Source organism: Betta splendens, chromosome 21, assembly GCF_900634795.4.
Source record: "Betta splendens chromosome 21, fBetSpl5.4, whole genome shotgun sequence".
Taxonomy (NCBI): domain Eukaryota; kingdom Metazoa; phylum Chordata; class Actinopteri; order Anabantiformes; family Osphronemidae; genus Betta; species Betta splendens.
Window position 1 is genome coordinate 12,141,322 of NC_040899.1, and position 144,179 is coordinate 12,285,500.

Here is a 144,179-nt window from a genome sequence, read left to right on the forward strand (position 1 = left end):
CCTTTTAGCGCTTTGATCTGGTGGTAATTCTATAACATTTTTAACGCTATGCGATAATTGCATTCACACCATATAATGGCGACATTCATCCCGGTTAATGTTGACATTAATGAACGTAGCAGTCAATTAAGCAACCAATATACGATGAAGAGGAGAAGGCTGCGGCGCCCACTAATCTGAGCTAAATGCTAAGGTCAGCTAGCTGACGTGCGACCATCTGGAAACCTGCTAACCTTAGACTGAGGCAACTCTTGCATTACGTGGGACAACTTTAAGATAGTGGTGCATTCAAGTAACAAGTTGGACAGTGGCAATCAAGGCATATTGTTTGGGAATCTTGAATGAATACCAACAAAGTAGTTGGTGCATAGCCCATAATCTTTAAAATACATGGAATATATATATATATATATATATATATATATATATATATATATACTACATATATTAACTCTTATATTTCTTGTAAATGCATTATATTTACCTATATGGCAGAAATTGCTCATAATAACGGATACATTCAAAAAGCCTTAACAATGACTTTACATTCTGACTTTTGCCTTATTCTGATCCCTCACTGTAGCATCGCATCAATCACAAGCACTCAAAGTCATTTCAACTTCCTTGAGTGTCATCTCCGCATTGTGTAGGTGCAGGTAATCTCCCAATGGCCTTCTGGTATTTGAATTAAGTAGGGGCTAATGAAAGTTACTTTTCTCCTGCGAAACCACGGCCCATTACTTAGTCTAACTTTCACAATCAGTGACACAGCTTCTTCTCTTAAAAGCTGCCACAATTAGAGGCCACTTGGAAAAAAAAAAGGCTCCAGCTGCATTAAGTTGTGAACAATAAGTTGTCTAAGTCTGTATACAGTCCAAATGAGTCATAGATTCTATGCAGGTGTTTCTTTGTCGCAAAAGAAATATTATACAGCTCTTTTATTATCTTCATGCAGAGCTCTGCTCGTTACAAAAAGACAAACAGGGGACAGATGGTTTACTGCACCAATATTTAGCAATAACGGCTCCCTGAACTATTATATATATATATATCTATCCCAATATCATGCAATAAAAGAGCAGAGCTAGAATGAGGCTATTTGTCAATGACATTCCCCAGTTAACATGATTAGATGCTGTGTCTGTGAAAGAGGCAGTGAATGTGCATATCACTGCAACGGTACAGACACGGAGCCCACACTCGTATATACAGTAGAGTGAATTGGGTGAAAACATTTATTTTTGGCCCCATTGTTTAACAGACTTCACAGACTCGCAGAGCTGCCGGGCAGCGGCGCAGAGACGCTCCCGTGAGTGAGAGGAGGCCGAAGCCGGGGCTCCGGGCACCCGATCGCTGCCCTTCGAACAGAAGACGTGGGTGAGGAGCCGGGGAGGTGACGGAGCGGGGCGAGGAATCGGTGGGAGGAGCGGCTGGTTTGAGAATTAAAGCATGTGAGAAAATGAATAAGAATAATAAAAAGAGTGTGGGAGTGAAAAAAAATTCTACGTCTACTTTTCCTGACTGAGAGACGAGAGATATTTGTTTAGTTGTTTGAATTAGGATGTGTCAGTTACGGTTGTTACCTCTGACACATATGCAAATGTAAAGCAACAGCCCATCTTTAAGTGACGTCTTATTTTTCCTGGGATAATAAATCCGCATCTTGATCTAAAGTAAATAAGCACTTTTAAACCTTTTCGCCTTTGTTTGTCAGATGCGCATTAAGAAAATATAAACCTGCGCCACCGCTTCCCTTTGAAGGTTTGCTTTAATGTCTTTGGAGAGGAGCGTCTGCTGTGACAACCTTTTCTCATCTCCAAAAAAGCCCACAAATAACTGGAGCTCAGACTCAGGAGCTCTTCAGAACGCGGAGCCGAGGTGACGTTCGGCGCCTCTTCTCCCCTTTTAACTCAACATGGCTTTACTTAGCGAACGCGTCTTCCGGCCACTTATTCGCCTCCGAGGCTGCGCGGAGCTGCGAGTCGAGCCGCAATCGTCGCTTATTATGTGGCGTTGAGCTCCGGCACCGATGACCTGTCTTCGCCGCAGACGCCGCTGTTATCGGCTTGTGATTTCAGTTCAAAGCTAAAAAAAAAAAAGGCCCAAAATTCCCAAACCCCCAGTGAAGACACTGAGACGTGTTTCTGGGGAAAGATCCGCAGGGAGCAAATCCTCTGACGACACGGGGGATCTGCTGTGCAAACACGCCATATGCATGAACACGGCTAATTATGGCCCGGTTTAACATGCGGCGCGTTCCTCCCAACATGCTGTGACTTCGCTGAATGCTCCACCACAGAAACAGGGCGAGGATGCTCTTGAATTTACATTCTATTCTAATATACTGTACGAGTGACAACTCTATTACGTTTCACATCCATTTGCCCTTGCAGCATTGAAACGCTCGGGAACATTAAGTTTTGATGTTGGAAACAGAAAAAAAGCTGGTGCAGGTTTGCGTGAACAGATTTATTTCTGGGTGGATGTCTGGATTTCTAATAAGACAACGTTCACCTGCGCTCATTCAGACACTGATTATTAAAAACCATTAGTGTTTGTCTGCGTGTGTGGCCCCGTGACGGACAGGGGGCGGGGCCTGGGTGGACCCCGCCCCCTCCCGTTGACAGCCGGCGGAGCCTCCGTCCTCCCTCACCAGGACAGAGCTGAGAGGACGAATGAGCGACTGACCATTAACGGTGCCGGCGATTTCTCAGCGGCTCATTCGCCTGCTCGCACTCATTCGTCCTCATAAAGGCCTGTTGAAGTGATGCATGTTCTGCCACGCGCCGCCGCGGCTTCGCAGGGGGCGCCGTACAACTTCATTTAAGCACTCCTTCCCTCTCCCCTCCTTTTCCACCGTGGCTTCACAAACTCTTTTAAATCCACTTAACGCAGAAATCCTCCTCAGAGGCGCCTCGTTGCAGCGCGTCCTCCCCTCCACGCAGTTAGCGACGATGATTTCATGCTCCCGTCCATGTGATAGAGGGCAGGATCTGGAAGCTATTATTTGTCCAGGAGAATCATTATGCCCGGCTGCGCCGCTGCTGCTTCACATTGTTACACGCACACGCCTCTTTTTCCCTCCTTGAGTCTATTGAATTCGCTGACCCCCGACACCCCAACAGTTTTCAATTACATTAGCCCCCCGCCCCTCCCCACTTGGAATACAAATGCCGGACTGTGAGCGAGCCTTATCTGCAGGGTCTTTGTCAAGTAGCCGGTTTACGCGGCTGCTTCCATCCGGCCGCGCGGGTCACTCTCAGGCGGCTTAAGGAAGGTCTTCAAGCCCGGCTGAGCCCAGTCGGGCCCCGCAGCCTCCGGCTCGCGTCTCGTGCTCCCATCACCCCTATTAACTCCGGATCATCGGCCATATTCAGCAGATCTTCCTCACACGTAATATAATTAGCGCAGCTCCCGTACGGACCTTCTGTCGTAATCGACGTCCAGGTTTTGTTTTTCGTGTCGTTCCACCCGCTGTCTTTGCGGTGTCGGCGACAATAACGTCTAATGACACGGGAACGGATTCGTTCACCTGAAGACAACACTTGACCTTTGGCGGAAAACATGCTGTTCCTGCCAGAGCGCTAATGGCAGCGCGCAGCTGCAGTCAGTCAGATTTGGTACGAGGCCACTCCGATATTCAGGAGCCGGAGCTGCTCTCGTTATTTAACGTTATGAGTGGATGTCAACTGCACGATGTGCGCCGGGCCACTTAGCGGCTGAAGAGGTGGGAGCTCACCAGGAAACTTCTTTTGAAGCACCAACTCTCGTTTTAATGACGCTGGTGCGTCTCCGATCTCCAAAATCACAGACTGGAGAAGAATGGGACAAGTGAAATCGGTATGTTGAAGACTAGGACAGGGTGACAAAGAAAGATACTGTATTAGGATTTCAAGATGCAGATCTCAACAATAAACTGCTCTACTTAGTTAAGCACACATTCTTTTGTTCAGTTCCAGCAACTATAATTCTACGCTACGTCTTCATGTAAACAGACCAACACCCACACTTTTTTTTCACTTAGACTCACATTTACTTTCTTTCCTCTAAGTAAAAGATATACCGTATATAAGGAGACATTTATTATATATTAAGTCTCCATCAGTGCATTAAAGGGCAGTTTTGTGATGGTCGTGTCTGGTCTTCCCGCATTCCTTCTCATCCTCCATCACACCTTCAGACAAACTTTGATTCTAAGAACTCCAGAATATCGCATTTAAGATAATAAACTGCAGGAGAGTGTTTCATGCGCCATTTACTGGCAGTTTCTCCGATCTATCAACTCTCGTCCCATTTTCACACTTTCTGTCTCATGCACTTAAAATGATTACGGCTCCTCAAAGATGTAAATGTAAGTTCGGTTTACCAGACCACGGGCGTTTTAATTAGCCATCCGCAGTGACAAGTCAGAAACACGGCGCAGATAGGATTAAACAGTCTCTTTGAACGTCAGAGAAAGTCTTGGCCGCCAGCCTAAATGGTAAACAGAGCTGACAGACACAACCTCGTTACAAGATGCGCTTATGTTGTTTGAATGGTTCATATGCGACAAAACAATCTGGCTCCTTTAGAGGAGGATGAGATCAGCGACCGTCTTGTCTATGATGTGCGAGGGACGAGAGAGCGGCGACATTGAAGGGGTCCCTCCTGTATCACAGATGAGAGCGTCCAGCCAGCGTCACATCAACATTTGTCCTCTGCTGTTGTTATTTACACCTGTGCACATTTATTGCTGGTGCAGACTTTTTGAGATGTGGATGAGCCGCTGTGAGGATCAGCTGCCATCGATCGCATCCCACCCTCATTCCCAGACACCTGGGGTGCAAGGATCGCTTTAACGGGCCTGTCAGGAGCCCAGCGGGCTGCCAAGAGAGCTACGAGTCAATTTACACAAAAGAAAAAAGTCTTATTTACACAAAGGGGCAGAGAAGTGCAATTTACAGAAATGCTGAATAAATACTGGGCTCATAAAAAATGTAAAAAAGTAAATGTAAAAGGAGGGGAACAAAACAAAAACAATCACTGAAAACATCTATCAATTTAAATTAATGCACCCCCCACTCCCCCAGCCCCCATCTCGTCAGAGATCTTGCTCCGTCTCTGACTTTAGCATATACACTGGCTCCGCCCACTCTCCAAATGTTTGCCTCACCTGGATGGATGCTCAGGTGACTCAGATCAGTCAAACTCTCAATACCGGAGACAACCTCGGTATATATAATGTGACAAAATCAATCCGATGTGCCCACTTCAGTCAGCTAACTGGTGTCAGAAACAAACCAAAGGGACTTCTTCCCTTGTGTGTGGCTGTAGCCGCGACCATCACGGGGGCCTTCGCCTCCTGCGGCAGGTGCCCGTTTCAAGGGGGCCACCTGTTGACGGCCGCACAAGGAGGCTCCCATGGCAGTTCATTATTCCATTACACTCCGACCCGCGGCGGCGGCGAGCGCTGACGGACGTGTTGCCCCGTCCCTCATTTGCGGAGCCACTAGATTCAGTTTCTCTGCTCTTTTGCATCTAATTAGGACAAGCTGCGCGCCGCCAAACAATAGGATAATGACTGGCACTTTCCGCCGCCTTGTCCCGATGCTGAGTGCCTCCTGGCCGGGCGCCAGTGCTGTGCAATGGGAACCGGTCCCCGTACGAGCGAGCGCCAGAGCGTGATGGAGCCGGTGGGTGTGTGGATGGATTGACGTTGGGACTGGTTGCTGTTAAATATTTTATGTCTTTCTTTCATAAGGATTTTATGAGCTATGAAGATTTGGGCGTCTGTGTGTTGGTGGGATGTAAATTTAAAAAAAGTTATGCTTTTCTGCTGTGTGGTTTACGTCTAAATGTGAGACACTAGAAGTTTATTTTAAGATTATATCTATTTTTTTACTTCTATCATAAGTCTTTTTATATACGCTTTAGTGGTGTAGCGTTGATCTGCTTGGCATAACATTTCCCAGCAATTAAATTCTTGAATGTTGTTTTTACCAAAGAAAAAAAAAAGAAAAATGATTGACGCCTGCAAATTAGCAACACAGTGAAAAATTTCCCTCCATTGATCTAATGCCACATAATTAACTACAGTCATTTTGGCTGATCAAAGGTAATTTGGGCATTTAAGAGCGTCAATTAATCAACTTTCCACATGTTTAGGTTTGTATTGTGACTGACGTGGGTTCAGTGGTGTTACAGCTCACCCTTATGAAAGGAGGAGATTTCCATATAGAGAACATGCCATGAGTACAGTACAGAAGTGTCAGCCCACACAGCTTCAATAAATGATATAGAGATGTGAGGCTTAGATCTGGAAAACACGGAGCCCTGGAAGCTTTCACTGTAAATCAAATTGAAAGAATGCTGGAATACCAGTTCAAAATCAAACTGTTTATTCCTGCTGAATGTGACCCTCACAGCCACATCCATGACTGTGAGGTGCAGCGGCTGTTGGCACGCCGCTGGTTGCCTACTGGACTTGCTTAAGGGCTCTTGGAGATGTTCCTCTTCTCAGGTGGCTGCTTTGTTTTGCTCAGCCAGAACTGAAGACGTCGTCAGGTGAGAAGGGGAAACGTCTTCAAGCAAGTCCATTTGCCGAATCTCCCCTGAATCTCCATGTACTGTAGCTATTAAGGGCACTGGGGCATGGCTTTCGTCCTCTGGCTTGTATTTCTAAGATCATTTCATGATCATCAGGACCCTCAAACAGCTTCCAGATCATTCGTTAAAGAGAATATGTGTGACATACAACTGGAAATACTGAATTTATTGTTGAACATTGTGATGGATCGAGTCGCACACATGCATACATGCAAAGACTGGATGTCATATTAATCAGGCCTATATTGAGATTTCATGCGATTTTGCTCCAACAGTTATAACGTATTACCCTTTCATCAAAGAAAGTTTGCAACAAGCTGTAGGTTATTTTATTAAAATATGAATCCATCAGCCCCATATCATCTTTTATGCTGCCAACAGCTCTGCAGTATGCAGCCGCAAAGTCATTTCCCATTCTATAGGCCATGCATTTGAATTTATTAATTAGGCATGCATAATCTGCGTGTTTGCCGTCTTTGCATTCTGCAGGAGCGCTCGGTGCCTGTGCAGCAGGTGGCCAATTCACCGGGGACCAGAAACATATCTATCTCTGCTCAGACTTTTACTTTGTCAGCCTCGTCCACAAAGGCAGCGGACTATATAACACAAATACCAGAATGGAGCTAAGTGGACGTTGTTTTTTAATATTTATGATGATGTGATGCAAGCCAGGTCAAACAATGGCTAGTTAATCCTGTTAGGCTGCACATTAACACTGCTGCATGGCTGATTTCATAAAATGTTTGACAATTAACATTAATTACTCAAGTTGGCTGTTCAACGGGGCAGTTGCAGACCGAACTCCTGATGTCGGTGTTATTGTGTTTGCATTATTTATCGCATTGCACGTTTATGATAATGGTGCAAAAGTCGTTGTTTTGATTGCACGCATTAACGAAAATGTTAAGGACTGTCACACGTATTTTGTCCGGATTTTGTCCGAACAAAATGATTGAGAGATCCTGATCAAAGTGGGTCAAACTACTGTAAGTCGAGGAGCAACCTTAGAATGAACTGATTGAACTTGTCCATTTTCCAGCTGATTCTTAAAAGGACTGGTCCTTGATAAAGACCGGGTTCTAACTACCCATGTTTTTGACCGTTAATGTGTGACCGACTGGCAGAGAATACGTGTCTAGTGCTGGTTCCTACTGTACAGGCTGCCGTGCTAAGTGCTTTGGTGTGTTTCTTTAATAGACTGGAAAACCTGTCAGCGCTGGAGAGGGAGGGAGGAAAAAAGGCAGAACGGCGAGGAGGACGGTGGAGAGGAGAGGAGAGGAGAGGGGCACAGTAGTAGGTCAGGAGAGAGGAGGCGTTTATTACCGGAGCCATCTGAGCCTCCTGAGGTCCTCAAGTGTCAAAAACCCCCAGTAAATTAACACGCGTGCGACAAGGTGAACACGAGTAACAGCACCTGGAACAATTCTGAGGCCATTTTCTGTTCTTCCTCCTCACAGGTGACGACAGGTCGGAGACTGTGCACTTGTAGACGCCTGGATGCAGCGCTGCTGCTCGGCGTGACTGTATTCAAATGGCATGCGGGTCAACTGTGTAATTGGTGGCCAACCTTTAGCACAGACAGGATCCAGAACCTCCTCTCTACTCTGCCTGCTGCTCCCATTAGCAACAACATCGTGTGCTGGGTGACGTTGGAACGCGTCCTGGAGCAAAAACCCGGGAGTATTTACACACCGTCGTGCTTGATTCGGGCACGGCGTGAACTCACCGATTAGCAAAACGCTTGACACCGCTCTGCAAACAGCTCCGAGAAGCAGGGAACGGCGTTGATAAGTGGTGATTGTAGAGAAAGCAGAGGTTCCTCTCAAACCTCTCCAAAAGTGTGTTTTAAAAGAAGAGCTGAAGTCTGTGGGACTGATCCGATCGGCGGATGCTGCGCTACCGGCGCGTTGCTAGGCTACACCTTCAGTTAGCGCTAATAGAACGCCTCGGAGCTGATTGCGTTGCCCAGCTGGACATAATTGCCCTGTATAGTTTTATGCCACATTCTGTATATATACTCCCTGCACTGACTCACGCCGTGAAGGCAGGAAAGCGCGGCTCGCCGTCCGTCAACCACGTTGCGTGAGGCGCCGCGCGTTCTCTCACACGCGCTGAATAATGTTGTTACATCTCTTTCAGGCTCTTGTCTTAAAATTGCAGCCAGAGGTGGATGAGGCATAGCAGAAAATCGTTAGGCTTCTTTGTGCCGCTGTCTCGGAGGATGGGCTGATTTTATCACTGTCCTCGGCGAGCTGGGGGAAATTCAGGCGGTCATGCTGCAGCCACAGATGGTATGTGAATCTAGATTAGCGTGTCCATTGATTCTGCTTCGACTTCACTCTGACTGGCAGATGGCGTCGGCCCTTAATCTGATGAAGAACCGCGGCGTCAAGGTTAGATTTTCTGTCCAATAAGCGATATTCATAGATGCGGGTTATCAGTCACTGCTGACCGCTGTCAAACCTGCTGCCATATTAGCATCATTAGTTGCGCTCATGTTAACTTCCCTCTAAGTCACACGTTCATCTGAGCGATTTCGTTCCAGGAGCGTTGTTTTGAAGGATGTTCAGCAAACGTGTGATCACACTCACGCTATTTAACTTTACCCATTAAAGCTCACAATCACATTGTAAATGAGGTTTTGAAAGAAAACAAGGTTTTCAGTCTAGATCCGTCCTGGTTGGTGAATAGTTAACTTTTCACCATATTAATCTCTGAATCTTTTATATGTTTTTTTACTTTGGAGAAGACTAAAAGACGAGACATTCAAGCTGCACGTATTCACTGGCACTTACACTGAGGAAGTAATGTACGTGGGAGATAAAGGCAAATAATAATGAAAGCCTTTTAAAAAAGCAGAAGCTGCTGACCTCAAATCGCATTTACTGCAGACGTATGAAGCAGAATGATCACCTGCTGATCCTGAAATGGATTTAAAAGACGCCGTACGTTTAGATTTTCCATAGATGTGAAGTAAGTCCCGGCCTTCTGAGTCACTAGAACGGCAGATTGTGCTGTTTAAGGCCTAATGGGCACAACATGCCGCGCAGGATGTTTGAAATAGCAGCATGTTTTACAACCTCCTACCTTTAAGATGAAAACCTGCCGAGTCCCGTCGTTACTACACAGGTAAAATGTTGTTTGAATGACAGAACGTGTCATGTTTCACGATGCAAACCAAAGAACCAAAGCGTGAAACCCTTTTCAATTCCAGCCTGTTGTTCACCCGCTCATTTTTCACCCGCCGTGTTTCTCCTCCGCGTCAGTAAAAGTCTCAAACCTGAAACTTGCCTCCTAAACCGAACGGGAGAGGTGAGCAGCAAGCGGCCGCTGACTGATTGGACTTGTCAGGCCTCAAAACGTTTGATTGGATTTGGCCACGCCGAGGTCTCTGCTTTCGCAGAGTGAGCCGGCCCAGGGTTCTCCGCGGAGACAGAAAGCTCAATAAAGTCCGACTTCCAACCTTCTCTTTCTCCTTCCCCATCTTATCCGCGGAGCACAATCAGATAAGTGCCTCGCCCTGGCAAAGAAGATGGAGCGCTCGTACCGCGGGTCCATATGTCACGCCGGATCTCCCCACCCAGGAGCAGATGGAGCAACAATTAAACTTCCAGTGTGGGAGGTTAAATATTCCTCAAATTATTATCGCTGTGTGATAAAGTCGCGAGGGCTTTCTATCAAAGTGCCGTGTTTAATTATGACACAGTAAGAATGGAGGATCACTTGTGGCTATTCATGCTGCTGGCTAATTCTTTATTGGTGTACATTTATTCACTGGGTCTGTATCTGTTAAATCAGCAGATTTCTGACTATAACCTACTTTGGAGCCAAGAGAAAGATTTAATATTTCATAAATCTTTTCTAAAATATTAAAACCGCACATCAAAGGTGAAATTTCTTGACTATGCAACGGGGCTCCGGTTGAGTTTAGCATGTGTGCAGTCGATAGGAAATACTTCCTGATAAGCCGGTGCTGCGTGGAGCAGCAAACATTTATTCATATCAATTTGTGATATCACCGGGGCGCGCATGGGAAAAACATTTCACACGGAGCCAACAGCTGGCGGGCAACGCGAGGCCAAGCGCGGCTCAAAGGGCCCTGAGTGGTTGATTCCTCGGTCGCAACTGCGGAATTATTAAAGACGTCGGAGGGAGCGGCGTCAACAAGAGGACGAGAGTGTCGGCGAAGAGCAGCGAGGGGTCACAAGTTGAACATCAGCTGGAACAGGTGGATGCACTTGACAGCTGAGCTGGAGTCGAGTCGCGCACAGTTTGCTGTAGTCTCTATTTGCTATAGGTTCTCTGTAGATGCAGGTCAGGGATGCTGTTCGTCCGGTCCAGTTTGTGGCATTAACGTCTCGAGCATCCGGATACGGGTCCTGATGCTGCGCGCTTGCACTGAGCAGCCTCCTTAGTGGTTTGCTGAGACGCAGTCAATGAGTCTGCAGATTCCTCATTACACATAAACCACAAACCAGAAAGGGTCAGGAAGGGTTAAGGAGGGATCGCGTCCCTGCTGCCACCACACACCAGCCATTCCCATTCCAGTGTGTGATATAGTGTTTGGTTTTGAAGACCCAAACTGCTAATCCAGGCTTACAACCAGGCTTATTAACCGTAATGGCTCACAGCAGTTCCCATAGAAAAGTCTGTTTAATGAATGACTGTCACTCTGTCTCAGTTTAATTGCACGTTCATGCAGCTCCGTCGTTTCCATAACATCACACCCAAGATTGTTTGCTGAATGCGGCAAAGCTGATCTCACGTCAGTGCTTTGTCTTTGAGCTGTGCTCCTCTCAAGGGCTCTTTAATGTCAGCGCGCTGCAGTTTGCGGTAACTAAGAGCATCGAGTATAATCTTCTCATTTTGCTGATGAGAAACACTGATTGAACTAAAATGCTATTTGCAATGCCAGGAAATAGAAGAGGAGTCTAAATTATAAAATGCTGTGGATTGATTCAGTGAGTTGTGTCTGTATCCAAGACATAGCGTAGCATTCCTTTAGTCTATTCATGTGTTTGTTCTGGTCTGTGTGTTTGTTCTGGCCCAACGGTCCTGGACTTGCTAGCTTCTAGCAGTACAATCGGTTTTCAGGATGTGGACAGATATGCAGGGCCACATCTCTGGATTCTGTTTGTAGCCTGGGTTCCACTGATCTCTTGTTGTTGACTGCTGCGAGGGCCGAGCTGAAGGCACGAGGGCAGTTTGCAATCAGCTCTCTAAATTATTTAACATCGTTTTGCTGCAAATCAAGGAATCAGTGTCCACCTAAAATCACAGCAAACACTGATTTTGTAAAATTAGCACTTCTGCTTTTTTATTTCTGATTCTTATTTTATTTCTTGTAAATATTTACTGCCGCTAATCAGTTTTTGTTTGCAAATAAAGTGTGATGACATTCAAGAATGAGCTATTATTACCTGCATTGTAATTCATGAGGCATAGCCGTAGCTGCATTTGCTGTTTTTATATTCTGTTACAGTAACTACCTACAATGTCTGTATTTCCGTTTCGTACCAGGAGCACTGAGAGCAACGTTTCCTTCATGATCCGTCTCACAACGGCAGCGTCTCACCGCTGTTTGGGGCGCATTGTTGTCGTGAGCGATGCATTATTCAGTACAGTAGTTTTTGGTTAGCGACTCTTGATCCAAGAGACTCCATTCCCCGTTTCAGATTCGTTTATTCAAATGTGACAGCGGAGAAGGAGCTGTCTTAACGCTCCGCTACCCAAGGTCTGACTGGATGATTAGATTCAAAGAGACAAAGATGGGCCCGGGCTCGTAATGTAGCCTGTTGTCAGACACATGAGTCACACGTTAGCGAGGTTCCCCAGAGCACGTTCACCTGTTTCCTTCTAACAAGGCCTCATTCATTAGCAATGACAGGAGGATGTTGTTTTCCTCAGATTAATTGTTTATTTCTTCAGTGCACCAGACGGTAAAAATAGCCACAATGACAAAGACATTGTTTTCTATCAGATGCATGTTTTCAGAGAACTTTGTATGTATTTTTTATTGGTCATGTTTTCACATTGGTTTGTAACGTTCATGTTTTCCAATTTCAAAAAATGTATTGTTATACACAAACATAATTGAACAAGACAAACTAATTATTTGCAGTTATCTTAAAGCTGTTTGTTAGCTTTATTGTATTTTTTTGGTAAAATAATAGTATTTTTTAATGAAGCTCTGGCTGTTCGTATTTATATTTTTCATTTAAGCAGTTTTTGAATCTTTGCACCCTTTAACCTCATTGTGGTAAGTTAGAAAACAATGTAGTGTATTTACTGTAGAAACAAAGCACTACAACACCCACAGTAGCATTGAGTTATCTCTAAATCCACCTTGTGCATCTACAAAGTAATAGTCTTTGGACTTTATCTAAATGGACGCACACGCAATTATTTTGTTCAGATGACCTAGCGCCGTGACAACACTGATAAGATTAACAAAGTTTCATTTCTGCGTCTGTCTGCCCTCTGAGCAAGTTGTGCTGATTCGAAAGTGCTGCTCATTAAATGCCCAACCCTTTGGTGAAGCGCACCGGCTGCACAGGACGCTGCACTCCATCCTCAGCCACAGTAAAACTGCCAGCGGAGAGCGGAGAGTTATTTCCAGCTCTAATGGGATCAGGACGCTTTTATCTGGAGTTTTTATCAGATGAGTGACTAATGCATTGTACTTCATTGAGGCATAGAGAGTTGTTTCAGTCACCCCGGGTCGCAGAGGTCAAATGAAGGTGAGATCCAATCGGGCCAACGGCGCCGTCCCGGGCCGGTGCGTCCAAATGTAATCCCACCTCCGGCGCTGCTGCTGAAGTTTCAGATAAGACGTGGGGCATTGTTGGGGGACTTGGGGAAACCTCGGCTTCACACGCATCCCGTTGCACATTTTTCATGTTAATTGCATTGTCAGGAATTGCCGTTGCTTTGCATCTCAAGCGCAAAGTTTCAAGGTGACTTTTCGCACAAGTTGATCAAGAAGCGATCATTGTCTGATAGATATTTGCCTTCTACTGTTTTTTTTCTTACCAATAACTAGCTAGCAGAAAAAAACCCAAATCTTTCCCGTTCTTTACCGTGAACCTTGCGCATCCATTAGCTGAGGTCAGAGGCACTAATCTGATTTATATGTTGCACACGAAATCACATTAGCCATATGGTGAAGCTCAGCAGTATTTCTGACGAGCTCATGCGTTTTGTGAGAGCCTTGTGGCATCCAAGGCTCAGGTCCGGTGAAGCCCCCCCCCCCCCCCCCCCCCCCCCGAACGAGCGGCCCCTGTGCGAAGGCGCGTCTGATTGCTGGATCCAGTTCCGGTCCCCTCGCCTGAAACGCTCATTGAATTACCACCATGTGGGCCCAGCAGCTGTTCCCTCGCGACGCAGCGGGCTGCTGTCGTTAATTGAAGCGTAATGGGCTCAACAGCAGGGAAGGTCAGACTCTGCCGATGCAGAGCCCCTGTCACAATCTATGCACAACACGCCCAGAAACTTCCCCGACGCCTTTTCAGGGTTGAAGCGAGATCAGACCGACGAGATAAATAATTGTCAGCTCGTGTTGCCTTTTTGCAAATCGGTTTTATTCCTAAGCTGCTCCGCCGCCTGTACAAACCTGCCTGCAGCCTGACAGTAAGAAACCTGAATGTGTGATTAGAGATGACACTGCTGAGTTTGTGATGGTGGTACAGTGGATAACAGGATGAGGCTTGAAACCAAAGCAGACACATTTTAATGATAGTATGATATAATGGAATAAGACTATTATCAATAAATTGACTGGAATTGAAAAATTTAAAAAAGCCGCTTTAGCTACTGCACTACGACAACACTGCACACACGTGTGCGGCTGCACAGACACTGACTGGTCTTCTGTGTTTGTGGTGTATGTAATTAGCAAGCTGTGTATTTATTTAGCTGCATCAAAAGCTTCTGTTGTCTGTCTGTTCATGCATCAGCGTGTGCATCGTTTCTTCTATTTCCCAGGGTTGAGCTGTGTCTCAGATTACTATTAAATAAAGTGTGTATTAACTGGTATTCATGCTCTCTAAAGTCCAACAGAAGTAAATGAAGCAGTATGAACTCAGGCCAGGCTACATATGAAGAGCTGATTATCTCATGCCGACTATCGGCTCATTTTGTTACCAGTCAGCTGCTACTGGTTAACTGGAATCCACTGGGCCGAGTGTTGGGCCGAGTGTTGGACCGGCCGCGCTTGCTCAGCGTCCTGTTGGATGTGGGCTCAGCCACACACCACCATTCATCCGTGCGCTCGCGCCTCAAAGCAGCGCATTATCCTGCGAGCTCCACTTAGGTCCCAGGAATCAAAAAGATTTCACGGATCACTGGCACAAGATCAGAGAGTCATTTCGCGAGTCGGGAGAATCACGGTGGATCTGCGGTTATTGGAGGCATTGTTTGGCTGGTCCTGATTCTGGTTCCGTCACCCCGGTATTAGGAAAGACCGAGCCTTTGAAATCGCGCTTGTACTGTAAAGCGGGGACTGTGAAAGATTCATCCTGCGGCGCGGCCCCCTGCTCAGAGAGGAAGTGGAATGTAAATTCTGTATGTTTGTATAGATTCAGGCCCCGTCTCAAGCTGGGCTGTTGCTGCTTGGGCTTGTTGTTGTTTCTCCGTCCGAGGCACGAAGAGTGTTTTCAGTCCTACTTTAACTTTCAGCCTTATTCCTAAGAGATCTCCATAAACCAAGTGGACTGTCTGGTGCATGTGAATCATAACCTAACTACAGTACTAACATTAGGCATCATGTGATGTTAACACAAAGAAGTAAAGCTCTGCTTCAACAGGTGTGGGGGAGCTTTCTACTGACCCTGCATTTGGTTCCTGCTGTTAAAATACCCAGGATCGCTTCACGATAATGCACATTTCAAAATTGCATTTTTGCAAAACTGTCCTCTTCATCTTTTGGTTCTGATAAAACACTCCTGTATCTGCAGCTGCGTCTAATGTGCAGACAAATCTGATCCAAATGAGGCACAGATCCTCTGGCTGTGATGCAATCCTACAGCACAGTGGCTCAATCTGGCTTCTAGAGAGAACTCTGTAGGTAGATGCTGCAGGTTCCATCTCTATCATTTCATGGGAATGATTCAAGATGCTTTATTTATTCAAAATCCAATTAGTGCCGTGAACCTGTAGACATTTTATGACTTTCTTCCTGCGCGCCCTAAAAACCCTGCTTGTTGTGATGAGCCACTTCTGCTTGTTTCCTCTCAAAATGCTCACGCCTGGTTTTCGGCGCTTTTTCTATTTCTGTCTCCCGTGCTCCGACTTGGCGGCTCGCTAGATTAACTGGTTAACAAAGAAAACCTCTCTTTGTGCGTCTCTTTCGCTTTGTTCGAGTCTGTGCTGCGAATACAATGCGGGCTATATTTGGAACGCCAAAGTAGAGAGTGGCCTCAGAACCGGCAAAGCCCTTGGATTGGAATCTACGGTGGCCTCTAAGGACCATGAGAGGAACACAAACAAAGAGCGTCCTCCACAAAGCCAGAGATGCATGAAAACAATAGTTCAGGTTTACATTTCATCCTAAAGGAAGAGGCACATATTCCTTCAAAGTCCTTCACACCATGCACTATTTTTATGTTCAGGGCTGGTGAAAAATATAAAAATGCAGGAACCTAAGGCCGGTCAATACTACAGCTGGAAAACTGCCAGTTCAGCAGCTGTATCGTCCCACTGCAATCTGACTTGTGAGCGCAGGGGTCAGGGCACTAAACAAGCGTGTTTGTATTGATTTTGATAATGAACTTTGATATAAACTACAGTGCATGATGCGAGATTCATCAAAGCCGGTGAGACTTTGACCTTCATCTTCAAGGGTTGCTTTTCTTCAACTGTTTTAAACAGTAATATACTAAGCTAACATATCAACGGTTTTCCTTTTCATTATCTTGCTTCGTGTTGTACTGCATCATTCTCCGAGGCAGGAGCAGGGAAATCCTCCTAAGTGATGTGCGGGCATCAGATGAGGAAGCTGATGTGATGCTGATGTTAATCAGCTGCAACAAAGCATGCGAACCGGAGGAAAGTGGTGGTCACGCTTCTTCATTGCACATCTCTGCACTTGAGTGAATCAACCCAGTCTCCTAGAAATGATATTATTCCGCAACCAAAATACTACTGTTATTACATTTTTGGAGCAAATGCAATCTTATAACCAATATGATGTGATGGAGCGTGATTTTTAAACTAAATGGGGCTTTTGATTATAATTAAGAGAAGCAACTCTTTAAAGTAAAGGCCTAACACGATGTTGGAACAATGCAGGTCTGCTGTTGCGTCCAGACCCACTTGGCTTGAATCCAAGATGTTTGATCTGATTTGTAGGACTTCAGCACTGATCTTTCTAATGGGTTTATCCACACGCGCCTTCAAGTGTAGGGCAGCCAACAAATTCACAAGCGGTCTGCTTTGTTACATCCTTTAACAAATAGGAACATCTAGAGTGAAGTAGCAAACGGTGTCGCTCCGGTTTGTAGTTGCAATTAGAGGAAGCTGCTGTTTACAGAACAAAAAGAAAAAATTAAGAAAAATTAAAGGGGCATCGGAGAACAGACTGAAGAGACAACATCTGAAATTAAGCACACAACAAACTCCTTAAAAATGACAAAACATGTCACAGGGTTGAAAGAAGAAGTCATGATAACAATCACAGTCTGCTCGAGGACAATTCATATTCAACATATGTGCGAGTGACACCCTCCCCTGTCATCATTATCACTCACACACTAATTTTTTCGCAGATGATTATGTATTCTCCGAAAGCCTGCGAGCGACGAAGACAATTTCTTTTTAAAACGCTCACAGGCTCAACAAAGAAGCTTAATTGCAGCTGCCAAAACATTGTCTGTGTACTCGACACTGGAGTAGGTGCTTCATCCTTTTCACGCTACACCTTTTTGCGTAAACACCCGTGGAGCGAGTGACAAATTGCATTCGATCATCTCCATTTCCTGCTCCGGAGGCTCGTTCGGCGGCAGCGCGTTTGACTGACGTGGGTTATCGCGCCGTGAGCTAACGGCGCCCGCGATGCACGCCGGTGGGAGCCAGTGATGGCGAATAATGCATTTATTGTTGCTGGAATGAAGTCATCCAGCCCGTCTGGTGACTTTGCACACAGACTGCACAAGTGGTTGGAAAGAGAGAAACCAGTTAGAGGAAGTGCAGCAGCTGTGTGGAGACCAGTGCGTGTCCAGTATCTACACTCACGAAGTGAAGTGGATCAATATAAGGTTAGGGTTTAATCTCTACAACAGCCATCAATCAATACAGAAAGTCGCCCACTTCAGTGCCTTTGCTCCACCTGGAACCATAATTCCCAGTAACAACCGCCAGGCCGGCTCCTCGCTCTCTTCTCCGTCGTCCTAATAATCCAGGCGGCCACAAACGCAGCGTCTACTCCCTCTGTGGCCTTTCTCCATTGTCCCTGAGTCTTATCTCTCACACACGATCGGAGCCCGTCTGAAACACAAAGCTCCCCTTCACCCCCCAATATGAACTTTGAGCTCTGACTCACTGATGTTCGACTCTATCAGTTCTATGTGTGTGTGTGTGTGTGTGTGTGTGTGTGTGTGTGTGTGTGTGTGTGTGTGTGTGTGTGTGTTATTATTTATATTATTAAATTATTCCTCTCATAAAACAAATGTTGTGAATGTGAGCGTCTGATAAAGCATCTTTTCAATTAGGTGAAAAATCTGTGAGTTCGAGTGGCGTGTGCTTCCATCACACACACACACACACACACACACACACACACACACACACACACACACACACACACACACACACACACACACACACACACACACACACACACTGACTTTCACACTGGTTTGTCTCATGGCAGTTGGTTCATTGTGGTGAATATGTAGATGGCTCCGTATGAGGCAGGAGCATCGCTGTGCGTGTCGGGTTATTAGTGCTGCTGGCTGTGTTGATGGAATTGGAAAAGGTCAGTGAACAAAGTGAACATAATGTTCTGACATTTAGAAGTGAGAACGAGGGGAAGATGATGATAATAATAATGTTTTCGATGACTGCTGTCCCCCGTGCACAGACCTAAGGCTAGAATCTGTGAAATGATAGAGTATTAAGTCTGGATTCTTATGTATTGGCTTTGTTGATATCATTTCTCAGTGAACTGGTTTTGCGTCTGTTACGACCTTGTCGTTGAGTTCTAATCAATTCTTGGGCTTCTTGAATCCTATAATTGTGAATTATGTGCTTTAGACAGAAAATGTTGCTCTGCTTTACCTGCGTTGACTCCGAGCAGCTCTTGGGCCGGGGTCCGCGTGCTGTGCTGGAGAATCACATTGTGGGGGAAATGAAATCGCTGCTATTTGTTAAGAGCAGTGTCATGCTGCCACGCGCCATGTCCACCTCCCTGTTTCGCACGTCTTTGAAGCTCCTCTCTTTCCGACGCGCCGGAACGTCCTTTGAACAACTGCCGATTCCCACTTTTAAACGGGATCGTCACTTATCTCCGAAAGCAGCTTTTTAATTTCACCCCTGGTTCCCCTCTTGTCCACATTTTTTCCCTCTGTATAATTGACTTTTCGCAGGTTGCAGCCATCTCTGGTCAGCTGCTGCAGGCTGTGCAGGTGCCAAGCCCGCACACACACACACACACACACACACACACACACACACACACACACACACACACACACACACGCACGCACGCACGCACGCACACACACACACACACACACACACACACACACACACACACACACACACACACACACACACACACACCCAGCGACTCTTAGTACATTAACAGTTCCTCTCCTGAGGGACACTTGTGACCACAGGGTCCAGCTGTCTTTGCAACTACTGACCCATGTTATCAGCCTGCCTCAGCAACCGGGCCCTCCTCAGAATTAATCCCGACGCCGTCACGCCGACCCCCCTTGCTCACACTGATGACTCCCTCTCCGGGCGACAATCCCCTGTGGATCCTGAGCAGCCAGGACTCAGACACGCTCACCTGCATACCCGGGTCCCACAAGACGCTCCTATCAATCGAAAAAGGGGGAGACGGCGCGAGGATTACAGCCAGGGCTGCATTAATTATAAGCCTTTTTAATGAAGCGGAGGTGGAGGCGGGAAGGCCAGGTGGAACAGCCACACCAAACAAATCCGATTATCTGGGAGCGGATTGTTTCTCTTTCAGACTCGCCATCCCTCTTATTCTGTCTTTGTGGAATAATTTCCCAGCTCCGCTTCAGGAAGCAGAGACATTTGTTTTCAGAGTCCACATCCTTTTCTTTGCTCTGTTTTGCAGGAGCCGTTTCAGTTTCTCTTCATTTTGATTAAGGATGAACAGCCCGAAACTGAACAAAGTATTATTTTGCATGGAGGAGATTAGAAATGTCCTTTCACCTCAAGCAACTTCAGCCATTTACTCTTTTTCATCCATGGAGACTTCAAATCTTATTGAACATGTCAACACCAATACAAAAAGAAGTCTCCAGATTGTGCAGCTTTTGTTCTGCGCTAATTTGACATTCTGTGAGATCCCTCTTCAAGTCTTTGATGAAGTATTTATGTCATGAAAAAAAAAAATCGTCGAGAATTATGTGTCTAACAGCACAATTCTGTGTAGCGTTTTTTAAGGTACCACATCAATTAGCTCCATTTTTCTCCAAAGGCTAATGATTCACTTTGAAGAGGAAATGTGCATGAGTAAATGATGCATAAGTCTGAAATTAAATACCTTTAATATGCCTAAAGGAGCGCTTGATTCATGGAGGCGTTCTGCATCAAACATTAGGGTTTGTTAACGTGGAGGTGCATCCATTTATCTCGTGGAAAGCGCGGCCGTCTCTGACCGACGCTGGAGCGTTTTGATAAACATACAGGGTGAGACTGGGCCGCGATCGATCACGCTGAGCGGGGATTATTATTCTGGATCAGAGCTCTGAGGTTGAGCAGCATAGTGGGGAGGCTGGTATATTAACACAGCTGTGGGCTGGTTTGATTTTCCCTTTCAGATGTTAATCACATATCAGAAAGTACTATAATTGCGATTACTCGGGGCTTTTGTAGATTGTGAGTCAAATTAAAAACGCACTGACATGTTACTGAAGTAAAGACTCCTCACTGCAATAGCATTTGAAGGAACTGATGTGATTAAGCCATTCTCTGCAGCTCGTCCACACTTAAACATCCCGGTGCCATATTTTTGCCTTTGTCGGAATTTATCCTGTCTGATCACATTTGCTTTGTAATTAATCACTGTGATTCAGTCATTTTCTAAAGAAGCGAGCGCTTCCAGGCTGGCTAATTCAATGATTTAATTTCAACTCCAACCCAGAGTTATTTCCCATAAGCATCCAGGCACTGGGAGAGAGAGGGAGAAAAAAATGCCACAATGTAAGGATTAAAGAGATCTAAAGCCAATTTCACAATTTCGAAGGGAATAAGATACTCGGGAGTCGATGGACGCTATCGTCTCAGCGATCTGTGAGCGCCGAGGCCGGGTGGGCGAGGCTTACTTAAAATTCTCCCCTGCCGCTATCACTGCCGTGACCCTGTCAGCTTGCTTAACTAGCCACCCCGCTGCACCCACGGCGCCCGCGCGGAGGCAGCCAAAAGAGCCATAGTATGTTTGGTGCCACAGCGATAAACATGCAGCTGATTGAGTTCACAACCCTGGCTTCGGGAGCAGCTGCTTCGGCTGCCAGGCGCCCGGAGGTGCTGCCGGGGGAGAGATACCTCGCTCTTTCAGCCACAGCCACACGCGACGACTTAGGAGCGGGTTTTTTGCTGCGTCCATTGTAAAATGTATCGCCTGTGCGTCAGATCTGGCTTTTGCGCATTGTTATCTGATCTTACGTCTCTTATCTTAATTTGAGGTGCTTGTTGGAAGTGTTTGGACCGGCTGTTTGCGCAGTGACATTGATTGATTTCCCGTTTCCTGTTTAAACCGTCCTTCATGTCTCCCAGCGATCCCGGGTCTCTATTTTGAACCATAATCACAGCCCTCCCTGGTAAAACCCAAGGCTGGAAGCAGGAACAGGAAACGTGTGTCAGCAGGTTTGTTCACCTGAGCTGTGGCTCCCTCGTTGTTCGCGCAGCCACAGGTGGACGTTTGACCAATCAAACGCCGGAGCTCCGTCTCATGTTCATCCTTTGATTAAACACAAAGGGCCTCAATATACAGCAAAAACAAAGGAGTGGCCTTGCCAATACCTACGAGAGCGATATGCAGATGAAAAACCCTGAAATCCAATGGATGCTGTGAAGCTCGATAGCTCAGGTCACACCAGGGGGAGTTGATGCCTTCATATGGTGCCATTTGTAGGTGAGCTGTGTGTGTTTTACATTGGACCGATGGTCAGCTTTACCAGCCAATGCCTTTTAAAATGCAAATATTAATTTTTCAAGTCTTTTTGAGTCTAACTGATGCAATAAGAACAGCAGTATAGCAAAGTGTCACACTCTTTGACTGCAGCAGAAGTGTTAAGGTGAAATCGAATAAAGATTAAATTGTTTGTCGCTATGTGTAACAGGCGTCTGTAATAGATTAGGTTTCAAACACCTTTGGTCCCTTCTCTTCCTGTTTGTAGGCTTTTATTTAGTTACTCGCCGGCCGTACGAGGAGGAGAAGTGCAGTTACAGAGACAAGCTCATTTGAGACACAATGGAATGGCAAAGCAAAGCACTTAAAGGACTCGGGAAATAAGGTCTGGGTCACTGGGATCCGTTTTTTTTTTTTTTTTTTTTTTTTTTTTCGGGAGCGTGGCCAGAAAGACCAACGAGGTGAAGCTTAAAGCTGGGGCAAATGAGCAGACGAAGGCAGGGGGTGATGATAGAATCTCAATTTCCCCTGGTGGGTCTGTGCGAACGGGCTTGGAGGGAGGGTTGACAGGTGAAGGAGATGACTGAATGTCACGGGAAGCACACATCCCGCTTCTCTACACTCTTGTCTTGATATCGCTGTCAGAACATGACACAGGCAACAAGGAATCAACCCGCTCTTCTCTGTGTAACTTACAAATAACAACATGCTCAGATAAGATGTGACAGTCAGCGGGTTGAAGACCATAATTATGCTTTGACGGACAAACAGACACATGTGCATCGTCCCTGTTACCCATTGCTTTATGGAGTTTCTCTCCTTCACGCCAACCAAAGCAATGCAAAGCGTCTGTCAGCGATGCAGCGTACGAAAGAATTAATCAGAGTGTCAGAACTGACTCCGCCGCCGCATCAGATGTTCATATCTCTCCCCTCCTCTCTCTCCCGTTTTTGTCTCCTTCCAGGATCATCGGTAGGTGGGCGCCCGACAGAACCAGCGCCGGAGCCTCGCGTCGGCGCTGCTGCTGGAGGCGAGACGCGTTCCCGGCCGCCTGCGCAGGATTAAGTCGCCGCGCGATGCTCCGGGCAGAAGGCCTGGCGCCGCCCGCTCTCCGCCCCCGTCGGGCGTAACGCCGTCGGAGGCCCCTCGCTCGCCCCTCTCTCGCCCCGCGCCCGTCTGCGGTGCCGACCGCGAAGAACATCTGCCGCTGAGCCCAAAGCGATGACTGGCGGTCGTCTCGCACAGGTACAATACAGCGCGCGTTCAAATGCCGCGTCTGTGCATTTTTTTGCAAAGCTGCTTTTTCCCACATTTAATTTGAGAGCTGCACCTGCTGTTGTGGAGGGAGCGTCATGGCTGAAGCCTCGTGATGTGGTGGAACCTATATTTTGATGGAATGAGAGCAAAGCAGTTGATGGGCATAAAATGAGCTTTGGGTCAGAGCAAGGTCATGATACGAACGTTGACCTTCTTTTTGTTAAAGCTGAGCCTTGTTGTTCCTTTGTACCACATATATGGATCCATTTAAAAAATTCAGATAAAGGAAACACAAACAGACAGAAATACTCTCAGATCTACGTCTGATGATTCTAAAGGACGCAGCTCTTCCCACAAACCTGTAATCAGCGAGCTGCAGCGTTTTGCCAAGGAAAACATCTGCAACGCCCGGCGTGCTTCAACTCCGTATTCATGCTGCCAAAGCCAATCGCTGCAGCTGCGTCAACCTGAACCCACTCAATGCGCCGCACAAAGAAGCGCACGGGGACACGGGCGGGAATTTAAGCTGCGACTGCGAGCAGCGTCTGAGGCGGACGGCTTCATTATTCTGGGCCAAACCACAGAAGAGGGTCGCGTCTTCGGTAAATGGTGTGGGATCAAATGCCTTTGTTTCCACTCCAGACAGAACGGGGGGCCTGGCTCGTACCTTAAAGGGGGGGGGGGTGATTGTTCACAGTCTTGGCAGAGCAAATTAGCTCTCGGCTTTCATTTGGGAAAGATCGAATCAAACATTAATTATTGTGACCACCTGTGAAAGGGGAAGGTGGTGGAGAGCTGCTCGTCTGTTGCCGCGGCGATGGCTTCGTTGCCGTCTGCATCCAGCGAGCGAGCAAGGGAGCGAGCGAGCGAGCGAGTCCCGAGGACCACAGGAGACAGAGGAGCAGATTGCATTCCATCAGATCCCCGAGTATCTAATAGGATGCACAGCAGCATCTGAGCAGCGCTGCTATTTGCCAGCTTCTCTGTGGCCGGTGAGAGGCTGGCATCATTCCTGTGACCCAGATATTTAGCAGCTTAAGAGCTCTTTTTTTTTTTCCCCTCTTTTAAAGATTTTCAAGATAGCCCGTCCTCCTCCCCCGCTGGCACAAACTCTGGAGGAGCCGAGCCCGCTACCTGCTCACGCCGCTCGCCTCGATGGAGACGCAGCCAATCACGTGGCTGTTTGTGAACACATCTAAGACCAGGCTTATCTGTGGCTGTGTACTTTGAAAGGCAGTCCCGACGGCGCCGCATGGTCACGCTTGGCTCCGCCGCTCGCTTCTGTTTAGGGCCGCGCTTCCCGAGCAGTTGTGACAAGTTGGGCCGGCGCCGCTCGGCCCATGAATAGTCAAATTAGCCCGGCTGGAGGGAGGGATGTAATGTAGGTGCAGTCAGGTGTGGCTTCCAGAGAGCTTGGCATGTAACAAACCAGAGGTGTCTAATTGGCACGTGACTGCGAAGCTGCCAGACTTGGCTCGTTGAACCAAAAAGGAATGCGGTTCGAGTCCAACACAGAGTTTCTTTCACTCGGTTTCATTTGCAGAACATATGTCCAGATACCGTCCCACATGTCAGAGCCATGTTGCAAATTCTATGTCGTAAGGTTTGGGTGCAGAAAACACCAGAGTCACATCAAGCCTGGATGAAAATTGGAAGGTCCATCAAAACCTGGGCATCTGGCAGCCGCCTCCGGGCATTAAGCCATCTCCACCCTCACAATTCTTCCTCATTAAACCCGTTTTGCCCCTCGCCACCACGCGGCTAAAGCGGCAAAGTCAAAATCCAATTTCCCCCCTGAATGAAATCAAGCAAAAATAATTTAGCGCTCGGCGCTTTCACAGACACGCCGTGTGTATATAATCTTAAATCTCGGGTGCCCGCTTAGTGCTTAATCTACCATCAAATATTCTCTGTGATACTTGTGACCATGAAGGAGATGCTGATTTGAAAATAGTTTTGCCGGAGCTTCTGCTCAGAACCCACCCCGTCCTCGAGCCACGTGGAATAAACAAGGCGTTTTTCACTCTGCATCGTCCACGTAATCGAGTTTAATCCCGGGCCGAACTGCGTTTTTTTTTTTTTTAAAAGGCAACTTTGGCCGCGCGAGGAAAAAGTGCTGTTCTTTTGTGTCGAGTTCCATTACGGCCCAGTGACAACCTGTAGGCAGCGCTCTGTGGGTTGATAAGCCAATAATAACAAACCTCGGCGCACCGAGTGCCGCAGCGATGCAAAATTTGGTTTAGGAAAACGAATCAAACGCTAGACGTCGGCCTCTCAAAGCATCAGGTGTTGCCGATTCAATTCCATATTCATTAATTTTGCTGTTGGAGCAACACAATTAGAGACCTAGTGAATCCAGCACTAATCCCTAACACTCCTAGGACATGAATCACAGTAGCAGGAGATAGGAATAAATGAGCTGCAATAAAAAGGTACTAATACCCGGTATTACTCCAAGCTTAAGTCTCGCCTTTCCTTCAGTACATGTTTCCACTTCTACCTTGGGAACCCGAGATGCTCAGGCCTATCTGACTAATTATTTTTGCTCTATGTGGGAGAAAAAGGCATGTTATCTTTGTCGGCCACTGGATTAAAAAAAAAAAAAAGGAAGAATGAAACACTCATAGCCGACACTATTTATGAGTGAGAAAGTGTGATGATGAAGGTGAACGAATGTCATGTGTTTCTTTCACACAGACTCCGGGGGGAAAGAAGCGAGACTTTCTTCACTTTCCACATTTTTTAAAGGAGGGAACATTATGTGTGTGTGATTCCTCCCGCTCACATCTCGGGCCACTTCCACAAGTGAGCGCCTGATGAATTTCATCGTTCTCCCCACAGGAGTAAGAGAGGCAGCGATGGACTGGACTATGACTCCGAAAGATGTCTTTGGGGTCATTGCCTGGACGTGGCGAGCCGGGCGCTACCTCGGCCTCCTCCTCTTCCTCCTCTCGTCCGTCCTCTTCGCTCCAGCGCAGCCAGACGTGCTGTTTCCTAGGGACCAGCATTTCTCCTGGAAAACAGGTAAAAGGCTTTGTTTTTAATTGGTCGTCGTATGCTGCACTCTGGACTTTTGTCCCCGGCTCCACACAGTATAAGCAGAGTTTCCCTGAACATGCTGCAAATGCGTTTTACAGATTGATTTCATATACAGTTCCAACCCGTTCGTGAGGGAAGCCGCGTTGAGAGCTTACGTTCCCTCATACAGTAAAAGGAACTTGAGGTAATCTCACGATCCATCCTTCAAACGCTCCGCAAATTCAATTCCGAGTGCGTTTTCCGCACGCGGCTCGAGGAGGCCAACGGGGCCTCCCCACACAAAAAGCCCCACTCGCTGTGTGATTAGCACTTTCATTTCTCACTCTGTGGTTGGGTAATGACGCTGCCCAAGTGATAAAGAGATTGATTAATTTCACTTGAAAGAGCGCGTGTTCAAATAGGATGTAACCGGGGCGCCAAGTCTGAGGATTTGACATCCGCGCGGCGCTAAGATGGCTTATGAGTTGTTGCTGAACTGGAAGTGAAAATCACTTTGAAAACAAGAAAAGGAAAATTTAAACTTAACACCACGCATGCCACTTTCGAGTATATCCTCCTCGCGTCAGGAAACTGAGTGACGATCAGCATTGCAAACCTATGGGGTTAAATCTAACAACACTTGAACAGTCAGGGCCGCTGATATAATATAGTTCGGTTTAAGTAAGCAAACGAGCCAGTATTAAACTCATAGTTGCAAATATTGATTTAACTTCCCCCATCTCTGCCGCTGACATGATATATTTGAATTCTTCATTTGGCTGACAGGCTCCTTTTTAATTTCAGACGTGTCAGTGCAGCCAAGATGTGCTCTAAATTATGCACAGCCGCCCCATTGTGTGTTTAGTGTGTCTATATAGGGCAGCGGCATTGTGGGTAAATCTTTTGTGGGCGCCGCAGCTAATCTCAGCGTCTGCGGCTCCAACGGCGAGTTTGAGCCAGTTGAGCTTGACCTTCATCGGCGTCTCAAAGAACGGAGCGGAGTCGAGGAGCGAAACGCGGCAGCTAAAAAGGCCATTATTTCACTTTTTAAAGATGGCCGCTCAGAGACGATGCCTTTGAAACGCACTTGACACGCGGACGCCGCCAACTGGAGCTGGTGATGGGAGCGCGATGGGATTCGTGAGTGGCCGTGAGGTAGCGACGGCTCCTTGTGAGGCAAAGCGCTATTGCGGCTATCAGATATTTCAGGCTACATGCTGTACTGTACGTTGGCCGTCTCCCATGGACTCCCATCAGCGTTCCTGACTGCCGCAGTGTGATTTGATTCCATTAACGTTGCTTTATTACGGCAGATTGCGTGTAACAAGTTTATGTGCTGCCTAAACGGGTTTTGGAGCATAATAGCGGGCGGGGGAAGGTTTGCATACGGTAGCATTTGCCTTTTAAATGTTGTTCTGGAAATTCAAGGGATCGTATACGGCCCTGTTGGCTTCGGGAGGCTGATATCTGCTAGAACAGAGCGTTCAAATTGGATTTAGTTTGACTTCCAGAAGCATCTGCATTCAAACACATCAGCGGGAGGCTGCTGCTCAGACAGTGTCAGCTTCAGCCCGCTGAAGTCAGACACTTCCTCGCAGGTTTTCCGTTTGTCGTCTTTCAAATTTGCACACACTTTTTTTCTGTTGAGTACGTTTAAAATAGTGGGATTTACCTGATCTGACAGTATTTATGGGTTTGCATTTTAACAAAAAGGTAAACACAGGCAGGGTTGTACCGTTCACTAAAGCATGTGTTTCACTTCCTTTTTACTAAATATAGATGTGTTTGTGTCGTCGTTCCTATTGTGGGAACGTTCAGCTGTTAGAATCAGCTGACAGGCGATGATTTGCAGAAGATTCTGAAATCAATGAAGGTTTTCTTTAATGAAAGACATCTCAGCTGCTGCCGGATTACTGGGAGAGCTTACGGGCCTAACGCCCCAGGACCCCGGTTCTGCCCAAGGTCTTATGACCGTAATGAAAAGTGAACGGGCGGCGCAGCGATACAGTGAGGCAACATTTACATTTCATTTCAAGGTCTGCGTGTGTTTATTTGCAATGTCACCAAGCTGTTGCACCATCAAAGCTAAAATCAAACATCTCTGATGCAGCGAGCTTCTGTTGTTTCTGAGGAATAAGCTCGGAGAAGGCCGCGTGCGATCGCTGCGCCTGGGAGGATTTCACGTTTAATCAAACGGCACTGAATAATTTACAGAGGCCTTTTTTTTTGCTTTGTGATGACAAAGAGAAAATATCACATTAGGCAAATGTATTTTCTGCTGGTTGAGATCCAGTCACGATAGACACAGATGCAATTAGACGCTACTTGATTATCTTCATGGCGGCTGTCAGCTGTGAGTTTAACCTCAGTCCTGTACGTCATGACTGACAGCGTTCAGCTTGTTTGTCATCAAAATCCAACAGGTGCCTTCGTGCTGCGATTATGAGCTCGTCTGACGCTGAACAGGCCATCAATTATGCATTTCGGTGTGGTACTGCCCGCGGACATACACCGGCCCCGGTGACAGTGACACGCCGGGTTCTGACCGGGCTCCGTCGTCAGCGTGGCTCAACAGACAACAGTCGCCGACCCACAGCCACAGCAAAAGCTCCCAGTTCCACGGAAGCGGCACACGACGACCCGAGGCCCGCGAATGGGGAAGGCAAAATAAAGCGCATTGCAGCCGTCCCACATAATAACACCCCTCCGCACCGCGAGAAGCCGGGGGAGGTGAGAGAATTCTCCTCCAAGTGAATGGAAAGAGAAGGTGCTGCTCCGAATTAGCAGGGAAGCTCGCACCATTGTTGACTAAAATACCAAACTCCGCTCACTCGACCCCCCCTGTGCTCAGATGACTCTGTGATTATTGGTAAAGCAGAAATCCTCCGCGATTTCCTGCCTCAGTGACTTCAGACCAATTGCACTAAGACCTGTGACCAGGGGGTAATTTGAGCACGTCAGTCTGTCACAGCTGACAGCTCTCACCCCCTCCTCCGGTGAATACACAAATCCGCTCGCCTCGTGATGCTATCAGCTCCGCCGCACGCCGGGGGGAACTTGACACCTATGCTTGTATCCAGATCATCGATTTGAGACACCACGAATCCTGTAATGCTCCTTCGCTGCGTTGCTGGAGTTAAGCGTCGTCCGTTCCACACGCTTGTTTGTGGGGAGGGAAGCCAGAGGCCGGCTGTCGTGCCCGTCGGGGATGTGTCTAATTACTGGGCCTCTTCTGCTCGTACACAGTCTGAGAGCTTTATCGCCTCAGGAAGCACAAGTACAGGAAGCAGGTAGTCTGATCCCACTCAAATCTTTTTTCCACTATTGAGCATTATTGTGTACAGTATGTTTCAGCACACACTCATTCAGTGTGTAATGATTCTCCAAACCCACTTTTGCTTCATACCTCATACCTATTTTTAGACCCTTTACTCTCAAATCAACAAAACAGCCCATTAACAAAACCCAGCACGGACACTTCTGTCTTCTCATGGTCTGGAGTCCACAGTTTTATTCTCAGCCCCGTCTGCTGCTCCGTCTGCGCCCGCACCGTCCTGCTCCATGGAGGTGCGCCATCAAGGCCACGTGTCCCGCACATCCTTTCCTCCCCCGGTTTGATCTCGCGTCCAGCGAGAGGCGGGGGGTTTTTCGCACTTCAGACGGATCCATCGGTTCCTCCATTTTGCCACGCCTGCTCATCCTCGAGGGCTGCAGGGATGCTGGCCTTCACCGACCCAACAGTCGTTGTGTGATGTACCCGCCGCTGACAGATGCACCAGCTGTGCCTGCCAGTGGTTCTTTTTACTAACGTGTTCCTTTCAGCTGCAAAACAAGTTAAACACACACTAAATAAGCAGGTGATCACGCCTAAACCTCCTTGATGACATAGAAGAACATGTATATTTGCTCACTGACCAAGGAATTCAGTGTTATCACACCCTGCTGACTGGTTTAACCAACGTCATCCCACAAGTCAGGAACTGTTCCACCGTTTCTATTAAAGGAAACATAATTCATTAAATGAACTGAGAAACTAATTATCCTGTAACACCACCCACACAAAGGCTCCAGTAACCAGACCTGCAGTTAAAAACAAGCCCAGACTTTAAAACGACACAACGGAGCTGACCACTGTTTTGAGGGACGTTCCAGCAGAATTATATTGTGTGACTGAATCATACAATTAATGGAATTTTACTTAAAAAAAACAAGGTTATAAAACAGTTTGTTACAGCAGTTTAATGTTAGTAATGAATTACTCCTCTGAAGCCACGAGAACTACACAATGTTAAGAAAGAGCAAAATCTCAAAAACTGCTCCAACTGATGGGACGTCCCACCTGGCGTCAGTCAACCTTAAGATATTACAGTAAACTGAATCTACTTGTCCCTTTATATGTGATTTGCTCATTTATTCTCACTTATTCATGATCTGAAGGATGTTTGGCAATACGTTATATTAAGTGTAAGTTTAGACCCAGTCAGTTTAATTCATTGAAGTCCAGTGAGGTTCAATGAAACTTAAATACAACTTTTGCTCTCTTACTGTATGATCTTCCACGGCGTAACCAAACTAAAGCCTCCTCCTTCATGTGGCCGTGGCGGCAGACTTCAAACGCTCCGTGTGAGGGTCGTGCTCTGGTTCTGTTGCATTAACAGTCCGCTGTGTTTCAACAATGACTTTGAACGCGCGCTTTTATCTGCCGCTGCTGCACTTGTAGCGCTCGACTCAACGCACGCGTGTGAACTCATATTAATGATTATGTAATGACTTAATGGGTGATAGTGCAGCTGACAGTCTCACAAGTTCCCCTCTCTGTTAATGAAGTGCCACAGGTTCGCTCAAAGACCAAGTAACACATCACACACATTTAGACTGGTAACGAATCTCGCCTTCAGCTAAGATCTGAAATAAAAACTCTTGTGCAAATACACTAAGCTCTGTACATCATTGCTAGAAATCACCTCTGGCCTGTTTAGAGAAATAGCTTGAGGCTTCCTGCTAATACCAAAGCTGTTGGTGTAGTTGTATAACATGTATCCGTACGTCACATATGGTTTTTCCAGAACGGCTGCAGGCGTTGTTATGAAGAGACACGGTTGCATGTTCCCATCTTTATTTTTTTATATATTTGCTCATAATCAGAGCAGCGAATGTTTCCAGGTGATTCGCCCCGCTGGCTCCCGTGCTGTCAGCCCGCTGACAGCAGCTGTGTTGTCCCTGTCACTGTGGGATTTCTCCTCCTGCATATGGGGGAGCTTTGAACGTAAATAAGCCCTGATTCATGCAGGACAGTGAAGTGCACGCAGGCGACAGCAGACACTTACAGTAGCTGCAATTAAATAGAAAATGGTTTCATTACGAGAAAGTTTGGGAAAATGGAGAAGATTCAAAGAAGTGATGAAAGAACAAAGATAATCTAAAAATAAATAAAAAAAAATCTGCCCTAAAACTGTTTTTCATGATGCATTTGATGTGCTGGGACTTTTGAGGACGTCTCTACTCCAGCTCCACTTTCCTCTCACACTGTAACTTCTTGTGGCTCCCGCTTGATGTTTTCTCCTGGTCTTTTGTAAACACTCTAAAGCCTTCAAGATGTTTTCCTTGTTTTGTTCCTATAGTATCAATTATGCAGGTTGACATTAAAATTCAGCAAATTCCTGCAAATGGGCACAAATGTTGCCTCATTAAAATTTGAAATAAAGAAACGTGGTTTGTTTCGTGCCTCGGCGCGGCTCTCCTCCTGGCGGGCGGGAATCTGTTGTATCGAGTCAAACTGATGTTGATCAAGGTGAGTGAAATTCAACGTCAGCTATTGATCTGAGGCTGGAGCGCGTTGCATCTTAACAACGCGCACAGCTGTATTCGCACCGCATTTTAACACAGCGCCTTGGGCGCAGCGCTGACATAAAACGCTATCAATGAAGTGAATGACAGGCGCTCGGCTTTGTCTCCCTTAAATTTGATCAGAACTGAACACATCGCATTTGTGACGGTTTACAGCGGATCTCGGCTGTGAAAGGAGCCTCCGCCAAATCTGAAGTGTCTCTTCAGCAGCCCTTCACATTGATTATGCAATTGAGATCTCATCCTGAACTCGTGTCTCTCCTCCTGAACGGCAGCAAACTGATTTAGATTGTCATAAAAGCTTATGGCGAGTCTCACGAGAGCCACGAGGCGGGCGATTCCAGACAGTGGGATCCTTAATCCTGTGAGAATATCCTAACAGAATAGTTAGCTTTCAGAGAGGCGCTCCTTTCAGAGGAACCCTTCAAGCATGCGCGGAGCTTTCACATAACCCCTCTACAAAACTCTCCACTTTTGGACAAATCTCCTACACTTGGATTTTTCTATTAGAGGAGGAAAAGCCATGATCAGCTGGTAAGTTGGGACAGAAGTGATTAAAGTCCTGGAGTTGCTGCTAAATATCCAGCCTGCGGCGGTTGATGTCAAACTGTATCCCAACACTGACACTGCAGCTTCAATTCTATTGTAATAAACCCTATGAATGAGGATAAGCCTTCTTCATAAACCACTGTCAAATTGATGTAAAATAGTATCATAGAGGTTCAACAAATAACAACATGGGATGTGGAACAAAATGTCCACTGCAAGTGGAAACATGAGCAGAGACTCAAGAATCGTACCTGGCCGATAAATGAACAGTATCTAAAATTGAATCCCAACTGAAGTTACTGTATGTTATGAATTTAACAATACAGAGGCTCATGAGCAAAACGATGGCACAGTAGTAAAATGTGATTAGTCAACAGCTCGAGCTTCTTTACTGCAAATGGAATAAACCTGCTGACGGCTGGTTCTCCTCCACTGCTGCTCACGTGCAAAGATTTCAGCCGCCGCCTTTGACGCCGCGCTAGAAGTCGGCCGCCGCCGCCGCTGAGGTTCGAGGCGGACGGCCGTGTGCGCGTCACGCACGTCTGTGTGAAGGTCGGCCACATAACGGGACCGTAAAAGCAATTTGCCGGCGCATTGAATGAACGGACAAAGCATCTGACATCTTTGGGCGCCGCGCTGGAAAATAAATGGAGCCCGGGCGTCCCGTCGCATTATGACTCTATCATCTGCTTCCCATATTTTTGTCCGGCGTCCTAATAAGCTCTGAAAACGCTCTTTAGCGACGGAGCCTCATTGTGGACCCCCCCCCCCATTCGCTGCTTTAACAACACACGACACGCCTGTTGTAAGTACAAACGTTTTAACGAGATGAAGTCCTCTGTGAGCCTGAAGGTCTCAGGTCACAAAGAGAAATCTAAAAGCCGCAAAGAGTCGGGAAAAGTGACTTTTGTGTTAATATCCTCCGTGGCGCCATTTTGTCAGCGTAAGCGCTCGGAGCTGGAGGCACTGGAAACAGGTGACGAGGTTCCACTTCACTTCCGTGACTTCATCATTTGTCTAATAGTGGCCGCTTCACTTCACTGAGGAGATCTCAGCAGAGGAGGAGAAGAGTTGGAGAAAAGGGAAACTGTAATGCTGTTGTCTGTGTTTGAGCAGTAGCCTACAGTGACCACGAGGTGAAACCAAAGGGGGATTTTTTTTTTCCCACCTGAGAAACGGTCCCGTGTGAGTCATTTCCTGACGGCGGCGCCTCTGTCTATCACCAGCGTTTGTTCCATTCCACCCTTTGATCAGCTGCTCGTCGGGAGGAGACGACGAGGAGACACGCCGCCTGTGTTCACGCCAAAGAATCAAAAACGTACATTTGGAATCGTGACGCCACACCAGCTGACACTGCTGCTGAAGCACAGCGAATGACTGCATGCTACACATTTTCATGCTCATGCTTTAAGTCACTTCATTGTTTAAGCTCATAACCTGCCGAGTCCTAAAATTCAAGAAATATGCCTCATAAAAGAAGAAAGAAACGTGTCAAAGTTACTAATAATGGACTAAAACTGAATTATTACCACCTGCTGGCAGACCCTCAAGTCCTTCCTTGATTGGCCAATGCAGGCTCGGCATCACATTGTTTAATTATTATCTCAACATTTAAAATGTCAGCTTTTGTCTCTCCCCATTTCTTGTTCACTGATTTCGAACAATTAAACAGGCAGCGGTAAAGCTCGCGCCGACAGCAGCTGTGATACAGTGTTTTTAACAAGGAACACAAGCTCAGCTTAATGCGGCCTCCCCCTGCATTCCTGCTTTGACATTAGACACTTGACATTTATTTCCAATTAGCATATGCATGATTATTAAAAGACAAAACAGCAGAGGATTCGTATTTACCTCAAAGAGCTGTGGAGTTTGCTTGACAACCAGTATGTAGCGTAGCAGTGATTAATTCTGAGTTTTACAGTGCGTCATTAGTGTTTGACAGGTTTGACGCCTACGTGATCTGAAGCTTCAGGATTCGATGCACGTTCGTGTCCGTAGGTTTGCGGCATCTCTGCAACACGTGTGTTTGTTTTTGTTGGGTCATTTTCACTCGTGATACGTAGTTCTTTGTTGTTGAGACTAGAGGAAGAGCTGCATCGACCTGTTGGTCTCGATGGACACAACAAACCAGTTTAATTAATTCTGCTAATGCTTGGTTTTCATGCCGTTTCGGAGTCGAGCCGTTGCATGCGGTTTTGGGAGGGACTTCTGTGTTTAGGAGGTGAAAGGGTCCATTTCCCATCACAAATGTCTTTCAGTTAATATGTGGGGGAAAAAAGTGCTTTAGGAAAAGGTATTAAAATATGTACTAAAGAATTATTCAAACACTTGCAGTGACCATCAGTGTCATCTGAACGCTGCCTGTGCTTAGTGGCCAGCTCACATACATCCTCTTCCATGATGCCATGACCCTAGTACAAATACGATCACGTCTTGTTGCAGTAACTTCGATAGAAGAATTGATAAGAAATATTTATGCTAAAGTCGGAGTAATTCTAAAAAAGCCAGATATTCCAATTATTCAGAAGTCTCACACTGTCTTCAGGGGAGCCGGTGTAAATTATTTTATAATTATTCATCTCAGCAAAGTGACTTTACCTCAGGACTATATGGCTCCAGCCTTCAAATCCCAGCTCCTGTTTAAAAAAAAAAAGTCTGAAGTTGTAATGTCGAACTTGTGTGGAACTCAAGTGGGAGTGCAGTTCACAGAGATTTAAATGAGGCGCTCACAAAGTTGCATTTCAATAAGCTGTAACTAGGGGAGAGAACACTGGCGTAATAATAAACAGACAGCGATGGGAAAAGGGCGCTGGTGGGTTTTGCTGTAGGGGAGCTTGGGGGCCTTTCCTTGATCAGGGATCACGCTCTCCGACTGGCTGATTTGGCAGGATGAGGCCCGAGCCAGTAAATTGTAGAAGCGGCTCAGTGACAAAGTCAAAATACACGAGGAGGTGCTGATCAGGAATGAAGCCAGGCTTGAAGGGCTAGTTTAGGCGGAGGCGCTGAAGGACCATCCCGACGTGACATGCGCTCGCGCCGCTTAGCGTAGCTTAGCGCCACTAGCGTGACACGCGTCGACTCCGGTGTCTCTTTGAGTCATCTCGCAGCATCTCTGCCCAAACTAGAGCATGTGCAGGTGTTGCCAACTGATCACTGGAACAGGTTTTGCCCCTGTTTAAACTGGAATCCAGCACTGTCACCTTGAAGCGGCGCCGTCCGTTAGCTTCACCCACCGGCGCGGCTCAGAAGTGAGCTTGGGTTTCAGCGGGATGTCGAACTCGCGGCACGTAATTAATCTGCGCCGGCCGAGCCATGCGTCATATTCCTACCCCCAGACGCCCAGCACTTAATCACGAAGAAAGGAGCCAGGTGAGCTTTTAATTAGGATTTGCGAAGTGACGTTTGATCCTCTGTTACCTTCAGCCGTCGAAGGTGATACGACGGGCGCCTTCCTGCGCATGCTAAGAACCGCCGGCCTGTGGACGGTCGCGCTCCCCACATGAAGACACCTTTGGACTTTAATGACCGCATAAATCCCGCAGGTTGCTGCCCAGGGGCCGCGCTGATGGCCGCGCCCGCTGATTTATTTCTCATGCAGATACAATATTTGCATAGACGAAGGACGACATATCAACCTGTGGCTAGCTAACAGCTTAATGTGGACACTTTTGAGCCGTCTCCGGCACTTTTTCTTGCTAATAAACACACTCCTTGCCGCGCTGCCTGTTAATTATAGCCGTGTTGTGGCATTTCAGCTTCTCTTTCGGGTACGGCAGCGTAAAGTGACACCTCGTATTCTCTTTAGGATAACCCAGTGGGAGGTGCGAGCTTCTGCCTCCATACGACAAAGGGATTCTCGGGTCCTTTCATTATCCAACGTTGTCGGGATCTGTGTGACTTATTACAACATCAGGGCTGCAGATTTCCTCCGACGACAAGTGGGATCTGTGGAAGGTCCCACTGGATGAGCTCACAGAAGCCATAATTGGCTGTAAAACTTTTTCTTGACTAGCTGGGAAAACTGCCTATCGAGTTGCTCTAATCTCTTTTCTTAATGATTAATGCTGTTGATCAAAGCCCAGCGCTTCGTAAAATGTCATTGAAAATCTGTGATGTTAATAAGCGAGTGTTGATGAAACAGGTGAGAGTCATTGTGTTCGTCATCCGAACAAGTCTGCAGTCTTTTATCAGAATATGAGTTTGAGTTTGAATAATCAAACACACTAATACACAGACAAAACAAACGAGACGCTGCTAGAAGAATCTGGTCAAGTAAAATACTTATGCATGTGATACATCATAATATTGACACCTTTGGTATTTTCTTAACAGCCAGAAACATGTTCCAAGGCCAGTCTTTCTGTTTATACTCTCTCATCCGCTTCAGCCTCGTTATTTCATATTTTGATAGTGTATCATCAATACATTCATACATGAATGTGTAAACTGTTAAGGAGTATCGTGTGCACTTGTGTGTAAAGAAGTGAAACGATCTGCCTTTGTGCAACTGCATTTCTGCTGCATGAATGTATGAATTTTAGAGTTATTCTGCCACAATTAGCATTTGAATCTGCCATTGGATATCAGATTTGATTTGTGAGTCGCAGTCGAAGAGTTTCTTTTGTACATAGATAATGCTACAGACATGTCATGTCTTGGCTGCATAGCGACGTGGACGCGATGGGAGGATATTTGCAGTTGCACACAAGCACGTTTGTAAAATAATGCCCTTGCTGTTTCAAGACAAGACGTGGTGTTATTGTTTCCCTCGTGTGCAGAGAACAGCGTGTGTGCAATCACAACATAGTGTAGGTCTCAGTGGCACTGCCTCCTCCTCCCTTTGCTTTCACTCTGTCAGAGGAGCGAGTGATAAGTGAATGTTGCTGCAATATTTTGACTAAAGCCTGATTCATGTTCGCATCTGTGAGCCTGGATACTTCCGAACGGGCTTCTTGTGACTCTCTCACACTAAAATGATGTAAGAAATCAAGTTAAAGAAGACAAAGAACCTGAAAAATATTTATTTTGCATTGCCCAGATTTAATAAAAATATCTGAATGTATAGTAAAACACTTTCTAGACTCCAGATTTGTGACATGGACACTGGATAAAATCTTATTTCAGGTGTGTGTAATCATCTTTTTGCACAGTGAACAGCAGAGAATATTTAGTTCAACCCAGAGCTGTGAATGATTTGTCTCATTTTGAATCACGATTCATGAAACCACAGAACATTAGGATGGGCTAGTTTAGGTTTAACTGCGCGTAAAGCCCGTGCATCACGCCTACTGTACAGCAATGTGAGTCTCTTCCACCTTATTTAGGTGTAGATGACAATGTTGTGAGCCCTGACTGTGCTGTCAGTCAAGAGCTGAGAACACAGAGCTGAGGTGCTGTTATTATATTCTATACTGCTGACATGCTGCATCCTCTGTAGAAGATGATCGCAAAGCTACAGTAGTAAATATGATTATCGACCTCATTTTGCTGTATAAAGATACTTGAGAACGAAACAGTTGCCAAGAGGCGAGCCAAAAGTAAGAAGATCAGTGGCACCGTTGAGCCTTTTCCTCTCACCTTTGCGACAGCGTTGGCTTATTTGCATCCCACACATGGTGTGTCCTCTGTGTTATCTGAGGGACAGGAAGGAAGGTACATGGCCAACTATCACAACTCCAAAACTATTAGTTTTCTGTCCTTTCCAATAAGTCTCCCAGGGGAAGGGAATTTGAGGTGTCTGCACATCTCTAATGGACTCGCTGATAACAACTTTCCTAGCTGCACAGTGGCTGATGGCTTTGTTTGGATCCTTGATTCAGACAGGCCAGAGACTGCTGGGATGTGTGTTTTGGCCGAGGTGACCATGTGGGTATTAATGTACAGCAGCAAAGAGCGGCCTCACCGAGTGTATTAGGCAATTTTTCAGTTTGACATTTGAAAGCATACTGTATTATTTATACCTCGTACTCGTGTGTGAGTTGCGATACAGAGGCTGGAGTAGGTTTGTCTGGAAGTGAACGCTGAGCCTTTGTTGACATTAGCAATCAGGGATAGAAAAGTCCATTTTAACACTGTGGTTTTCTATTTGGTTGAGCCGTGAAACTGCCCAGTCTTTATTTATTTCAACCTCTAAGACCATAAAATAAGGAAGCCTCTGATTAATAACTGAGGGACTAAGAGAACAGGGATGCCAGATGGAGAATAGGCAAAGTGTTTACCCTCTGGAGCTTACCTGACTTGTGCGATCACATCTTCTGTCAGAAACACTCAGTTGAAGGGTGGCTCTCACAGTTCTCATCTTCCATTAAACAGTGGGACCACCTTGTGTCTATATCTGTATGAATCCCTCTATGACAGTCCTGGGAGAGAAAGTATCTGTGGACAGTCTTCTTAAATTGTTGGAGTTTTGAGAAAGAGAACAACATGATACAATACAATAAGATAAATATATCTTAATATTAAAATAAGTTTTTATGTGTTGGATGAAATATTAAATTTAACCATAACATTTTTAAACCTAACCCCAGTTCTTTGGTTTTTTAAACATACAGATGATTTATTATTTTCATGGCGCTAACATAACATATTAGTTGATTAGTAGTTAAGGTACCATTTGGTCGCCCCACTGTGGCATCACTATAGTGTCCAGGCCCTACTAAATAGAACATTTGTTTGTTTTGTTTAGTTTTTTGGTAACTGAGTAAGTAGACACAATATTTCATAAGCACTTGACTGCACTGCTACCGTTGTCACTTTATCTCTATCCTGCCACAGCCCCCGTTCAACCTGCATTATCCAAACACCAGGGTCTGTCCTCAGGTTACTGCCGGTAGATATGGTCATTAGTTCTGCTCCTGTGCTTACGGTGGAGAAATTCCAGGTCAGCGGAAGACACTGAGACAGAGCAGTGAATGACATCCTATCCAATTACTTGTCACCTCTGCACGGGCGGGTGCGGGGACTTGAGAAGACCACATGAGACAAGCAATTACACGGAAAAAGATTCTGATCACCGTAGAGGAACAGCACACCTCCGGCCGGCCCCCGCTGTCCCCCGGATGTCTTAAAATGATTCAGCCCTAAAGTACTGTGGCATTTATGAGTCTAAGCGCATTGATTCTCAGAGAAATCCCAGAAGGGGATTTCCAGCCTAAAATCTATGTAGGATCTACGTTTTATAAACAAGATCTTTGAGGCTATAAAATATACTGCACTGTTCTGAGAGTTCCTGAAGGCGAGTTAATAGAAAACATTCCAGAGAACACGAACATATTTTAGTCCACAAACACTATTAGGAGAAGAACACATTGGATTTATTGAATCAAAGTGTAGAAGAACCAGCACCACATACACTCAACAGCATAACCTTTGTCAGCCTGTAGCATTCAATCTGAGGAAGCAACAGGTGCGTGTCCCTGTAAGTTGTTAAGTCACAAACCTCCAGTAAACCTCAGCTTTGTGAATCGATTTCTTTGCAGCTGAATTCAGTCAATAGGTTGCCTGTAGTGACTTAGGTTTGGAAATCAAGAAAATATGCGAAAGGAAGGGCAAACTGAGTCAGTAACATGTTTTATCCATAAAAGCCATTTACAGTACATCTATTAATCACCATAATAACCTGTTAGGGCTGAAAACCTAATGTATGTATATCTATATATTACAGCTACTATATTATGTATTACAGATATACATTTGTTTTGCTTTTGTGCAGCATGTTTATGTTCGTACACTTGCTGGACAATTCTTCTCCTGAGACCTAATCTTTACTTTCAGTATATGAGTTGACTTGCATTCCTACTACAAAACCATTTATAAATGTCACCTCCCTCACACTGTTTACACCCATGCAACCTCATAAAAGCGAAGCCCCACCTCTTCCCTGGACACCATTATCCAGAATGGTCCCGTTCACGGCCCGAACATGCTGAACCCCATCTGATCCTGCTCTAATTTATTTTGGTGTGGTTCGACCAACAAAATGCGCTGCCAATATTCATCAGGCTCTTTTTTTTTCTTTGGCAGCTCTGCTTCTATTTCTCATAATCTGCTCATTCTGTCCCACTGACTGTCTGTCCAGACTGACAGGCGTTATGCCCATTTTATCTCCCCTCATGGAAACGTGCACAATAAAGTGAAAACTACCACTTTGCTCTTAATGGTCAATCCGTCAATAGAGTTTTTACTGTAGCACCATTAAAACTGGTTTTAATGGTATACAGATATATGACCTGGCCAAAATAACAGAAAATTGTCCAAATAGCACTTGTGGTTTGCATCATTTCATAATCATACACAGTTTACATTGTACAATGAGGCTTATTTGTCTTGTAATGCATCACACCAGGAATCCTTCTCACCTCTTTGCTCTGTTGTCTCAGCGCTGTGCAATTTACCAGGCGTCCTGACAACACAGCGTAATAACTGCGAATGAAGCCCACTCGTACTGATTAAATAAGATTGATTGTTGCCTTTGAAGTCTCCACGCTGCTATTAAACGATCCTCTTTATGATTTGCAGCGGTGCTGATTCGAGATCAATTACAGCAGAAGAGCTGGTGCGTCCTCCGTCGTCCTGCTTCATAGCGAGTCTGAGTGTCCCCGAACCGTCACACCTGCTGCAATCAGACTCTGGATCAGTTACAGTACTTGTCTCCAGTGCCACTAATAGAATCTTCATCAATGGCAGGAAATTATACTTTAGTATTTTAAAATCACACCATTTGACTTGAGAGGGGTTGTGCATATTAGAGCGTATTTGGTTAGTCACTGCTTGTCCCAAATGGGCATTACCTCACTCAACGGGCACAACAACATGTGTTAGTCTTGTTTATACTGCTGGCCATTCACTCAGCGATTAGGCTTTGGAGTAGATCTGGCACCGGCGCTGCTGAATGCTAAATTACAACAAAAGCCCGTTGGGGCCGTGTGCATAGCGCTGCAGCCCCCAGGGCACGTCGTTCATTAGCGCCGGGCGTTAAAGCTGCAGTGTGTGCTTTGCCCCAGGATCATACAGTAGGAGAGGAAATATGTGTCTCAAACCAAAACAAAAATACTGTAAAGCATTGGTGTGTGGAGTATTTATGAACATAAATGTTTGTATTCAGGCAGGAAGGTCAAACTTCTCACGGAAGCTGCTCATTTGTTTTGTGCGATCACGAGAATTTTATTTTTAGCTGTGCGAGATAAATGCTTCTCTGCCACTTCACCTGCCTGGAATTGTCCCCTGGCAATGTTTCTAACTTCTTTTGCTCATATTTCACACGTTTTTCCTTCCAACCTGCTCCATATAAACGCTCACTTAAAATGAGCTGATGCAGGTCTTCCGGAGATGGATTGACTGCCTGATAATAATCTGATGAATTTCTGCATATATGAATGTTGTAATTGAAGATGCACCTCGCTGCTCATAAATTACAGCTGATGGAAGTGTGGCATGGGGGACGGCTCGCTGCATAATGAGGCTCACTGGCATAGGTATCATTTAATTAAAAAGTGTTGTGACAAAGGATGCATGTACTGTACCACAACAGTCAAACTTAACTCAGGAAGTGAAGTTGAAGATGGATGGTGAGGAAACTCAGCAGATGTTTCGCGAGGGGAAATTCACCCCAAAAAAGCCGCAGTGCAGCCTGTTTGCTCCCAGAATGTGTCACCGCGGTGCATTACCGAGCGACTCTCGCGTCGATAAACGCGCAATTAAAAGTGCGACCCTGTTGTTCTGTTCAAGTTGCAGTAATGAATGCTGCTGAGAAGCGAGCGAACTGGCGCGTTTTCATACATTTTGTGCGAAATAAAGTATTTCAGTCAGTGCAGTGCATTAAAAAAAAACAGATCGATGTGATCAATAGATGCTCCAAAAAGCTGTCCAGCACAATGAGGCAGGATGGCGCACGGAGGAAATATCATCCTGTCCTCACACACGAGCGCCTGGTCGCCCCCCAAATCCAGCTCTCGGCTCGTATCGACGACGCCTAATTCACGGAACCACTAAACAAAAGGTGTAAAAAGATCCAAGACCTGCTCGCGAGCGCTACAGATTGACACTCGCCAAGCGGTGGAACGAAGCTGAGAAATTTAACACGCAGAAATATGCGCGGCGGCCTGAGTGAAGGGAATGATGAGGCGGTGGCTTTAACAGACTGTCTGCATGGAGCGCCGCTCGCTGCCTTTTAGGAGCCTCTTCACTGCCTCGCCGTTTGCATCCTCTTTGTCTCCATCTATCAGGTCTCCGGGCAGATTGGGACCCGCTTTCGTTGTGTTACTTGTTATTGTCGTACTGCTTTGCCACCATTTGTCCAACTTAAGGATTCAGTCACACAGAGCCGAGAACGAGAATCCGCGTTCAGTCACGCAACACTAGTTAGGTTTAATTTGTTGTATTTGTCTCCTTTGTAGAGTAATCTGCTCGACCTTTTGCCATTCGGTGGTTTCTTTTCTTTCATTGCAGTATAAATGGAATAGTAAATATAGCAAAGGCCCCCTTGAGGACTGGGGCCCTCCAGAGATGTAAGCAAGGCGACTAAGTGCGACAGGAATGGAAGAGCTGGGGGCGACTGGTTCCTCCTCAGGGGTTGACAGATGCTGATGCTGACAGATCGAGAGAGTGATTATTCAGAGCTTGGGAGATGAACTAGTGCTTGTGTTAGTTGGCTCCCCTGGCAGCAGAATCACTCCCGATCACACTTCCATAAATCACACACACACATACGTGCACCCTGGCACAATTTCAAAACAGCACCACTGAGAAAAGGTGATGAAGAGCGGTTATCATGAAGGAGGGCCATCAGTGACCATGAGAGCCGTGCTCTAAGGAAACAGGACGCATACAGCGTTGGCTCTCAAGGTCTTTACAGATGCGTGTACCTTATTTTAGCAAAAGGCTTTCGTGTTTATTCCAGAATGTAACCTACATAAAATTTATGTCCTTTCAGCACTGATTGACCTGAGCAAGTCTCTTTAAGCACAGCACCAAGCAATGACATTGGAAGTATTGGTACAAATACATTTTCTGAAATTAGATTTGACAGATATGTGTGGTTTAATGTCTAATTAAAAGTATTTGCATATACAAGGCTTTAAGGGGTTTGGGATCTTTTATAATATTTTGATAAATAACAATCTCCTCCAGGAAATGTCAAGTGTCAAAAATGTGTTAAGTTTGGATATGCATCGGTGTATTTAGTGCTATATTGTTGGTTTCATGTTGAATGCATTTAAATTGGTCCCTCGCCACTTATGGGGTTATGAGTTTCCAACAGCTACAGTATGTGTGCTGCAATAACAGATTATTATTATAACAGATGCAAGTTCAATCATGAGACTTTACTTGACCGGTTATTCAGCAGAATCTACAGTCATTCCAGTTATGATTATCAAATTGAAATTCTACAATATGACCATCAAAACACTGTATAAGGTAATTAGCATGGACTCCACTTCCTCCTTATATTAAAAAACACTTTGTTACAACACTTGTTACAGACAGTGATTACAAATGCGTCCCTTTACACATACTTCACCCCCCCAACACACACCCCACGCACACCCTGGAAGACAGCTCCAGAGCTTAAACATTTGGTACTTAGGGAAGCCCTAACCGAACATTTATGCTCTTTAAGGGAAATAATATATTGTGGTATTTGTGCCAAATAATCTGAGTACTTCTCACGCACTTGTTTTGACATAGTGTAGTCATGTTCTCTGTATCTATTTACATATGCTATTGATTTCCACCCCAGTGGACAAAACATTTGCCTTCCTATACAGTATGTGGAAGTCAATTCCATGTTTTTTCAGATTTCTGTCATTTATATGACATTTTCAGTTCACTGCATTGTACCTGCGTTAAGCAGCAATGTAAATGCATAAGACAAAAGCATCACATCAGTGAATGATAATGATGTTACTTACATGCTTAGTCCCCATTACCACTGCAAAGCCACAATGAATAAACTCAATAATGTGCTTCAGTGAACTATGAAACAGTTCAGCAGGTTGAAATATGCCGTCTTAAGCGCACAGAGAATGCTCAGAGGCAGCCTTGTTGTCATCTCTGTGGCCCAGGGAATAAAGTGTTAACAACATATTTCTGTAGCATGAAAAGGCATTAAACAGTTTCAGACAGTTGTCATTCAAAAGCAATTTAGGAAGCAGTAGGATCTCATTATTACATCAATTTAATTCCAATTAGGAGCAATGAATCAAATTATCCTTTTCATAGCATGAGGCGTAGCAACTGGATGAGAAGTGAATGTGACAGACATACAGTAGATAACAACATCATATCAGCCTAATTGGTTTAAATTTTGTTTTATTTTGATTTAAATTAGAAAGGTCAAAAACAAAATTAGTAGGCCATACAATCATTTAAGGATTGTTTTTTCCCAAGATGTAAATCAATTAAGCGTTTTATCCTATTACAGCCCAAGCACTATTTTGTGCATATGTTAGTAAAAAGCATACCCAAATTAAAATGGAACAATGGAAACACCTTCTATTTTTTAATGCAAAATACAGAATATTAGCTATACTAGAGCAAATTTACATAGTCACAGTGCTGAATAAAACGATTAAATTTAACCTCGCCCGATATTTATATATTTAATTAAAGGTGGATAAAATGACACAACCAGCAAAAAAAAATGTTATTTTCAAAAATAAAACATGAATCCACTGTGTGTGCAACTTTATTAGCAGCATCCTGGTAACATCATAACTTTAGAATGGTTGGTCTCCAAGTGGCGAAGCAGTTACAGTAGAAGGCTTCATTGCCTCTTTATCGGTGCGTTTGAACGCTGTCGCAATACTGTAAGTTCCTGTTTCAAGTACTGTAGGCTCCTTTACGCTGCACAAAGAAACTTTCCAAAGACTTTTTTTGTTTGTTTGTTAGTATGGAGGTTTCAATTAAGCGGTAATGTATGAGGTGTTACTGGCTGCAACAGCCCGTGTAGGTTACGTGAAGGTACTGTAAGACACGTGACCGAGGCAAATGTCTTGACCTGCGTCAAGAGTGAGTCGTAGACAGATTTAGATTTGGATAATTTAGATTTAGATCATTTTCCGAAATAAACAACTGTTCTGAATGACACAATGAATAAAACAAAAACAATGTAAGTCTTTTAGTTTTTTTAAGTATTCTTCTGAGGCCTGGGGGTTGGGGTCCACTGATTTTGGTTACGTGAATCATCCGATAGTTGAATCTCAGACACAGGAGGAACAATGTGGCTTTTGACCTGGTCATGGAACACTGGACCAGCTCTACACCCTCACTGGGGTGCTCGAGGGTCTGTGGGAGTTTGTCCAACCACTCCAGATGTGTTTTGTGGAGTTGAAGAAGGCATTCGACCTCCTTGTTTGGCTTGTCTGGCCTGGGCTCTGGATGAGCAGGCCTGGTAGTATGGTTCGGTTAAGCTTTTCTGACGCCTCCTGCTTAAAACCCAAAAAGTCAGAAGGATCGTAAAGCTTAGAGGACTCGTTCCTCCCGAGTCATATAAAAGATTAGTTCATATTGAACGAATCGTTCACGAACGACAAATCACTACACCTTACAAGCGATCAATAAAAGACTCCGGTAAGCAAACCAAGCAGCTTTAATGGTCTGTCTATGTTGGAGGCTACGTTTTAGAGAAGGATTCAACCTATTGCTGTTGGTGAAGCCAAAGCGTTTTGCCGCTGCTGTGGCGTTCATGTCGGAAATTGTCAGATTAAAAACACGTCAAAAAAAAGAAAGAAAACATATGCCACACGTGAAGTCTCTAGCTCCAAAAATTAATAAAGAAATTGTTTAATTTAAATAACTAACTTTCTGTGTCAGTTCTTTAGGTTATGTTTACATTGAATAGTTTTGCTTTTGAATGCACTGTTTTTACTTCGTACAATGGTTTGGGTGAAAATACGATGATGTGAAAGTGAATATAACTACTATATATATATATATATATATATATATATATATATATATATATATATATATATATATATATATATATATATATATATATATATATATATATATATATATATATATATATATATATATTTCTTTATTTCACATCTGGAAACACTGAGTGGAGAAGTTCAGGTATCTTTTATTTCCGCCTTTTTGACTACAATAACACAAACACAGTATCGGCACAAAATGATGATTTGGGGGGACCTTCTTGTGGATAACGTGATTTTTGCTTTCTATTAATTTGTGGGACTCCTACGGAGCTAACAGCTAGCGGCTAACGTGGCTAGCGCTAGCTCCGTGTATTAGCAGACCTTAGTTGGAGCGCCACCATCGTAGATTGGGCTTCGGCTACGTTTTGGGTCGTATTATCTGTGTTATTGTTAGCTTAAATTAGCTAGTCACTAATCATGAAGCTTGAAGTTTCTAAGCAGGTATTTATGGTTTAGTATGTTGTGTATACTGTAGGCTGCAGAAGCGTTATGAGTCAAGCAACTGCATAAAATTAACACCAAAACCTACTATTTAGAAAAGAAGACACTGTGGTTCGCTTGGATTCATGCAAGCTGCGCATTTTAAGGTGCCATTTAAAGTTGGTGCAAGTTTTCCCAGCAGGAAAAAAAGGCATCAGCAATTCTGACAACAGCCTACTTCAACTTTCTACTATTTGTAAGAAATGCAAAATGACTTGCAGCTGCTGTGCATTTGTTATATGTGCTTTTATATCACTAAGTGGTCACTGTCCAATGATTCTGTGTCGTGCTGACGATAGCAGCTGCACCATCGCTCCTTTTAAATGTGAATAGGTAAAGATAAGCGTTGATGCTTTTTAACTGCGTATTTGCTGGACTTAACAGTTTCGCCATATGATTAATGGAGATAAAGGGAAATTGAGCCAGTGAACAGTGATGTTTTGTCCTTTAGCATCTTTATCATTTTCATTTTATTAACATCCCACTTGTCTTTTAAATGTTTGAATAACTTGATGCCAAATATTTGCTGGAATTAAATCAGAATGTTGCTCTTTTAATCACTGCCTTATGTAGATATTCAACACTGGAGAATCAACAACCTGTGAATCCAGTCCTTTGTGACCAAGAACAGACGCTTGTATTTTTTTTTATTGATGTCCGACAGTGGTTTTGATTACTTTGTGCTCCTTTGTTCCTTTCATCCTCAGTTCATGAATAAAGCAATCATGGAGGTTAAGTGAATGGCCTTGAATTGTGCTTGATTGCAAGCTGCCAGATAGCTGCAATTTAAATCATCCTTTTTTCTTTCTTCAGGTACAATTTTTTAATAAAAATGTCTTCCCCCTGTCTGTTTTCCTGGTTGCAGGTCAGTGGGGTCAGTGTGTGGGGAAGGAGTGCGGTTCTGGAGGGGTGCAGACGAGAACGGTGTGGTGCGTCCACGCGGAGGGCTGGACCACCCATCACACCCACTGCCAGCACATGGACAAGCCAGAAAGCCAGCGGCACTGCTTTAGGGTGTGCGACTGGCACCAGGACCTCTTTGAGTGGGACGTGTCTGATTGGGGAAGCTGCGTACTTGTCCCCTTCTTCTCCAATGAGCTCAAGCTGAGGACAGCTGAGTGTGTCACAGCGCAGCACGGCATCCAGAGGCGCAAAGTGCACTGCGTTCGCACTTCAAACCGTACCGCGGTCACCTCAAGGATATGCGAGTTCTTTTCCCAGAAGCCGCCTGTGGAGCAGGCTTGCCTCATCCCGTGCCCCCAGGACTGCGTGGTGTCAGACTTCACGTCCTGGTCGAGTTGCAGTAAAAGCTGCGGCAGCGGCCTACAGCATCGGACTCGACACGTCCTGGCAACGCCGATGTATGGCGGGGTGAACTGTCCCAACCTGACCGAGACCAGGACTTGTTCTAGCCCAGTAGAGTGCCCCGCCGGGGAGGGCGAGCACCAGTACAGCCTTAAAGTTGGGTCCTGGAGCGAGTGCAGATTACCCCATAACAAGGATGCGCTGCTAAACGGACGCACCACAGTGGACTTCAGCAGCACCTCCACCGAAAACAACACCGTCACATTCCACACGCTGGCTTCGCACCACCACCCGCATCACCACCATCACGACCACCACCACCATGCACATAACAAGCACCCAATGTCATGGGAGCTGGAGGTGGGATACCGGACACGACAGGTCCGGTGCACAAGAAGTGACGGCAAAAATGCTATGCTGAGGTGAGAGCTATGTACCGCATCTGACAGTAACAACAGGGAGAGGTGGACCTAAAAGAAATGCAATGAAGCAAAATGGAAATAAATACACAAAGGAAAATACAGCGTTTCTTAAAGCCTGAGATAACATTGTAATGGAAGTACGGTGGCGGTGTGAGAAGAGCTGGATTACAGTTGGCCTGGGGAACAGAGCTCTACAGATAAATGGATTTGTGTTGCATTAATCTATTTTCCACTGATGCGGCATGAAGCGAGTTGTAAAAATGCTCCGTGGCTCAACGTGGGTGTCAAATACTCATAATGGAGCATTGTTTTGTAACACGAGAGAGTCATGATCAATTGTTTCTTGTTGGTGGTGGTTATTTATTCAATTATAACTAGATTATGTGGTAAGGCACTATTGTGTTAAATGTCAAGTGCTGCTCACGTTCGGCCTCGACTGTGTGAGCTAACACTGGCGTTTGGATTTGATGGGAATGGATTTTTCTCGCATGCAGAGTAAGCGAATACATACAGTGAGAAACAGAATCCCCGTGAGTGGGAAAGTCATTGCATGTGTATGATATTGATGAAATGCCACAATCCCAGTCAACTGGTAGTTGATTGCTCAAATCAATTTTTGACATCCACTCATTAAATGACATGTGAAGTTGTTTATATATTGGACGTGAGCCTTGAACTAAAACAGTTTTCAGCTAGATAGCGATCCAGATCCATGTACATTATTGGCTTCCTGTAAATGGCTTGGTAGTTTTATTTTCATGCGGTTTAAGCTAAATGACTTTACTTGTGTGTTTGAGACCTGTGTGTTGTTGTCCTTGATGAGACAGCTTCCTGAGATTTATGACCTGAGAGTGCAGGGACCTCTTACTGTACAGGGTCTGATTAGCCCGGTTTTTACCAGGAAGCGGGACCGGAGCTTTTGAATGTGCATTTCCCACCTGAGTTATGCCTCATTCTGTTTTCTAATTACGACCTAATTACAAAGTAAAATTCTAAAAGTGAACATTGTATTCACATTTTAATAACCTAACTAATTACATTTTCCAAATGAAACAATGCTTTAATTACATGACAAATGGGTTGTCACTTATCGTGACTTTTTGTCTTACAGTATTTGTGTAAAAGCTTGACTTTATGCCATGAGACCTCAGTTATCACTGTAGGATGTAATGACTTACAATGACTATCAGGATGCAGGAGTGGCTGCTAAGCTAGAAAGATTATTTTTTATATTAATAGACAATTAAGATATCTATCAACACAGAATTTTTTACATCCACTGTCATCTTACCTTGATATTGTCGACCGATTTGGATCCCAGCTTCTCCTAGAAATCCTCTACTCCATCCTTACCCACTGTCTGTATACTGTACTGTACATAAAGGTAAATTTAAAAATGAAGATAAAAGGATGTTTTTTCTTCCTCTCAATTTGCAGCCTGTGCACCAAGGGCGACTCTCCCCTGACCTTCCAGGCATGTGTGATGCCCAAAGACTGCCAGGCGTCCCATTGGTCATCATGGAGCTCCTGCTCAAAGACCTGCCGTTCCACCGACCTGGCTCCAGGCTACCGCCTGCGGTCACGGATCATGACGCAGGTCCCAGTGGGTGGGGGCAAACAGTGTCCTGCCCTTGAGGAAAAGGAGGCCTGCAACATTATAGGGGATTTACTCCCAAACTGCCCCAGGTAGTTCTGGCAGGAGCAGAGTTCTGTTCATGTGCAGTCTCCTGATGTTTACGCTGAAAAATGTCAAACACTAAAACCAAATAATGATTTTTAATTTGGTTTCTCTGAGCTTTTTCACCTAAATAATTATGAGAGAGAGCCTGGAGGCTGCGAAACATCCATCATTTCTCTGCCGAATTACTTGCATAATAATTGGTGATACCTCATTCATTTTTGAACATTTAACCCTTTCTATCATAGCAAACCTGTGAATCATGTCCACAGCCTCGTGGTTGGACATCATGTTACCTCCTTTTTTCACAAAAGGTTTACTGATGTTATTGTCACTACTGTAATTACTTTGAGAAATTCTGCTGCTGAATTTTAGTGTAGTGAAATGTTAAAAGTAACACATGGGTCAGGATTTAGAATAATTCAAAGCATTGTTGTCCTGGACCAAACAGGGAAGTGTTTGACACAATCAGTTTGAGTCAGGAGTCATAGCGCAGCTAGACTTTCACTGGTATTACATCCAATAAACAAAATAGTCAATAGAGAATTACTGTCCCTGTTGCCCTGCTTTGTTTTATTTGCTAAATTTACATGGAGTGCCTGAGAACTGAGGATTTACATGATTAGGGGAAACTCATTACGGAAATTAAGCATTTGATAGATTACTACAGGCTGTTGTTCTGGTAAACTCCAATATTTTTGCTTTCTGCTCCACTGCATTCTTCATAGTTAAAACCAAACAGTGCTTTTTCTTTTTTAACCAAAGTTTTGAAATTAAAATAATGGCACATTCCCACTTCTGACGTGCTATATGAGAAGCACTAATTTGTCTTTGGCTTAGTGTGACTTTTCTGAAGCAACTGCCACTGGTGTGTGTTTGTTATCTGCTTTGCCTTTTTAATTAAATGAATTCATCACTTTGTTCCTAATAGATTACATTTTTAAAAAATGTGTGCGTACATCACACACATGTGTGTGAATTATATATGTACTCTGTGCTCTGAAAGGTACATGTGGCGGACCACTGACTGGGGCGAGTGCCGTGTCCTCCCTTTACTGAGCCAGCAGGACCAGCGGCTGGCCAACGTCAGTGTTCTGTGTGGAGGGGGGATCCAGACCAGAAAGACCTACTGTGTTCAAGTTCCTGATGACTCGACAACACGTCACAGGAAAGAAGGTATAGAAAAACTTTGACCACAGTTGGCCCAGAGCTGGCTATAAGCACAAAAAGCACATCATAAATAAAATGCAGGCAACCTACAGTAGGTGGTGTGTTTTGACATAAGGTGCCAAATAAGGTGAAAGAACAGGTTGGTGGGAAACGACCTGATTGTGTTACTGTAAGTTGTGTGGTTCAGGTTAATGTGTCCTAGATTCTAGTTAACATTGCTCAAGAATAGCTCTCTAGGGATTGTAGATTTACAGTACAGTCCATCATTCTGCTAAATAGCATTCACACACAGATGAGCTCAAAATGTCAAAAAGACAGTCTTCATCACAACAAAACATTATTAAGAACACATTTTTTTCACTTGTTTTCTTTCTCTTGAATGTTAGTGTGGAAAATGTCACCAGCTATTTGTAAAGCGTGGGTGGAAACAGTAGCATTTAGGATTACTGCATCTGTGTAATTGTGTCTGGCCTGTGTTATAAGGGAAATTGATATTTTCAAAAACCACAAATAGTTTTAATTCTGTTGACAAACTCTTTTAGATCAATGTGTATGTAGAATGGATCGATTCGTTTTCTGTGAACGCGGAGTTAAACTCGATGATCTACCCTTTGTCAGTTATTCTTATGTTGTTATGTGGGTATTATGCACATAAACAAGCTGTAATTGGATTAAGACGAGTTGAGCTATGTAACAAAGTTTGTTAAAGTTGATTATGAATGTTAGAAAATAAGAAAGATACTGTAGTTAGTCAACAGATGTCATGTGGTGATTTTCAGCCCAACGTCTGACAGTCAGTTCAAGCTCGGCTAAGATGTGGTAATTATGCTGCCAGACTGCTGCTATTTCTTCTGTGTCGATGGATCCTTGCAGCAGCATCAGTGACAGTTGAGAAACATGGGAGGCAAACAAGAGCAAACTTTAACCTAGGAGTTATGAATAGCACAGGAAAAGGGGCCTGTGGATTATTTATACTTTCATCCCTTAATATGCAAATTAATTACTGGTTTGTTGGTTAAATTGATTTCAGCCGTTCTGTCTCTAACCTAATGTTCCTTGAGGCCCTTGATCCTGATCAGTTGAGCTGGTAGTGGTCCTATTGAAGTAATGAAACAATGACAATGGTTTGTTTGCAGCCAGCGTTAATTTGCACATTATTAACGGAGAACACACACTTTTGTTCTAATCAACATTTTCCCTGCTGAGTTTGTAAGAATTGCTAAACCCCTTTCACATCTGCAGGTGCTAAAAAGTTTTGATGTGAAAAACTTTCTTTTGTTTTTATTGTTACTGCCTGAAAACTAAAATTAATCACGTCTTGTGTGAGGATGAAAGATTCTTGGAAAGAACTACTGTATAGCATACGTCGTATGCGTATTTGCTTAGGTGGAATCATAACTGTTAAGTATCATCCAGTGGGATAAATCACATTTAGAGTACTCAGAACTTTGGAAACTTCCCTTCATTAACAACCTGACTCACAGCAGGTTATCCAGCTTTAACCTGTAAGTTAATTACTTTTGATATTAATATAAATGGAGATGAGAAAGAATACATTATTTTTGCCAGAATTACCAAGGCAACCGAAATCACAGATGACTATAAATTCAAATGACTGAGCTTAAAATTTACATTAGGCAAAATGGAAGTTTGGCTTTTAAAAATCAATCCCTGGAGCAAAACAGTGGAACATGAAGACTGTCAAGGCTCGGGCAGGCAGACGGCGAACCCACATGCACAGCTCGGAGGCGATATTATAGTCAACAAAAGGGTTTATTCTTAAAGGCACGGTCAGACGGTCCAGGTCATACACGAAAAGGCTCGGCGAAAGTACAGACAGGGAACAGGCAAAAACTCACGGTAAGTAGATAATCCAGGGTCGGGCAGGATACACGATACAGACAGGAACAAGACACGAGAAACACGAACACTCAGGGAACTCAACTCATGAAACACGAACACTCAGGGAACTCGAATACGACAATCTGGCAAGTGACTACGGGAACAGGAGGTGACTAAATACACGGGTGAGTGATTACTGATGCAGCGCAGGTGAGGATAACGACCGGGTGAAACAAGAACAGCTGTGACGTGACATGACTCGGGAGTGAAGCTAGAACACAAAACAGAGACCGGGGAACTACCAAAATAAAACAGGAAACGGAACCTGGAACCAAAATAAGACAAGGAAACAGCTAGAACAAAAACACAGATCATGACAAGAACAAAAACACAGATCATGACAAAGACCAAGCATCTCGTTCATGTAGTTTGTTGTGTTTGCCAGTTGTTTAAAAATCACGTCTTGATTTTCTATCCATCCATTATAAATTGTCAACACGAGGAATCCGGAGTGCTTTCATTTCATACCTGAGGAGTTTTGGCTGTTCTTTTAACCAACCTGATATGTTCAGAGAAGATCAAAGGCATATTTAGACAGTGAATATTTGATCTGAGTCGAGAACCTCGGCGAAGACAGCTCCTTAAATCAATACATCAGATGTTTACCCTGAGGTGACCCTAATGGCTTGAGCTAACAGAAACCGTGCCTGTGGCGTCTGCAGTAAGAAGCGTCTTCTCGCTCTGGTAACATAGAAAATAATTTGCTCGTGTTTGATGTCCACAGCAGTAATGCAATTGATAAACACAAGAAGTCGCAATTTAGGGAGCAAAGCGGAAAGATCTGCACGACACTATCGATGTGCTTAAACAAGCATCTCATTTTTACAAAGGGAATCAAACACCGTGCAAATTACTTTTAGAAAGAAGACAAAATGCACTATGGACATTTAGTGAAGTTCTCTTTGGGCTCTCATTTAAATGGAAATTTGCCTCTCAATGATGTGCGGAGGTGCAGCAAAACGGAATATTAGATTGAGTAAATCCCCATGTTGCGGGCAGGCAAAAATACCCTCTTATTCTGTGTGAGACTAATGTCAGAGCCCATTACAGGTGGCAGAGCTGTGATCTGCTCTGTGATCTACAAATGATGCTAGCCAAACTTACTGTAGCAGTGAATTGGTTCTAACGTGTCCTGCCTTTATATCTCCCTGTTTACTCCACCAGCCGACCACTGCCCTGCATTTAATAGCCTCCTGAGCCCGATGTGAGGCAAGAAGAGCAATCCTCCTTCTTATCATTCTCTGCCCTGCTTTATTTTTAACTTCATTAAAGCTCCGCTAAATTTACCGTGCTCCTCACCACAGTGCATATCCTCTGAAGCTGCAGCCTTTACCAGTGCACGCTCTACAGTATAATTTCCTTACAGACTTGAGCCTGATTTATCCGTGCCCACATTCCTTTTGCTTTGTTTGTTCAGTGTCCAGGCCCATGAATCCAAGACTGTGTGCCGGCGAAGAGCCTCCCTCAGCCGTCCAACACTGTTCCATCCCCTGCCAGCCCCATTGCCTGCTCTCACAGTGGTCAACCTGGGGTCCCTGTGTACATGACAACTGCAGAGAGCCACAGGGGAAGAAAGGTACGTCGGTGTATACACTGGGGTGGTGTCATGCTGTACAAGCTTTGGTCCGAAAGACTGTACATGTGTCATCCTTTGTTTACTTTTTTCTGCATGAGGGGAATTAAACGTTGGGGTTGAAAAGACATTTCATTGTTTAAAAGTGATGTTAAAACCTAGTGATTTGTATAGTTTAGTTATTATTAATACTTATTTAGCCTCATGCAAAGATGCAACTACTAATCACAGTTTTCTCATGTAAGCTAGTATACCAAAGCAATAAGCAATATATCAAGATACAGTAAATACTGTGACAAGATAGAAAACCCAATAAAAGAGGATTAAAATGCTCTAGTAATCGGCAAAAAAACATGCATCCTCCATCTGTTTATAAAGCAAAGTACTGTTGTTTTTGAATCATCTTTGACAGATGGACAAACAGAAGGATGGACACAGAACCAGCAAAAAAGTGGTACACATATCTAGCTAAAAAGCTGATATGATTTAAAATTGAAACTGATAATTGCACAGATGGGCCAGTGGTGAAAGCATAAGCACTCATTCAGAAACCAATTAACTGCTGAGTTGTATTGCAGATAATTATTTACACTCAGCTGTTCACAGCAATTGTTGCCTAAGTGTCGGTGCCTCCAAAATGCTCAAACAACTGAAACCTATCACACACGCACGGTACGAGTCGTCAGCTTGGCAATGTGCCGTGTTGGAGTTACTGAGCAACTTAGTGCGTAACGTTTGGGCAACGGCGACGTTAAATGAGTGATAGTGATAAGAACGTGTGTGTGTGTGTGTGTGTGTGTGTGTGTGTGTGTGTGTGTGTGTGTGTGTGTGTGTGTGTGTGTGTGTGTGTGTGTGTGTGTGTGTGTGTGTTTGCATCCTAACTTGTTTGTTGATTAAGTGGCTGTGGAGAGGAAATTCGCTCTGGGAGAGTGTAGTGCACATTTAAACCACGGATGAAAGACAGAAAGAGAGCACACCTGTTCAGCTCTCAACCCCCAAGAGGATGACTGGAGAATCAGCAGCACATAAGATGCTTCCTCTGTGTGTGTGTGTGTGTGTGTGTGTGTGTGTGTGTGTGTGTGTGTGTGTGTGTGTGTGTGTGTGTGTGTGTGTGTGTGTGTGTCTGTGTATTCCAGCAGTCGGTGCTGTCTGGATGTTCCTGTCTCTTTCCACAGGTGAACGCATGACGGCCGGGAGTGTGTGTAGCGCCGTGCATGTGTTCCGGTGCGTGTGCTGCCAGCGGTCGGCGTTGTTAGTGTGTTGGTGCTAAAAGGGCAGCTCGACCTCATCCCCGGCCGTGAGTAAATGTGCATGAAAGCGCCCCGGGGAGCCGCTGAAGGGTGGATTGTTCAGGTCAGCGCCCACACTCTCCAAGACTGGATCTCTGTGGGATGAGTCGGCTCCTCTCGCAGACAGTGTCATTAATATATTTCAAGGAGCGGAAAACACAGCATCTGCTGTTTTGCACCGAGGTCTCTTGTGGCATGGTGACTTCTGATGGCATTCATAAAGTCTCAGGGCCCGCAGCAGATAAAGTATGAAACCACCAGAAAATCACCTGCAGTGAGCTGCGCTGCCCGCGAAGCAATGAACAGTTATGGAGCACTTTTGTATTGTTATGATCCGAGTCGTTTGCCTGTGGTCCTTGAGTTGCAGAAATTCTCTTGCACCTATTGAACGCGCACTCATTCTTTATGTTTCACAACATCAGAATAAACCGTGAACCGCCCGGGGCGTCCCAGTCGTCAGGTAGAGGAGCCAAACAGCCAGGATGCTCGCGCCGCCCCAGCTTGGCTCTCTGGAAAATTACAGATTTAAATTGCCTCGCGGTACCTTTATGTGCTTTTTCCACGTTATCTTGGCCTAGCCATATGGGAAAATGAATGAACACGAGGTTACTTCATAGAATCACTGTAATGCCTCGATCCAGTAGTCACCAAGCTGAAGGGAGAGGGGGGAGGTTCTGAACAATGCTGTGCTGAAATTTACTGAATAACCCTTGTTTCCCTGAAATAAACCTGGCATGACCAAGAAACCTTTCAATTATTAATATCTAAGGGGGCATGCCCACGCCAAATGCAGTTTTTTCTTTCTGCTTTGGACGTGAGTAGCAGTAAGAGCTCTGGGCAATCCTGCAATCGATCCACAGTCTCTTTGCACTCGGAGGGCACACTCGTCGGGGCGGCTCGGATCAGGCTCCTGAACTGAAGCCTCGCACCGCTAGATGTTTGGGGGATGTAATTTGTAGAGTGGGCATCCTGGGGTTAGACGGCTGCACCTGTGGAGGGCGAGAAGGCGAGACCATTCTGCCAAGAAAAGCTGCCGCAGCTCAGGCGCGCTGGCGGTATAAGAAAGTGCTGGGGCATCGAAATAGTATTTTTATCCCTCCGTTTTTCAGCCACAATAGCAATTTTCCGTGTCATCGGGGTATTTGAAGAGCTCAGGATTCAATAGACACTTTAGAGCAAGACACAAGACTCCTCTCACTAACAAATACATATTTTATGAGATGATTGATGCATAAGTCCCAATATGGACCAGTTATTTAATCAATTGGTTAATTGGCTTAACATTAACGATTGTTATTGGCTCATTTACCTTCAAGCTTGCGTTTGTTCGGGTCATGTTAATTCCTGCAGGAGAGCTCACATCTCACTGCAGTTGTCATATTTGTCTATGACAGTCCCCCCCCCCCCCCCCCCCCCCCCCCCCCCCCCCCCCTCTTAAAAACACAGAAAAATACTATTACCACACATTTTCGCCATCTGCCTGGATGTTTAGGTCTCCTTCTTCTCCTCTCTGACTCACAGCTGGTCCACTATAGGGATATGAGCCAATTAAATACTTATAAAAGAGCCCAGTTAGTGGGGTGTTGTATCTGCTTGCAAAGAAAATGCAGTGAAACGACTTTAAAAGTTTTAACAACTACCAAAAGACTCTTACATTGATTTTTCATACCTCCAGGAGGCCTTTTTTATTTCACTGATGTTTTGTTGAGCTGTGGAGCTTGTGAGCTAATATTTCCTCACGCAGAGACTGTAGGGAAGCTACACATATACACTCAGCTGACATGCAGGAGAGCGGGTTCTACTCGGTTTTATTGTTATGTCACACTGCAGATGTCGGCAGATTGTTCTTCGGGCTTCAATCTTTTCCATTCTCAGTAAAGAATGTAAGGAAACACAATTTACAACACATTAGTTTTGCATGTTGGAAAATTGCAAACCACAACAAAGGCAATGTTGAATTGGAGCTGAGCGGAAAGGAGTCGTACATATTATTTCCACCAGCGCAGAGATGGAGCTGGTTTCAGTGTAGAGCCAGTACACCTCAGCAGGTAGACCCCAATTAGGAAATGGAAACAGCAGCCGCAGTGAAAGACAGTGAAGCTCAGTAATAGGAGAGACAGGTGTCATTGCGAAACTCTCGCCAACTTCTGTAACTTGACCCCAATCAATCACACTTTCCTTTTTATTATTTTTCTCTTTCCGGTCTGAGGAGAGATTCTTTTAGAATGAACAGTATAAGCACATTTATTGTGCGTGGCGAAAGACCACAGTTATGGTAAGCACAGACCACATGGAGGATCCTTCTGGAAGAGGAGGTGATGGGTGGAGGGAGACAAATGATGATCTGAATTTAAAAAAAAGGACAGAAACAGGGCAAAATTGAAACAATGAAGTTGATAGGCTAATTGAGAGATTGAGCTACTTGAGAAAAGTGAGCAGGAAATTGGCTAAAGGCTAAAGGAAATGAGGAGTTTTGACTTGAAAAAGGCAGTCACTGAGTGAATGAACAGAGAATCCCTGAAAGTCCAGTATGAGACTGGTTCTTCACAAAGAAATAGGAGGATTTACTCACATTTACCTTCATTCTCCTGACTTCTCTTCATCAAACAGATGGGAGAGAAAAGGCATCAGCTGACTATTACCATCTTTTTGTCTATATAATTGAGAGGTTGAATCAAAGCCTTCATAGCTTTATTCGTCTATGCTGTTGGGATGCAGTAGACAGCACGTCTGGTAAAACCATAACCCCCCGTACATGTACTGGAGCTCATTTCTGCATTAAGTAAGTTGAATAACATGAATAATGAAATCCCTCCTATTCAGTCTGTACCTATAGCGAACATAATTGTATTGATTCATAGAATTATTATTATAATAATGTTAGTAAATTAGTGTGAGCTGCAGATATTCGTATGAGGCCTGAATACTGAATAGGCCCCGTACTGAGAAAAAAGCCTAGAACTTTTTTTCTTATTCATCATTGACTTCATTTCAGTAAGACTCAGTCCACTATACAGTAGCATAGTTAGTCATAATAATGAGAAGTCAGAACTTAGGCATGAAAATGTGTAAGTTTATGTGTAATGCAATAGCTAAAAGCAGGGGATTCATACAAGTTTAAGCACTTTAAACTGTTTTGATACTTTGATAATGATTATAATAAAAAAACCCACACAGAAGGATCTGGTTAGTAGATTTGATCCCACTGACTTGTCGTAGGAGAACAATTTGAATACATGCATTTTAAAGCCGTGTTCTGTTGCTGGACTGACAGGAGTGCATTTGCGTGAGACAACTACATGATTGCTGTTGGGTACACGCATATCAATCCGCGCTCCCGCACGCACCGCTAAGCAGGACGCTCAGAGAAACCAGGATTCTCGGGCACTCGCCGTGATGCGCGTGAACGCACCGAGTGGCTCCTCACCGCTGACACCGCTCCGTCTTTGTTTACATCAGGTTTCAGACAGAGGCGGAGGGAGGTGCTGTGGGAGTCCGGCAATTTCACAGAGACGTGTCGTCACGTGGTGGAATCCATCCCCTGCGAGGATCCCGCCTGCTACGTGTGGCAGGTCCAACATGAAGGAACATGCATTCCCACTAAAGACGCCTGTGGCCCTGGAGCCGCCGTCCACAATGTGACGTGCGTCAGCACTGAAGGTACCGACCGCTTACCCAGCTACAGCTGAGCCACGCTATGCTAAGCACTACAGTAGCTTTACACTCCACTGACAGAAGTTGCCATTGAATGGTACAGTATCTAACTGTGGGCAAAATACTGAACACGCCTGTCCCCTAAAATGTCAAGCTGTTCCTTCGAGAGTTTATAAATGTCACAAAATGAAAATCAGCTGCTGTACAAGTCTCACCCATGTCTCATTTTTGTCCGGTTGTTGATTAGATCACTCTGATCTGATTTAAAAGACACAGTAGCTGCTGTACGTTTACCCACGCTACAGGCCTGAAAGGTCTCATGTACACTGGAAAATATGAGAAACTATAATTAAGCTACAGCTGAAAATGAGTGCAGCGGAGGCATCAGGGTTCAGACATGTAATATTAAGAGTGTGATGCATGGAATTTGAGCTACTGTATTGTGCTCAGCTATCCCCTCACACGGAGTAAGACGAACGTCAGCATTAACAGAGCATGCATTATTCATAAGGGACCGTCGCTGGGTTTATGGGCACAGAAAACATTGGCCTGATTAAAAATCACAGCTTCTTTACCGGCATTAATTGCTCATCTCCATAGATTATGAACTTAATTGCACTGTTTTTCCCTGCGTTTTATTATTCTGTCACAATGGATCATGTGCATGTTTATCAGGGGAGGATGAGGAGGGTCTAGATATATTAACCAATGGAAACCTTTAATGCTTTGTGACAGGTCGACGAAAAATTGGCACTGGTGGGTTTTAGTAAAAAAGCTCATGAAATTATTAATGGTGTGTTTATTATTAATGAACTTTGTAATAACTGGATGTGGACATGTTGTTGAGTGCTGCTCTCTTAATTGGTTTACAATCAAAACTGTGTTATTTGCACACGGCCATTAAATTACCCTGGTCGCCGCAGTTTGCAGGTCTGCATTTGTTTGTGTTTTTTCTTTGTTTTGTAGCTGGAAGTAGGATTATTTTTTTTTACTGGCAGTAAGCTGCTGACCATTTGGCAGCCAGACAGTATTTCCTTTACAAATGCCGGGCGATCTGGGGAGATCTTAGCCGCAAAATCATCAGCTCTGTTCAGCGCTTGGTGAAGTCTCATTTAGGGGAGATTTGGCACAACACTTCTGTTCGTTCCTCCGGAGAATCTTCACTTCTTCCTCAATAAAATGGATGAACTTTCAGGCATCCACAGGATAACCTCAGACTTTTCACGCTCAGCTGCCTTGTGCTTCCCTGAAACCTGCCTCAGTGAGCCCATTGTGAACTTCAGCTGCCTGCTTTTAATCTCCACATAGCAGAACTCTCTGGGTTTTGCCTTGTCTCTGAGGTCAGAGAGGTCTACTCTGACATTGCCAGCTTGTAATGGCGGTCAGTGGCCACAGCCTCACGCAGATATTTACAGAATATTGGAACAGAAACCTAGAAGCCCAAAAAGACAGAAGGAGTTAATAGCAGTCCAGCGATCTCTGCTGAGCCGAGTCCTGTCTGAGACGCCCATCTCCCCACAGCCGGCTAACTTCTCCAGAGACTTCTTTGTGGGCTTCATCTTCCTGGCCCATAACATCCAGTCCCAGAATATTTGGCAGCAGTCAGGAAGTGGCCTTGCCTGGAAAAGGAGAGACAGCTACAGTGTAGCATTTTCAACATTTTCGTCTGCAAATTTGTGGTCCAGTTACCCCAGGTAACTGGAACATGTGTGAAGACTCTGGTTCTCTGGTTCATCCTAGCAGAAAGTGCTTCCCCTACACTCAGGCTCTGCCTCACCTGCTTTCACTCTAGTCTGAATTCTCCTGAAACTAAAAGCAAATTCTACAGGAAATATGTGAACTGTAGCTCCGTAAACAGTGGCTCATGCAACAAATGAACAAACACACCCTGTTCTAATAAAGAATGGGTAAATGGGAACAAAAGTGCTAAAAATTGAAACTGATCATATCTTAGATTACATTATTGCAAACCGTAGATAATTTGCTGACAACCCAGTGTGAGTGTGCTGTATACAAATGAGGTTAAGACTGCAGTAACCTCCACTGTACTAGTGCTGTGTGTTACTTTCATGACTTGAATGAATAACGACATAGAGGGAATCACAAGAAATTGAAACGCATAGACTTGATTTGAACAAATTTTCATTGTGGCCCACAAATTACACCCTGGGGTGGATGCGTTGTTTCTAATAAATGATCTGCCTGAACTCTTAATTCCTTTTACTGCATATATTGTAGTTATAAAACACTGGAGAATTACGCGAGCATAGGATCTAATGTACCTTATAGGGTCACTAATGCTTTCTGTGCTCTCAGGGGACCATCCTTCTTCTCTGCACAGGTGGAAGGAAACAAATGGGGACACGGATAAAAATATGAGCAGACACAGTTTGTTCGTACTTCATGATGCACCAGATGTGTGCAGTAACAGTAACTCTTCTTTCCATTAATACATCCTTTTGCCTCATTCTCTTCTATCTATTTCACGTCTTCTGTACTTGGCTCCCTTTAGAAGTTACCTTCTGCATTTTGTTAAGAAATAATAGGTTGCTTTTAGTTGATAAAGGATGTTTTCTGATTGCAGCCATAGATAATAATTTAAACCACATCAGATGAACCTTTGCAGGAAGGTGCCGTCTCCTGCTGTTTTTTCCAGACACACACCTCCTTTAAGGAGTTCCATAAGGATTTTGGTCCTGAAGCCCAAAGAAGTTTAGGGAGCGAGATTGGAAACCAAATGCTTATTCAATCAGAGAGTAAAATAGAGAAACCCTGGCGAGTCTCTGGGGCGCTTGTCACCTCACTTACGTTCATGCTCATAAATGGTACCTGACAGTTCACACACCTGCATGCTTTATTTGAGATGAGCCTCGGTATTTGAGACTATCAACAACAGTTTTTGTTGTTCTTTGTTATATCTTAATCTAAGATGGCCGCACACAGCTTTTTTATAAACTGTTCTAAAGATGTTAGTAGCCCTTAATTTCAGGATAAAACAGGTTCCAGCAAAACTTTTTAGGATTTCTCGTTTTAAAAAAAACATGGTGTACTGTAATCTGGTTTTGTTTCTGGTCAACTACACAGGAAATCTATAGAAACCCATAATAATCTCAAACATTAGCATTAAGTTATATAAGGATGGAATTTTACCCAAAATACTCAAAAATCAAGGTTAAGACACTGTTACATATTAAGGTAAATTATTCCAGAGGTTCAGATCCAAAGCTGCAAACGCTTTATAAATGCACTTTGAAGATTTAAAGGGGGCAAATCTGCTTAAAGCCGAGACCCAGTGAAACTAGACTAGGGCAAAAGGCGCCGGCTGACTGACTTAAAGAAGAGCTCGGTCCAATTAAAAGTGTCTTTTCTCAAACAATGAGACAGACAATGCCAGAATGAGCTGGAGTGCAGACTGCAACTTTCCTCCAAACATTTGATGTCCATGAAAAGGCTTTGAACACCGACTCCAAAATCTCCAGTGATCCCAGACGTACAGAGCGGCTTTATACCTAAAACTGTATTGGAACAAATGTTTGTGTTCGACGAGGCGCCATTAGGAAAAATGAAAATGTATCTGCCTCCGCAAATATTACACGCTGCTTGCTTCCCTTTATGATGTCAGATTACTGTAAACAACTGTTTCATGTGTCACTCAAACCTTTCCTTCCTCGCTGCCTGTCGTACACTGTCAAAAAGGCTTCTAGACTTTTGAAAGAAGAAGAAAAAAATATTGGATTGAATCCAAAACAAACATGGATACTGTACTGCATACAGTTACTTATAGTCTACACAGATCCTATTTGTTAATTTTATCATATTGTAATACTGTAAAAATTCATTCAAAAGAGATTCAACAGAATAGTTAAGTTCAATTATATTAGTGACACTTGTGCTCCAGTGTGAATTTTTACTCCTTCAATTGATCTGATTGTTGCATTTAGTTTTAATTTTTTTGTCTACATGATCAACAAATGATGTGGTTTCAAGAATAGAAAGAAAATGCACCAAACGTAGCGGCGTTCCTAATTAAAAGTGGTTTTGGGGGAAAATAATTGCCTTTGTGCCGGTGCCGACTTTCTCCCATCAGTGTGTAACGTGTTGACTCCTTTTAACGGCTGAAAAGCAGAGGTTGAATGCGGCAAATCAGAACGTACCGACAGACTGGCAATTAGCAGCAGCCTTTGTCCAAGGTCTGCTACTGTAAATGTCTGTCTGTCAATACAGGAAAAGAAAAAGTATTTTATGTGTGGAATGAGAAAAAAAAACTTGACCATGATCAAAAGTGGTGACTGAGATGCTTTTTTCACAAAGTACATGCAGCTGTCTCTTCTGAAACCCTTACAGGCTTACTTGTCTGTTGGCTTGGGTACATTATGACCGACACAAGGCAGACCCCATAGAGGCGGCACACAGAGCCGGGTCGATGTGTCCAATCATGTGGCATTCATGCAGAGCTGTGCACTTTCAAACTTGAACCCATCTCATCTGCAAAACTGTGGCTTGAGGTACATAAGATAAAAATAAAAAGGCGTCTCACCCAGGGAGGCCAATGTGCTTTTGATGTATTCCATAATGCCTCCACTGGGTTGTAAACTACAGTGAAGCCTAAAAATGTGCTGTGTTGGCATTTTTTTCCCCCAGGCTTAGTAAAGCTGTTTTGACAGTCGTCACTCACTGCACAGTTTCCCATTCACACCATGGGACGCGTTAACTCACGTGAACCCGTGACTGACAGCTGACCAGTACTGCACAAACACGCTGTCACTGGCCCTCTGCCCTGGACGGGCCAACAGCCTTCAGTTCAGGCATGAGCTCAAGTCTCTGTCTGAGACAGATGGATGGAGCCAGAGCATCCATTAGGTTTAAATTACGTAGTGTGTGGTTGAGCTGAACAGGAGTCATGTTGGAATCGCATGCGGGAGGCAGCGATGTTATGACTGAGTAGAGGTTGCAACTACACATCCCTGTATTAATAATGCAAGGAGACCCCTAGGCCAGCTATCTATTTGTAGACGCCACACACACACACACACACACACACACACACACACACACACACACACACACACACACACACACACACACACACACATTAACAAGTGGTGACTTCTGGATCCATGTTGTCATACTGTTCCTCTGCGGGCTGTTTTCAGGCATATTCATTAGATCTGCCTGATCTTCAAACAGAGCAACTGAATCGTTTGTGCTTTTGCACTGTATGTAATGGGGAGGCAAGTCATTTTGGCAATAAAACATAGGAATATGTTTATTTTTCAGGTTTTGTGCAGCCTCCCACACTCTCCTGCTTGTGTTTGATGTAATGTTTAAGGTTGTAATTGTAAACGTGTCAACGTGGTTAAGGAGCGTAATAAGTGAACATGGAGGATAAGCCTCAGTCAGCTAAGTTTATTTATTACTTTCCTTTTAAAATGCATGTTGTCAGTGCATAGGGCCTTAAGCAGGCTTCAGTATCATTACCTAAAGGACTTGCTGCATGTTTGTAACATGTTGTTTACTGAACCTTTGCATTTGTGATTTCTGCACTATTCATATTTAATGTGTTCAGCGCTTCGGCAGAACCACGCTGTGGCCTGAACGACACTAATGTGACGGAAACCTACAGCTGTTTTTTTTTTTCTTCATGTCCCCTACCTGGGAACTGAAGGCCTGGTCTCCATGTGTCAAACTGTCAATGTAGCACTGGCAACATATATTTCCTAACATAAGAAGATAAATCCTCCTCTATAAAGTTTTTTTAAGCTCTCATTGTCCGTTGTTTCAATCCCAGGTGTCAAATACGCCCCTTGTTTCAGTCAGAAACTTTATAGATGGTAAAAATCCGCTTTTGGAGAGCGGACGGGTCGCCGCATTTATGGCGCGTACCCTGTTTTACTTCACCATCACTTTGCGTGGCTCCCTGAAATAATTACCTGGGAGGGGAGCCGTGCCGAACCGAGAGAATGATTTCACAGAGGCAGCTTAAAATCTTACCGTCAGTTCAAAATAATTATGCAAAGTATCAGTACAATTTCCAGTCAAGTGCCGCAGCCTCCACATCTCTGCTTAGTTAGGTGCGTTTGGAGATAGAGAATTATCAGAAATTATTCACGGTCCCCCGCAGCTATTGTCTCGTGCTAAATGTCACATTACACACGACAAAGCCGACTCCATCATCACATCACCAAACTTATTCCAAACTCCAGACATACTTTGAACAAAATGCCCGCGCGGAAACTCTTCGCTTCGCCGGGTAATGGCTCTTCCAGCGTCCCCTCCTCTACACACACCAGTTACTTTGATGGTTGGAGATCAGTGAGTCTTTATGGCCGAAAGGTTCTCCGACTCCCAACGGGGAGTTTTTTAAAATCACTTCAACGGGGCGATCCCTGCGTTTGCATAAGGGCGTCTTCTATAAGAAGACTAAAAAGACGAACTGATGAATTCCTCCCTGGGGTTGTTGTTGTTAAACCATACTGCACGATGCTGTGGCAGAATTCAGCCAAGCTAATGATGCCGCTGTACAGTATGTGGCCATACACCCAAAACCAGTGCAGCTTGGGCTGCTGCTGGCATTGTTTTGACACCCGGATGGCTGGGTCCCTGCTTTTGAAATTGATCCCCTCTCTCTCTCTCTCTCTCTCTCGCTCTCGCTCTCTCTCTCTCGCTCTCTCTCTCCCACGGACAGAGAGACGTTCAAGGAATCTGTGTCCCTCTGCTGGCTCTGGGCAAGATCCAACCAAAAATATAGCACAGGGTTTTCTTAACTGAGGGGCATAATTCAGTCATTAATACTCGTGAGAATATTTTTTCTGTAATCACACAATAAAGGAGTCATTATCATACAGTATACAGTTGAGGGAAAAGCCTCCATCTTTCCTTCAGCCGTTCCTAAAAGACGAGTTAACTGGGAGCCGTGATAAATATTTCATAACATGACTGCAAGAGGAAGGCTTTTAAAACTAGCTCAGAATACCAATGGGATGCTTCTAATTTGCCTTAAAAATATTAATTTGTTTTAGTCAAGTAACATTTTAAAAACGATGTATATCTGTGTTTAATTTGAATTCTTTATTGAGCTGAATGTATTTTTCCTAAAACTAATAATTCTGAATTGTCCCTTATTTATGTGTGTGGTTACAACATTGGGACAACATCCAGCCATGATCTATCTCCAGCATCAACACATCCACTGAGTATACTTAAACAGCGTGCATCATAGAACATAAACAACTAATGACAAGTCAAAGCAGCTCCGCTCAGACTCTGAGCTGCATCTGTACATTCTTTCAGACGTAATTGAATTAAAACCTGCTCACTTGTGGTTTGGAGACTATCAGCGGGTCCTCCTGGGTGCTTTTGATATGTGCTGCTGATATGCTTTTCATGTGGATAAAAACTGTGGCGTAACCCAGTAATCTGATCAGCTCAGATGTATTGCACCTCCTGTTACAAATGGGGTCATTGCACTTGTTATTTGGTGCGCGTCTCTTATCTGGGTTTTGGATTTTAATCCACTTAAAATGTGTGTTCGCTCCAAGATACATGACGCACACCGGTTCCATTGGAATTCTGTTTTCACATCGGCTTGTCTTCCTCAGGCCTGGACGCGGCCGTGACCCACTGCGTGGACGAGCCTCCCCCCACGCCTGCGGCCTGTGAGGTGGCCTGTCCTGCAGACTGTGTGGTGGGCCCCTGGTCCTCCTGGTCGCCCTGCTCCCACAGCTGTGCCTCCAAGACGGCAGAGGGCCGGCAGAGCCGCACGCGCCTCGTGCTGGCCATCCCAGGGAAAGGTAGCGCCGCCATTGATCGTGATTGATCATTCTCTTTGTTGTGGTGGGTCTGACACGTCAGATGTTGCGCCTTTGCTCCAGCTCGCTGATTAAGCACTACATACCAAAACCGGTACGAAACAATGAATGAATGATACGGTAGCGCATTCATCATTGTAGTGTTACGAGTTAATATCCCCGCTTCTGCTACACTGAATGTGTTTGCAGGTAACTGTTGCCTTAGAGGAACCTCACAGCAAAGAGCTACAGTACTAAATTACACTCTGCCAAAACTGCTCTGGTACAGTAAATGAGAAAACAAATTGCACTTTGATGTATTTCAAAATATGAAACTGCAGGGTTTTTTTTTCATTTTAATATCATCAATAGGACTCAAAGCTAAGATGGAAATAGACTAACTTGAAGCTGAAACTCAGCAAATGCTAACAGATGCTCGAGCCGAGGACTTTATCAAAGTGCTTTTACAGTACGAGCAGAGCTTTTACAGTATGTGTCCTCACCTTGGCAATTACTCCCGCGGAGGTTTATTTAGACATTTTTCGTCTCGAAACAACACGACTGTTCCATTATCGAGGACTCTTTTTCTCTGAGGGAGAAAGGGCTCTGTTTTTCTAGCCAGCGGAGCCTTGGCCGCCGGCTCCCGCCCATTAATCCCTGTAACCAGCCGCATATCTGCAGTAACAGCTGATGAAAGAGTCTCGGCGCTTTAAGGCAGGTTTCACACCGTGTGGTTCAGTGCGTTGTGGCCGGCTACCTGCCTACCGGCAGACGTGTGTGACGTTTTGGGAAAGGCTCGGACTTTTGGTTCCGTGAAGAACTCGTCTGTGCTCATCTCAGTCCCACCACACTCACAGCGGGGCTCTTCCCGCTTGAACTGATCGACATCTGTACAGACCAGGCCCAAATGTAAGACAAAAAAAAAAACGCACAAATGTGGTGTTGCGCCATTATTTTGCTGCCGTAGCCGACAGCATTGTCGCACGCTCGCCAGAGAGAAAGGGACTCAAAGGTTCGCTGGCTGCTGCCATGGAGGTTAAATATAGAGCTGCCCGGTGTGTGACCACATAATGACAAGCGGGTCTCAGGGAGCAGCCTCGACAAACGAGCGCAGCTAGGTGGCTGTGGGCAGTGTTTGAATTGGCCCCTGAATTCCGACCTTGCTGTGACTTTTCATTGGTAATTCAAACTTCCTCCACTTGCAAAGCGCCGCCTCAGCGAAAGCGGGCAAACATTTGTTTTGTCGTTCAGCAGCCGGTCATTCGACTTCCTGTTGTTTAAGTTCTAAGTGATTTAGTTTTAGTGTAAATGTTGCATAATCATTTTGCTCAGTTAGATTCTGGCTACTCAGCTTGTATATGTCTTTCTATTTCTTTGACACGTTCCTGTCCTGTTCCCCAGAAGGGAAGGAATGTCCATCAGCTCCGGCCCTGGAGGAGTGGAGAGTCTGCAACGACCACCCCTGCACCGTGTTTTACTGGGACGTCTCAGCCTGGGGTCCCTGCGTTGAAGACACCTCTGCGGATCTCAATGGGACCGGACTGGGGAGCGGCAGCCCCAGCTGCTCCGTGGGTGTGCAGATCCGCAAAGTGAGCTGCGTGAAGGCGAACGCTGGACCCGTTATCAATAAAAGGTGCGTTTTTTTTTAAATATTACCGTTCTTGTGTCCCTATCACTCACGAAAGATTGTGGCTTAGAATAAAAGAGCATGCAAACTCTTGAGGGGCGGTTATGTCTCTACTTTTTCTAGGAGTATAACACTTGAAGAGATCTTGTGTCTGCTTTTACTTACTGACTTACTGATGACCCAGAGGACTCTCTGAGCCACAATGTGAAAATATATCCGCCGAATTTTCAACATTGAGCTCTTCTTTTTTGTACATTCCATGTTGCCTGTGTTTAGGATTTTTGAGCGAACCAGAGATTTATTTTGCTAATGCTCCACCATTATCTACTCCACTTTCAGCGATACAGTATCAAATACTGCGAGGGCTTTTGTGCTGTCACTATAATGATGTTATAGCCCAAGCCAGGAAGATTTATAAATAATTCACAAAGTTTGCCATTTTTTAGCTGGAGATATTGTTGAGAGGGTCATAAAGTGTATTAAGTAGAGGCTTTCTTTTAATGCCCGTCCTGTCTCCTGCTGCAGAGGCTTTAATGAAAGCTGTCATTTCTGTTCCACCAACAGATCCTGTCTGTACAGTAATGCTGTGAATTCGATCAGCTCTTAACTATTCACTGAGTGTTCAGCCCCTAACGAAAAGCTCTGCATGTCTCTATTGATCGATTTCCGTCTGAGGTTCTTTCAGCATGTGGGGCATGCTTCTTGTTACAGAATATGGTACAAATATACAGTGTGACACATGCAGTGGGATGCGTCGTCTACTGCAGTTTATCTTAAATTCAAATGCAAGATAGTGCCTAATATTTCTGAAAGGTTCTGTGGAGCTTAGCTGCACGTTTCCCCGACTGTGACCCGTGTGCAACTTTAGAAAGGTCACTTCAGTCAATAAATATCTAAGTACAAAAAAGTACAGGTAATATTTAACAAGCACATTTACACTAAATCTGGACAAAAAACAGGAAATGACAAGATGAGTCACAGCCTGCTTTTTACTCTGATTATGACCTTAGGGTAATGAAATAAATCATTGAGCACCTCGCTGCAGTACATCAAGTAAAGGTGGGGCGGAGTGCTCCACGCAGACATATCACGTCTGAGACAGTGAAGAAGTTATACTGTACATGTACGTTGAGCTGCTGCAGCTTCCTCAAATTAAGTTAAGTGTAGTAAGGGAAAGTTTTTGGGGATGTAAAAGCACCTGACTGTGGATTGGACGGGCTGCTACTGTACACCTGGCTCCGCTCTATAATCATGCAGCATTCAGTGCTAATTGATTGCTTTTCATTGAGGCAGCAGACCATTAGCCTTTATAAACATATTAAACAATAAGTTGGTGTGAAATATTTAAAAACTCTAATTGTAATTTGCCTAATAGCAGCCGGACAAATGAGTATTCATAGTACCGACTGCACAGTACCTGTGTCTGACAGGGGCAGAAGTATCATGTGGTGCGATTTTATTTGTGTTCATTAAAACAATTGCTTTCTGTTGTGTTGGACTGTATTACTGAACAATAACCTGACTCCCAAGTGCTAATTATTCTACTAATTGTTTGGCTAAACAGATGGCTCTCATATTTCTGCCTATTTTTGCAACGGCGTGATAAATTAGTCAACAGTGGTCTCTAATAGCTTTACTTGTTTGTGGAAGAGCTACCGTGCCACTACCGACGCCATTAAAACATTCTAAAACAATCCGTTCCTTCTCAGGCGTTCTGATTTTCCCAACCATGTCACAACTGAGTGTAAGTGTGATTCCCTCATTCTGGGCATAGAGCGCTATATTCCCCCAGCTGCTCGGCTGCGCAGCCATGCCCTCTGGCATACATCGCTGCAAAGAGCGAGAGGAGGAGAGGAGGGATAAAGCCATGGAGGGAGGGATTTTTATATATCTTGCCTCCTTATGGTTTGCAATACTTTGATCTTATTCCTGTTTTTTTTTTTTTTTTTTTTTGGCTCTCAGCAGTCAGGAGGACGTGGCACCATGGTGGGTGTCTAGTGAGACCTGGATATGGTTTTCAGGAGGAAGGAAGTGACTGATTTTGAAACAAAACCCTGATGTTCGGATTAAAAGGAGGGGCTTGGCTGCTACAGTCGTAGATGGAGACAACAAAGCTCGTAACTTGTTTGATTTTGCATAGCTTCATTAATCCTTTCCAACACAGACAACACAAAACCCTCTGCAGATGCTTTGCGTGGTGTTAGATATGTACTGTACATAACGGAGAAATGCATGATTATTTTGTAGCAAATCAAGGAAATCGGTAAGAGGGAGTGAAGCCCTCCATAGAACCCGGTAAAGGCGTCCTTGGCATGCCAGGAATGATTCATTGGTAAACAGTTTGAATACGCTCACTTTTCTCAGGTTTAATTAGCAGCCATGCTGTGGACTTTGATTGATTTTTCTTCCAGAACACTCAACCCCCTTGGTGACAACAAAAGACTGCTGTGGCTGCTCTGTACATAGGCTGTATATAGGGAGATAAATTCACTCACCTGGCTGTGATCCTTCATTTGTTTCCCTCTCATAACTTCAGAGTACTGGCATGAATCTGGTGATGGTCATATTTTTGGCCATGTTCCTACAGTAAAACCGTAGGAATTTGCACCTGGACCAAACTGCTAGTACTGTACTCTCCTCTTCAAGAAAGAAAAACCCTCAGTTGGAATAAAAGAGAAAAAGAAGCTATTGAAACTGGCCTGGATAAAAATAATTGGACTAATGGAAAAGATGGAAAATGAGTCATTGTCATTCATGTGTACTTTACGGAATGTGGAGTGCAAAAAGCTAAATATATACAGAAGATTAAAAAGAAAGCCATATGTTTATATGTATGTTTGTATATGTAAAATCTATCTCCAGCAGCTTGATGATCCCATGACTACAGTTGTACATACAGTACTATGTGGAAGCTTACGGTCCATGGGACTGAATCCAACCTTCCTGGATTTGGCAAGAAAACCTATGAAATATTAAAGATAGGGGCGATATAATTGGTAACTAAGGGCAACCAAGCAGCTGGACCAACTTCCAGCTCCAAGGTCAAGGTACCCTGGTGTCTGATCTGACACAGACTGAGCCAAAGTGGAGTTAATGGAAGACTTTGCTGTTCAAAGGAAATCCATACTGACAAGCCACAACATCCTCTGTCAATGTCCAAGACAAAACTGGAAGTTTTTGGCAAATCACAGATGTAAAAATGAAGCATACAAGCAAAAGAACACTGTGGCTGCTGTACTGGGAAACACGGAGAAGACTCTGTGGCAGGCAACGGCTGTCAAGACAAAAAAAAAATCTATCTAAGACTATCAAGGCCTCTGTCAGAAAGCTTGGCCTCAGTTTGAGGTCATGGGTCATCCCACAGGATAATACCACAAAACACACAGAAAAACAGCCAGGAGTGGACTATTCTGAGGTGAGCCCTGATTTAAATTCTATTTAACATCTGTGGAAAGCGCTGAAATGGTTTGCTCACAAGGGATGTCCCAAGGAATGTGACATAATGTCTGTCGACAGATGTCTCATCCAAACTTACTGAAATCTCTTGAATGCGGTTGTGCAATGCAGAGTTAGAGATGCCATCATTCTTGTGTCGGCCAGTTTCATGACTTTCTTTTTCTGCTTAGCATTTTTTTAAAGCACAATTATTTTTTTTCTTTTGTGTGTCTAAGTATTATTTCTAATGAATATTTTTCCCTAGCTTGTTCTGGTGCTTTTTACGTGGGATGAGCCACCTGCTGAGAGTGTCTCATCTTTAATACCATTGGTCACATTGAGTTCTTTTTTTTGTATTAAAGCTGCACTGCAGGGTTAAAATCCTGAACACACAACAGACATTTTAAAGATTGGGACGACTTTTCTCTCTTAGAGCAGTATTTTCTTTTTACCCTGGGAACCAACGGAATGTGTGAGGAAACTGTAGAATTACGTATTTGTCCATGTTTTGCTCGGCAGGAATAGAAACATGTGATCAGTCGTGTTTTCTGTGGGGAGACGTGTGATGTCAAGGACAGCAGAGCTGTTGTTTTGCTGCATTGTCCTGTTACCAGTGAGACCGCAGACGTTTATCATTCATCGCCTGAGGGATGAGGAGAATTTAAGCCCACTGTTTCTCTGTACGCTCAGGTGTTCGGATTCCTCCCGTCCAGAAGCCGTTCGAACCTGTTTCCTTCCCTGCAAGAAGGACTGCCTTGTGACACCCTTCAGTGAATGGACCGCCTGCCCGTCCACCTGTTTGCCAGGTAACATGAATTTCTCTGTTCTAACTATTTATTTATTTTTTCTTTCTAAAAGCTTCACAGTCACTAGTGAACTTTGTTCATGGGATGAGGGTGGTAATTTTATAAAAGCTGAGGAAATACCTGACCTGTAATAGGTTAATTGAATAAATGAATGTTGTTTTCATTATGATAATGTTTTCTTCATGATAATGATTCAAGCAATTTCAGTTAAATTAAGGTCCAGACTACATCTGTGATTAAACAGATAAGAGTATATTTATCACACTATTGCCAAAGCATAAGAAGAATACATTTAAATAAAGTGTGGAGTTTAATTTAAAAACATGCTAAATAACAAAATATGACAAATATATTTCAGTGTGAAGGGAAATGTAGAGGGAAATGCTTATTTACTAGATATACTGTATGTTCAGCACCACAAAGGTGTTTGTGTGTAAGAGAAGAGACGTTCTTCCCTCTGTCAATATGCTGCAGTCCCCCGATGATGTAATCGCTTCCTTAATTGCACCATTTTCGGTGTTTAGTAATTAGTGTTGTGTAATGAGCCTTGGAGCATGAACCAAATGAAGTCATTACAGTGCGGCGTGTCCGAAAGGCGGCTGCAGTGAAGTGGAGGGCATCACGGCCACAAGGGCACGCTAATTACGACCGCATCAACTTTGGAAACCACTTGTTTTTTAACCAGCTCTTAGACTTCATTACAGTGAGATCGTGCTTCCATCCTACGCCTCCTGAAAAAAACACGTTCGCCTGAATGTTCAGTTTGGTGAAGAGTGCGCTTGATTGTCAACAGAAAACGCAACGGCCCCCACACAGTCGCGGTACAGGACCATCATTCAAGGCTCTGCTAATGGAGGTCAAGAGTGTCCTGACACACTGTATGAGGAGAGAGACTGTGAATCACTTCCAGTTTGTCCAGTCTATAGGTAAGAGCCACATCCACCATCAATTGCCTTGGTTATTTATAGACAATTTCTAATCTGGGATACAAGGTGAGGAGGACAGAGTCTATTTATGTAGAGATTTACTGTATGAATGTGCTTTTGTAGTAACAAACATCAGAAAGTGTGAAACAGTCACTGATGCTGTTTCCAGTTACTACACAGCAGCATGATGTGTCAGAGGCCTCTGTTTTTGTGGGACATTCTGTGAATACGACGACTGCAGTTACTTTATGCTTCGTTGATTGGAAATTATTAATTATGAAATGCTTATGAAAACCAGTGATACTAGATTTTGTACTGAGTTCGAGTGCTGTTAATCTAAAAAAAAAAAAGCCTTGAGAAATTATGTAAAAATCAGACTATGCAAATCCAGGAAACAGTGGTGTGCTGGTACAAGTAGCAAATTAATGAATATGTAAATGTTGCATAAATCAAATTAGGGTCAGGAGGTACAGTGTTTAGACATAATGCAGTTATACGGCTCATAATTTGCAAAGTTCATAAATTACCACTTGCAGCAAATGCGAGAGACAAATAACCTTGAAAACAAACTAACAAACAAGCAACAATATTGCCTCAGTCTCTGCTTATTCTGCAGTCAAGCTAACCACTTGGCAACTGTCCACAATTAAAACTGTATAATATAAGGATAGTCATTAATGCTAACGCCGTTCAACCATCAGTTGTTTAGTGGACGGCTAAAGATGTTTATGCGGCTGCAGCACTGAAGGCTCATCACTGTTTGTTTCCAGCCGCGTCCTCACCGGCTCACTCTCTCCCACCATGTCAGAGCCGCCCAGGATTCAGAATCCAAGCCATGATCTGTCTCTGCTTCCCCACAAAGGTGGAGAACACACAAGTGGCACAGCTGCACCGTGGTGCCAGACTCTGTTCGGCGTGGATTGCCGGGGCACGGGGAGGCCTGTGGAAACGGTTTGGAAACGAGAGGCAAGTGTTCTCCCCCGACTCCCTGCCGCACGTCAGCCCGCTGTTTCTCGAGCCTCGCTTCTCCGTTGCCATTTACTCTCCTGGTTTAACGAGACCTAATAGTCCTTCCAGATCCGATCCTTTAACAAGCAAGTGATGGAAACATAAAAGAAGCGGGCAATTTGTCCAGAGAGCGTAACGAGATGAACCTTTCTGTTTGTTGTCTCCGTGAGCTCATCACAGCACTGGTTTCTTATTAATGGACGCAGGAGTCAAATCGCAAGCACTCCTCGGTCACAGCAGAGTGAAAAGAAATAATCCACCCTATTACACATAACACAAGCTCTCACATTAGAGTTTATGAAACTATTGGAATGTCTGCAGGTGTCCTGTGATGGGCTGTTTTTCATCAAATAATGAATATGGGTTTCTTGGTTTTCTTAGACCATGATGTTCTGCATGTCTTGCTTGTAGCTCCCAGGAACAAAAATAGCCACAGTACCAAAACACAATCTATTAATAATGTTGAATGTTAAGATAAAAAAACAATGTATAGAAACAACTCTATGATAAACAGGGCTGCAGGTTACGCTTTTTTTGTTTGGACGTCATGTTCCTATTTAGCTCTGCCCTCGTTTTTCCACAGCAAAAATGCGGCACGAGGTTTGTTTCTGTACCCTGTGATTACTCATTTATTAATGTTAATATTGATTTTTTTTTTTTTAACCATTTTTACTTTGGCAACACTTACATGTGGATTCTGAGGGTACTGGGCTGGTGCACCTACTGTACAGACACAGTACAGATCATTTATATCGCACCAGCACCTTATTAATGCAATGATAATATTCCTGCTGGTACATATAGAGCTTTGGCAAACTCCAAGGCTTTATCTTTGTCTGTAACACTGACTGAATGTGATGCCACTGCAAACAGCTGTGCTGTTTCTCCCGCTTCAGTAGCGTGGCATGAATTCTACTCTTGGTAGCACCACGTGCCTGTCTTCTGGCAACGAAGGTGGCAAACATAAACAAACTCAACACTCATTAAACAGTCAGATAGTGATTGTGCTCGAAATTATGTTAAGGTGGAAGTCTACAGTGTTTTAGATGTGTTTCACCATTCCATCTGAATTATGACAAGACAATTTAGAGTAACACAATAATAATTAATAAAAACATGGTCCAAGTGTGGAGACTGGTGGCAAAGAGCAGATTTGTGTGTATGTGTGTTTCATATTCAGAATATAATAACTCTTAATGTATCCAGTAACTAATTACAGTAGATTCTGTAAAATAAATATAGTGAATAAAAGTTTGTGAACGTGTCTCTTCTAGCTGGGCAGAGTCTTGTCCTTCATGAGAAACACTGTTTTTTTCCGAGTAGAGCTGTGCAAATAACTGCCACTGGCCAAAATCATTAAAACGCCAGAATGCTAATTGATTCATTTCAGACTTGTTTAGAGGAGCCGAAACTGGCTGTTGTTTCTAATTAGCTTTTACGACTCAAGTGAATTTTTTTCCCGGCTTTCTGCGGTGTCTCGAGAACTTGCTGGTGCGTCTGCTCTCGCTGCTGCTCACTTCTGCTTAGCTGTCTAATTATGAGTGACATTTCTCAAGTGAGTGCCTAGGACTTTTGGGTGTGGAGAGGAGGGGCGTCTGTAGTGTTCTCAGGTTAAGAGCAAGCCTCATTGACCTTTCGAGCTTCCCATTTGAATATGATTAGAAAATGGCTAAGTTAAATACCTGTGACATTTGAAAGTGAAGTGTGAGCTTGGAATTTGCATTTGGTAGAAAACACTGAATTTAAATATAGTTTTAAAACAACAAAGAATTTATGCAGAGATGTCTTTACATGGATGTCTGGCCCGGTCCAATGAAAAGGACACATAAATGTCAATTCAGGGCATAGATAGAGCTAAATAATTGGGAATAGGGTCATACTGTATTAGTGGCTCAAACTTTAAATAAGGGCAAATCAAGTTTTTAATGGCAGCAGGTTTTTCATTGTTCTTGAGGTTTTATTTCAGGGACCTTTAGACCTGACTCTCTCTATATACAGTCAAACCTATATTCGACTGTGTGTTTATATATATATTTATATATATAAATATATGGACGATTCACACAAGGCATCATTGTGAAAATAATTATTACTCAACTTTTTATTTATTTTTAACCTAAAAGGGTTGGAGCTCATCACTACAGATGAAGGGACAAAAATACCAGTTGAGACATGCAAAAAGGTGGTCAGCATCTACTGTATAGGAAGCATTTAATTGATTTAGTAGCCAATAAAGGCTTTCCTATTGATTATCGAGAATGGTATGAATAATGTAGAAAATTACACTTTTGGTTCAAATCTAAATGAAACATGAATAATATTTTTTCGATTGTACTTTATTACGGTATTATCTTTTGAAATTAGCCTGTCATTTCTGATCAACCATTTAGACTAAAGTGTAATATGATGTCATACAGTATTATACTGATATTGATTGATAATATTATGGCATTCATAACATCATGCATATTTTTAACAATACACATAACGTTAGAAAGAGGATAGTGAATATTGACTGTTACAGTATACAGTATATACTGTACTGTACCTCAAGCCAGAAGCATTTTATGCAACACAAACTTGTTTGCTGCAGTTGTTACTTCACAGTTACTACTAGTGTGAAATGAACCCTCTAAGACTTCAGCAGTAGCTCCAACCGCTTAGTAAAAGCCTCAGAGTCTTGCTGTGTAACACTTGCATCATCAGCTTCTGTGTGTTTGCTGAATAATTTACCAGACTAATAAAAAGGTTAACTGGTTGGACTCTGATCACACATCCCTCACAGCCCTATAAGCCATTAATCATGATAAGTAATAAACAGTACATAACTGAATTAATATTACAGTAAATAGAATAATGCACGTTACAACACTGGCTTATTGAGACTAACAGAAGAAAAGAACCAAAAACGTAGTAAGCTCTGATGCAAAACAATGTAAAGGCAGTTTAGTTAAACATAGCAAAGAGAGAAAAGGAGTCCAAACACAAACCCAATGCTGTATTTCTACTAGTAAATACAAGAAACAATAACAGTACACAGGGGAAATGATGTAATGGAAGTCCCACCACACTAGTTTCCAGCCTGAGCAAACAGCCAAAAAAAAAACAAAGTCAACAGCAGAAAGACTGGATTGGCAAAACAAACAGTCTTTTGCTTTAAATTACCACAGAACCCACAAGCCAACAACAGCGTTTCTCGTGACAAAGCATATGGTACAGTACGGTGGGCTTCTAGCAAACGTACAGCTACCCGGAGCTGCAGTGAGTTCAGAGCCTTTATAAAGTCCAGCCTTCAACTGGTGGATGAGCCCAATACAGGTCCAATCAATTTATAAAGAGTAGCTCTGTGATGTGGGCCATAATTATGTCTTTGTCTCTTTCTTTTTTTCCACCACTGTTCAGACAGGCTGATTATTGAAGTTACCAGGAACTCGGCTGTTGTAATATCCTCAGCTCACCTCTGCCCATTACTGAGTGCACAGTTGTGTCTGCATTTTAATGCGTCCGTTCAGCATTTGAATGTTTCACCGACAGCTTTGTATTCACGCTGCGTTCATTTGCCTTCAAATGACAGCGTGTACCAGCATTTGCTTTGGTAATGGAAACAGCAATATGCATCTACACGAGGTGGCGGATGTTAATGCATCGAACCGGCGCCTTTGTTTCATGTAAATTCCACTGAGCTTGTCGCAGACAGTGTTGTTTGACCCGCGCTTCTCGCGTGTGTGTTTAGTTTAACCGCTGACATTTCTGCTGAGCGAGCACTACCTGAGAGGCCGAACTAGCAGCATTTAGTTTGCCAAGGTGCCGCTGCTGGGAGAGCACCCTGCAGGCCTGGATGAGCGCTGGATGAGCGCTGGATGGCTATCGATGACGCAACATTGGCGTAGCGGTTACAGAAAAGTCCAGTCCAGCATGAACTTTGTCAGATTGTTGAGTACCTTGAAATACTGTACTGCTTCCTCCTGCAAATGTAGCCACTCTGGCTCCATGTTGGACATAAGGCTGCATGTTGAGTGAACACTAATGTCTAATCAAGACCATAATATGCTAAAGGGTCGCTGATATGAGGCAAGATTAGAGATGCTAATAGGAAATCGTTTAACATGCAACTCTGAGAAAATGTGGGTGAAGGCGTCAGAAGCGAGCTAATGGTTTTTACACTAACTGGAGTCTAAATTCAGCTAAGTGGTGGCTCTTCCCCAGCTGAATGTGTCATCACCCTCCCTTGAGCTGTAACTGGAGCTGTTTTTAAGAATTAGAATAATCAGCAAAGTTGTGTTGTTGTGTGTTATTGCAGGGAAACTGTGGCCTAATGGTCCAATTCACATAACGGCACTGCGGTAACAGACACAGTCGTATGTTCTGGCCTGGAATAATCACCCTGTTTTTTTTTATTTTTAATAGAACATCCTTTTATCGCAACGATCTTACAACATTACCTAGGAGAAGATATTAAAAACTTGGAGTGTGACAAACCCCTTCAAAGCGTGTCCTTTCAACCGGCCCTCAAAGACGTTCACCTTTCTAAGTAACGGTATAATTAAAGTTGATCCCTGTCAGTGGCAGCGATACCCTGACAAAAAACGTTAGCGCTCGTGAGAAGCGATGATGTGAAAGGCCGCTCAAATGGACTTGGGCAACCAGAGGCTGGAATAATTACGTTAAAAATGGATGACTCTCGGTTCAAAATCAGGATGTCAGTACTTGCTGTGCGGGGTTGCTGCTAATAGAAGACAGTGGCCGAGGCAGAATGGGGTTGTCACTGGCGGAATAGATCAGTAAGAGAAAAGGCCGTTCAAGGCAAATGGACAGAAATAAAGGCCAATAGAGACATATAATTATCCCCATAGTGACCATAATCACTGTAGCTGCTGGTCATAATGAGCTGTTTTTAACAGGAAACTGTGGTTCACCTTTAAAGCTTTATCATAATTTCATCAAGGTTTCTCTTATATTACATATATTATAATATGTAATATATTACAAAATAAAATAGGTTGTGGCGCGACTTGAAGGTTGCACGCCGAGACATTTATAGTTCTCACCTACCTCCAGTACCAGTGCGTCTGTATGCAAATGAGCAGCCCACACGTCCTCGGCAGGTGGCTCCTGTCGGGGGGCAGAATTTAAAAGTCAAACAGAAATCGATGAAATGGACTAAAGGCATGTTTGTGGATCAGGGAATCCTCAAAGACGTCCAGGCTGGAGGGAGGAGGAGTTTCCATCCATCCGTCTGGTTCCGGTTGCTTTACTGAAAAGCCCCAGAGTGTCCATGCATGAGAGAACGGTGTGTTGGGGCGTTGTGATGCTTTTCCTAGTGTGTCTGTGTGTTCTGTGTGTTTGGACAAACCACAAGCTGTTCAACTGTTCACCTGTAATCACCAGCACCTGACGAAACCGCGTCTCTGTTTTGCTTTTATTCACATTATACCTTTATAACAGTTTCTTCACCATAGTTCACCATAAACGACCTGCTCCTTTTATTTCTAGTGGATCTGCTAAACATTTTAATAAAAGTGTGAGCGGAGGCTTTGCTATAACAATACATTCTCCTTTATTGCCTCTTTGCCTTGTTAATATTAAATATGAAATGTGAAAAGACCTGAAGTCATGTGTGTGAGCGCAACGTCTTATGCACAGCTACCAATGGATTTCTTTCCACCACAGGGGAAGAATTAGGTTTAGGTGCAGTTTGTTGCATATATTTGCATAGCAATGAATCTTCCTGTGACACTGGTTATAACATCCAGTATAATCTGTACATATTTGTGTGGAAATATCAATATTAGCTACAGTAAATGGTGTATTATTTAAATTTCTTTACTTGCATAAATGGTTCCCTTGACTACAGTATATTTTACCAGAACATGAGGAAAGATTCAACTATCTATAGATAGAAGTACTTTATAAATTACATACTTTTGATTGGGTAAGTCTGAAAAAAGAGTTGCTCAATGACAGAACAAGCATTTCAGGTCTTTCAGGTATTTTGTGTTATTGATAATTATGTGTATTCACTCTTATGGCACAAATGAGTACAAAACTATCAAAACACTATGAATGTTAAGTCTATTAGAAGGGTATTTTGTCTTGGCTGTGTTTACAGGTGTCAGCTGTGTTGGGGAAAGCGGCGAGGCGGCCAACATGACAGAGTGCCTGCGATGGGCTGGCCCCCTGCCTCCTCAGATCAGAGAGTGTCGTCTGCCCTGCAAGGACGACTGCACCCTCACGGCGTGGTCCAAGTTCTCGGAGTGCGCCGGATGTGGCAGCTCGCGGAGTCGCAAGCGCTCGCTCACAGGTAGAGGCTCGACTTTTACACAACCATTACTCGAGGCGGCAGCTTTGTCTTTGTAAAAATCGTGTTATTGCACAAATCAACCCCTCGAGGCAGGTACAGCGCACTATACGTCTGGCCTTACATCTTAAAAGAGAAAGAGGAAAAATCCACTGAAACCTCACTGAAACCTCACAAAGAACACTGGAAAGGCAGTTTTAATTTACAAAGACAACCATGGTGTCTGTGATCACCCTGCAGTAGTATGATTATGTGACAAACCACACTATTATTATAATGTGGTTAATTTGTTTTACATTTCCCTAAAAGTGTAGTAATGCAGTAATTCTGAGCATTTGCAGGATTGTAGAACCAGCAGGCTGCCGGGAGACACTTGTTGGAATAATCAAGTCTGGATGACACAAGGCATCTCTCCATCTGCTGTGGACATACAGTAGTTTAGCTACAGTATGTTAGGAAGGTCCAAACATTGTTGTTGACTGTTGTCTGATGCGCTGATCAAATAAAGGGAAGATTATTGGTTTTCAAGCTTCGGGAAAACACACAGACGACGACAGTCGCCGTTGTCATGGCGAATTTGTGGAGAAGTGCAATGCAAAGAGCAGATGCTGAATATGAATCCATGCTAAGCAGATCATTTAACACCCTGTGTGTTCAGCACTGAGTGTGTCAGAACCCTGTTCAGGGTCAGAGCAGAACTAAATGTGTGTAATATTTTCACCTATCTGTATGTGAGAGAATTCTCCTGGCTTTGACACTGATGCAAAGTTGGCTGTCAGTCATTGTTATGACAGACGCGCTGACCCCCTTCTGCAGTCTGGGCTTTAAAGGCAGGAGAATGAACTGGCGTTGCTTCTGTAATAACACGTCAGAGGACGTACAATTCATTCCAGTGTCCTTCTTTGCAAAGCGTCTTCTGTTTTTTCCTGTTTAGCTCAGGTACAGAAAATGTTTACACTGGACTTGTAGTAATGCTAATAGAGCAGCTCTGAAGCACTGCTGCACAGGCTGCCATGCAGCATTTAGTACTACGAAAAAAGGAGGCGCGTGGGACGCAGTCAATGAACGCTGGGGCCAAAAACAACGCGAGCAGTAAAACTAAACGTCTGCTCCTCTCCAACGTGACAGGATGCGAAACCCATGACCTCTGCAGCCGGAGCGCGGCAGGCTTGGTCCCACGTTTATGGGCTGAGCGCGTTTGGTGGCAATAAACCATACACTGATGAACAGTATGAACCGGCCCTGCCTTCTGCACGGGACTATTTAGTAGAAACCGTCTAATCCAAACTTATCTGCGCTCTGTTACTGTAACTTTCTTTTGCCCCTGTGGTGTGATGTCGAGCCTAAATTACATCTCTCACTGCTTGTAATCCCTTATTTCAGTGCAGATGGCGATGTCTGAATTACATGCTGTGGTTGCAGACCAGGCTGGATACTATTTGTCTTCATGAATATTTGATCCAGTGCCAGAGGGGTTGTAGTAAACATACCCTGTCTCCCACTATAATGCTCTTAGAGTCCAACACATGAAAATAGGCCTCAGCTGAGTGTTGGGCTATTTTGGGAAGAGCATGTGCTCATTGTGTTCATTGGGCAGTAACGCTCACAGAACATCAGTATCTCAACTCACTTTTAGAACTTATTACGTTTGTCAGTCAGGTTAAATGATGGAGGGAGGGTGGGATTAACACAGCTTTAAAGTCTTCCTCATTTATCTTAAACCACCATTGTATCATAGACTTATGTAACGTATTGTATTATGTGTTTAAACACATAATTGAAGGTCATGAAGACTCGTCAACAAAATTCTGTTTGAGTTGAAGCGTGTCTCTGGGAATTCGAACAAGTGGAGAGAAGGAAAATCAATTGAAGTCAGAACGTGTCAGGACGCTGGCAAAAGCAAAGGCTACAGCTACATTCACACTGAAAACACTGTCAAGTAAACACAGAGGCCCAATTAACTGGTCGCTTCAGGAACTAGGTTTAAAATGGCTTTACATAACGCAACAACCTGATGCTTATTAACAATCAACCGCTGATGTTGCGCCTCGTTTGCTGCGTCTTGAGACAATACAACTCAGGGTTCGGTTTACTGAACCCAAGCACCCAGGCTTTCTTCCTGTTGTCCCGGCCTCAAGTCGATTTTGAGCTCACTTTACACAGACTGATACTCATGAATGAATTCAGTCTGTTCAGACAGACACCACCTATTTACTGGAAACCAAGGTTAACTAACACTTCGTACTAATTTGATTAGGGTGATTAAAGCTAAGCAGAGGAGACATTTAACACAAAAGTCATTGTGCGTTTTATCACTTTACACTGGCCAAAGGTTCTTGTTTAATTCAAAGGCAGATCAATTATTTATTCTTGTTTGGCAATTAGTTTGTTTTGCCTTTAATTTGAACAGAACAAGGCTGCAGAGCGTTTGTTCAGAGAATATTACAGCGAGACCATTAAAGGGCCCATATCATGCAAAATCCACTTTTTAGACATTTTGGAGCGTTCCTATGACTCTATGGGTCACATATACACACACTGAGCACGGTAGAAATGCATTTCCTGCTTTTTTCACATTTTGAAAACGTAAATTTTCTTATCCAATGAAAACAGCCACGACCTACTCTGAGGCCGTTCCCCAGTTCTCGTCACACTGGTTGAAAGTTCTCCTTGCAAATCCTGAACCACCACCCCCACAATGATCCCGAACCAAAACTGGACTTCCGCCATTTCCCCCCTCTCACTCACCGTGAACAGACCAGCACGGCAGCGCCCAAGTCCTCCCATAGAAATAGTTCGGTTCTTGGGTGTTCTAACCAACACCAAAGTCTATTCATTTTACCAGGGAACAACAAGTGAGGATTTGTGGGTCACTTTTATTTTTAACGGACCGGTGCCAGAAACACTGCCTCAGCATTTATACGTATGTGCATTTCAAACGAGGGTGCGTACAATGCTGGATTTGTTTCACGGCTCCTGTTGGAAAAAAAGGACCTATTCCTAAAGTCCGTCATCCACTCACTGAAGTAAGTACATGCTTGATATTTATAATGTTTTAAAATGTTAGTTTGTCCGTTTAAATGTAGTAACCTATGTGTGGGGCAAGTTACTAGCTAGCTATGCTAACGGCTACAGCCATTCGACCGAGCCTTTGTCCCCTTCAAATGTGCTCATGTGGGCTCCTGCAGCCACACACCTGTGTGGAGAAAAGCTAATGACTATCGGCATCGAGCGGCTACAGGCAGGGAGCGGTGGGTCTAGCGTCTGTCCTTTTTCTGTAATCACATACACCTGCGGAGAACAGCTGATCGTTATCGCCCTTCCAGCAGCGACAGACAGGAAGCGGTGGATCTAGCTCGCTGTAGTAAGTTTGTGCTTGATACTTGTGATATCTAAATATGTTAGTTGGGTCTGTTTAAAATGCAGTAACCCACATGTGAGACAAGCTAATCGCTAGCGTCGCTAACGGCTACAGTGAGTCAACTGAGCCTTTGTCCCTTTCAAATGTGCTACTCTGAGTTGGTGCAACCACACACCTGTGTGGGGAACAGCTAATAGCGATGGGCCTTCGATCGGCGACAGGCAGGAAACGGTGGATCGAGCCTTTGTCCTGTTGACGTGCTGCCGCTCCTGTTTGTGTTGCGTTAGCCGTTAGCATGCCTTTAGGCCTTTGCACTTTAGAGCTACAGCTGGTCATCGCTACAAAAAGAACCTGCAGATGAACGCGGTTGTGTTTGTTATTACCCCGTCCTGTATCACAGCCTAAATCAACTTGTGATTTGGGGTTATGTCATTGTTCTATCAAATTCTAACATGATTAGTTGGAATGATTACTGTGTTGTGTTTCAAGCTTAGTTGCTAATTAGTCACATCTCTACAATACCTGCTGCTTATCTGGTCAGTTACCGATAGCTTGTACCATAGCCATTATATTTGTAGGACCAATACAATTTACAGTAAATGTAACAGTCTTTTCTATACTGTAGGAGGGCAAATCCCAGTTGCCCACATGCAAGGAGGCTGTCAAACAGAGAAATCACTGCAGACTGTTGGTACACAGACATCTGCTGCCCAGCTCAGGAGTAAAGGTATGTAAGTTTGTATGTACCAACAGTAAGATAGGTAATAGAAGATTTTAATTGGTATATACTGTTTAGATTTTATATTTGAATTGTAACAACTGTTTATCTGTTGTTTTAGCACAGACAGGCCTGTCCTCTTGTTTGGTTTAATTTTTTGTCTGGTATTGTGTGTTCTTACATTAGAGAAGGTTTTGACCTACATAATAATTAACATTTCACTAATCTACAATTCTGATTGCACTACCTTTTTGTTTTGATGAGGTGATGGTGAGGACAGCCACAGCTTCCATCTGGTAGAGGACTGCTTCCGCTCAGTCTTCCAAATAGTGATGAGAACAAGGATCACCACATCTCCCTGTTTACCCTACTTTCATGCATTTCGTCTGCAAGGCCCTGCAAAAGCTTCTTCTTCGTCCTCAAACCCCCAGACTTCTTAATTAACTCAGTAACCTATACATTGCACATTGGAGTGTGAAGGTAACAGTTTGTTCTAGCTTTGGCGTAGTGGTGTATTTTTTTGGTTTACAATAAAGTTGGCTTTAACTATTATGTATTTCACTGAACTCTGTTTCTGAAGGGAAAACACTTTTATTTAGGAAATCATAGTATTGAAATTACATGTTTTTCTCTTTCTAATATGGTAAGCTATAAAGTTGAAGCGGCCATAAATAAAACGCATATAAATTATATATAAATAAAGTTAAAAAAATTCTTAATGAGTGTTGCACTCACAAAAAACACATTTTTACTCAAACGGTAAAGGAGTTATTCTACAGGTGGTCTACATCAATCATACTATGAGTGTTTTAGTGTTTTATCCATCAGGAAACTGCCTTCATCTACAACCCAAGCATGAAGAGATGGCAACTCAGATTCTTCACCCCAGGAATCCTCAGCACCAGCTCACTAGCCTCTGTAGACTAGATACCTGTAACAACTTTAGATACAGAGACATATTACTGTCAAATTTATCATGAATGACAAAAAACATAATTAAAAGCAGTAAAAATACGTTAGGTCAATATATAATTTGAACCAATGCTTTTTGTTCCCAGGTAGGTCATGCAGTGATTGCTCTAAATATTAATGCACATTTTTTAAATAAAATTGTCAGAGCAGCAGCACAAGTAAGACAAAACAGTGAAATGTGTAAATGTAAAATGTATTTATATTATTTCAGCTATGCTCTCAAACTTATTTATTTGTATAATGTGAGCTAAAGTAGTGTTTTCTATTAGTGAGAGTTTTCCAGGTAAGTCGTGTTGTGAATATTGAAGCTGCACACGCCATTTAGCATTCGCATTAGCAACCGCTAGTCGCTTTGCAAATTACATAAATCAATTAAATTGAAGTAAATGCGACATTACCAATGAGACACATCTTGCATCAGCCGAAATGTGGTGACTTCAACAGCCTCCTCTTCAGCTTCAGGGTCAGATTCGGGATCGTAGATGTATGGTTCTACTACGCTATGAACCAGCTGACAAATGTCGTGCAGTTCTGTAGTGGGTCGTCTTCTTCTGTGGTGGATTGCATTCTCAATGTCGCACTACTGCCACCTATTGTATCCTAACCGTGCGGTGGCTCGTATCCATGGAGCCAATTTAAAAAAAAACAACAACAAAAAAGGTATGCGCTTCCGCACAGAGGTGTGGTGAGCAGCTTCGCTTGCGACACGCCCAGAAAACACAGCGTTTGCTGATGGGGAGTGAGAACCACATATTGACAGGGGCAGTGTGGACGATCTAAAGGGTTTTATGGGATGAAAATTTACAGAGACCTTACTGAGACATTAAAGTCAAATATTTTTTAGAATGAAAAGCATGATATGACTCCTTTAAATGTGACGCATACATTTTAAGCGAGTTAAATGGCGGAGAGTTCAGTGCAGCTGTGGTGCCTGTAGGTTGTCTATGCTCGATGCAGTTGTCAGCGCAAAGTGATGCCACACTGGCTCTTTTCAATCAGCCACCAACAGTGGCGTGGATGGAGCAGATTGTTCGTGAGCCTGTGAGTAGTTCACAGCCTGTAAGGAATGTTTGCAATCAGAGCCACTTCAGGAACAGATGGGCTGCTCAGTGGACGCGCGGGAGGCCGGGGACACCCGGGGGTTTATGGGACAAACAGGGGTGCGCGCTTTAGTGTGCAAGCTCATTTAATCATGGTTTACATGCACATCTTCATCGAAACGCTTTGTGTGTCCTGCAGTGTGAAGGAAGCTAATGCAACCGAGTCACATAAGGAGCAGTTAAGAAAAACTTGTTTACGGTGAACGTAAAGAGGGAGAAAAGAAGTAGTTATATAAAGTAGGACTCGAGTCCGTGGAGTTTGGATCATCGCTGGATGTTCTGATCTGAATGCGTGTCCTCCGTGCCAGTCAGTGCTCTTATTAAGTGCATTATTTGGTAAGCACTGACATGTACTAATGAAGAGATGCTGTCAGTGGTGACTCCTTTTTTTTTTTTAACAATGCACTGTAACAACACCGCGTCGATGACAGCGCGATATTTATAGCGTCTGAGAACAGACAGCATAAGTCATATAATTCCACGCGATGAGAAGACGATCAATCACGGGGAAAGAGTGTTGAGCCGTCGGACAGCTTGACAGTTTGTATCTGCTACGTGTCCACGTAATAGAGCTGACAGTGTCTGAGTGGAGCACACACGCGTTACAGCTGCTTCCTGACTCCTCTGCTCACGCTCATAATGACCAGGAAAGCCTAAATCGAACCGCATATTGGATAATGACTGAATCGCATCTAATCAAAGGGTCTCGTGCTCTGATGGTCATCGTTACACTCAGTTTAGATGCTGTGGTGTTTCTCCAAGGTCTCATAGTTTTCTAAGGCTATAGTTTAATTTCTGAGCTGCACATCAGTGGTTTAAGATACAGTATGTGCGGGTAAAATGTTGGCTCATTTCTCTTCTACCGTTAACTCAAAGGCTGTCGCTCCTACATCAATCATTATTAAATAACACCAACCGTTGCATACAGAAGGGAAGTTGTGATTCTACTGTAGGTGAATGAAGGTGTTTCTTCCTTGGTGTGACAGTGACAGTAAATGTATTCTCTCCGGTCTTCACAGTTAACGCAGTGTCTTTGTGTTTTGTTTCTAAATATCGTATCCTGCATTTGCATATAAATGACCTACAAAGTCAAAGCAAAAAGTACAGACAGGGCACTCACACAATGTGCAGTGTTTGTATTTTTATGTAGAGAGGCTATTACACAGGTCTCAGCTGTAGCAGAAAAACAGACCCCTGTGCCCCCACGCCCTTAAGGGGAGTCCAAAGTAAAGAGAAATATTAAAATTTAATGTGCTTCTAAATAGCACTAATCACTGCCTGGGGTCATTCTGAATGTTTTTCTTTTAAATGCACACGAGGAGGAGTGCTTCCTGACCACTGCAGATGTAGTTTTCACAGACGTGTGAATGGCAATTTTAAAAATAAGGAAATATGTTGGGAATAAGTGAAACAAGCCAGTGTTTGTCCTTGGTTATGTTTTGATTGCACAGTTAGGTTGATTGGGGAGTTGAAATTACCCATAGGCCTGAGAGTAAGTGACTGGTGACCAGTGCTGGGTGTACCCAGCCTCTCCATTGTGAGCAATAAACAGCTAAGATAGTGAATGAGTGGATATTATGATGGTTGCTTGCTTAGCAAGGTTACAGTATAATGGATGAATCTATTCACTGCAGTATGCGTAAATCAAACAATAAACCTACAGTATTTGCTGAACATCTGGCAACTCATTGTCTCTTCTAGTAGAAGACTCACTACAGTGTTTATACCCATGCACGGTAGTAATTCTTTGGCCCACCTTCTGCTCAGGTCGCAGCAAAAAGAGGGAGCATTGTCTGAACGAGAAGCTGTACCCGCTGGAGGAGGCGGAGGCCTGTCCCTGCCATGATTTCCTGTCGCAGCCGTTTGGGAACTGGTCGTCCTGCATCCTCCCCGAGCGTTCCGCTCCAGGGTCGCTGCAGGGCTGGATGAGCCACCGCGAGGTGAAAGAATGTGGCCAAGGTCTGCGGTACCGAGCCGTGGCCTGTGTTGATCAGCAGTCGCATCTGGTCAACCCTGCGTCCTGCACAGATTCAGGTAAGACAGAAATGCATGATGTATTGGCTGTAAGAGCCCAGTTAGGCTCAGACTGCTTGGTAATTCACTTCAGTCTTCAGCTGTGGTGAAATGAAGGTAAATCAGATATAAACTCATACAATTGCAATCTTGGACTCCATGAAATGTTTAGATGGCCTATTATTAATACATTTATCTGCATATTTAATTTATTTGAAAAGAAGTTTATTCAGAGAAAGCAAGTAAATGCAATACGGATGTGGAAAAGAATTAAATAATGTGAAAACCCCTCGGAGCAGGTTCACCACTCCATGTTGGCTCAGTGTAGGAGTGAGAAACTCATTAGGCAGATAATTAGCTCGTGGTGCCACAGTGAGCAAGTCCAAGGTCTGGTGCAGGGCAGGCCAGTGGCAGGCTTGTCTGACATTATTAATGTGATCCTTACTGTAGCCGCTGACCGGGTCTAAATCAGGCGCCCCCTCGTTTGTCTGCCAATGTTCGATTTTAGGCTACATGGTAGAGATTTGCCACATCCCTTGCCCCCTAGACTGTAAGCTCAGTGAATGGTCGGCCTGGTCGGCCTGCAGCGCGTCCTGTGGCGGCGGCTTGAAGATCAGGTCCAAGTGGCTGAGGGAGAAGGCGTTCAACGGGGGGCGGCCCTGCCCCAAGCTGGATTTGAAGAACCAGGTAAGATCTGCACCACTTATTAAATGTGACCCAGCATCCTGCACAGCACAGGGCAGGAAAGTGATGAAAGGCGACTGTTGTTGTGACCACACAGTGATGCTGTCAGTCTAAAAATTAATATGCATCATATTTGCATATCGGGTTAAGACAAGCATACAGGGCTGACCTCATTATCCATCCGCATCTCACACGTCCTCACTTCCTCCCAACGTTGACCGTTTCCAAGGACAGAGTGTAGATGAGGGTAATCAAGGCTACAGTACACTGTACGTCATGTTAAGTACCTTCTCTAACTGAATCATCAGTACGGTGCGCGCAGTATAATTCTTTACACATCTCCACTACACCTGGAATGTGGATACAGTATGTGCTCGTGTTGTGTTGCATAAATACGGAGTGGAGCTGTTGCATTCTGCTCACATTTCAATGACAGGTTTTATTACCCATCAGCCAGTGGGGCTCATGGGTGACCTGTTTGTGTTCTATTGTCTTCAGTTGCCTTCTACGACTCATGCCCTTCCCTGCATCACACAAACAGGCCATGTTAAGGACTGTAAGGAAGGAACGCGTGGACACGTGGGGCATGTTGATGTTCCGTCATCAAGTTTCCTCCGCAGCTGTGAATATTTTGTGACAGCCTGTTTTTCATGGGTTCACGATTTAAAGAGGGGTAGCGGTTTATGAGCGCTGCCTGTGTGCTTGAATGGGCTTGAACGGACACTTCAGCTTTTGGAGGTCAGAATCGAGACGGGGCACGGCTGTGTAAAACATATTACGGTGTGCTCTAGTGGAGAATTGTGTACAGATGGTTAAGTGCTCGCTAACAAGGTCTATATGGCCCCTGTTGTAAAGCCCCGTGCTAACCCTCACCACTGAAACCGGCTGCCGGTGTCCTCCTAGATTCATCCTGAGGGCGGACGAGGGCTCATTGTTGACGTTATCAAATCGGCCACTTAAAGTGAAGTACAATACGCCTGGCATGGGCGGAAGGATGCTTGAACCTCTGCTCGTGTGAAAGAGATGTTAAGATATGAGGTTAAGTCTCCCTGCTGTTTATTTAAGTGAGTAAATTCCCCGGTTGTCGCAATTAATTTCCCCACATCGTCCCATAATAGTGTTTTTGTTTTCCTCCAGGCAGTGCTCTTGAGCTTTCATACACATTCCGTCCTTAGCAACCCCTTCACGCGCTCTCCATTAGACGGCAACGTGATAAATATATACTGCGTGGCAATGTTTGGATTGCTAATGGCCAGCCCTCCTATCTCGCCAGCCCTCCCCCCCCCCCCCCCCTCGCTCGCTCTGAAGTGCTCTCTAGCCAAAGTCTGGCCTCGCTCCCACCGACAGATGTTTCCCCTCGAGCCGGGGCGTGGAGTGACGGGCCAAACAGAGGGGAAATTTACAGTGCTCCCAAATTCATCCTCTCGTCACATGGCTGAGCGAGCAAGAAAAATAGGAAAGCGATATAGGAGGAGAGGGAGCAGGGAAGAGCGAGGGAGCGCCACCGTAAAAATAATGAGCAAAAATGGTCGCAATGTCAAACTGACTGTGTAGGAGTCTGGGTGTAAACTGTAAGTTTGCTCTTAATGAGCTAGTCTCCGGGATTCACTCATTTATTTATTTATTTTTGCATTGGTAAAAGTGCGATCAAGAACTAGTTTGTCAAGGTGAGTAATTGGAGCGATGTCTCGGTGAAGCCTGTTGTTATGGATTGCTCAGCGCGCTTGGAGTCTGGTGCGCAGGTTGATACGGACTAATTACAGAAGCAGCTTTAAGAGGAGCATTAATCGTACATGTGTTCTCAGAGAGCCCGGCAAGTGTAATTGGATCAAAACGTCTGTGTTGATGTGCGTGGACTAGGATTGATGCTCCGTATGCACTGTAAAAAAAGGCCGCTGCTCAGCCCTGTCTTTCCTGAACCAGGTGTGTTAAGCCTATCGGAAGCTAATGAGGCTAATAAGTGTAGTAGTGTAGCGATGGGGGATGGTAAGTTTCTATTATGACTAAATGTCTGTTGCACTGTAGCTCAGAATAAGAATATCGCCTTGTAAAAAAGACATTTTTAGGAGACGCATTCGTCTCTGGCTGCTTTTATGCATCATATCCTTCCACATGTCAAAAGCGTTTTCTGGTGACGAAAACTGTATCCATATCTTTAGATTGTTCAGTTTTTTTTCCCTCTGAAGCCACTTAAAATAATGTATTTCCGTGTGTCAATATTCACATTCTAATAAACGGGGGGATCTTACAATGCCACTATTTGTAGCCCTCGTCTGAAGACAAGATGTCTCCGGAGACCGCCACAAAGAGCTCACAGATGTCAAGGCAAGGCTCCCGGAGAAACACACAAATTGGATCTATAATTACAGGAGACATTTGAATTTCATCACAACTCCCACAAGTGTTTGCCGCCGAACGTCGAGATATTAAGTGGCGCAGTATATGCACTATTTACTTAAAATACAAATGCTTCTCCTGACTGTGTGCCAGTCGCATAGCTGCTTATTTCTAGTTTAATAACTTTCGAGACCTTTACTCTACACAAACTGAATCATGTCCAGAAAACCAGATGCTGCAATACAGTGTATGTATATGAGGTGTGTATGTGACAGCTACTGTATAGGGAAACATAGAGGAAACACACACACAACACGCCATTCAAGCTACATATGCAAAACAATCCTGTTGCTTAGTATTCCAATCATTGTTTAGTAGAAGAAACAGACACTGACTCTTACTAAATCCAAATGATCAACAGTGCTTCAGCCACTTTCACTGTATGTACAGAATCACCTGGGGATATGAATTAAGCAGGACTTCAAATCAGTCACGCGCGCGGACGCTGCTGCCTGTCGCACCATGAGTTCCAGTGCAACCCACGCGTACGGTGAGCGACCCCGATCTATAAACTCTCCGTCCGTGGACGCTTCGCAGCCCTCGCTTCCTCTCTCCCGCTGAGGCCGAGGGCGTGTGTGCCACCCTGTCAATTCACCTGTAATCAGATTCATGGGGGAAAATCATCAGTCCACCGGCGCGGACGGCGCTGAGAGCTGTGACCGATGTGACTCTGGTAGTCACCCACAAACACAAACTCTGGGACGCATGTTGTCATCTTCCTTAGAGTTCCCACTATTTAGACCGACTGTATTGGACGTGTATGACTTTCTGAGCGTCCCGCTTCACTTGGACAGACATCGGTGTCGTAGCGGCTGCTTCGTCGGGCGTTTTGGCTCAGCCTCAGCTGCGTTCTGTGGACTTGGCGACTGCCAGTATGTTACAACGCTGCCGGCTGTTTTTTCTCTCAAACCACTTCGCGGTGACTCCCGCTTAGCTAGAAGACGGTCAGACACTTGATTATAGGTATTAATTAGTTGGGGGCTCTTATTGCCTCCCTACAGATCTGCTTGTGGGCGCTATCATGGCGACTGCTGCAGCGCCTGCCAAGCCAAGCCCACATGCTGCTGCCGTCCAGCCGTGCTCAGTGTTCGGGGGGGGTTCATCTTTGGCGGAACATGGGAATGTTTCATTCTAGTCTTTAAAACAGTAGTAAAATTTCACTTCATGTGAGTTCAGCTCAGTTCAGACTTCACTTTTGAGTTACTGGTGTCACATTGTTTGGAGTTTTCTTGGATGTTATATAATTGATTTAAGTGAAACACAGCTTTGACTTTTAGGTTATTGCACTTACAGTAAAATGTAAAAATGGTTCTAAACAGCTGAGTTCTTGTTATAATGATCAGGATTAGCTGCTTGTCATTGAACTGGTGACAGTCTGCTGTTCATCAGTGCAGTTTTTTAAAGGAGAGGTTCAGTTTGCTTCCAGCTAGGACACTTGAGCTTAGCCGTGCATCAGGGTGAGTGATCTGGTCATTATCCCAAAATACTGTGTGGAAGCCTTTCTCCATTTCAGTACACACCTTTATCATCTGCAAAGGCTTTCAAAAGGCTGGCTGCTGTATCGCTGCTCCATAGAGGAGAGAGAAGCCAAATGAAAAAAGGAACTAATACTCGAATATGGAATGAAGCAGCGTCTGTGTCTGCTGGGGTTGACGTATTTGGGCCATGTAGTAACTAATAAGTGTCCTGGGTGTTATTTGACTTTGTTAAAGAGCAGCGGGGTGAAAGAGCAATAACTAAACTTTCAGGCATCTTGTGCCTCCACTGTGTGAAACCATTAGTGCTTTTCACAGCTCTTTATACGCCACTTAAAACTTATCACCGCCTTCATTCTGTTTGAGACCGGACAACCAGCATCTGGCTCAATGGACACCAGCACCTTGTTGTTCTTAATATTATTATAGCACCCATGCTGTGCTGTACTGTATGTACTTGAGTGTGCACAGAGTGGTGCCTCATGCAATCATGCAAGTGTGGTCTTTTTTGGGGGTTTGTGTAGCTTCTGTCTTGGCATACTGTGGTGTGACTCTGTTGAACTTTTCTTCAATACTGGGGATTAATGGAACTCATTCAAAGCCATGCAATGTTTCTAGGATATTTGAAATGGAACCGTTCTTCTGAAGTATTTTGATGTCAAAGGGGGGAAATTTAAATCACCAGGTCTAGGCAAAGTGAGCTGAAGTCTTTTACATTGTGATTTTAGTCATTTTTAATAACTGTAATATGACAAAGAACTTCAGTGTTGTCTCTTTGAAGGTGAGCTGCGTTGCCAGGAATTTTGACCTTTCCTAAACGGTAGATTCCAAAAAATTCCAAATACCAAGAAAAGATAAAAGTAAACGAATGTTCAATTCCAATTATTAGCCATTGAGCCCAGACTAAAAGACATTAGCCAACTGCTGAGGGAGCTACCTGAGCCCATTGAGTTGTAATTAACAGCGTAATTAGCTGTGTTTGGCCATGTGGCATTGTCCCCCTGTAGACCCTGACCAAAAAGCATGTTGTCGCCTTCCATTACACCCCCTGCATATTGTTAAGACAGTCTGAACTCCTGCCACCCCGAAGGCCTGTGTTGACGCTGCCATTTCCAGCAGATACAAAGGTTAATCATAATCATCTCTGTGCTAAATAGCTGAATGTTTAATAGCAGCACATGCTCATAATGTGCTAATAAACAGGATGTTTTTAAAGACGTGTGATGCAGAGACACAATCTTCCATATTTACTGTAGTATTTGCTCGGTGCCAAAGCAATAAAAGAGTAGAATGAATAACATAAATGGAATCTTAACAATTTAAACAACGCTAACGTGATTGGATTTTTGCTTGATTCACAGATTGCTCATGTACAGCCTCCGTTCGGCCTGTGATGTACAGTCGAGGCTTTTGATGTGATAGGTGAGCTCATTCCACGTGTCTTGCGATATGAACAGACCCTGTAGATGTAGCAGCTACTTAACGCCGGCGTGGGGGTTAAGTGCTTATGAAACGCCTCCGCTAATGCGCTTTCCCGTCTTGCAGAGCTGCGCCCTGGTAATAGATTACAAAGTAAAGGAGTCTTTCAGGGCTAGAAATAGCTCTTGATGGCCAAATAATTTGTGTAATTACGGAAAGTCGCGCCGCTGCCCTGTGGTGGAGCCAGAGCAGTGGGGGGGTTCGGTAACAATGTTGGATCTAGATCCTACAAGCCATTATGATCGTTGACATCCTTGGCAGTAAGGGGTCCTGCTATACGGATATGGAGGAAACAGCAGGGGGGAGAGAGAGTGATATGTAAACCAGCTCAGTGGGCAGTGAGCACATACTGACATTTATGACAGGAGGTGGTGTTTGTACATTATGAATAGGTGTAATACAGACAGCATGGAAATATTATGGCTGCCTGAACGTGCTCTGTGCCTAATACCCAGTTGTATGCAAATCTAATGTGATGCTGTGCTATAGAGAGTTTAAGAAGTACATCCACAAAGTCTCTGATCACCTTTACTTGTGTGGAGATCATGTGTTGTCCTCCAGCCTTAAACCGCCATGAGGGGGATCAGAGCGCCAGTCGGACCGACGAGCACATGACACGCCGGGTTTTGTCATTGTAGCTTCAGACCGCAGCCGCCGGTTTCGCCACGGCTCAAATTAAAAGGTGACTGGGTGGACAGGCTCGGCCCCTGCGCTTCTCACTTCACGCGCCCAAGGCGTTTAATCTTAAGTCGCTTTTCCGGGGGTCCGTCTCCCTGAAAAGCGCCAGTGCGTATCTCGCCCGTGCAGTCGCTCTAATGGCTTTATTACACGTTGGCGCGTTCTTCGCGTCTAATCCCCTCATGAGAGCGTTCGCGGCGGCGTCCTCACTGGGGAATAGATTCCAGCGCGCCGCTCCCCGAGAAGCCCGCGTTATCTGACTCATCCACAGGCCTGCTGACAGTACAGCACAGCCTGTTTGATGTTGTAGTCACAAAATGACAGAGAGATTTATAGAAGTAAGTGCTCGTCCTTAAGGCTTTCTGTCCTATTTTCTCTCTGAATCAATAAAGCGCCGGTCCCTCGCGGGGCCCCGTCGGCGCGTCACGTGGCCCGTCCAGTGTGTCTTTTCCGTGTTTCTGTGCGTAGGAGTGCACGTGAGCGGGGACAGTCCTTGCAGGTGTGTTTGCTTTTTGGATCAAAGCCATAATCATTATCTCGCAGAACAGTTGAGAGACTTTTGCAGTAATGTCTTTTTCTCTCAGTACCACATGGACGGGTGGCGTTTATTCCCGCAGACCTGGGATCTGAAATGGAATTCCAGTCAGATGTGCATAGTCATGAATCAGCGGGTGAGGAGGGTTTGGTGCCCACGGGCGTCCGCAGCACATGGCTGCACGCTGCTATTATAACCATATATCACCTGCCGTCCTCGTTTCGGACCACGTGATCTTTAAGGTGCACGTTTACAGCTGAAGCCTGATTTTTTTACACTTCTCGTCGCAAGTACTTCCACTTACTTTGAGGAACTTTGGCGAGTTTGTTTCGATTCGAACACGCGCTCGCTGAGCATATGCTCATTTACTGTACGCTGACTTCCCACTCACCGTCTCCGCGCAAATTAATTTCTCGGCGTTGCCTTCAGCTGCAGGTCTGGCCATTGCACAGCTGTTGCAACTAACTGCAGTACAGATCTCTCTCTACAGTGTGAATCATTCCGTTTGGCGAAATCTCCAGGAGACTCGCTGTACGTTACACGGCAAGGCATTTAATCATCCTTTACCCTTATTAATTAAAGGCAGAGCAGAATGCAGCCGTTTCTGTTCCATCAAATTTACGTAAGCAGAGCTACATACATTTCTGTCACTGCAGGCAAAATCTAAACTAATGATCATATTGTTCTTCTCTCCCCTGCCCAACTTCTGGCTTGTCTTGCACTGCTAATATGGACATCCACGCAGGCTCAGGTCAGTGCTGTTCATTCTGTACATACACTCTGCTTTAGCTAATGAAGACAAAATGCATGACAGATCTGTCCAAGTTATATATACTCCTGTGACCCTACTGGTCTTTTGTTTAGCGAGAGTGCGACATGGATGGATGATATGCCATCTGCTTTTAACTGGAAGGGCTTAAACTGACATTACCGGACGGTTAAGACATTATTACATTGGGAATCTTTTGGGAGAGTTACACTAAGCTACTTTAAAATGTATAAAATAGACTATATTTACTTTTAAAAGTGTGACAGAGAAAACTAAACAGAGGAAGATAGAGGTTGTACACTTGGCATTTAACCAATAGAGTATCTGGGCTGCTGCTGAATCGTTCCTCCTCAGTGAGCTCCTTTTAAATGTGTGTGACCTAAAATGTTCAGTGTGCCAATGCTGGGTTTTCCTTCTTAGTCTGTGTGTTGTCCTCAACAAGCTTTAACCCACCAGAACATTCTTTAACATCAGCCTGAACGCTGTTGTGCTGTGGCAGTATATCCCACTTAGCGAGAGCGGCAACGGCGGCGGCGTGATTGAAAGAGCGTTAGTGCTCGATAAGTAGCACGAGCGATGCGTATTTGCGTTGGTTGCATAAATATTTCTGGCGACGGGAATTAGACCCGTGCTTCTTCAGGGCTGGTGGCGAGAGCAGTTGCCAGTTTACCCAGCAGGGGCATCTGCAGGGACAGATGTGAGATGATGAGGGTGTGTAATAGGCATCTGTGTGGCCCGGAGGGGAGGGAATACTCAACACTCATTCCCTCTCTCCAGTCACACACACACACACACACACACACACACACACACACACACACACACACACACACACACACACACACACACACACACACCCATTACAGCTTTCCCCACAAATTGTCCTCTGGAGTATACCTTTTACTGTGGCAGACTGTTACATAGATTGAAAGTAAACATGTGTTTACAGGAGCATTGCGCTGGCTGCTCCCTTGGTTACGCTGACATGCCAGAGTCACTGTTTAAGCAGGGAGACGCGCTTCGGCTCAGCCTTCGGCCGACTGCGTCCTCGGCTCCAGGGCCTTTTGCCACGGTCATTGCTGTTTTACGCACCTCCATGCTGTTCCTTCCATATCGCACACAGGTTTTTATTTCGCCGCTAATAAAATATGCGCTTTTATGCGGCAAGAAAACAGAAAAGTCATCATCGTCATATTAAACTCTAGTATAGATTCCCAAAGTCCATCCCTGGGAATCACTTCCTGTTTGCGCCTCCATAACCCCCACACCTGTTTGGCTTCAAAATAAATACATTAAGAAAATTTGTAACGCATGTTGTGTCCTTATGATGAAGATAGAGAATTAAAACTGTGTCTGTGTGTGTGCATGTGAGAGTGAATGCAATTTGGATGCAAGCTCATGTTTAAGGTCACATCCTCTGCAGCCTTCGCTTTATAACGCCTCGCGTGTCTCTCCTTCGTACGTGTGTGTCCAGGTGTACGAGGCCGCGCCGTGCTACAGCGAATGCAGCCAGTACACGTGGAGGATAGAGCCCTGGTCCATTTGTACCATCAACACTGTGGATGACCTTCCAGCCTGCGGGGAGGGAGTCCAAAGCCGAAAGATCAGGTCAGGTCAGATTTGGCAGCCTGGCACCGGGGGAGGTGGACTGGCAGTAGGCCTAACACTCGCAGTGCTATGGGAAAACGAGTCAGCACAGATGAATGCTTCCTAATGGCTGATGTTAAATGGTTATTATGTTTTTGGATCACAAATTCTGTTTTACAGAGTTTAAAAGTGTATTGGAAAAACTCAAATTTAAGTCAAATTTAAAAGTTAGTTTAAAAAAAAGAGTTTGAAACTCAAATGCAGACAAAACATAGCTACCAATCCCCGAGAGCCCACTTATCCAGCTGCGTCTTCTGCTGTGCTACTGTAGGTGCATAAAGAAGGAAACAACTAGTGTGGAGCCCAGCAGCGTGGAGGACAGTTTGTGTGACCAGGAGGAAATGCCCCCTAGAGCCCAGGTCTGCTTCCTGGCCTGCCCCGGTGACTGCGTGGTGGGGCCCTGGGGAGCCTGGAGCAGCTGCCCTGCGGTAAGAAACGGCAGCCCGTCATCTGCTGGGGATAATTACTAATTATTACTTTAAGTGTTTGTAAGAGAAAAAAATGCCTTTACTGTAGTTTACTCAATAGTAATCATAGTGGGTTTTTTTTCTTGTTACATTTAAATCTTTTTAAAATGAATTATTTAGAGAAATGAATTAGTTTATTAACCAGTCAAGCAAACATCAGCCAGTGCTGAATATATACAGTAAAAACTTTTTGTTTCTTTTAGACAGCGAGTGAAGCAATTCAATACGAATTTAAAGGTTTTTTGTATTTATAAAGGAGTGGGGAATAATTAGGTTGGTAATACTCGAGCTTAAACAGATGTTTCCACCCAGCTGTTCTCAGTGTTTGTGTGGTCCGAAAGCACATCACGTGCAAATGAAACTCAATAGTTTCTAATTTGCCTGTTCTGGGCTCGGCCCGGAGCGGAAGCAGCGCCGCAGCGTAGCACGTGTCCCCCAGCGACTCTGGCCACGCGCTAGCGGCCGCTCGGACGCTTGGCCCTGTCGAAGGTCTCCTGTCAAACACAATAGCCGATCCGAGCGAAACACCGCAGTCTGTGGAGAAGCTGCTTTGAAATGCTGTGGAGAGATCACTTAATTAGCCTGAGTGTGCTCCACAGACATTCTGTTTTATTCACTCCTCCAATCTGCGAGCTTTGGCAGCGCTCTTAACATCAGTAAAACACTATCTCACACACTTGGTGATATAACACAGATGAAACTGTTAATTTGGAAGCCAATTAAAGTGAAACAGCCATCTACAACTATAATGGGCTGCTTCTTTCTACGGCTGATCTACCTAGAAACAGCTGAAATCTGAAGTGGACAGATTATCTAAAATACTGATAAAGCGATCTATATGTTTTCTTCATGGTGCTAATTGACAACGATTTCCCAAAGCTCCCCGAGCTCCAGTGTCTGTGTTGATCACAGGAACCTGATGGCTTCATGCAGCGCTGCCTGAGGGCGTCTCCCACAGAGGTCGCCCTCACCTGTGCTATCAACTGCTTTTAAACGCTGACATTCCCAGGAGTCCCTGAATGTTTCATGACATTATTGTCATCTACAGCTAATTTCCTCTATAGTCTTGATGTGTGTTCAAGAGAGTACTGTAAGAAATGCTGCTGAGTGGCAGCAAAGAGATATTGGTGACATTTTGAGACTTTTTGGGTGTCTGTGAAACTACAGTGGGACAAATTAGGGGACGGTGCATCAGCACACTCGAGGTAATTAATGGGAGGCCCTTCGGCACAGAGGCAGTTGTTCTCTAGTTAATCGACTGTGCATGGCATTGTTCTCTCAGACAGGTAAACGCTACATTGGCTGTGCGGCCATTAATATACTGTATCTGTGTGGCCCGCTCCAGTAACTCTGTGTAGGCAGCGCGTGGACTGCATTTGGGTGGAGCTACGCTCGCACATTGTCAGTCTGTCTCATTTGTCTTGGCTGCTGACCGAGATATTATTTTCAGAGGAAACGAATAGACATAGAAAAAACCTACACCCTTAAACACCCTTAAAACCCAAAAGTTCCTAAGATGAATAGTGATAGAAGAAACCCAGATCTTTAATGTTAATTATCCAATGTAATTAGAGATTAGATTTTGTGCAGCGTGCACAGGTACAGGTAATTTAATGAGATGAGCTGCTTTGGCATTTGAGATGGACGTAGTGTTGGGTTATTACCCAGAGCCCTGGCTAATGGCACTGGGAGGGCCCTCTACACTGTCCACATCCATCCTCTGTGGTGTGATGGCTAATGATTTTCTTTCCTCTGTTCTGTTTTAATTATGTTAAGGCTAAATGTGTCAATAAAGTTTAATTACGGGGCAGTGTATTTACGTCCGCGGCAGTGTAAAACACGCACGCTGTGAATCGCACAGTGTCAAGAATTGCTCCAGGTTATTTTAACGACGCGTGTCATTGAAGAACACAAAGGATGAACTGGAAATCAAGGCTGGAAAGAAAGAAGCTACAGGTAGAGTTTGGGGAAAACGGGCGCTTTTGAGCAAAAGGATAATGAACAATTTGTAGGACTAGATCAGACGTACTTTAATCTGCAGTTGTGATCCACTCATCAAAGTGGCCTCAGAGCAAAAACACTCTTCTTCCACCCAATCAGGGAATTGCAAGGATCTTTCCTTGATTAGCAGATTTCACAGCCTAATTTGCAACTTGCAGACGTCCTGGTGAGAATCAACAAGTCCATGTCTCTGTTGTCCTCTCCACGTTGCGCGCTGGAGGTTAATGTGCATATTGTTGATGCGTTTGTAATGGAAGGATGGCAAAAGGTAAATGAGAGCAGAGGCTCCACTGTTACACTCGCCACCTCCTCACTCTTTGGTGCTGAGTTCTTTGCCTGCAGGCGTAGAGACATAATTAATTTAATTCAGATCCGATTAGGTCCAGGTGTATGTAATAAACAACAGACATTTGTATTGTTCTGCTCATTTTTCAGTCATTCCGAGCTTAATTGCGACACTAATTGAGCCTATCGCGTTTGTAGAGCATACAGACACGTTCGCGGCCGAGCGACAGCCGCACTGAAAACATTAGGGGCATTCATGAGCCTGACACAGCGACGGCTCATTAGGAGCCGACAGTGACTGAGGTGCACGACCTGATGCATCGGGAGCCGAGCGACAACTGCAGTTCAATGCAGAGCCCTTTATCAATAAAATCTTTCCTTTTCCCTCTGAGACCGAGGCGACACTTCCTCCACACTCGCGTCCTTTTCTTCCCTGTTCACACATCCCATCTCCATGTTGTGAGCGATGTGACGCTCCCTCTGTCTCTCTGTAGATGTTTGGTAATGATGGAGGCTTACACATCCTCTTTTAATTATTATCACATTCAGTTTCACCCGCATTCAGCTGCACCGTGTAAGGATCCATCCTGTTTAGCTACTGTGCAGGATTAATTCATGCACTAAATCTGACAATATACAGTAGTTGTCTGTCAGTAGTGGTTACTTTGTCAGGTAATGATGAAAACAACAACGCTTCCAAAGGTGTGAGCTTGAAGAAGTAAACAAATAATGTTACAAATCACACACTGACTGAGACACGTTGTATGTATGAAAACACAAACTGTGTTTGGCTTCAGAAGTGATTCCTAAATGCGAAGCACATTAAGGAGTGATTTATTCAAAAACTGAGGCTTATTATGGACGGCTAGTTTGTCATTTCTGTTCCGCCGTGACAAAGAGACACAATGTCAGTTTATTTAAAGCAAAAAGAAAAACATCTGCCAACTGCTTTATGATTGAATCTAGAGGCCAGGGAGTCATTTTAAAAATAAAATAATCAGGGCTGCTCTGATGAGGCTTAGACAGGAAGACGTCTACTGTATGAGCCTCTAAGCGCTTTACTTTAAACTTAGACTCAGTGGCCACTTTGTTAGGTACACCTGTAATAAAACAAGTTTGCTATAAATTATAATGTATCAGTTTTTAGCTGAAGCTCTCGGTAAGTTGATGATTATGACCATGTGTTCATAAATCTATAAATAAATTTTAAAAAGTGAAACCATAAATCCCAGCGCCCACTGTGTCGGTGCTGGGATTTATTGCACTGCATTATATTTTAATATAGTTCTATGGTTTTGTTCATTACATTTAAAATGAACAAGGGAGCTATACATTAGGACATTTTTACAATATAATGTGCTGTACTGAAACAGATAATAGAATTATCATCTTTCTAAGAGCTTGAACCTAAAATAGGAGAAATTATAGCCTTCACAGCGTCTGTGCTGGACTGAACTGGACATATGACTTACTGTCTCGTTATGGGGTGGCTTAACTCTGTGGGCTCTAATAATACCTAGACAGAGTGATTGCAGCGCAATCAGCTGTGTTCTTTGTGATGCACTATATACTGCTCTCACTCAGCTTTATATGTCGCTACCGTATAATATAATTCATCTGCTAGTTTGCAAATTCCATCTTCTGTCCTTTATTCCTAAATTTAGTTCACATGGTTTTACAAATATTAGTATCATGGTAAATGCTTTTCATCATTTGAAGCAATTAGCAGGTACTTTTGTTATATTATCAGTAAAAATATCCTGTTATACAATTTCATAAATCCTAAACGCAGCTCTCGTAACTTTTTGAACAGAGAAAAGTGTTCTAGGGAAAGTCAGAGTTTTGCCACAGTGCTTTTATCATTTAGGGCCTTTTGAAAACACAAAAACAAGAAATGGATTGAGGTAGAACATCTATTACTGCTTTTAGTTTTAATTAAAGCTTTTACAAATTAGGTTGTATTCAAGGCAAACACAATGAGCTGTAAATGAGATTACGGAGCAGTGTGGTTTGATGGCACACAGTGAAGGGGTTGCTCTCACCTTGAACACCCTCATTTGGTCTGTTTTTTTGTTTAATTAAAGCTGTTAACTGTGTCAGGGACAAACTGAGTAATATAAATAGCCGTGTGTGACAAAGAGAACAAATACCTTGTAGTGGATTCTGTCGCTGCACATGTTTCATTTAATTGTATTGTTTTCCATTATATTGATGCTGATAATGATCAGGGGTGAGATGCACAAAACAGAGAAATATCTGAAATCTAGTTTGTCTCCAAAGAGATTTACATACTGCACTTATTTGTCTTAATCCTTTGCTGCTACTGAGGCTTATTGTCCAATTAACACATTTTTCCTAACTCTTTATTTAGGCTGCAGCAGTATTTAACAAAGCAGAGTAAACGGAATCATAATGTGGTGCTTGATAGGTTTTAAATTCACATGCAGCAAACACAGCTTTCAGTTATTTTAGTCTTCACCACGTCTTCTCGTCATTGTTGTGCAGCAATGTGACCATGGGACATCGAGGAACAGGAGCAGACAGGTCCTCCGCCACCCAGCCGCAGAAAGCTCAGCCTGTCCAGAGCTGCTCCAGTCGGAGCCCTGTGTCCTCAACAGCACCTGCTTCACCTACGAGTACAGAATGTCAGGTAGGACGACCTGATGACGCGCCGCCAGCGGGGCCGTGCTGGTAGCGAGGCGCGATGATGGGCACGTTTTGCATAAAGTGCAGATAACGAAAGTAGAGATAAGCGCTCGGAGGCTAGTTTGACCTTGAGACATATGTAAATGTGCGTGTGGGGCCTTGCATTTCCAGACTGGAGTACGTGTCAGCTCAGTGAAAACGCCATCTGTGGTCAGGGCTCACGGCTGCGTCTCCTGGACTGCGTGCGCAGCGATGGCAAGATGGTGGCGTTGCAGAAGTGCGAGGAGGTAATCACTGCTTAGTTAATGGCATCCTGCACTTTACGTTGCCGTGTTTCCCATACAAATGAATCACATTTCATATTCTTCACTGTGGACAAACATTTAAAAAAATCTGGTAATTAAAAGCTAATCTACCTCTGCACACGTTGACCTATAGCTGACCTTGGAAACAAATAGCTTTTTATAAATACTACATTCATTTTAAATACTTAAAGTCTTTTACTTGAAATAAAACTAAAGTAATAAAACAATGCAGAATTATTAGTGCTCAATTCAGTCCCTGCACATTCCTTTAAACGTATTAGTGTCACTGGGTGCAGCTTAAAGTGATGCTGCTTTTGTCTCTGGTACAAATTGGCTCTACCAGAAGGACACTAATCACATTGCAGATTGCACTAATACTGCAGAATTATAGCAGCATTTCTCAGTTTCAACAGTTTTTTTACATTTTTTATTTCAGCGTCGCCAGTTGGGGACCTGCTGTGGCCCTCGCTGCGTGTCATCACCCCTTTTCTTTTCCCGCCTCTGCCTGCTTACTAACACTACGCCAATAGAAATCCATTATGTTGCTCAAAAGAAGAATTAATTGCGGTATTCCTGAAAATGAATTGCTGCCTATTCAAAATAGGAAGACAAAAAAAAAAAAAAACGCGGGTGCTCCCTTTTTTCCTTGTTAGTGGAAATAATTAGCGGGTCCTCCTCACAGCTCCGCTCTCGCTTTCTCGTCCCCAGCGCGGTCACGCCGGCGACCGGAGGCTGTCGGAGGGCTGCGTGGTGGACTGCCCCGTCAGCTGCCTGCTCTCCGATTGGTCGCCGTGGGCAGAATGCTCGCACACCTGCGGCAGCCAAGGTAAGCACTGCCAGCGCAAGAACTTTAGCTTCAACCAAAGGGAACAGCAACCTGATGAATAAACACACAGTCAAGCGCGTGCTCAGCGCCTCATTATTCCGTCCGCTCCGGCTTTCACCAAGATGTTGAATTGTGCATGAATACATTTAAATCCATTGAAATATTTATAAGTATGTATAATCCAAAGCCTTATTATACAGGGAAACAGTGTGCTGTGTTTTTAGTCATATTCTTGCTTCATTATCATTCTGTATGAAGCCGGCTTTTTAATTAACACAAGCAACTTTTCTTTAGAGTTATATATAGTTATAATTTTAGAAAAGTGTGTTTTTACAAGCTGAATTTGATTGAGTTCACATTTTCACACATATATACATATATATTGGGCTTCCTATTAAAATATACTGCACACCATGTCTGCATGCTAATTATTATATTACCAACCTGTAATGTTCTCATCACCACTTTGTCAAAGTGATGATGAGAGGTTAAATTTTGCTAAATGGAATGAGGCGCCTTAACCTGGATGCGTGCGGTGTTTCTTTGTCCGCCCAAAGCCAAACTCCCAGAGAGAACGCTTGTTGTTGTGATAATTAGAGAGACTCAACAGTGTCTTCTAACGTTCATTAATTTTAATTTGTCGGCGGCTGTCTGTCTTTGTTAACCCCCCGTTTGAGCAAGCGCGCGCTTTTCCAGCGGGGGCTTCGAGCCGAGGTTTTGGTTTTTTTTGCTGTGCCTCCGTCGCCGTTCGCTCCGCTTCCGCTCTCACACTTAGCGGAACGCATCTGCCGGGCGTGACGAGGGAGCCGTATCTGTGTCAGACGACGCCGGGATCTTTTTTTGTCAGGATGCCGTGGGAGCGCTAATGTTCTGGGCTTGATGTGGAGCCGGCGGAGCCGGGCGTCCTCTGGCTGCGTCTGCCTGGGGCCCGCGGAGCTCAGCGCCTCCCGTGGCGGAGCGCTCGCATGGGGCCCCTGTCATGTTCTATAGCTGATGGAGCCCTGCCTGCACCAAACCTCACACGCGGCAGACGCTGAAGCGCTCCACTACATACCAATGCTCCACTCCTCCCGTTCTTTTCTTTTACTGCTGCAAATTACAAAATATTTCCTGTCACACATTATTAATGGGTCACTTGAAGAAAGCACTTGTGAAGAAAACTGTTGCATCAGAGCATAAAGTGGCATGGTGACACAGATGTATTGGGCTGTTGCGCTAATTCCTCTTTGTCAAGGGGGGGAAACATTTTACAGGCACAGTGAAGGCACAGCCTCTTCACTTCTAAATAAATGATGATCGTTCATTTCCGCCACCTGTTTTGTTAACTGTTATTTTATGGCTCCATATATTTGGGCGGTGATGCCGTTAGTCTCTCGTCACGACTTGCATGTACTTCGAGTGATTGTATGAATCCCAAAGCGTGTCTGTCCTTCACGTCACAGACTTATTTGTGCCTTTGCGCGTCTTCACGTTCACGCCTTCGCAGCGGCGCCGCAAAACGCCACTGCCTCTGTTTTTCCTCCAGACGCGATAAGAGAGGGCTTCAACTGGAAGCTTTTAGCGCACACTGAACGCCCTCCGGTTGTTGTTTTGCTTGGGCTCTGTAGGCGCGTCGCTGCGCACCCGGAGGATCCTGCAGGAGGCTCACGAGGAGGGTCGTCCCTGTCCCAGCCAGCTCGCGCAGACCAAGCCGTGTCCCATAAGGCCTTGCTACACGTGGCTGCTGAGCGACTGGTCCCCATGCACTGTGGAGGTACGATCATCATCACTGTTCTGTCCATTTTAGCTGCAACGCCCCCAGTTCTGGCAAGCGGATGGTCCGGCCGCTCGCTTCACACGTTCTCACTCATACATATGTCAGTCTCACACCATGGCCGGTGCCGTCGCGCAACTCTTCATTCATTTTCATCCCTAACTGCGTGTTGCAGGGTGCAGAGTGCGGGGAGGGGTTTCGTAGGAGGAACCTGTCCTGCGTCGTCCACTGGGGAGACTGGCCCGAATCTCCTCCTCAGCCGGTGGAGGAGAAGCTTTGCGGGGACAAGCTGAGGCAACGCATCCAGCAGGAGATGGAACAGCCCTGCTTCGTCCCATGCCCTGGTAAAACTCTGCTTAAACACTCTCACGCCCAGTACTTGAAGGATTGTGGGTGAAATATATGTTGTATTCATTTTTTTCAATTAGAGGGAGGCCAAAGTTGCAGGAATTACATGTATCTATCACTTGATTCCCGTCGATGTGGGTTCGTAATACCAATAATTATTTAGCCTGGCTCACTTAATTGATAATCAATAATTTTGACTCATTTACTGGAGTCTGCCAATAAACTGCTCCCGCTTCCAACCGGCTGACATTTTCAGCTGCTAAATAATTATTACAAAATCAATAAAAGCTATAGGATGACTAATGGCCCTTTAGCTTTAGATTATCTGGTTGGACAAATCCAGTAACAACCAGAAAAAAAAGCAGACACCACGTCCACTTGCTACAAAAGAGCATCTATATTCCGGTAATACAGTAGATACATCAGCGCAGCAAAGGTCGGCATTGAGTAACTGAACGAGAAGCGTTTCACGATCAATTACCTGCCGCCATCATCGACTTCTTTGCACCACGTTATGTAACATTAAATGAAGCGTGCAAAATCATCCTCACTGAAACAATTAGCCGATCACACTGCCGTTCGCTGTGTTTATTGTAGCCTTGCAATTAGCTGCAGCGTGGGAGATCTGCAGGAGAGGGGGGGGCGCAGAGTGCATGACAATGGAAACGCAACGAGCGTCAAGAATTCACAATCAGACCGGAGCCGGCGCTACAGAGTACGAGTAGCTTTGAGTTGATTTGCTTTTCATTTTTTATGCCCAGTCGATAGTCGTCGGGTAAATCAGCTTCTTATTGCACATGCACTTGGAGAGAAAGTTGATGCAGGTTAATTTACTTCAAACTATCCATCACCGAGCGCTGATGCGCGGCCGAGCTGCAGCCACTGCTGGCGATTTGCCAGTTCGCAGTACATCAATCACTTAAATGCTGTTTACTGTGATGGATAATGATAAAACATACAGGGCTGCCTGTGGGACCGCGCTCTCACACTGGACTATTAGGACAGAATGTAACCTTTTAGACACGTTTAGTAATAATCCTCAAATCAAACTGCCACCGAGGCTTTTAAGTGATCATTTTGGCAGGAAAATTAGGGGCGTAAAACACAAAGCGTCTTTAATTGGATCTGTGCACAATGAAACGGCCGTCCTTATTCCTGAATCCCCATGGCAACAGGATGCCAGCGGATCATGGTGGACTGACATCCCATGATGCCCGTTGGTTTTATTTTAGGCCAGTTGTGGCGAGCTGCTGGCCGGCTGACAGCTGCAGTGTGACCAGCTTCACGCGTCCCTGTCACAGGTCCTTCACCCTGAAAATCCATAATGAAGCTTTATCGTCACAATGTGGAATATATCATACCACCATCCGTCCGACTTGAACAGGGGCTGATCCTGTCTGCTTTCGGCTCGGCTCGTCCTTCTTGGGGTTCTTGTTAGCTTTCGCTACAGACACCATCTTGCAGCGCTGCGCGTGTGCTCATCTGTCTCTCGCCTTTCCTCTGATCCTCGCCCTGATTCATCACTCAAGCCGCCTTCGCCGGGAGCTTGGCTCTGGTTCAGGGCTGTTCGAGGGCCAGAGTAGATGCCTGTGTGTGTGTGTGTGTGTGTGTGTGTGTGTGTGTGTGTGTGTGTGTGTGTGTGTGTGTGTGTGTGTGTGTGTGTGTGTGTGTGTGTGTGTGTCACGCCGTCGGGCTGTTTGTTGCACGGTGCAGATTTGGCCACAGCGTGTTTCCACAGACAGAGCGGCGCGAAGAGAGAGCTGCTGGAGTGGATCTGTGCAGAGATGAGAGATAATGACATGCAGCAAAGCGCTAATGTTCCTAATGGGTGTCCAGGGCAGAGACAGAGGCTTGTCATGGCTGAGCTGCTGTGGCAGTGGATGATTCTATCAGTGCAAAACGCTTCCATCAAGACATGACGACGTTTAACCAAGCGTTGATGTGTGATTGGCACAGTCACGAGTTGCGTCAAGCGACATCTGTCCAATCAGAATATCCCTGAAAGCAACAGAGCTTTCACGTTTCCGTATCGACTGTTGCCTTTACAGTCGGGCTCGAAGTCATAGCTCGTATTGTATAATTTATAACTCTGCTGGTCTGTTATTTCTGGACGCCCGCTGGGCCGTCTAAGTAATTTGTTTTTGCATTTGGTACATTATCAGCCTCAGATGTGTGCTGAAGTTGTTTTCGATCCGTCTTTAAATGTTCCAGGAGCTAGCAGGGGAGCTAATAAAATCATCCCTGAAATAGTGTCGGCAGCGTTGAATATAAACCAGGCTACAAAGACGCGTCCGACGTTGTTATTGATCAGTGCTGCTTCGTTTTTTCCCCCACCTCCCCCCAGGGGACTGCCATTTGACGGAGTGGTCGTCTTGGAGCGCCTGCCAGCTGACCTGCCTGGAGGGTCGAAGCTTCGAGACCAGCGGTCGCCAGGCGCGTTCCAGGGCTGTGATCATTCAGGTCATGGAGAACCAGGGCTCCTGTCCGCAGCAAGTCTTCGAAACCCAGCGCTGTAAAGGTACCGAGCAAAACAATGCGGTAACATTGAAGCGCTGTCCTTCCCATGCGGGTTTAAAGCGAAGCACACGTGAGCGGAGCCTTATTTGCTCTCGCGCAGCAACTATTCAAAACCCTGGACATCAAAGAACAAAAGTGTTTGAGGATCAGTCTAACGGAATTTGTCTTTTCATGAACATTTCTTTTAATCCGGCTTCACCCGAACCTACACTCCAGCGCTTATCATCGCGTATCAGGGCACCGCAACCTTGGAAATTCATAAATGTTTGCAGTAGGATCCAGCAGCTCAGGCCGCGCTGCCACGGGCGTCGCAGATTGAAGGCTTTGTCGTTTTCTTTCTATTATTGAACATAAACCTGTCTGTACGGAGGTAAAAGGCTGAAAGGCGATATTACAAATGCTCTCCTAATGGCCAGGCCTGCTATAAGTGGCAGTTTAATGATGGTAATGCCAAAGCTATGTCACAGCAGGATTTGCACTTAAAAATTACCAGTGCAATGAAAAGGCCGTCATTAAAAAGTCAGTGTTTGAATCATGGAAAGGTCACAAACACGCCACTTATCCAATTCTGACCCACTCCAAAAAACATGTACTGTAGCATATTTACCACAGCATGTGTGTGTTGTTCTGGGTCAGACCTTTACAGCCAAATCTGAACACGTGGCTGGTGGAAGCGTCGTGCTGCTCTGGGGGTGAGACTCGCTGTAGACGATATGCTCCAGAGAGCACATGACTCAACCCGTACAGACAGAGACGGCCCGAGTGTCCTTCAGCCCAGCCAAGGCCCACCGCTCAACATAACTATACTCATAATAATCTGTGGGCGCACGTAAACATGCCATGACTGAATCTGGATGTGAATCTCACACATTACACGTATTTTTAACTGGATTCACTGTTACTCAGTCTCTTCGGCTGTTTCTCCTGCTTGCGATCTTCCCATAAAGTTCTGCTCCACAAGTGGGACAAGATTTCATTTGAAGCTTGAAACTTGGGCGAGGTGTCTTGTTCTCCTCCCTCCCTATGGAAGTCTCCAGGAAAATATGCGCCTTTTGTACTTTCCAAAGTGCTTTCATACAGTACATTTCCAACCAATTTTCAACCATCTTCCTTCCTGCGACGTCGCCTTTGTTTCGTAGCGCTCGGCGCTAGCGGGGAGAGGTCCCTTTCACTTCAGCTGCAATCGGGCTTAGAATAAAAGGTGCCGTGGCGAGCGCCCGAGGCACCCAGAGGACGGGGCTGGATGCCCGACGCACACTGCTAATGAGCGCGGCCTCTGCTTCTCTGACACTCGTACAGAGGGAAAATGCCACAGTTACCAGTGGAGGACGGGCGGATGGAGCAACAACCAGCGGGCCGTGTGGTGTCAGCGCTCAGACGGCGTCAACGTCACAGGTGAGGCGTCACTGGGCCTCCTGGCCTCATACTGGACAGTATGGGAACGCGTGGAGGTCTGTGCACAGCGTATGTGGCTGAACTCAGCTGAAAACATTTCCCTTTTTGCAGTAAATCAGTACGAAAAGCCGCAAAGAATCTCGTTTTTCAATTTAGTCAAAATGGCTCAAATATGTGCTACAGCACCCGTTTGTTTGATTGCTCAGAAAGGACATTTCTGGCTTTGTCGCGACAGCGGAAGAATCTCCTTTCATTCGGCTGTGAAAGCTGCCACGCTGGTAAATGTGGCTGAGGTGGTTTTAGCCACTTTGATTTTAGGGGACGATTGAAAAGTGAGCGAGCTGGCTTTGAACTGAGTTTACAGAAGCGTGGCGCCATATACGAGCGCGAATATGAATGGCAGCTATGCAGAATCGTGCACGCAGGCCTGGAGTGTGAACACGCGTAATGTAATGCACGCCTGCGTCCCAAACACTTAGACTCAACCACAGAATAATTTTAGTATAGTGTTCTAGTTGAATTTAACACCTTATTTGATCTGCCTGTTCTCAGCGCAGTCTCCATCGATTTCTCCTCTCCCTCTTAACATAAGTAATCAATAAGCCCGACTCTGAGCTGGGAGGCTTTCAATCCATAGAAATATAATCATGCATTTGTATTTGTGAGTGGTAAACCGGCAAAGAGAGGAGAAGCAGAACAGAGGTGGGAGCAAAAGCCTCAGCAGAGCTGATGTTCCGTAAATAGCGGGCGAATGTGATCTTATCGCTTTAAGGAAGCGTTTCTGGACGTATGAACCCAGAAGGAATAACCTCCCTCTGCAGAGCAGCCGCAGCCCACAGTATTACTCTCTGATATTTTGACACGCAATTTTCCATGTTGGAATTAAAATGTTCACAGATTGATCAGGGACTCCGATAGGCGGCCGAGGCCATTAATCAGATGTGACAGTGCATTCATTTAGAGATCAGTAGGTAAAGACGTAGGAGTAAGAGCCCCGTGTCTTTCTCCAGGGGGGTGTTTCCCGCAGAAGAGGCCGACCACGGTCCGACACTGCCATCCTCCATGCGCCAAGCCCTTCTCGCTCTGCACACCGGTAAGACGCCAGGTGGGATCCCTGCAATTCGCACTCTGTTCCCAGCTGCTGCCGCTTCCTAGGTGGGGGAATGAATGAATTCTGATAGATGACACTTGTAATTGCCGAGAGCGGGCTGGTAAAGGATAATCAGATTAATACAGATGGATGTGGGCTCAGTGTCAGTGTGGGACTGCACCTTGTGATATGAGGTCATGGAGACGACCAATAGCCAAAGCTTGGAGCTTTACTGCCCCTCGGAGGAACTCCTGCGTAACTGCATTTAAAACCGCTGTTTTATTCAGAACATTTTAGATATTTAATGTCTATTTGATGTCTCTGCAAATATTAACGAGTCGAGTTGCCCACAAGGCTGGAAAAGCTGTTAGCGATTCTGTCCAAATATCCACTTAGAAGCGTGATTGAACGCCAGGGTTGCAGGAAATCAGACGTGTTCATAGTAGAAAGCCTGCGAGTGCAGCAGTTTACGCCCCGCGCAGAGCACACTGTTTTGTCAGCAGTGTTCTGTGGCAATGAGGAAGCACTCCGACAATTGCACTTGTCTGAAATGTGTCCTTCCCCGCCCCGACCCTGCAGAGCGGCGTGTGTGGGTGTGAGAAGGGCTACACCGAAGTGATGACCACGCACGGCTTCTTGGACTACTGCACTCGAACCCCCGGGGTGGACAACAACAAGAAAGCTGATGTGAAAACCAATTGGGGCAGATTAAAACCGGGGCCGTCTCCGGCCCAGGACCTCTTCAACGAGTGGACCCTGCGACCCGTTGGCCCAGGTACTGAAATGAATCTTTACAGCTGGAGCGCCACGCCAGGGATCGCTCCCCCTTTGAACCTGCCTTTGTGCCAGGGGTGGAATTGAATTGAGGCCTGGCTCGTAGTCGCTGCCGCGGCTTCATTCAGGGACGCGACAAACGATGTCGACGCGCGTTTAAAACCTAAATCTGCTTCTTTGATTGCACAGATGGAAGAGTGAAGCTGTGGGTTTACGCCGTGACCGCCGTCGGATTCATCTTAATACTCTTCATTATTGCACTATCGTTCCTGCTCTGGTATGTACCACATTACTCTTGTTTCAAAAACAAAAGCTGCTTTGTGAGTCTCGCCGTCACTGCGAACAATGGAGCAACCTCTCAGGCATCAGCTTTCCTCGGTCGCATCCCTGTCTGGTATGAGTTATACTCACAATATTTTGTCTGCTGTGCTCTTGCTCTGCTATCAGATAATGAAATTCTTTGTAAAGGCTGGCATCGTGTTGGGCTGCCCTGTGTTACTCCTGCCTCTGTTTTTTTTTCTTCTTCATTTTCAGTAAACCATCCAAATCCACTAAGGCGTCGCCTCCACCGCAGAAACCCTTGACCCTGGCCTACGATGGCGACATCGATATGTAACCGTCGGCCACACCTCGCAGGTGCGCGCTCGGCCTCGGGGAGGTCCCCACTGCATTCAGATTGTTAGCAGACGCCCGTCGGACGCCACCCGTTGTTGACTGCTACTTGAGCAAGGGCGACTCTTTTGCCGCGGCGATGGCGAAATCGAACTGGAGCGAAACGACGACGCTGCTGAAGGGTGACGTAGCCCGGCCTTCGGCGGCCAGCGTCCCTCGACGGGGGAGAGGAAGCGGAGACCCGAGACGGAGATGGAAAGAAATCTGGAGAATATATATAGAAAAGGACCTCTAGTTTTTAAAACTGCTTGGAACATGAACACACAGTTTGCAACCCACGAATCATGATGTGTGTGTGTGTGTGTGTGTGTGTGTGTGTGTGTGTGTGTGTGTGTGTGTGTGTGTGTGTGTGTGTGTGTGAGAGCTTGTCAGGAATCAGAAGGTCACCTGGTTATTTGTCTGGTATTTCTGTCATGAGGGAGATGGAACAACTTGAGTCAGCAGTCGCTCATGATATTCAAAGGACAAAGGATCGTTGACATTTGACTTTGTCTCATCAGTGCCGGATCTTTGTAAAAGGAAATGTCACGCGCCTTTCGGGTAAACAAACAGACCCCCTTTTTTTTAATTTCTGACAATAAACAAAATGCTCTATGCACTACGTTAGTGCTGATTCACCTGTGCTTTGTTTGTTTCAAATAACTTTTCTAGTGTTTTAATTGTAATGCAAGTTGTCGGATTGTGTTGTCACGTCGTGTATATATGGAGACCAAAAGCAAGCTTGCCTTGAGTTCAGTGAGTCAACAATGCAGTAATTATTCCCTTCGCTGACGCTCACGGGATGCGGAGCCTTTGAGGACAACGGCAGCATTGTGTAGTGAATATTAACGCAGATCTTTCGGTACCAGCATGACGAATATTATAGATTGTGCAAAGTTTGTCATGATCACCAAAGCGAGCAGTGATGGACAGGATCACGCAGGAGTCTCTCCCAAGGACGTTGTAGTTGTTTTGCTTTTACTGTCCATCAAACAGAAGGTCGTCAGGCCCTCAGCACAGCAACAGGCTGTTTCTTTTCATATATGTACCTATCTAATTTTTTATTAATAGAAAAGGAAGCCTGCTTATTATTTGCCTTCACACTCACACTACATAAAAGTCATTCTGGAGTTTTTTTTGTCAGAGCATCATCCAAAGCAACTTCATAGATTCTTCTAATTAGCATAATCCCTCTTCCTCATGTCCCATTAAGGTGGAAGCTCCTAATATTTGGCGGTTGCTTTTTTCTCTTTCTGCCTCCACGAAGATTTGGTTTCGCGTGATCTGAACTCCTTCTGAATGTATTTTATCACTAACTCTATGATCCTAATGGTTGGGCGAATATGGCTGTTAAGCGCTGCAACGGCCATATTTCAACAGCTGATTGTACGTAGGCATGCATGATCCGGTTTGGCAGAGAGTGCTCCAAGTGGCCTTGCACAGATTCCTCTAAAGGAGTTGCCAACATGTCAGAGCAGTTTCCTCTGGGCAATGGTTTTCAGTTTTGGCCTTTGAAGGTACTAAATTATTATTGTAATATTAATATTATATCTATTTCCAAATAAAGCGAAGAGCCGACCTTTTACCTGATGTCCCAGAGGAAGGATGTTCATTCATTGTTTGCGGTACCATGCTATTTGTGTTCATGGTGTGTGTACATGGAGAGCTGGACAAAAATGCAAATAAATTGTGAAACAGTGTGAGAATAAAACGCTTCATGCCCGCGTCTTCCTTCCAACGCAGTGAAACGTTCCTGGGGAGAGACGCTCCAGTCTCGCTGTGATCTTCATCGCCTCCTTGACTCTCCAGTCCTGATAAATTGTAATTACTGATACAGGCTCCGAGGCAGAGCCAGGAATAGATAAGCAGTTGATAAGAGTCATCGCGCCCTCCAGTCAGATTTCCCAGTCTGATAGTCCCAGGATGCTCGTAGGTTGCGAGGCAGGCGGTGTTTAAATCTTTTGTCTCATCTAATTCATTTGTTCGTGACTGTCACTTTTGTTTAGGCCAAGGCTGAACTTGAACGCTTGTGTCGTGGCCATCTGATGTGTGGCAACGACGTGGGCTGATCTTGTCATGTTCAATTCATCTCAGCCCAGTAGCTCTCAAGACATATTTGCAGGTTTCAGCAAAGATATGTGAACAGCCTGACAAATTACAGCTTTAATCAGGGTTCGTTTGTTGGGAGCAGGCTGAGCCGAGCGATAGATTAATGGATGTTTAGTGGGAACAATTTGTAACTTTGTAAAGTAATGAATGTTTATCTATGGGGTGTCATGTTTATTTTCCCAAAATTGAATCTATCACTAATAATAAAACCTAATGACCTAACTAAAATAGGTCAACCTATATCTGAGATACCAGCACATTCTGCACATAGAGCTATGGTTTCTAGAAGATGACTGCACCTCCTAATAGTAGTGAAACTGGTGTTCCTAAACTTTATTGAGACTAGTCCTCTGGTAACTTTTCAGTAAGTGTCATTTTCAGGTCAAGATTTTAATTCATAGGCAAAGCCTCTGCTATGTTCAAACTGTTTTAGCAAACATTAGCTTGCTGAGATGTGGAGCTATAAACATTACATCTAAGCATAGCTTAGCTCATGCTTTTACTAATTTATACAAAAAGCAGCAATCTGGGATATGAGAGGTGATGCACAGAGAACAATGAGGTCAGATAGATAAGAGGGAGCAAGCACTTGTAATTGATAAAAAAGACTTTCAGCCTTGTCTGAGCTCTGAGCAATGGACCAAGGGCAAGTGGATGGAACAAGGTCACGGTTCCTAGTTGGACAGAATTTAATGTTCTGGCAGCAGTGTTTTGCACAAGCTGATGAAATGTTTCCCTTTAAACATTGCTTTTCTCACTGAATCACTGATTTCTGGTAATTATAGTCCCACAGTTTGTTGAGAGCCCATCTCATGCTTCCTGAGGCACCGTCCCCATCTAAGGCTCTTTATACTGTTTGTACCATATGATGCAGTGACCTAACGTCTTGTGACTGTGCAAATTCTATAGAGCTAGAAAACAAGCAACAGCTGCTGGAACTGCTTATTTTAACACTTCTAGCATCACTTGGACCTGAGTCTTCAGTCATTGTCTTTTTGTGATCTTTTATTTTACACAAACTGCCAAAATTATCACAAAAAAGCAGCCCCAGAGCATCACTTTTTCCCAACCGTCTTTGATGTGATGTTTAAGGTCAATTTGTGCGAGTCAATACTAACTAGAAAAAGTAATTTCTCGAGAAATTACGTGGGAGAGCTGATCTGCTGCCGCAACGATGACAAACGCTGATTAAGCTGCTGACGTCAAAAAAGTTGACTACGTCCAAAAGTTGACTACGGCAAAGCGATGAAAACGAGAAAACGTTGACAAAGAATAAAACGATGACAAAAGATGGCGATTAAAAAGATGACCAATGTCATACTAGGACAAGATTAAAATATGACAATGATTCAAAAGTTGACCAAGGTAAAAAATATATCACAGATTAAAAAGTTGACCAGAGTGCATTGTTGACAATCATAAATAAGCTGACTAGCTTTTTAATTTGAAGAAAGTATTTGTAAATAATTACCTGTGTAATAGTTTAATAACTAGTAAAAATTTACCAGTCAGAAACAAAAATCTTGCCATTAAAGGTAATAAATTACATTGGTGCTTTTATTTTGAAAGGAATTAGAGGTTGTGTGTGGGCGATTACTAAACTATAAAATAGTCATTAGATAATCATAATTTATCATTCAATAGCAAGAATAGCCCTATTAAAGCAAAAGATTTAGATTTAGCCCTTTCAGAATAAAAGCACCCTAATAAGTTTGAGTGGCTATTTACTGAACTCTAAAGTAGTCTCTATAACGATTGGCAAGTATTCAGAACCACAAATTTTCTAATCAATCTTGCCATTAAAGGTAATAAATTGTAATTGGTGCTTTTATTTTAAAAGGATTTAGAGGAAATGTGTGGGGGTAATAGCGTAACTGTCAATTAGTCTTTAAATAATCATAATTACCCATTCAAAGGCAAAAACAGTGCAGTTAAAGCTAATAATTGGCATTGGTGCTTTTATTTTGAAAGGATTTAGAGGAAGCATGTGTGGGTAATTACTAAACTGTTAATCTATCTTTAAAAAGTCATAATTACCCATCCAAAAGCAGAAATACTGCTATTAAAGCTAATTATTTGGCTTGGTGCTTTTATTTTGAAAGGATTTAGAGGAAGTGCGTGCTTAATCACTACACAATCCAATAGTGTGGTTGACTAATCAGTAACAAGCATGGAACTGCTCTGTACACTGAGCATCAGCAGTTTGACCTGTCAGTCAAATCTGCAGCTGCGCCGTCGCCATGGAGACAAAAGGCGGGAAATCAGGCTCATTCTGCTCTGTAAAAAGCAGAGTTTTACCCTGTATAAAAAGGCTTGTTCCAGCTAAACCATAATAGTTATCACAAAGATTATTTCATTCTTCGAGTCCCAAGGCTTCAATGAGCAAATGGTGTGAATTTTATGTTTGAGGACAAACGTTTGTAGCCACAGTCGCAATTGCAAAATATGTCTCCTCCTTGTTTTTCTCCAGACGTCTGCCGAAAATTATCATTAGAGTCTATGGGAGAATTTCAGGATGTCTCTGCGCTTTGAGGTTGATAGCGACTAAAGTATAGGTCTGAGGGTATATCCAGACACATCATTAGAAAGAAGACAAGTATGACTACGATTTAGTGAAGTAATTACGTTGATAGAGTAAAAATTGTGGCTGTAGTGACAAGTTAAAGACAGAAGTTCTGTCTTAAAAAAGCGCACCTTCTCACTGTAGCTGTGACATCACGCACTCTAGCAGAGCCAATACACACTAATGGAAAAGCTGAAAATCTAACAAAAGCCACACGATATTTAAACGCTCACAAGTCGAAAAGTATAGAAGATACAAAGACGCTGATTTACACTGATAAAGTTGAAAGATGATAGACGCTTTTGAAGTTAAAATGACGTTTCTACGCCAAAGTATGACGATGATAGACGCTGATGAAAAGAGGGAAGTTGACAAAAAGTTGAACGATGATTCCCATAGACGACCATTATAAAAAAACGATGAAAAAAGTTGAATAACATTAAAAGTTGAAAAGCTGAAAACATAAAAAGTAATAGCCCACATCTCCTAAAGATGACACACGTTTAGAAAGTTGAACGACGATTCTACGATGAAGCGTTAAAAAGTAGATAGCAATCAAAAAAAGGGCGGAATAAGTAGAAGAAAAATAACTAGAACTAGAAAAAGTAATTTCTCGAGAAATTACGTGGGAGAGCTGATCTGCTGCCGCAACGATGACAAACGCTGATTAAGCTGCTGACGTCAAAAAAGTTGACTACATCCAAAAGTTGACTACGGCAAAGCGATGAAAACGAGAAAACGTTGACAAAGAATAAAACGATGACAAAAGATGGTGATTAAAAAGATGACCAATGTCATACTAGGACAAGATTAAAATATGACAATGATTCAAAAGTTGACCAAGGTAAAAAATATATCACAGATTAAAAAGTTGACCAGAGTGCATTGTTGACAATCATAAATAAGCTGACTAGCTTTTTAATTTGAAGAAAGTATTTGTAAATATTTACCTGTGTAATAGTTTAATAACTAGTAAAAATTTACCAGTCAGAAACAAAAATCTTGCCATTTAAGGTAATAATTTACATTGGTGCTTTTATTTTGAAAGGATTTAGAGGTTGTGTGTGGGCGATTACTAAACTATAAAATAGTCATTAGATAATCATAATTTATCATTCAATAGCAAGAATAGCCCTATTAAAGCAAAAGATTTAGATTTAGCCCTTTCAGAATAAAAGCACCCTAATAAGTTTGAGTGGCTATTTACTGAACTCTAAAGTAGTCTCTATAACGATTGGCAAGTATTCAGAACCACAAATTTTCTAATCAATCTTGCCATTAAAGGTAATAAATTGTAATTGGTGCTTTTATTTTGAAAGGATTTAGAGGAAATGTGTGGGGGTAATAGCGTAACTGTCAATTAGTCTTTAAATAATCATAATTACCCATTCAAAGGCAAAAACAGTGCAGTTAAAGCTAATAATTGGCATTGGTGCTTTTATTTTGAAAGGATTTAGAGGAAGCATGTGTGGGTAATTACTAAACTGTTAATCTATCTTTAAAAAGTCATAATTACCCATCTAAAAGCAAAAATACTGCTATTAAAGCTAATTATTTGGCTTGGTGCTTTTATTTTGAAAGGATTTAGAGGAAGTGCGTGCTTAATCACTACACAATCCAATAGTGTGGTTGACTAATCAGTAACAAGCATGGAACTGCTCTGTACACTGAGCATCAGCAGTTTGACCTGTCAGTCAAATCTGCAGCTGCGCCGTCGCCATGGAGACAAAAGGCGGGAAAATCAGGCTCATTCTGCTCTGTAAAAAGCAGAGTTTCACCCTGTATAAACAGGCTTGTTTCAGCTAAACCATAATAGTTATCACAAAGATTATTTCATTTTTCGAGTCCCAAGGCTTCAATGAGCAAATGGTGTGAATTTTATGTTTGAGGACAAACGTTTGTAGCCACAGTCGCAATTTCAAAATATGTCTCCTCCTTGTTTTTCTCCAGACGTCTGCCAAAAATTATCATTAGAGTCTATAGGAGAATTTCAGGATCTCTCTGTGCTTTGAGGTCGATAGCGACTAAAGTATAAGTCTGAGGGTAAAGCCAGACACATCATTAGAAAGAAGACAAGTATGACTACGATTTAGTGAAATAATTACGTTCATAGAGTAGAAATTGTGGCTGTAGCGACGAGTTAAAGACCGAAGTTCTGTCTTTAAAAAGCGCACCCTCGCACTCTGGCTGTGACATCACGCACTCTAAATGACCCAATACACACTAATGGAAAAGCTGAAAATTTAACAAAAACCACACCATATTTAAACGCTCACTAGTCGAAAAGTATAGAAGATACGACAACGCTGATTTACGAGGAGAAAGTTGAGCGATGATGGACGCTTTTGAAGTTGAAATGACGTTTCTACGCCAAAGTATGACGATGATAGACGCTGATGAAAAGAGGGAAGTTGACAAAAAGTTGAACGATGATTCCCATAGACGACCATTATAAAAAACGATGAAAAAAGTTGAATAACGTTAAAAGTTGAAAAGCTGAAAACATAAAAAGTAATAGCCCACATCTCCTAAAGATGACACACGTTTAGAAAGTTGAACGACGATTCTACGATGAAGCGTTAAAAAGTAGATAGCAATCAAAAAAAGGGCGGAATAAGTAGAAGAAGAATAATAATAACTAGAAAAAGTAATTTCTCGAGAAATTACGTGGGAGAGCTGATCTGCTGCCGCAACGATGACAAACGCTGATTAAGCTGCTGACGTCACAAAGTTGACTACGTCCAAAAGTTGACTACGGCAAAGCGATGAAAACGAGAAAACGTTGACAAAGAATAAAACGATGACAAAAGATGGCGATTAAAAAGATGACCAATGTCATACTAGGACAAGATTAAAATATGACAATGATTCAAAAGTTGACCAAGGTAAAAAATATATCACAGATTAAAAAGTTGACCAGAGTGCATTGTTGACAATCATAAATAAGCTGACTAGCTTTTTAATTTGAAGAAAGTATTTGTAAATAATTACCTGTGTAATAGTTTAATAACTAGTAAAAATTTACCAGTCAGAAACAAAAATCTTGCCATTTAAGGTAATAAAATACATTGATGCTTTTATTTTGAAAGGATTTAGAGGTTGTGTGTGGGCGATTACTAAACTATAAAATAGTCATTAGATAGTCATAATTTATCATTCAATAGCAAGAATAGCCCTATTAAAGCAAAAGATTTAGATTTAGCCCTTTCACAATAAAAGCACCCTAATAAGTTTGAGTGGCTATTTACTGAACTCTAAAGTAGTCTCTATAACGATTGGCAAGTATTCAGAACCACAAATTTTCTAATCAATCTTGCCATTAAAGGTAATAAATTGTATTTTGTGCTTTTATTTTGAAAGGATTTAGAGGAAATGTGTGGGGGTAATAGCGTAACTGTCAATTAGTCTTTAAATAATCATAATTACCCATTCAAAGGCAAAAACAGTGCAGTTAAAGCTAACAATTGGCATTGGTGCTTTTATTTTGAAAGGATTTAGAGGAAGCATGTGTGGGTAATTACTAAACTGTTAATCTATCTTTAAAAAGTCATAATTATCCATCTAAAAGCAGAAATACTGCTATTAAAGCTAATTATTTGGCTTGGTGCTTTTATTTTGAAAGGATTTAGAGGAAGTGCGTGCTTAATCACTACACAATCCAATAGTGTGGTTGACTAATCAGTAACAAGCATGGAACTGCTCTGTACACTGAGCATCAGCAGTTTGACCTGTCAGTCAAATCTGCAGCTGCGCCGTCGCCATGGAGACAAAAGGCGGGAAAATCAGGCTCATTCTGCTCTGTAAAAAGCAGAGTTTCACCCTGTATAAACAGGCTTGTTCCAGCTAAACCATAATAGTTATCACAAAGATTATTTCATTTTTCGAGTCCCAAGGCTTCAATGAGCAAATGGTGTGAATTTTATGTTTGAGGACAAACGTTTGTAGCCACAGTCGCAATTTCAAAATATGTCTCCTCCTTGTTTTTCTCCAGATGTCTGCCAAAAATTATAATTAGAGTCTATGGGAGAATTTCAGGATCTCTCTGTGCTTTGAGGTCGATAGCGACTAAAGTATAAGTCTGAGGGTAAAGCCAGACACATCATTAGAAAGAAGACAAGTATGACTACGATTTAGTGAAATAATTACGTTCATAGAGTAAAAATTGTGGCTGTAGTGATGAGTTAGAGACAGAAGTTCTGTCTTAAAAAAGCGCACCTTCTCACTGTAGCTGTGACATCACGCACTCTAACTGACCCAATACACACTAATGGAAAAGCTGAAAATTTAACAAAAACCACACCATATTTAAACGCTCACTAGTCGAAAAGTATAGAAGATACGACAACGCTGATTTACGAGGAGAAAGTTGAGCGATGATGGACGCTTTTGAAGTTGAAATGACGTTTCTACGCCAAAGTATGACAATGATAGACGCTGATGAAAAGAGGGAAGTTGACAAAAAGTTTAACGATGATTCCCATAGACGACCATTATAAAAAAACGATGAAAAAAGTTGAATAACGTTAAAAGTTGAAAAGCTGAAAACATAAAAAGTAATAGCCCACATCTCCTAAAGATGACACACGTTTAGAAAGTTGATCGACGATTCTACGATGAAGCATTAAAAAGTAGATAGCAATCAAAAAAAGGGCGGAATAAGTAGAAGAAGAATAATAATAACTAGAAAAAGTAATTTCTCGAGAAATTACGTGGGAGAGCTGATCTGCTGCCGCAACGATGACAAACGCTGATTAAGCTGCTGACGTCAAAAAGTTGACTACGGCAAAACGATGAAAACGAGAAAACGTTGACTAAGATTAAAACGATGACAAAAGATAGCGATTAAAAAGATGATGATTAAAAAGATGACCAAGGTCATACTATGACAATATTAAAGAGATGACAATGATTCAAAAGTTGACCACGGTTAAAAGATGTCGAAGATTAAAAGGTTGACCAATGTGCATTGTTGACAATCATAAATAAGCTGACTATCTTTTTGATTTGAAGAAAGTATTTGTAAATAATTACCTAACTGTGTAATATTTTAATAACTAGTAGAAATTTACCAGTCAGAAACAAAAATCTTGCCATTTAAGGTAATAAATTACATTGGTGCTTTTATTTTGAAAGGATTTAGAGGTTGTGTGTGGGCGATTACTAAACTATAAAATAGTCATTAGATAGTCATAATTTATCATTCAATAGCAAGAATAGCCCTATTAAAGCAAAAGATTTAGATTTAGCCCTTTCAGAATAAAAGCACCCTAATAAGTTTGAGTGGCTATTTACTGAACTCTAAAGTAGTCCCATTAACGATTGGTAAGTATTCAGAACCACAAATTTTTTTAATCAATCTTGCCATTAAAGGTAATAAATTGTAATTGGTGCTTTTATTTTGAAAGGATTTAGAGGAAATGTGTGGGGGTAATAGCGTAACTGTCAATTAGTCTTTAATTACCCATTCAAAGGCAAAAACAGTGCAGTTAAAGCTAATAATTGGCATTGGTGCTTTTATTTTGAAAGGATGTAGAGGAAGCACGTGTGGGTAATTACTAAACTGTTAATCTATCTTTAAATAGTCATAATTACCCATCTAAAAGCAGAAATATTGCTATTAAAGCTAATTATTTGGCTTGGTGCTTTTATTTTGAAAGGATTTAGAGGAAGTGTGTGCTTAATTACTACACAATCCAATAGTGTAGTTGAGTAATCAGTAATAAGCATGAAACTGCTGCCTACACTGAGCATCAGGAGTTTGACCTGTCAGTGAAATCTGCAGCTGCGCCGTCGCCATGGAGACGAAAGGCGGGAAAATCAGGCTCACTCTGCTCTGTAAAAGCAGAGTTTCACCCTGTATAAACAGGCTTGTTCCAGCTAAACCATGATAGTTATCACAAAAATTATTTCATTTTACGAGTCCCAAGGCTTCAATGAGCAAATGGTGTGAATTTTATGTTTGAGGACAAACGTTTGTAGCCACAGTCGCAATTTCAAAATATGTCTCCTCCTTTTTTTTCTCCAGACGTCTGCCAAAAATTATCATTAGAGTCTATGGGGGAATTTCAGGATCTCTCTGTGCTTTGAGGTCGATAGCGACTAAAGTATAAGTCTGAGGGTAAAGCCAGACACATCATTAGAAAGAAGACAAGTATGACTACGATTTAGTGAAATAATTACGTTGATAGAGTAAAAATTGTGGCTGTAGTGACAAGTTAGAGACAGAAGTTCTGTCTTAAAAAAGCGCACATTCTCACTGTAGCTGTGACATCACGCACTCTAACTGACCCAATACACACTAATGGAAAAGCTGAAAATTTAACAAAAACCACACCATATTTAAACGTTCACGAGTCAAAAAGTATAGAAGATACGACAACGCTGATTTACGAGGAGAAAGTTGAGCGATGATGGACGCTTTTGAAGTTGAAATGACGTTTCTACGCCAAAGTATGACGATGATAGACGCTGATGAAAAGAGGGAAGTTGACAAAAAGTTGAACGATGATTCCCATAGACGACCATTATAAAAAAACGATGAAAAAAGTTGAATAACATTAAAAGTTGAAAAGCTGAAAACATAAAAAGTAATAGCCCACATCTCCTAAAGATGACACACGTTTAGAAAGTTGAACGACGATTCTACGATGAAGCGTTAAAAAGTAGATAGCAATCAAAAAAAGGGCGGAATAAGTAGAAGAAGAATAATAATAATAATAAAGACCGAAGATAACAATAGTGTGAGAGCTGTTCAGCTCTCCCACTAATAAAGACCGAAGATAACAATAGTGTGAGAGCTGTTCAGCTCTCCCACTAACTAGAAAAAGTAATTTCTCGAGAAATTACGTGGGAGAGCTGATCTGCTGCCGCAACGATGACAAACGCTGATTAAGCTGCTGACGTCAAAAAAGTTGACTACGTCCAAAAGTTGACTACGGCAAAGCGATGAAAACGAGAAAACGTTGACAAAGAATAAAACGATGACAAAAGATGGCGATTAAAAAGATGACCAATGTCATACTAGGACAAGATTAAAATATGACAATGATTCAAAAGTTGACCAAGGTAAAAATTATATCACAGATTAAAAAGTTGACCAGAGTGCATTGTTGACAATCATAAATAAGCTGACTAGCTTTTTAATTTGAAGAAAGTATTTGTAAATAATTACCTGTGTAATAGTTTAATAACTAGTAAAAATTTACCAGTCAGAAACAAAAATCTTGCCATTTAAGGTAATAAATTACATTGGTGCTTTTATTTTGAAAGGATTTAGAGGTTGTGTGTGGGCGATTACTAAACTATAAAATAGTCATTAGATAATCATAATTTATCATTCAATAGCAAGAATAGCCCTATTAAAGCAAAAGATTTAGATTTAGCCCTTTCAGAATAAAAGCACCTTAATAAGTTTGAGTGGCTATTTACTGAACTCTAAAGTAGTCTCTATAACGATTGGCAAGTATTCAGAACCACAAATTTTCTAATCAATCTTGCCATTAAAGGTAATAAATTGTTATTGGTGCTTTTATTTTGAAATGATTTAGAGGAAATGTGTGGGGGTAATAGCGTAACTGTCAATTAGTCTTTAAATAATCATAATTACCCATTCAAAAGCAAAAACAGTGCAGTTAAAGCTAATAATTGGAATTGGTGCTTTTATTTTGAAAGGATTTAGAGGAAGCATGTGTGGGTAATTACTAAACTGTTAATCTATCTTTAAAAAGTCATAATTACCCATCTAAAAGCAGAAATACTGCTATTAAAGCTAATTATTTGGCTTGGTGCTTTTATTTTGAAAGGATTTAGAGGAAGTGCGTGCTTAATCACTACACAATCCAATAGTGTGGTTGACTAATCAGTAACAAGCATGGAAATGCTCTGTACACTGAGCATCAGCAGTTTGACCTGTCAGTCAAATCTGCAGCTGCGCCGTCGCCATGGAGACAAAAGGCGGGAAAATCAGGCTCATTCTGCTCTGTAAAAAGCAGAGTTTCACCCTGTATAAACAGGCTTGTTCCAGCTAAACCATAATAGTTATCACAAAGATTATTTCATTTTTCGAGTCCCAAGGCTTCAATGAGCAAATGGTGTGAATTTTATGTTTGAGGACAAACGTTTGTAGCCACAGTCGCAATTTCAAAATATGTCTCCTCCTTGTTTTTCTCCAGACGTCTGCCAAAAATTATCATTAGAGTCTATGGGAGAATTTCAGGATCTCTCTCTGCTTTGAGGTCGATAGCGACTAAAGTATAAGTCTGAGGGTAAAGCCAGACACATCATTAGAAAGAAGACAAGTATGACTACGATTTAGTGAAATAATTACGTTCATAGAGTAGAAATTGTGGCTGTAGCGACGAGTTAAAGACCGAAGTTCTGTCTTTAAAAAGCGCACCCTCGCACTCTGGCTGTGACATCACGCACTCTAAATGACCCAATACACACTAATGGAAAAGCTGAAAATTTAACAAAAACCACACCATATTTAAACGCTCACTAGTCGAAAAGTATAGAAGATACGACAACGCTGATTTACGAGGAGAAAGTTGAGCGATGATGGACGCTTTTGAAGTTGAAATGACGTTTCTACGCCAAAGTATGACGATGATAGACGCTGATGAAAAGAGGGAAGTTGACAAAAAGTTTAACGATGATTCCCATAGACGACCATTATAAAAAAACGATGAAAAAAGTTGAATAACGTTAAAAGTTGAAAAGCTGAAAACATAAAAAGTAATAGCCCACATCTCCTAAAGATGACACACGTTTAGAAAGTTGAACGACGATTCTACGATGAAGCGTTAAAAAGTAGATAGCAATCAAAAAAAGGGCGGAATAAGTAGAAGAAGAATAATAATAACTAGAAAAAGTAATTTCTCGAGAAATTACGTGGGAGAGCTGATCTGCTGCCGCAACGATGACAAACGCTGATTAAGCTGCTGACGTCAAAAAGTTGACTACGGCAAAACGATGAAAACGATGAAAACGATGAAAACGAGAAAACGTTGACAAAGATTAAAACGATGACAAAAGATGGCGATTAAAAAGATGATGATTAAAAAGATGACCAAGGTCATAGTATGACAATATTAAAGAGATGACAATGATTCAAAAGTTGACCACGTTTAAAATATTAAAAAGTTGACCAAGGTGCATTGTTGACAATCATAAATAAGCTGACTATCTTTTTGATTTGAAGAAAGTATTTGTAAATAATTACCTAACTGTGTAATAGTTTAATAACTAGTAGAAATTTACCAGTCAGAAACAAAAATCTTGCCATTTAAGGTAATAAATTACATTGGTGCTTTTATTTTGAAAGGATTTAGAGGTTGTGTGTGGGCGATTACTAAACTATAAAATAGTCATTAGATAGTCATAGTTTATCATTCAATAGCAAGAATAGCCCTATTAAAGTTAAAGATTTAGAATTAGCCCTTTCAGAATAAAAGCACCCTAATAAGTTTGAGTGTCTATTTACTGAACTCTAAAGTAGTCCCATTAACGATTGGTAAGTATTCAGAACCACAAATTTTTTAATCAATCTTGCCATTAAAGGTAATAAATTGTAATTGGTGCTTTTATTTTGAAAGGATTTAGAGGAAATGTGTGGGGGTAATAGCATAACTGTCAATTAGTCTTTAATTACCCATTAATAATCATAATTACCCATTCAAAGGCAAAAACAGTGCAGTTAAAGCTAATAATTGGCATTGGTGCTTTTATTTTGAAAGGATGTAGAGGAAGCACGTGTGGGTAATTACTAAACTGTTAATCTATCTTTAAATAGCCATAATTACCCATCTAAAAGTTGAAATATTGCTATTAAAGCTAATTATTTGGCTTGGTGCTTTTATTTTGAAAGGATTTAGAGGAAGTGTGTGCTTAATTACTACACAATCCAATAGTGTAGTTGAGTAATCAGTAATAAGCATGGAACTGCTGTCTACACTGAGCATCAGCAGTTTGACCTGTCAGTGAAATCTGCAGCTGCGCCGTCGCCATGGAGACGAAAGGCGGGAAAATCAGGCTCACTCTGCTCTGTAAAAACAGAGTTTCACCCTGTATAAACAGGCTTGTTCCAGCTAAACCATGATAGTTATCACAAAAATTATTTCATTTTACGAGTCCCAAGGCTTCAGTGAGCAAATGGTGTGAATTTTATGTTTGAGGATAAAAGCTTGTAGCCACAGTGGCAATTTCAAAATATGTCTCCTCTGTTTTTCTCCCCAGACGTCTGCCGAAAATTATCATTAGAGTCTATGGGAGAATTTCGGGATCTCTCTGCGCTTTAAGGTTGATAGCGACTAAAGTATAGGTCTGAGGGTATATCCAGACACATCATTAGAAAGAAGACAAGTATGACTACGATTTAGTGAAGTAATTATGTTGATAGAGTAAAAATTGTGGCTGTAGTGACGAGTTAGAGACAGAAGTTCTGTCTTTAAAAAGCGCACCCTCGCACTCTGGCTGTGACATCACGCACTCTAAATGACCCAATACACACTAATGGAAAAGCTGAAAATTTAACAAAAACCACACCATATTTAAACGCTCACTAGTCGAAAAGTATAGAAGATACGACAACGCTGATTTACGAGGAGAAAGTTGAGCGATGATGGACGCTTTTGAAGTTGAAATGACGTTTCTACGCCAAAGTATGACAATGATAGACGCTGATGAAAAGAGGGAAGTTGACAAAAGTTTAACGATGATTCCCATAGACGACCATTATAAAAAAACGATGAAAAAAGTTGAATAACGTTAAAAGTTGAAAAGCTGAAAACATAAAAAGTAATAGCCCACATCTCCTAAAGATGACACACGTTTAGAAAGTTGAACGACGATTCTACGATGAAGCGTTAAAAAGTAGATAGCAATCAAAACTAGAAAAAGTAATTTCTCGAGAAATTACGTGGGAGAGCTGATCTGCTGCCGCAACGATGACAAACGCTGATTAAGCTGCTGACGTCCAAAAGTTGACTACGGCAAAACGATGAAAACGATGAAAACAAGAAAACGTTGACAAAGATTAAAACGATGACAAAAGATGGCGATCAAAAAGATGATGATGAAAAAGATGACCATGGTCAGACTAAGACAAGATTAAAAATATGACAATGATTCAAAAGTTGACCAAGGTAAAAAGATGTCAAATATTAAAAAGTTGACAATCATGAATTAGCTAACTAGCTTTTTAATTTGAAGAAAGTATTTGTAAATAATTAAATAATAAATAAAAATAAAATAATAGCAAATAAAAAATAATAGTTTAATAACTATTAAAAATTTACCAGTCAGAAACAAAAATCTTGCCATTTAGGGTAATAAATTACATTGTTGCTTTTATTTTGAAAGGATTTAGAGGTTGTGTGTGAGTGATTACTAAACTATAAAATAGTCATTAGATAGTCATAATTTATCATTCACTAGCAAGAATAGCCCTATTAAAGCAAAAAATTTAGATTAAGCCCTTTCAGAATAAAAGCACCCTAATAAGTGTGAGTGGTTATTTGCTGAACTCTTAAATAGTCTCATTAAAAATTGGTAAGTATTCAGAACCAGAAATGTTCTAATCAATCTTGCCATTAAAAGGTAATAAATTGTAATTGGTGCTTTTATTTTGAAAGGATTTAGAGGAAATGTGTGGGGGTAATAGCGTACCTGTTAATTAGTCTTTAAATAATCATAATTAACCATTCAAAGGCAAAAACAGTGCAGCTAAAGCTAATAAATTGCATTGGTGCTTTTATTTTGAAAGGACGTATAGGAAGCATGTGTGGGTAATTACTAAACTGTTAATGTATCTTTAAATAGTCATAATTACCCATCTAAAAGCAGAAATATTGCTATTAAAGCTAATTATTTGGCTTGGTGCTTTTATTTTGAAAGGATTTAGAGGAAGTGTGTGCTTAATTACTACACAATCCAATAGTGTAGTTGAGTAATCAGTAATAAGCATGAAACTGCTGCCTACACTGAGCATCAGGAGTTTGACCTGTCAGTGAAATCTGCAGCTGCGCCGTCGCCATGGAGACGAAAGGCGGGAAAATCAGGCTCACTCTGCTCTGTAAAAGCAGAGTTTCACCCTGTATAAACAGGCTTGTTCCAGCTAAACCATGATAGTTATCACAAAAATTATTTCATTTTACGAGTCCCAAGGCTTCAATGAGCAAATGGTGTGAATTTTATGTTTGAGGACAAACGTTTGTAGCCACAGTCGCAATTTCAAAATATGTCTCCTCCTTTTTTTTCTCCAGACGTCTGCCAAAAATTATCATTAGAGTCTATGGGAGAATTTCAGGATCTCTCTGTGCTTTGAGGTCGATAGCGACTAAAGTATAAGTCTGAGGGTAAAGCCAGACACATCATTAGAAAGAAGACAAGTATGACTACGATTTAGTGAAATAATTACGTTGATAGAGTAAAAATTGTGGCTGTAGTGACAAGTTAGAGACAGAAGTTCTGTCTTAAAAAAGCGCACATTCTCACTGTAGCTGTGACATCACGCACTCTAACTGACCCAATACACACTAATGGAAAAGCTGAAAATTTAACAAAAACCACACCATATTTAAACGTTCACGAGTCAAAAAGTATAGAAGATACGACAACGCTGATTTACGAGGAGAAAGTTGAGCGATGATGGACGCTTTTGAAGTTGAAATGACGTTTCTACGCCAAAGTATGACGATGATAGACGCTGATGAAAAGAGGGAAGTTGACAAAAAGTTGAACGATGATTCCCATAGACGACCATTATAAAAAAACGATGAAAAAAGTTGAATAACATTAAAAGTTGAAAAGCTGAAAACATAAAAAGTAATAGCCCACATCTCCTAAAGATGACACACGTTTAGAAAGTTGAACGACGATTCTACGATGAAGCGTTAAAAAGTAGATAGCAATCAAAAAAAGGGCGGAATAAGTAGAAGAAGAATAATAATAATAATAAAGACCGAAGATAACAATAGTGTGAGAGCTGTTCAGCTCTCCCACTAAAAAGGGCGGAATAAGTAGAAGAAGAATAATAATAATAAAGACCGAAGATAACAATAGTGTGAGAGCTGTTCAGCTCTCCCACTAACTAGAAAAAGTAATTTCTCGAGAAATTACGTGGGAGAGCTGATCTGCTGCCGCAACGATGACAAACGCTGATTAAGCCGCTGACGTCAAAAAGTTGACTGCGTCCAAAAGTTGACTACGACAAAAAGATGAAAACGATGAAAACGAGAAAACGTTGACAAAGAATAAAACGATGACAAAAGATGGCGATTTAAAAAATTCCTAATTTGACCAAGCTGAAAAGATGTCAAAGATTAAAAAGTTGACCAAGTTGCATTGTTGACAATCATAAATAAGCTGACTAGCTTTTTGATTTGAAGAAAGTATTTGTAAATAATTACCTAACTATGTAATAGTTAAATAACTATTAAAAATTTACCAGTCAGAAACAAAAATCTTGCCATTTAAGATAATAAATTACATTGGTGCTTTTATTTTGAAAGGATTTAGAGGTTGTGTGTGAGTGATTACTAAACTATAAAATAGTCATTAGATAGTCATAATTTATCATTCAATAGCAACAATAGCCCTATTAAAGCAAAAGATTTAGATTTAGCCCTTTCAGAATAAAAGCACCCTAATAACTTTGAGTGGCTATTTACTGAACTCTAAAGTAGTCTCATTAATGATTGGTTAGTATTCAGAACCACAAACTTTCTAATCAATCTTGCCATTAAAGGTAAAAAATTGTAATTGGTGCTTTTATTTTGAAAGGATTTGGAGGAAATGTGTGGGGGTAATAGCGTAACTGTCAACTAGTCTTTAAATAATCATAATTACCCATTCAAAGGCAAAAACAGTGCAGTTAAAGCTAATAATTGGCATTGGTGCTTTTATTTTGAAAGGATGTAGAGGAAGCATGTGTGGGTCATTACTAAACTGTTAATCTATATTTAAACAGTCATAATTACCCATCTAAAAGCAGAAATATTGCTATTAAAGCTAATTATTTGGCTTGGTGCTTTTATTTTGAAAGGATTTAGAGGAAGTGTCTGCTTAATTACTACACAATCCAATAGTGTAGTTGAGTAATCAGTAACAAGCATGGAACTGCTGTCTACACTGAGCATTGAAGGAAGTGTGTGCAGATAATTGCTGAACAGTAGAATAGTTTCATTAACTGGTTATAATTAACTAGTCAAATTCACAAATGTGATATTTAGGCTAAATAATTAGATTGGTGCTTTTATTTTGAAAGTAATTTGAGGAAGTGTGTGTCCTAAATTGGTAAACTGGGAAAAGCGCTCATTAAGTTGTCCTAAATAACAAAAAAGCAGTCAAAAGCATAAATTAAAAAGGTTTAGAGCTTAGTTAGTTGCACTAAAAGTTTAGTATTCTTATTTTGAAATGACTTACAGGAAGCTTGTGTGAGTAATTGTTAAATTGTTTCATTAACTAGTAATAATAAACCAGTAATAACTGGTATAGACTTATTGCTGATTTACAATTGACCATTCAAAAGCAGAATTTATTCTATCAAAGCAAAAAAATTGGTTTAATGCTTTTATTTTAAAATGATTTAGAGATGTATGTGTTTATAGCTAAACTTTAAAATAGTCTCATTACTTGTCACAATTACCCATTCAAAAACAGAGTTTATGCTATTAAAACTAAAAATTTGGATTGGTACTTTTATTTTAAAAGGATATCGAGGACACCTGTGCAGGCAATTTCTAAACATTAAGATTGTCTTATCATCTAGTTACAATACACCAGCTGAACACAGAAATATTGCCCTTTTTAGCTAAAGATCTGGAATGGGGCTTTTATTTTGAAAGGATTTGGAGAAACTGTGTGTGCAGTATTTTAGTCTAAATAAATAGTCATAATAAACCTGTTGGAAGCAGAAATATTGCTATCTTTAGTTAAAAATCAGGATTTGGGCTTTTATTTTGAAAGGATGTGGAGAAGCTGTGTGTGCTTAATAGCTAAACTGTAAAACAGTCACAATAACCAGTCACGATTACCCATTAAAAAGTATAAATAGTCCTATTAAAGCTAAAAATTTGGATTGGTGCTTTTATTTGAAAAGAATATGGAAAATGCCTGTGCAGGTATTTGCTAAACAGTATATTAGTCTAAATAACTAGTCATAATACACCTGTTGAAAGCAGAACTATTGTTATCTTTAGCTAAAGATCAGGATTGGGGCTTTTATTTTGAAAGGATGTAGAGGGGCTGTACGTGCTTAATAGCTAAACTGTAAAACAGTCACACTAACCAGTCATGATTACCCATTCAAAAGCACAAATAGTGCTATTAAAGCTAAAAATCTGGATTGGTGCTTTTATTTTGAAAGGATTTAGAGGTCGTGTGTGAGTAATTACTAAACTATAAAATAGTCATTAGACAGTCATAATATGTCATTCAATAGCAAGAATTGCCCTATTAAAAGAAAAAATTTAGGTTAAGCCCTTTCAGAATAAAATCACCCTAATAAGGGTGAGTGGTTATTTGCTGAACTCTAAAGTGTCTCATTAACGATTGGTAAGTATTCAGAACCAGAAATGTTCTAATCAATCTTGCCATTAAAGGTAATAAATTGTAATTGGTGCTTTTATTTTGAAAGGATTTAGAGGAAATGTGTGGGGGTAATAGCATAACTGTCAATTAGCCTTTAAATAATCATAATTACCCATTCAAAGGCAAAAACAGTGCAGTTAAAGCTAATAATTGGCATTGGTGCTTTTATTTTGAAAGGATTTAGAGGAAGCATGTGTGGGTAATTACTAAACTGTTAATCTATCTTTAAAAAGTCATAATTACCCATCTAAAAGCAGAAATACTGCTATTAAAGCTAATTATTTGGCTTGGTGCTTTTATTTTGAAAGGATTTAGAGGAAGTGTGTGCTTAATCACTACACAATCCAATAGTGTGGTTGACTAATCAGTAACAAGCATGGAACTGCTCTGTACACTGAGCATCAGCAGTTTGACCTGTCAGTCAAATCTGCAGCTGCGCCGTCGCCATGGAGACAAAAGGCGGGAAAATCAGGCTCACTCTGCTCTGTAAAAGCAGAGTTTCACCCTGTATAAACAGGCTTGTTCCAGCTAAATCATAATAGTTATCACAAAGATTATTTCATTTTTCGAGTCCCAAGGCTTCAATGAGCAAATGGTGTGAATTTTATGTTTGAGGACAAACGTTTGTAGCCACAGTCGCAATTTCAAAATATGTCTCCTCCTTGTTTTTCTCCAGACGTCTGCCAAAAATTATCATTAGAGTCTATGGGAGAATTTCAGGATCTCTCTGTGCTTTGAGGTGGATAGCGACTAAAGTATAAGTCTGAGGGTAAAGCCAGACACATCATTAGAAAGAAGACAAGTATGACTACGATTTAGTGAAATAATTACGTTCATAGAGTAGAAATTGTGGCTGTAGTGACGAGTTAAAGACCGAAGTTCTGTCTTTAAAAAGCGCACCCTCGCACTCTGGCTGTGACATCACGCACTCTAAATGAACCAATACACACTAATGGAAAAGCTGAAAATTTAACAAAAACCACACCATATTTAAACGCTCACTAGTCGAAAAGTATAGAAGATACGACAACGCTGATTTACGAGGAGAAAGTTGAGCGATGATGGACGCTTCTGAAGTTGAAATGACGTTTCTACGCCAAAGTATGACAATGATAGACGCTGATGAAAAGAGGGAAGTTGACAAAAAGTTTAACGATGATTCCCATAGACGACCATTATAAAAAAACGATGAAAAAAGTTGAATAACGTTAAAAGTTGAAAAGCTGAAAACATAAAAAGTAATAGCCCACATCTCCTAAAGATGACACACGTTTAGAAAGTTGATCGACGATTCTACGATGAAGCGTTAAAAAGTAGATAGCAATCAAAAAAAGGGCGGAATAAGTAGAATAATAATAATAATAATAAAGACCGAAGATAACAATAGTGTGAGAGCTGTTCAGCTCTCCCACTAAAAAGTAATTTCTCGAGAAATTACGTGGGAGAGCTGATCTGCTGCCGCAACGATGTTAAACGCTGATTAAGCTGCTGACGTCAAAAAGTTGACTACGGCAAAACGATGAAAACGAGAAAACGTTGACAAAGATTAAAACGATGACAAAAGATGGCGATTAAAAAGATGATGATTAAAAAGATGACCAAGGTCATACTATGACAATATTAAAGAGATGACAATGATTAAAAAGTTGACCAAGGTTAAAAGATGTCAAAGATTAAAAAGTTGACCAAGGTGCATTGTTCACAATCATAAATAAGATGATTATCTTTTTGATTTGAAGAAAGTATTTGTAAATAATTACCTAACCGTGTAATAGTTTAATAACTAGTAGAAATTTACCAGTCAGAAACAAAAATTTGCCATTTAAGGTAATAAATTACATTGGTGCTTTTATTTTGAAAGGATTTAGAGGTTGTGTGTGTGTGGGCGATTACTAAACTATAAAATAGTCATTAGATAGTCATAATTTATCATTCAATAGCAAGAATAGCCCTATTAAAGCAAAAGATTTAGATTTAGCCCTTTCAGAATAAAAGCACCCTAATAAGTTTGAGTGGCTATTTACTGAACTCTAAAGTAGTCCCATTAACGATTGGTAAGCATTCAGAACCACAATTTTTTTTAATCAATCTTGCCATTAAAGGTAATAAATTGTAATTGGTGCTTTTATTTTGAAAGGATTTAGAGGAAATGTGTGGGGGTAATAGCGTAACTGTCAATTAGTCTTTAATTACCCATTAATAATCATAATTACCCATTCAAAGGCAAAAACAGTGCAGTTAAAGCTAATAATTGGCATTGGTGCTTTTATTTTGAAAGGATGTAGAGGAAGCACGTGTGGGTAATTACTAAACTGTTATTCTATCTTTAAATAGTCATAATTACCCATCTAAAAGTTGAAATATTGCTATTAAAGCTAATTATTTGGCTTGGTGCTTTTATTTTGAAAGGATTAAGAGGAAGTGTGTGCTTAATTACTACACAATCCAATAGTGTAGTTGAGTAATCAGTAATAAGCATGGAACTGCTCTGTACACTGAGCATCAGCAGTTTGACCTGTCAGTCAAATCTGCAGCTGCGCCGTCGCCATGGAGACGAAAGGCGGGAAAATCAGGCTCACTCTGCTCTGTGAAAGCAGAGTTTCACCCTGTATAAACAGGCTTGTTCCAGCTAAAGCATAATAGTTATCACAAAAATTATTTCATTTTACGAGTCCCAAGGCTTCAATGAGCAAATGGTGTGAATTTTATGTTTAAGGACAAAAGCTTGTAGCCACAGTGGCAATTTCAAAATATGTCTCCTCTGTTTTTCTCCCCAGGCGTCTGCGAGAAATTATCATTAGAGTCTATGGGAGAATTTCAGGATGTCTCTGCGCTTTGAGGTTGATAGCGACTAAAGTATAGGTCTGAGGGTATAGCCAGACACATCATTAGAAAGAAGACAAGTATGACTACGATTTATTGAAGTAATTACGTTGATAGAGTAAAAATTGTGGCTGTAGTGACAAGTTAAAGACAGAAGTTCTGTCTTAAAAAAGCGCACCTTCTCACTGTAGCTGTGACATCACGCACTCTAACTGACCCAATACACACTAATGGAAAAGCTGAAAATTTAACAAAAACCACACCATATTTAAACGCTCACGAGTCAAAAAGTATAGAAGATACGACAACGCTGATTTACGAGGAGAAAGTTGAGCGATGATGGACGCTTTTGAAGTTGAAATGACGTTTCTACGCCAAAGTATGACGATGATAGACGCTGATGAAAAGAGGGAAGTTGACAAAAAGTTTAACGATGATTCCCATAGACGACCATTATAAAAAAACGATGAAAAAAGTTGAATAACGTTAAAAGTTGAAAAGCTGAAAACATAAAAAGTAATAGCCCACATCTCCTAAAGATGACTCACGTTTAGAAAGTTGAACGACGATTCTACGATGAAGCGTTAAAAAGTAGATAGCAATCAAAAAAAGGGCGGAATAAGTAGAAGAAAAATAACTAGAAAAAGTAATTTCTCGAGAAATTACGTGGGAGAGCTGATCTGCTGCCGCAACGATGACAAACGCTGATTAAGCTGCTGACGTCAAAAAAGTTGACTACGTCCAAAAGTTGACTACGGCAAAGCGATGAAAACGAGAAAACGTTGACAAAGAATAAAACGATGACAAAAGATGGCGATTAAAAAGATGACCAATGTCATACTAGGACAAGATTAAAATATGACAATGATTCAAAAGTTGACCAAGGTAAAAAATATATCACAGATTAAAAAGTTGACCAGAGTGCATTGTTGACAATCATAAATAAGCTGACTAGCTTTTTAATTTGAAGAAAATATTTGTAAATAATTACTTGTGTAATAGTTTAATAACTAGTAAAAATTTACCAGTCAGAAACAAAAATCTTGCCATTTAAGGTAATAAATTACATTGGTGCTTTTATTTTGAAAGGATTTAGAGGTTGTGTGTGGGCGATTACTAAACTATAAAATAGTCATTAGATAATCATAATTTATCATTCAATAGCAAGAATAGCCCTATTAAAACAAAAGATTTAGATTTAGCCCTTTCAGAATAAAAGCACCCTAATAAGTTTGAGTGGCTATTTACTGAACTCTAAAGTAGTCTCTATAACGATTGGCAAGTATTCAGAACCACAACTTTTCTAATCAATCTTGCCATTAAAGGTAATAAATTGTAATTGGTGCTTTTATTTTGAAAGGATTTAGAGGAAATGTGTGGGGGTAATAGCGTAACTGTCAATTAGTCTTTAAATAATCATAATTACCCATTCAAAGGCAAAAACAGTGCAGTTAAAGCTAATAATTGGCATTGGTGCTTTTATTTTGAAAGGATTTAGAGGAAGCATGTGTGGGTAATTACTAAACTGTTAATCTATCTTTAAATAGTCATAATTACAGATCTAAAAGCAGAAATATTGCTATTAAAGCTAATTATTTGGCTTGGTGCTTTTATTTTGAAAGGATTTAGAGGAAGTGTGTGCTTAATTATTACACAATCCAATAGTGTAGTTGAGTAATCAGTAATAAGCATGAAACTGCTGCCTACACTGAGCATCAGGAGTTTGACCTGTCAGTGAAATCTGCAGCTGCGCCGTCGCCATGGAGACGAAGGGCGGGAAAATCAGGCTCACTCTGCTCTGTAAAAGCAGAGTTTCACCCTGTATAAACAGGCTTGTTCCAGCTAAACCATGATAGTTATCACAAAAATTATTTCATTTTACGAGTCCCAAGGCTTCAATGAGCAAATGGTGTGAATTTTTTGTTTGAGGACAAACGTTTGTAGCCACAGTCGCAATTTCAAAATATGTCTCCTCCTTTTTTTTCTCCAGACGTCTGCCAAAAATTATCATTAGAGTCTATGGGAGAATTTCAGGATCTCTCTGTGCTTTGAGGTCGATAGCGACTAAAGTATAAGTCTGAGGGTAAAGCCAGACACATCATTAGAAAGAAGACAAGTATGACTACGATTTAGTGAAATAATTACGTTGATAGAGTAAAAATTGTGGCTGTAGTGACAAGTTAGAGACAGAAGTTCTGTCTTAAAAAAGCGCACCCTCGCACTCTGGCTGTGACATCACACACTCTAAATGACCCAATACACACTAATGGAAAAGCTGAAAATTTAACAAAAACCACACCATATTTAAACGCTCACGAGTCAAAAAGTATAGAAGATACGACAACGCTGATTTACGAGGAGAAAGTTGAGCGATGATGGACGCTTTTGAAGTTGAAATGACGTTTCTACGCCAAAGTATGACGATGATAGACGCTGATGAAAAGAGGGAAGTTGACAAAAAGTTTAACGATGATTCCCATAGACGACCATTATAAAAAAACGATGAAAAAAGTTGAATAACATTAAAAGTTGAAAAGCTGAAAACATAAAAAGTAATAGCCCACATCTCCTAAAGATGACACACGTTTAGAAAGTTGAACGACGATTCTACGATGAAGCGTTAAAAAGTAGATAGCAATCAAAAAAAGGGCGGAATAAGTAGAAGAATAATAATAATAATAAAGACCGAAGATAACAATAGTGTGAGAGCTGTTCAGCTCTCCCACTAACTAGAAAAAGTAATTTCTCGAGAAATTACGTGGGAGAGCTGATCTGCTGCCGCAACGATGACAAACGCTGATTAAGCTGCTGACGTCCAAAAGTTGACTACGGCAAAACGATGAAAACGATGAAAACAAGAAAACGTTGACAAAGATTAAAACGATGACAAAAGATGGCGATCAAAAAGATGATGATTAAAAAGATGACCATGGTCACACTAAGACAAGATTAAAAATATGACAATGATTCAAAAGTGGACCAAGGTAAAAAGATGTCAAATATTAAAAAGTTGACAATCATGAATTAGCTAACTAGCTTTTTAATTTGAAGAAAGTATTTGTAAATAATTAAATAATAAATAAAAATAAAATAATAGCAAATAAAAAATAATAGTTTAATAACTATTAAAAATTTACCAGTCAGAAACAAAAATCTTGCCATTTAGGGTAATAAATTACATTGTTGCTTTTATTTTGAAAGGATTTAGAGGTTGTGTGTGAGTGATTACTAAACTATAAAATAGTCATTAGATAGTCATAATTTATCATTCACTAGCAAGAATAGCCCTATTAAAGCAAAAAATTTAGATTAAGCCCTTTCAGAATAAAAGCACCCTAATAAGTGTGAGTGGTTATTTGCTGAACTCTTAAATAGTCTCATTAAAAATTGGTAAGTATTCAGAACCAGAAATGTTCTAATCAATCTTGCCATTAAAAGGTAATAAATTGTAATTGGTGCTTTTATTTTGAAAGGATTTAGAGGAAATGTGTGGGCGTAATAGCGTACCTGTTAATTAGTCTTTAAATAATCATAATTAACCATTCAAAGGCAAAAACAGTGCAGCTAAAGCTAATAAATTGCATTGGTGCTTTTATTTTGAAAGGACGTATAGGAAGCATGTGTGGGTAATTACTAAACTGTTAATGTATCTTTAAATAGTCATAATTACCCATCTAAAAGCAGAAATATTGCTATTAAAGCTAATTATTTGGCTTGGTGCTTTTATTTTGAAAGGATTTAGAGGAAGTGTGTGCTTAACTAGAAAAAGTAATTTCTCGAGAAATTACGTGGGAGAGCTGATCTGCTGCCGCAACGATGACAAACGCTGATTAAGCTGCTGACGTCAAAAAAGTTGACTGCGTCCAAAAGTTGACTACGGCAAAGCGATGAAAACGAGAAAACGTTGACAAAGAATAAAACGATGACAAAAGATGGCGATTAAAAAGATGACCAATGTCATACTAGGACAAGATTAAAATATGACAATGATTCAAAAGTTGACCAAGGTAAAAAATATATCACAGATTAAAAAGTTGACCAGAGTGCATTGTTGACAATCATAAAGAAGCTGACTAGCTTTTTAATTTGAAGAAAGTATTTGTAAATAATTACCTGTGTAATAGTTTAATAACTAGTAAAAATTTACCAGTCAGAAACAAAAATCTTGCCATTTAAGGTAATAAATTACATTGGTGCTTTTATTTTGAAAGGATTTAGAGGTTGTGTGTGGGCGATTACTAAACTATAAAATAGTCATTAGATAATCATAATTTATCATTCAATAGCAAGAATAGCCCTATTAAAGCAAAAGATTTAGATTTAGCCCTTTCAGAATAAAAGCACCTTAATAGGTTTGAGTGGCTATTTACTGAACTCTAAAGTAGTCTCTATAACGATTGGCAAGTATTCAGAACCACAAATTTTCTAATCAATCTTGCCATTAAAGGTAATAAATTGTAATTGGTGCTTTTATTTTGAAAGGATTTAGAGGAAATGTGTGGGGGTAATAGCGTAACTGTCAATTAGTCTTTAAATAATCATAATTACCCATTCAAAGGCAAAAAACAGCGCAGTTAAAGCTAATAATTGACATTGGTGCTTTTACTTTGAAAGGATGTAGAGGAAGCATGTGTGGGTAATTACTAAACTGTTAATCTATCTTTAAATCGTCATAATTACCCATCTAAAAGCAGAAATATTGCTATTAAAGATAATTATTTGGCTTGGTGCTTTTATTTTGAAAGGATTTAGAGGAAGTGCGTGCTTAATCATTACACAATCCAATAGTGTGGTTGACTAATCAGTAACAAGCATGGAACTGCTCTGTACACTGAGCATCAGCAGTTTGACCTGTCAGTCAAATCTGCAGCTGCGCCGTCGCCATGGAGACAAAAGGCGGGAAAATCAGGCTCATTCTGCTCTGTAAAAAGCAGAGTTTCACCCTGTATAAACAGGCTTGTTCCAGCTAAACCATAATAGTTATCACAAAGATTATTTCATTTTTCGAGTCCCAAGGCTTCAATGAGCAAATGGTGTGAATTTTATGTTTGAGGACAAACGTTTGTAGCCACAGTCGCAATTTCAAAATATGTCTCCTCCTTGTTTTTCTCCAGACGTCTGCCAAAAATTATCATTAGAGTCTATGGGAGAATTTCAGGATCTCTCTGTGCTTTGAGGTCGATAGCGACTAAAGTATAAGTCTGAGGGTAAAGCCAGACACATCATTAGAAAGAAGACAAGTATGACTACGATTTAGTGAAATAATTACGTTCATAGAGTAGAAATTGTGGCTGTAGCGACAAGTTAAAGACCGAAGTTCTGTCTTTAAAAAGCGCACCCTCGCACTCTGGCTGTGACATCACGCACTCTAAATGACCCAATACACACTAATGGAAAAGCTGAAAATTTAACAAAAACCACACCATATTTAAACGCTCACTAGTCGAAAAGTATAGAAGATACGACAACGCTGATTTACGAGGAGAAAGTTGAGCGATGATGGACGCTTTTGAAGTTGAAATGACGTTTCTACGCCAAAGTATGACGATGATAGACGCTGATGAAAAGAGGGAAGTTGACAAAAAGTTTAACGATGATTCCCATAGACAACCATTATAAAAAAACGATGAAAAAAGTTGAATAATGTTAAAAGTTGAAAAGCTGAAAACATAAAAAGTAATAGCCCACATCTCCTAAAGATGACACACGTTTAGAAAGTTGAACGACGATTCTACGATGAAGCGTTAAAAAGTAGATAGCAATCAAAAAAAGGGCGGAATAAGTAGAAGAATAATAATAATAATAAAGACCGAAGATAACAATAGTGTGAGAGCTGTTCAGCTCTCCCACTAATTACTACACAATCCAATAGTGTAGTTGAGTAATCAGTAATAAGCATGAAACTGCTGCCTACACTGAGCATCAGGAGTTTGACCTGTCAGTGAAATCTGCAGCTGCGCCGTCGCCATGGAGACGAAAGGCGGGAAAATCAGGCTCACTCTGCTCTGTAAAAGCAGAGTTTCACCCTGTATAAACAGGCTTGTTCCAGCTAAACCATGATAGTTATCACAAAAATTATTTCATTTTACGAGTCCCAAGGCTTCAATGAGCAAATGGTGTGAATTTTATGTTTGAGGACAAACGTTTGTAGCCACAGTCGCAATTTCAAAATATGTCTCCTCCTTTTTTTTCTCCAGACGTCTGCCAAAAATTATCATTAGAGTCTATGGGAGAATTTCAGGATCTCTCTGTGCTTTGAGGTCGATAGCGACTAAAGTATAAGTCTGAGGGTAAAGCCAGACACATCATTAGAAAGAAGACAAGTATGA

The 144,179-nt window shown here is 42.8% G+C and overlaps 1 protein-coding gene and 1 long non-coding RNA gene across 6 annotated transcripts; one reads left to right on the top strand and one right to left on the bottom strand.

Moving 5' to 3' along the window:
- Positions 1-26,025: 26,025 nt before the first annotated feature.
- thsd7ba (thrombospondin, type I, domain containing 7Ba) lies at positions 26,026-116,478 on the top strand. 5 transcript variants are annotated; one of them, XM_029136149.3, is made up of 27 exons: positions 26,026-26,191; positions 47,867-48,728; positions 50,166-50,414; positions 51,413-51,582; positions 54,896-55,054; positions 59,800-60,000; positions 67,593-67,784; positions 69,183-69,414; positions 73,534-73,649; positions 74,443-74,575; positions 75,438-75,541; positions 81,693-81,884; positions 89,800-90,066; positions 90,554-90,732; positions 99,537-99,670; positions 99,981-100,137; positions 104,968-105,112; positions 105,280-105,395; positions 106,122-106,239; positions 107,847-107,992; positions 108,168-108,336; positions 110,685-110,858; positions 112,157-112,252; positions 113,263-113,345; positions 113,922-114,117; positions 114,306-114,393; positions 114,651-116,478. In XM_029136149.3, the coding sequence occupies exons 1-27, from the start codon at positions 26,026-26,028 to the stop codon at positions 114,730-114,732; spliced, it is 4,926 nt and encodes a 1,641-aa protein (XP_028991982.2). In that variant the 3' UTR covers positions 114,733-116,478. The 5 variants fall into 5 exon arrangements, with proteins under 5 accessions (XP_028991982.2, XP_055360935.1, XP_028991977.2 ...); XM_055504960.1 differs by having other exon boundaries at positions 69,186-69,414; XM_029136144.3 differs by having other exon boundaries at positions 114,306-116,478.
- Positions 86,532-87,810, bottom strand: LOC129603490 (uncharacterized). The gene is made up of 2 exons (XR_008693380.1): positions 87,331-87,810; positions 86,532-86,900 (listed from the first exon to the last, which is right to left on the bottom strand). It is a non-coding gene; the product is annotated as an uncharacterized LOC129603490 (long non-coding RNA).
- Positions 116,479-144,179: the final 27,701 nt, after the last annotated feature.

Excerpts from the sequence above, each read along its gene's own strand:
- thsd7ba (XM_029136144.3), top strand. The coding sequence starts at position 26,026 with ATGGACTGGACTATGACTCCGAAAGATGTCTTTGGGGTCATTGCCTGG. Across the intron at positions 81,885-89,799 it reads TCGCAAGCGCTCGCTCACAG|GTCGCAGCAAAAAGAGGGAG; the intron begins GTAGAGGCTCGA and ends CCTTCTGCTCAG. Across the intron at positions 114,118-114,305 it reads CCTGCGACCCGTTGGCCCAG|ATGGAAGAGTGAAGCTGTGG; the intron begins GTACTGAAATGA and ends TTGATTGCACAG.